The sequence below is a fragment of the Impatiens glandulifera genome, chromosome 1 (genome assembly GCF_907164915.1).
Source record: "Impatiens glandulifera chromosome 1, dImpGla2.1, whole genome shotgun sequence".
In the NCBI taxonomy this organism is placed as follows: domain Eukaryota; kingdom Viridiplantae; phylum Streptophyta; class Magnoliopsida; order Ericales; family Balsaminaceae; genus Impatiens; species Impatiens glandulifera.
Window position 1 is genome coordinate 87,281,854 of NC_061862.1, and position 143,095 is coordinate 87,424,948.

A 143,095-nucleotide genomic window follows, 5' to 3' on the forward strand; every position below is an offset into this window, starting at 1 on the left:
ATTAGTCGGAGCCCCATGCCTTATATATTCAATCGTGAACTCAACCTCGGGAGGGGACGCAACGACAAACTTTGATGGTAGGCTCGACCTCGAGTATTGCTTTAGGAAAAAGTTTTATGTGGATGATATATTAGAGAATCCTTTGTTTTAACTTACTCTTGAATCTCGTAAACAGTAGACAAGAATACTATCATTTCGAAAGTTGTCATGTCTTAATTGTGAGATTAGGAACTAAAGTATAGTTATTTAGCATAAGACTTTTTTATTGGCCCATACAAGTTTGAGATTAATACGTATTGGACATATTAATCTAATTGACTTCAAGAGTCGTCACCTATTTTTCTTCTTAAAGAAAATTAAGGAATATTAATTTAGAGATTCGTTTTAAGGGTACGATGCTTGGTTATGTGTGGGAAAGGGCCTCAACACTTTTCCCTAGTTTGAATAGATAGTCTCTACTCAAAAATAGTTGGTCGTTTGATGTTTATTGTTACACATGCGTTCTTAGTTCAAAACTCTTTTGCTCTTATAATTATCATAACATGTGTCTAAATAAGGGTCTATCTCTATTCCTTGCTTAGAGGTGATTTTTGGCGTCCATAAAGTTTTGACAAGGTCGAGATAGAAGAGCCATAAACGCTTCCCAAGCACGAAGAGAACATAAATGTGAAGTGAAAAAATCACATACTTCTTGATTAATGATTCGAATAATGGATCCTTATGGAAAAGGAGTCCGCGAGCAAGAGGAAATTTTCGTTTAAACTGTTGAGTATTGGAGATCTGTTTATAATACTACAAAAGTCAAATATTTTTCCAAAATATTTGAAAATTTCTGAAACTTTTGCAACTCAAGAATAATTTTTATGAGTACGTTGCAATCAAGTTTTTAATTTTCAGAGTTTAATACTGCACAAAAGAATTCAAATGTTAGTTACTCCCGACAATTTAAAAGTAAGTGAGTTATCGATTCAACATTTTCGTGACACATACGACAACATATTTGGGTTACTATCCCATTTATCTTTTGGTGGACTATCTAGTTAGAGAGAAATTGTCGAACTTTCAATTATCGAAGTCGCCCGATTTGTATAATACTATTATTATGACGCTTTTTGAAATTCATCTAGGAAAGTCAGTAGAGTCTATCGGAGAGTTAATTGTTTTTTCTTGAGGATTTAGGAGCTCGATAACTTATTGAGTACCATTTTTCTTATTTCTTATTTTTATTTTATATACTGATTTTTTTTTCATGTCATGCTTTGTCGTTGTGCTTAAGCGATTTTTTTCATTTTTAATATAAATGGACATTTTTCAAAAATAAAACTTCGGTTATGACTCTATGAAAAATAGCGTTTTTCCAAACATGTTACAAAATTTCAAAAAAAAAATTGTGTACAAATTTTTGTGTAGGTCAAATATTTTTATAAACTTGCTGAATTAATTTCATCATTTTGGAAATGTAGAACTCAAGATATGAGCTCTCAAAGTTTTCCAAATAGGCCTTAAAAATGATGGAATATTTTTATTATAGTGGAAAATAATATTTTTGACCAACCTATACTTTTTTGGATTTTTCTAAAATAATTTAAAGGCTCTATTGCATGAAAAGAGGTTCCTTGGTGCAAAACAAAACCAAATAGGACCTAAGGAATTTTTGAATTTTTGAAATTAGAACTTCAAGGCTAAAATTGGACTTAAATGAAGTTCAAGGGTCAATTTGGATGTGATCAAATATTCTAGGGACTGAAATATTTCGAAAATATTAAAATAATTCGAAATGCAAAGTTTGGGGTTGAAATTTGACATAGAAATAATCCAAGTCCTCTTCGGCATTTTCAGCGTGAAGCTTCGAGCATCGAGCTTTTCTCACTAAGTCAATAAGGCTATGTTCAAGGTGAACTTGTAAAATTGTCTCCATTACGATACGCTCTAACCGACGATGATTATACGTTAGGGAATTCGCCGTAGTGATATCTTCTTTTCTAAGGAAAATAAGAACGCCTATAATGGATCAAAGAAGTGGATTTCGTCTTAGCAGGACCTCAAGATGATCGACATTCGAAATTTTTCGTCCGTTATATCGGTAGATTAGATAAAAATCGAACGCATTCGTGTTTTCTCTAATAAATGTCGATCAAAATCGACGATGACTTAACCTAGATCTATTTCTTCATTAGGCTAATTAACACAAACATATAACCTAACTCTAGTAGATAAGGTTTTACCAAGCAATTCAAACAATTTAACACATATAAATAACCAAACATATTCAATAATATGAATTAGCCGATGAAGTTTTCGGTTGATATTCAATTTGATTAATGAATCAAAGAATTCAGACGATGATTAGAGTCTACAAATTACCGCCAATCTTACTTGAGGAAGAAGAGAACGGTAAGAAAACTACTAGATAAACTTCGACTAGTTGAAGATGTATTCATTGGAGAAGAAGACGTGTTCGTTGTCGGAGGTGATGCTCTTAGTTCTCTCTTGTAAGGTAGAAGCTCTTAAGTACGACTCTCTCTCTGGATTTCAATAAAATGATCAACCGTTCTCAAATAATGAGGAGTTTTTGTTAGGATTTGAATCTCCCAAATTCGACCTGCTTGAAACGATCTGTAAAAAATTTAAGAAAGAAGAACACATGAAGACACGGATTTATAGTGGTTCACTCAAATTGAGCTACGTTTACTTCAGCCGTCACCAGATTTCACTATGAAAAAGAAGAAGGAATACATAGTTTTTTTACCTCACACTTTATCTCTCTATAATTTTGTCTTAACCATGTAAACCCTTAATAATCACATATTTATAGGATAAACATTTAGGTAATAAACCTAAATAACTCTTGGTCGGGCTCAAGCCCAAAACCAAATACAAATACAAACCCAATAAACTCTAATTAACAATGTAGAGTTTATTATAAGTGTAGGCTCCATAACTCAACATTTTTTCCTTTAAATACCCAAGGCAAGGGTCATTTGGGGATTTCCCAGTTTTGACAAGTTACTGAATTAGTGAGTCAATTGGGCTACGTTAAGTGAGTGGACTAAGCCCTGGCCGAGTAGACCGATTATGTAACATCAAAAATTACATTCTCCAACTTGAATCAACCTGATTCACGCCTTGTAGCCATAGTTGTTAGTTTTTCAAACTTCGCCATCTTTTTAGTTTTGTCTTCAACCACTTTGGTCAGATAGAAACTTCATTGGGGTCTCTTGAACGACTTAGATCATGTCAAGGGATGGGTCTGGGTGCGTTGAAATTGTGTGTTCTTCGACGACAACTTTTGTGTGGTAAGTTTTAATCAATGCAAGCCACAAGTCCATGAATTTTCGATGGAACACCAATGACACCAAATTGTGCACATTGGCTTATGGGCGTCCTAGCGTTGGCTGTAAGTCAAACAACGAGCATTGCTTGGTGTCAATCGAAAGCGAACTCCAAGACCTTTCTAATGGTAGCCCATTGATCCCAAATAATTGAGTAGAACGTGAGCTATGGTTTTTTGAGGTGCAGCATGTTGCCATTTTTCTATAGGAGTTTGACTTGTGCACATGAGTCACCTTGTGTCCACTTAAAAAGTTCTATAAAGGTTGAATGACGATGTGAGATCGACAACATTCAAACAGGGCATGTCCTAGCTATCCGCACATGATCTAAAATTCTATTTTTAGGCATCACATCTCAAGTTATGAAATTTTAACAAAGGGTATGTCAAATTTGGTCCGATTTTGGGCACCATGCCTTGTTTCAAAAACTCATTGTGTTTGAAGGCTTCATTCTAAAATCGGGCTGAGAAGTTTTGTAGAGGAATCTCTCAGCTTTCCCACGATGAAGAACACGCATGGGTTCCTTCATGTATAAAGAATATTTGGGGAAGTTAATTATGTGTCATCACCTAGTTGATTAACTCTAGTGCAGTTGACCATGAGTTGACTTGTGTTGACCCGTCATTCACTCGTCCAAGTTGACTATGGTTGACTTTTTTTTGAAAAAATGATTTTCCTTCCTTTAGTTTTCGGAGCATTTTCCTGAAAAATTGTAAAAAATAATATTATACTCCGAATTCACGATTTTTTGAATCGATCAATTTGAAGGTATCAATTTCTCATATTCCAAGTATTTTTGCGAAGAAGTGTTTAAACAAAAAAAAACAATATATAGCCATTTTAAGAAAATTGCAAAAAACAATATTATACACAAAATTCACAATTTTCCGAGTCAATCAATCTGAATAGCAATTCATTTAAATTTTTAGTATTTTCAAAAAGTGGTATTTTGACAAAGTTAGAATAATTCAACTAGGGCCAGATTTGAGAAATGATTTTCATATTTTGGTATCCCGGTCTAGAAATCAAGTATGATCATAATACTAGACCGGATATATTTATTTTAATTTTTGGGTTGTATAAATATGGTGTCTACACTACTTGTTGTTTTTACAAGAGGACAATGTATCGATTATATGTGATATATTCGTGGTACTAAAAAATAAATAAGAACTCCTATGTTGGTTGAGGTATTGAATCAGCACTTATCATTTTTTCAAAAATGTAAGTGTACCGATTCTACGAGATATATCCCGATTGCCAAAACAAAAATGTTGACTCATAGTGATTTAGATATTGAAATTATCACTCATTGTTCATCTAAATATTGTCTAGATTGCAAAAGCAAGAACTTGAGTGTACCGACTTTATCAGATACACCTTGAGTCTAATAAAGCTCTTCTCAAAACCAAGATTTATAAAATTGTACGTCTTAAATATCGACCTCTCTTTCAAAAAAGTTTTATCTTTCAACTTAATAGAAAATTAGCTCCATGCCTTACATTCCTCTTGATTCCCCAAGTGAAAGAATTCGGGATTTTAATGATAAGCTGGGATCGAGTATTTTAAATGAATTTAGTTGATTGCTTCTAAGTCCCATGACTTACCTTCCTCTCGAATCTTGTAAAATGAGATGAGAAAGTAACTCACTCGGGAGATATCTCACCTTAAATAAGATAAGGAACCGAAATAGAACTTAGCAATGACACAGACATATATATATTGACACTATTTTAAGAGTCAACACTTAGTTTGCTTCTTAAGAAACTAAAAATAATTGTTTTAAGAAATTCTTTTGTGGTCGTTACTTGGTTACGTGTGAGAAAGGTCTTCGGTGTTATGACTCACATTCAAACAGATTATCTCTACTCCAAAATAAATTTATCCTTTTAAAGTTAAATATCATTTTACACCATTCATAAATTTAAATCTCAAACCTAATATCACACTTCTAAAAGATTTTACTTATGTCATAACCTAGGATCTAGGGGACTATGCTCATTTTTTCCTTTAACATACATCTAGGTCCTAACATTTAGTAGATGAGATTTCATGTAGGTTTAGTTAAAGTACCTATAGAGTAAGTAGCAAATAAAGACATAAAACTAATAAATTACTTAAACCTACAATATATCCAAAAATTATGGTTAATATACCGAAGTATTAGAAATAATTCAAGGACCGTCTAAGAATTTTTCTCATGATTTTTTGAGACCTACAGCACAAGTTATGGACACTACAAAATAGGAAAATAGTTATAAAATATTCAAAAATCCCTACAATCAAAAGTTTGAGTTTCATAAAATGTAGAAAATTGTTTTGAATCGTTTTCTATTTTTCATATTTTTTAAAAATAGTTAAGGATTCATTAGATAAAAAAAAAAATACCTTAAAATCACTATCTACCAAACAAATTAACGAGCCTTAATAATTAAACCGGACTGGCCGACTGGCAGGCTGACCGAATTCTAGGCCAGACCGGCCTGATCAACATTAGAAGTCATAAATGATACATTCATTGTAGGTGGAATCGGGATATGCACATCATATATATATATATATATATATATATATATATATATATATATATATATATATATATATATTTATCCGGTTCTCCATCTTTCACCATAGGCTGTCATATATCTTCAACAAAATATTTTTCTACTTTCATAAATGGTATGGTGGATCCTCCACAATTAGGACATAAACATGTCATTGAGAAATACCTCATTTTGTGCATTATATTCTGTTGAGTTCGATGAGTTCGACTTCTTGTGATACAAATGAGATCCTTACTCGAGACATCTTATACACTTCACCGTCAACCGTTATGGTTTTGTCTCTATACATGAATTTGAGTTTCTGATGAAGTGTTGAAGCTACGACTTTAACTAGCCATGGTCTCCCATGAATTAGATTGTAAGACGGTTGCATATCGATAACACATCGATAACACATAAATCAAGTTCAAAAGGCACGCCGACTATCTCGGTGGTTATCTTCAGAATCCCCATTATCTCTCGCTTAAAGTTATTAATGTCATCCCCTCTTCTAGCTTAGCGGCAACAAGAGGTGGATATCTCCAGGCCTCCATGAGGTCTTAGATTCGAGTCTGTCAAGCGGCAAGTTCTGCGCCTGGTTAAATGGATAAATATGTTTGCGGGCTATTTACTTATCTCGCGGATATTAGTCGCAGTGGAACTCAACGTTCTCAAAAAAAAGTTATTAATGTCTCTAACGCATAAATCAAACGAGAGAACTCTGCCGTTGGCGACGCCAACCTGTCGCCAACCTTATCAAGCGTTCTCCATGGAAGAATGTTTACTGGTGGGCATGTGTCTACTAAGGCCATAAGAACAATATTTTCTTCCATATGAATGAATATGTATAAAGTCTTAGTATTACTTGCCCACAATTGACTAGTCGGCGTCGTCAAAGATAATCATGTGGCAAGCCAAACTTGCAGATATCATATTCTCTAAATCCTCTTTGTTAGTGTTTTTTTTTTTAAAACATCTTTGTTATTGTTTATTTAAATGGTAAGAGGAAGTAGTCACGTAACTATAAATTATTTATTTTTGTTAATATCATCATAACTGTTTTAAAATTGATTAAAATATAAATAAAAAAGACTTACATTTTAACTTATCAAGATGACCCAATGATAAGAATTCTATCTAGAAACGCTTTGAATTAAAAGAGGCAGGGTTGTGGGGTATCATGTTAGTTTTTCTTATTTTAAAAAAAAAAAAATACATTTATATACAAATTAATTTTGTAGTTGATAAAATTTTAATAAATGATTACCTTTATATTTATTTTTGTCATTTTGAAAGAAAAAAAAATACCATATTAAATCGAAAACAAGTTTTTCTAAATTAATTCATGTCTATCTTATTATTTGGTTTCTTTCTTACTATCCACAAATGTCAAAAATTTTAATGTTAATATTACATTCAAAATTATTACAATTAAACGAAAGAGTTACCTACATATCATTAATTTTTAAATAATAAAAAAATAAAAATAAAATAAAATATTAAATGTATAAATTTTCAATCACTCAATTTTTCAGGATAATTTTAGAAGGAACTCATTTAAGTTTCATAACAATGAGTAATGAAGAAAAGCAAATCAACTCAAAATTACGAACGTAGGTGAAATTTGTTTTTATTTGAGAATTAGTAAGTAATGTAAAAAAAAAAATTGGTCATTGAATATATATATATATATATATATATATATATATATATATATATATATATATAATCATATCCGACAACAAAATTAGACTACCCATTAAACATTATAGTAATTTTCAGATTATAAAAATTAGAGATAATAAATTCGATCCAATTAAAATGACCAAAAATAAATTCATTACATTAATTTCTTACCCAATAACTAATTCACATCTAAGTCGCAAAGAGACAATTTATTATTTACATATTCATCTCCTTCATTCAACTATCTCCCCATCCAAGATAAAAAGACAACAACAAAAAAAAGAGACTTCAGTCCATTAGTTTTCATGTTTCAAGTTACCAAAGAAAGAGTCTCACATAAGGCAAAATATCAAAAGGGCCAACTTCTAATTCTCATTTTAACGAGAATAGCAATCGAATATGATCATTCTTAATTCTCCCCCCTCCATCTTGAAATGCTTCTCTAGCACCATCCTTCTTAACCTCTTGTAACTTCACCATCCTCTCTTCTATGGTATTTTTCGCAATCAGTCGAACAACCTTAACCTTCTCGGTCTGTCCAATCCTATGAACCCGATCCATGGCTTGCTCCTCCACTGCAGGGTTCCACCACGGTTCAAGAAAATACACACGAGAAGCAACCGTCAGATTTATTCCCACACCCGAAGCTTTCAAACTCGCAAGCAAAACCGTCGCCCCGCCCACCATCGAGAACTCTTTTATAATCTCGCCTCTCTTTTTCGCATTCATAGACCCATCCAAACGTAAGAACTTAAAACCGGCCTCTCTCAACGGTTCTTCAAGCATTATCAACATTTTCCTAAACTGGGAAAAGATAACCGATTTCCTTGAAGGGTTCTCGTTTCTAGATTCGATTAGAAGTTTTAGCAGTTGAGAAACCTTTGACGACAACTTGGAATTCGGAACCTTAATAGGCCCATTGTTGTCTGAGACATCTTGGGGAGCCGAAAAGAGATCTGATTCTGATAAAGGGTGACGGCACATTGGACAAGCGCGTCTAGTATCCTTTAGTGTTTTCAAGATGCAGGCTTTACAAAATAAGTGGGCACAACACGTGATGATCATGTTTGTTGTCGGACACATACATATGGGACAATCAAAATCCTCCCCTTCTTGTAAAAATGCAACCATCTTTTTTAGTAATTCTGGTTTGTTCTTCACATCTGCAACAACCCATAAAACGGAACCATTTCAGAATTTTTCAGGCTCAATTCGAGCACATTTTTAGATCATATGCTTGTACACAATACTACGTAAGGATTGAGGAAAATACCTTCTATTTCAGATGGGAGCAACAGTTTGAGATCTGCAGGGCACATTGCGACATCTATACAAATCTGGCGTAGGCGTAAGATTACACTGAGTACATTCATATAATTGTTTGTTACTCTACTTGGACTAATATAGCTTGAGACAACAACCCTTGCTTCAGCTTCCAACTGATCGTACAACGTTCTTTCTGCAGAAGAAAGTTCAACAAAGCAAGTCTCTATGGACTTCTCTGGCAGCAATCCATCTAAGCTTCCTTCTTTTGTTCTCCTCAAACTCAATGTTGCTACCAAAGTCTGTCATCACAACAACATAACATCAATTGATTCACATGAAAATCATTGCATTTGTAGTTTAGAACAATACATAATCAATTACCTGCAAACGAGTGAGTCCCAATTGAAATTCTTGAGCAAGTGGTCTGGAAATCAACCTCCTCCAATAGCATCTTATTGAAAATGGCTCGAATCTTAAAAAGGTCATGAAAGCAAACAAATCAAAAAACCCATTCTGTATTGGTGTTCCGGTGACAGCCCACCTCATCTTAGCATTCAGGTTAGCAACAACGCGACTCTGTTGAGTTTTGTAATTCCTAATTACATGTGCTTCGTCCAATACAAGCCGCCACCATTCAATCTTCTTTATGGGTGATTCTTCCCAAGTTTCTTCAGAAACTAGAGTTGCATATGTTGTTAAAACAATATCATATTTTTGAAGTTCTTTAGGATCATCAGTTCTTTCACCATAATACATATACATCTTCATGCTTCCTGGTTTGGTATGATCTCCTAATTGAGTTACCCATGTTGAAATTACAGATGGAGGACAAACAACCAGAGTTGTTTTCAAACTCTTCTTTTCTACCTTCTGTCTCTTTCTTGAATTTTTAGTTGGTTGTTTATCGAAAGCAATCAAAGAAAGTAAAGTTAGAGTTTTACCCAATCCCATATCATCTGCTAAGATTCCGCCTCGCAAAGGATGGGGACGCGTACTGGTCTGATAGTTTGTCAATACATTAACATAAAGCCCATCTTTCTCCTCCCAAAAAGGAGGCAATTCGTTTGAAGTTTCTTTGTAAACTAACCATCCCAAACCTTCTTTCTGATGAGGGAGGAGTTCCGATTTGATTATATCATGTGGCGGTTCCAATTTCTCTAGCGCTCTCTTCCTTATTTCCTCGTTCACCAGTTTGAATATCTCATCCACCTGTTGCAGTATCTTCCCTTTACTTCTCTCCATCACCACTACCGCCTCAGACAAGCCAAACCCAGCATCATTTTGAGATATTAACTGTAACCCACATCTCGAAAGTTCTGATCGAACCGTGTTGAACTCCTCACGTCGCGTGAAGATGTGCACTTGAACCGGGAGTTTAAATTTCGCAACTCCTCCCTTCGCAAAATTGGGAACGATGCCTTCGACTGTAATCAGATTCTGGTCGATTAGCGGTGCAAGAACAGACGCGATTATCTTCTCTATATAACCCACCTGAATAATCCGCGTATTGAGTACCTTAATCGCGTTGGGGTCGAAAGCATTCAGAGGCTCTCTTACCAAAGCCACCATCTCCCTGCCGCTGATTTTTCCATTGTAATGCTTAATACCTACGATTTGGCATAATACGAATCCAAGCAGGTACTTCTCATACCCTGATTGAGAATCAAGAGGGCTTTCAGTGTCTTCGTCGGAGTTGTTCAGTGTATTCGGATGACGGCCATTCTCTTCCATAATTTCTTGGACTGAGAAAAGGAAAGCGTAAAAGTTCCGGTGAAGATTTTGGAATTCGGAACGCCGTTTCTCTTCTTTGTAGAGTGAAAGAACCCGCCTTTGTTTCAAACGTATGCCAATTTTCTAAATTATTTATTATAAATAAATGATCATATTAAAAGTTTGGAAATAAGTGCACATTTTCTTCATAAAATTGTAAAAATGACTAGATTAATTTTCACTGTCATTTTAAGAATTTAAAGGATTTAATCTAGAAATGACATTCAAAACAATTTGGGGGTCATTTTAAATTTTTGTATGAATAATTTAAATTAGACTATAAATATATCTGTTGTAGAGAAATTTTTTTAAAAATTAATATAATAACATTTCACTTTTTTTTTAACTAATGAAATATATATATATATATATATATATATATATATATATATTATAGAAAAGAACTTGATAATATAAATAAGTTCATTGTAGGGTTTCGATTTTCAAATAGAAATTTTGACATTCTTTATTTTGTAATTTTCGGATCATCTTCTTATAGTTTGTCCTACCAACACAACTTTCTAATTTATTATACTTAAATAGTTAATTTAGAGTTTTAGTATATAAAATTCAAATTATTCATCAAACGTCTTATTTCTTTCTTATATAAATACACATCATTCTCACTGTAATTGTAATCTAACTTCTAAAATCAATTTCGTATATTCTCCATTTTGATCTTCAATGCTAATATGCTATATACTCTAACTCAGTGGCGGACCTACAAGGGGGCCTGGGCCTCCCCAACCATAAAAGTTTTAAGATATTATATATATATATATTTATCAAATAAGGTTTTGTTCTGCTGGTTTTGGAGTTGACCTCCGTTATGGAGGTCAGGTGATCAAACTCACATTTTCTTTATACAAACATTATTTTTTAATATTTATAATAAATTAACACTTTCTTTTATAAAAAAATTAATTTATAATTATAGTATTCTAATTTCAAATATAATTTTATTAAAGTAATTATTATTTTTATTTTATACCAACAATATTTTTTAAGATACAATATTTATAATAATAATACATAAATTTTAGTTAATATATAAATAAGATTTATTTATATAATTTAAAATATAAAGAATTATATATAAAATAATTAAAATCATATAAGATTATTATTTATTTTAAAATTACATTTATATTATAATTATATATATATATATATATATTTTATTAATTTCAATATAATTAATTAATAATATAAATTACTTATAAAATAAAAATTAAAATAATAATTTATATAAATATAAGGGTAAAATAATAATTTATATAAATATAAAGGTAAAATATTATTTTATATTTTTTAATTTTAAATTAGTTTTAAACTATTACAACAAATAAATGTATTTGTTATATTTTATTTAAGGGCCTAGGTTATGACATATATCTATTTTTAGTTATTTGTTTTATGTAGGATATAGAATAATGGAGATGTTCTATAAACAAATTTTTACTTTTACATCACATGTGAGCATTTTCAATCAATTATTGAGCCTTCTAATGAGTCTAATGTTACTGATCAAATATACATGGTTAGAACATAGCATATCAAAAGATACATCATTTTGTTTTTAGTGTTATCTTTTTAAGCCTTTAAATAGAGAAAACGTAGATGTTGCCTTTATAGGAGATGGGTACAAAAATTGGAAAAGGGCGTTAGAAAGATTCAATCGACATATGGGAACATTAAATAGTTGTCATAATGAAGCTATAAATCAATTTGAATCATTTCAAGATCAAAGACATAACATGAGAAACGTTTTACGTACACATGGTCGTGATATAGAAATAAATTATCGCACCCGTTTAACGACAATGTTTGATGTAACACGCTTTCTATTGAGGCAAGGATTACCTTTTCGAGGACATGATGAGTCAAGTAGTTCATCAAATAAAGGTAATTTTCTTGAATTGATTGATTGGTATAGTCAACGTAATGAAGATATTTTCTCTTCTTTTTGTACCGATTCATGGACAAGAATAATTTAGTAATTGTGCTTGTTAGTATTTTTATGTAATTACCGAGTAAAATTTTAATTAAAAAATGCATTTATTTGATCGCAAAAAAAATGCTACGTTACTATGTATTTGGCCCCCCGAGAAAATATATCTGGGTCCGCCACTACTCTAACTCTAATACATATGAGACACATAGTCACATGGTCATTCGTTTTTTCTCTTACCTCTTACTTATTTATCTATTTTAAACTGTATAGATAAATTCAATACCATATTAAACAACTTTAAAGAGGTTCGCCATCAAGTTCATTCTATGAAATATTTAACCATATACACTTATCTTTAAGGACTATCATTGAACGTGCATTTAGAGTATGCAACAAAAAAAAGACGAATTTTAGAGAATTGTGTTGAATTTTTTATAAAAACTCAAACACATATCTTTATTAGCAATCATGTGTTTACACAATTTTGTGAGACGTCATGTTGTTGACGAAGATGGAGATGACAATGATGAAGACAAAACTACAACTCTAGCAATGAGGATAACGATTATGATGATGACGACGATAACTATGATGTGCAAGAGAATATTCATGGTGATGAAGGAGAGGAAATTAGTGTATTTGGCATTCAAATTGTGGCGACGTAATGAACAAACACATTTGCAAATTATGTTTTTCAGTTTTTATTAATTAGTATTAAAAATCTCAAATATAATGAAAGATTATCTTAAACAATTAAATTATTTTTATTGTATAATTCATTTATAATTAAATTTTATCATTTCTATAATTATATAAATAAATAAAAATATTTTTAAACTATAAATAATAATATAAAATATAAAATTAATATACATTTACACCAAACATATAAATTATAAATTAAAAAATAATTTACAGCTACACTTGTTCATACCAAATGCAATCAGAATGCATCTAGAAATTATTTTTTGATTTCTCAGCCAAATTCAGACCAGCTCCATTTCCAAAATAAGCAAAATTGAGAGAAAAAATCCTTCAAAAAAAATATATTTTTTATTAAATATTATAAAATCCAATGTAAATACTTCCAACTATTCTATATAAATATCTCAACTATGTAAATAGGGCGACAAATGAGCCAAGTTGAGCACCAGCCAACTTAAGTTCGAGCTCAGCTCGATTCACTTTCTATAGGCTCGGCTCGCACTCAAGCTCGAATTAGTTTACAAATTTGAGCTCGAACTTGACTAAACAATTTATCCACGAGCTCGAGCTCAACTCAATCTAAAACTAACTTTTAAATTGAAAATATCAAACCAACATAGCTTTTAAAATTTCGAAACGAAATTATGAAATCGTAAATAAAACTTATTGATTGATTGACTAATAAAGGAGCTTTCTTCCTTATTCCCCGTCTCTATTTCTCTCGTTAAAATCTGTGATGAAACTCTTTTTCATGTTGATAGGAGGGAATGGAAGCGACTAGACACGACAATAGAGTAAGGTAAGTGAGATGGACCGATTAAGTATGATTTAAAAAAATTGTTATAAACAAAGATGGTTGCGAAGAGGATTAAAGTTTTCGAATTAATTTTGACGATGGAGCAGAAATGTATGATGATACCTCGAAAGTAAGTATGTGATTGATTTTTCTGGTGACATTACTATTATCTATATATATAATAATGCTTAATTTCAAAATGTCCGAATTGTCGGGTCGAGAGTTGTGATTATGTGAGAGTAAATGGATACTTGTTTCGGATTGTGGGTTGACCCGTCCATAAACATAAACGGTTAAAAATAAAATTAAAAAGGATATATGTATGTTTTGACTTTGTAATATAACAAAACAAGTACAACCCTTCAACAAACCCTTTAATTCATTTATATATATATATATATATATATATATATATATTTATTTATTTATTTTTTGAGAAAAACAATTTAACGTCATTTCATAAAAAATCCCAAAAATGAAAAAAAACAAATGAGTTTCTATATTTTCTTAAACAAGCCTAGGAAAATTAAGTTCGTTACGGTATTAAAAACAAGTGAATTACAAACAATCATTGGAATTACAAACAAATTTAAATTGCGTTTATCTCGCTAAAAAAAATAGCATTTTTGGTGACTTCTTGATATGATACCTTCTAGTTCCTGAAGAGGTTTCAATTATGTTCGTTTTTTGAGACTCTTTTCCACGTATGGATGTTCGCGCTACAATCAATTACAATATCATCCTAGGTCTACTCTAGACTTCTTCAATTCCTCGAAAATGCCCTCGTGTTTCTCTCCCGCCAAATGATATAAATTGTTGAACCGAGTTCGCATTTGAAAATATTTGACTTAAACTTTGTGTCATTTGCTTTCTTTATAGCCACTTCCTTTATTTCTTTTCAGTCTCCTAGGAATTGGGTCATCTCCATATTTTTTACAAATTCCCAAAATCTTTGAATAAATATAATATATATATAAATATAATATATATATATATATATAATCAACCTTAACAGTGAAAGAGAGAGTTAGGTTAATTTTTGAAAGAAATTGACATATTATTTATTTTAATAATAAATTTAAATAAATAAAATTAATATTTCAAAATTTATTAATTAATAAATTTTAATAATAATAATTTAATTTAAATATATTAAAATAATAAGTATTTATTAAATATTAAAAAATATAAATAATATATATAACTAATTTTTAATTTTAGTCATATAAATTATATATGCATACACAAAATTATAAATATATATCAACAATCTTAAGTGGTTAAAATGTTAATGCTATAGAATAGAGACCATGGTTCAAATCCTATTAGGCATAAATTTTAAATTATTAAAAAATATGTATGGTTAATATGTGAAATAAAAACGTCGGTTTATCAAAACGAGGAGATGGTTGAATACGAATGATATTTGGTTATGGTTGGGTAATGACATTTACGATATGGAATGAGATGGTTTGTTGTTTTGACTAAAGTGAAAATACAAATTCACAAGATAATAGGTCAATTGAGGTGGATAAAAATATGGAATGAGATGGTTATGCCACACGATAAGAAGTCGACTGAGTCAATTGAGGTGGATAAAAATATGGAATGAGATGATTGGTTAGTCGAAAAGTTAAGGTCATAAGATGAGAAGTCTAATTTAAATTGGTAGATAAATGTGAAATGAGTTAGTTCAAGTGCTTTAAGGTCACGAGAGAGAGTTTAATTGAGCATTGATGGACTAAAGTGGTGGTAAAAAAGAGATTGGTAATGCTTGAATAATGTCACGAGATGAGAGGTTCATTAAAAAAAAATATGTGAGAAAATTAGTTATTTGTGAGGTCGATTGGGGATTAGTAGGTCAAAGTGAGGGTAAAAGAGATTTGTAATGTACTAAAATGAAAGTTTAAGGTCACAGTATGAGATGTCCGATGGAAAAATATGCGAGAAAATTAGTTATTTGACTGAAGTGAAAGCTAAGGTCATGAGATGAGAAGTCCAATTTGAATTGGTAGATAAATGTGGAATGAGTCAGTCTGAGTACTTTAAGGTCACGAGATGAGAGTTTGATTGAGCATTGATGGGGTTAAAGTGATGGTAAAAAGAGATTGGTAATGCTTGAGTAAGGGCACGAGATAAGAGTTCATTGAGGAAAAAATATGTGAGAAGATTAGTTTTTTTAGAAATGGTTTACGCTATTAATTAAAAAGACCCGAAAATGGTAAAAGGAGTACAAGAGCTGAAATTGATCTTACAACAATTTGCTCAAAGTCAACACACGATGGCCATGAGGAATCCATAGTTGACCTAAGAAACACACACATATACATGAAACCAAAGTACAAAAGTGAATAAGTATGAAACTAGCAATCAATCAACTAAAACAAGACGATTGTGGTTGATTTCCTCGAACTCATCTCTCTTGTCTTTTCCCTTGTTCTTTCTTTCCTTTTTCTTATCACCCTTAGGTCTTTTTTGGATATATTTCCAGATAGAGTTCCGGCTTCTTCGTCTTCGCTAGCTTCTCTTGTCACTTTTTTCCTTTTGGGCTTGATTTTGGAGTTGAGCATATGAATTTTTTCCCTTAAGGTGATTTCTTTGACTACGTTGCGGCTTTCTTTGGTTTCAGAGATCATGATTTTCGAGATGCTTTGGCTTTCTCTATCATCCACGTCGACGTTAGGCTTTTCGAACCTAATTAGTGGGAAAAGGGCCTTAGTTTTAGGCTCCAATTAGGGTGAATAAATATGCGAGAAGATTAGTTATTTGAGAGGTTGACTGGGGATTGATGGACCAAAGTAAGGGTAAAAGAGATTGGTAATGTACTAAAGTGAAAGGTTAAGGTCACAGTAAGAGATGTTCGATTAGGAGGGATAAATATGCGAGAAGATTAGTTATTTGAGAGGTTGACTGGGGATTGGTAGGCCAAAGTGAGGGTAAAAGAGATTGGTAATGTACTAAAGTGAAAGTTTAATGTCACAGTAAGAGATGTTCGATTATGGTGGAAAATATGCGAGAAGATTAGTTGTTTGACCGGAGTGATAGTTAAGGTCATGAGATGAGAAGTCTGATTTGAATTTGTAGATAAATGTGAAATGAGTCCATCTGAGTGCTTTAATGTCACGAGATGAGAATTCGATTGAGCATTGATGGGCTAAAGTGATGATAAAAAATAGATTGGTAATGCTGGAGTAAAGTCACGAGATGAGAGGTTCATTAAGATAAAAAATATGTGAGAATATTAGTTGTTTGAGAGGTCGATTGAGGATTGGTGGGCCAAAGTGAGGGTAAAAGAGATTGATAATGTACTAAAGTGAAAGTTTAAGGTCACATTATAAAATATCCGATTAGGGTGGATAAATATGCGAGAAGATTAGTTGTTTAGCCAGAGTGAAAGTTAAGGTCATGAGATGAGAAGTTCGATTTGAATTGGTAGATAAATGTAGAATTAGTCAGTCTGAGTGTTTTAATCTGAGTGCTTTAAGGTCACGAGATGAGACTTCGATTAAGTATTAATGAGCTAAAGTGAATAAAATGTGGAATAAAAGTGTTTTATTTGTTATTTTAATATATTATTCGTGATTTATTAAGAATTTTAAACATTGAAATACATATTATTATAATTTTTTAATCATAATAGTTATTTTTAGTTAGAGTCGTTATGTTTAATGGAAAAATTGACAGGTTATTGGTGATACTTTCTAAAAATTTTAAGGGACAATTTGTTTTACAAAATACTTTGAAGCTTAAAAATAAGCGATTAGATTAGAGTAATTGAAAGACCACCTAATAAATTTGCCCTATATTACGTATTGTTGGATAGAAAAACATGGTAAGTTATTACAGTAGAGTTCGAGAATCAACTCTAAATAAAAGTCAAATTAGGTTTTTTTAGCACCAGAGATCCGAGATGACTAAATAGGGAAATTTGACTAAATGGCCTTAAAGATGACCTTATTTGAGTTTTTGACCCGCGCATAAAATTAAATGCTCTGATGACACATTTTTTTTGGACGAAAATGCCCCCGTTGCGAGACGCAACCGGATGCCGCGTGAAAATCTCACAATCGCGAGACGATTTTTTTTTTTGACTTGCGTCTCGCGAATAACGATTACGTCTCGCGATTTTGGACGTATCGCAAAAATGACAAAATCGTCTAAAATAAAGGTGTCACCAGCGCATTTAATTTTATGCGCCGGTAAAAAAACTCAAATAAAAGCATCTTTAAGGCTATTTTGTCAAATTTTCTAAATAAATGATCCTACTTATGAGAAGAGTTAGATATAATAATTTTATTATAAAAAAAAAATAGAATAAGAAGATGAAACCCCATTTCTTCTTCTTCCCTTATCCGAATTCCAGAGATACAACGAAGAGAGATAATGGCTCTCTGCTTCAACAGCTGCAGTCCCCGTTTCCTTCTTCTCCCGTCTCCTCCTTCTACTTCAACGTCTTCCATAGCCGCAATTCCGTGTATGAACAGCATCTTTTCACTCTTTTCTTTTAATATATTATTAATTCAGCACATGTATCTGAATGCGGCAGCAATTTCCCTTCCTTGTATCTGAATTGAATGAACACGCTTCTTAGTGATACAGATTTATGTTCGTTGTTTCTGTTCTTCTCGTATGCATTGTATGTATTTATGGTGTTCACATTCTTCATCTGTTCGGTTTGTTTACTCCTTAATTTTTGTAATCATTTTGTCAAACAGTTGGTCTGCGTGTTTCAATCTAAACCAAGATTTCAAATTCAGCTCTTTTTTGTTAAGTGATTAAAATTGTTTTTAAAGTAATTCACTTTCTCAATCAATTTTGTAAGACTGTGCTATTGTGATAAATAAATATTTTTCTTTCAGTTAACAGATCAACCAAGGACCTAAAACTCATCCTGGCAAGACCACCTATTCATGGACTTATGTTTCATAACTCATTTCTCATTCCAAAAGGAAAACGTGACCTGATTATTGTTAAGGCAACCGATGGTGTTGATGGAATAGAACAAACCGAGCCTGAACCTGCTGCAGTAAGTGAAGGTGGTGAAAATGTGCAAGTGCAGGATCTTCCATTGGAGTCCAAGCAGCAGATGCTGTTGGAGCAGAAGTTGAAAATGAAGTTGGCTAAGAAGATCAGGATGCGTAGAAAGAGGCTTGTTTCGAAGCGTAGGCTAAGGAAAAAGGGTAAATGGCCTCCTTCCAAGATCAACAGAAATGTCTAACCTTTTGCCCAATGCTCACTAGGCAGGTTCGGTGTTAAGTTTTCTCATTTCTAATCTGATATGGGTTTTGTAACAATATGAATGTATGTCTTCCAGTTGGATTACATTTGTGTACTTTCAAATTATCATAATACAATTTGTGATTTATGAGACAAGCCCAGTTTATATTCTTATTAATACTCATTCCCATTTGGTATTTTTCTTATCATCTAAACAACCAAGAAGTCAGGAAACTTGCATTTTAACACGAATTGCAGTGCTTAGAGAAGCTTTTGAGTATATTTGTGTTCCGGATGTCTTGCGACAAACAACCTCACAACAAGATTGGGAATAGTTTCATTACCCTAGAAAAGGTAACTTCCAAAGCCAAAATTTTGTTGAATGAAATCATGGTATTGTCTTGTTTACATCTTTGAAGTTGAAATGGATTATGATATTATGAGAGAGTGATTCTATGTTCTTTGAATATGGTATTCATAGATTCGATTGCACATGCTCTAGTTTGAAGGATGGTAGTGAGGCTAACCCATCACAATTAAAGAATAAGAAAAATAAAGCATGTATCTAATCATTTCAACAAGACCTTATAGTTGAGTATATTGCTTAGAACGCTCTGATTTTAAAGGGGTTCATGACTGTGAGGTGGTTATGCTAGCCATCCCAGAAATAAACTTGGATCACAAAAGAAAAGAAAAGAAAAATGTCACATTTGATAGATCCATTTTTCCAATTCTAACCATGTATTAGGCCCCAAGATCTCTAAATGAAACTTGAGAGCACTTAGAAATGAGTAAAATACATGTCCTTGGAGGAGGGTTTCCTAAAAGTCGATGGTGATTGTTAAATAGGGGCTTGTTTGATGTGTTTTATTTGGATTTAATTCAATTATATAATCATCTCATCGAGGCTTGATAGTTGAGCATATCACTTGTTTAAGGATGGTTATATACATTACTTGTATTATATGTCGCATTCTAACCACCAAGTAGCCCCGACAAGGTTCTTACTTCATAAACCAAAGTTTTTGGGTTTGATTCCCACTAGTCGCATCCCCGCTAATAAAAGACCTTTAGGGTTATTTTGATTTCAACAGGAAAACCCCCAAATTTTGTTTATAATTCGCAATAATAGGAACTATTTCAGTGTTTACAATTAGATTCTCTATTAATAAATGAACTAAATTTCATCCTAATTCTAATTTCAGTCTATCTTACATCCACTCCCCCATTACGAACTAAATGTAGTAAAAGTTTTGAGAACACTTGGTTTGGTACTATTATCCATTCTCTCCACTATGTAGCAATTGATGTCAAGACAATATTTTTTTAGTGATGTGAATTGTCACCTTGTTGTCTATGATATCCATTTTAATTCGCATAAGAGGCAAGAATTTGTATTATACTTTAACCGATATTACTTAAATTGTCGTATGTTGATAATCTAGTGTTAGAGAAATTTGTCCCGTCTACATTTGCTTGGTGGAGTAAATGTAATAAATCTTTTCATCTTACATTTGGAGGTAAAAGAATGAATTATTTATCATGTCAAATTCTTTCTTGACTGAATTTAAAGGGGCAAGTGAAGTCCATCCAACCGGTTATTTTAAAAGCGTTTGAAAAAATGGGTAATTCTTTTAATATCTAGAACTCTCTTAAAAAGTTTGAAAATATTAATAACAATATCATAAAATAAAATTTTGGTAAAAAATAAAAATGAATATCATGTCAAAGCGTTTTGTATTGTATGTAGTTTGTTATTATTATTATGAACTTTTTTTAATATATAATATATATTTATGTTTTAGTAATGATTTTTTTTTACGAACGAATTAATATTTTAAATCGACTAAACCAAAATTAAATTAAAATAAATAGATTGAGATTTTTTTCAAACCTATATCAAACTGTTTGATTGTCAAATTTTGGTATTTATAATCACAAATAGGAGATTAATCATTTATAATTGGTTTATTTATAATCACATAGGTTACATTGGCCATATTCAACAACTAAAGGTAAAAAAAGTACATTGGCCCTTGAACTATTCCAACATTACAATTAAACCCTTGTACTAATGAATGAACTAAATTTGATTTACTAATTCTAATATGGGTTCAATTTTACAAACTTCAGCACTTTCTCTTTAGTCAATACAAATGAGAGAGCTTACACAAGTATATTTTACAAAGTTGTCATGAACTATGGACTCTAATCCATAGGTATATTATTTACTTAATAATAATAATTATGTTATATATTTATTAAGAATAGTTGTACATTTATATTATATTATTATTAATTACTATTAAACACAAATTATATAGTTATGTTACACTAAAATAAAATCTAACCAAATTATTCATAAAATTTGTCACTATAAACTAAATGGAAATCAAATGATCGAGAACATCAGCCAGCCGACGACAACTTGACCCCACGTTGGCGCGGGAGGAAACTGAGAAGATTGGAAACATTGTATCGAGTCTCCTTCAAGGCATATTGTGGCCCGACTCGGGCCATATATGTCGCATGATTGATTGAAAGTTAACAAAATTATTATTAAATAAACTTTAAAGTTAACTTAAATATTGAGAGTTAAAAGTAAAAATAAATTTGATCCTTAAAAAATTGAAATGACAAAAAGGCTAAGGTGAGGGGAACAAAAAGTTGTTTATAATGAAAGTCCTACACCCCTATAGGGTCCACCCTCCATTCATTATAAATTGGGACAGCTATAAATAGGGACCCAATGCTACCCTATAGTCCAAATATACACATCAATGTGGGTTTCCATAAGTGGTGATTTCTCACCTTTATTTATTTTATTTATTTATTTTTTCAATATTATCTATATTGGAATGAAATGAGATCTTCACATTATGTATGTTGGATAATTCTCATATGTTCCATCCCTGTGCTCAGCCATTTCTAGCCTCTCATTTGATTTCTCTTGTTATTTTATTATTTTTTGTACTTTAATTATTTAAAACATATAGAATACTCTTAATTGCCCACCCATATGTACAATGCTACTTTTATACATACCATGGATAGTTATAAACAAACTTGAACAAAAAAAATGGTGGAATTAACCCAAAACTTGAATAATAACAAACAATGTTTACAATGTTTTAAATATAGACTATTATATATATAAAAATAATAATAAATGATTTTACCACAATAAGGTCAAACCATTTAAAATTAGGGTTTGGTTTCACTAATACTAATATTGTTGCTTGTTTTCTTCCATCATAGTTTTTCTTAGAGATGATATCACATCATTTCACTTCCATGAACCCCCTTCACTTAGAATCAATGTTTTATGGCTTCATTTTTTTAGAGTTATTAAACTAGGCCTACATAAGCAAGTTGTAGTTGTACTACATAAATAAGGCAGTAAAGAGAAAGGAGGCATAAAAGGGACAGCCACAATTGCCACCCTATTTCATTTCATGTTCCTCATATTCAATCATTCTCAAGTCTTCTTCATTCTTCTTCAAACATGGAAAGACCAAACTTTTCTACTACTTGTCAACAACCCATCATCACTCTCAAAGGAACTACTACTACAACTACAACAAACACTACTTCCTTGTTTCAAAAGTCACTTCCTCATCTCCCCAAAACCCTAAACCTTACTCCTCTTCCTACTCCTTTCTCCTCCTATCCGACTTTGGCACCAACGACATCTATCGAGGATGTCGTTGATGATTCCGATCAAATTAGCGTATTCGATGCCGAAAACTACTTCAAAGAAGGAAACGAGTCAAAGGAAAGCAAAAGGATATCGTCGGCTTCTTCGACGGTTCCTAGACTTTCTTCGGGATCATCGGTTAATGGGTATGGACGGAGTTATCAAACGCGTTCCTTTAATGCGACGCCTACTGCCTCATCGGAAGCAAGCTGGAATAGCCAAGTTGGTCTTTTGAAAAATAATCCCCATGATCAATCCATTGCCATCAATTTGAATGGAAACCTTCCTCCTAATAATTATCATGGTTTTCAAAATCAAAATGATGCAAAAAGAGGAGTGGATGTTGTGTCTTCAAAGAAATGGTCGTTTTGTTTGAAATGTCCATGTGCCGGTAAGAAGTCCATACAAGTCCAAGACAATAAACCAAACTCGTCTTCATTTCCACAATCCCCGAGCCCGAGCCCAAGAGCAAACAAGATCAAGATGGATTCGGTTTTAATGACGAACACGGCCAATCACAAAGGAATTCGCTCGGAAGAGTTTGCGTACATGTCAAGGGATCGAACCGGATTTCGAATGAACAATGTTGGCCACAAGAATCATCATGATCAAATGTTAGACGAGGTTGGATTCTCGTTCCCGGTTTTGAACGACCGTCATCATCATCATACGTCGACACAAGCCAAGATCGTGTTGATGAAGAACTCGATTCCTGATCCCAACATGGACGATTCACGTCGAGATTCATTGGAAGTTTTCCATCCATCTAATATCAATTTGTCTACAAGAAAACAACTTATAAGTAGCATCAATTTTCCACCCGGGCTCACGACACGTATTTCCACCTTAGACGAGGACATGGCAAGTGATGCCAGCTCTGATCTATTCGAGATCGAAAGCTTCTCAACTATTACAACATCTACTCATCCCCTCTACCGACGTCGCGACTCCCTAGAGGAAACACGGACATATCGAACTAGCCTAGATGAGCCAACGACACCTTCTATAGCACCGACTGAATGCTACGAGCCGAGTGAGGCTAGCATCGATTGGAGTGTGACGACAGCAGAAGGGTTCGATCGAGCAAGCGTGGCGAACTTCTCCGACATCGATATGGAGGTAAGGAAGATCCAAAGGCGCAACTCATCCATTGGTGGTATTCTAAACAAGGTGATGGCATAAAGACAAGTTTAAGATATAGTTAAAGAGTATTTCAAAGGTGAAAATGAATAATCTTGAGAAAATGCCAACTTGTCATTTGTAAAGAATAATTTGAAAAGGCCAACTTATGTCATTGTGTGTGTTTGTACCAACTTGTAACTTTATTGATATGATAATGTTTTGCATTTTAAGATATTTCTAAGGTCAATATATCATGGTTTTAAAGAGGAGTTAACATCAAAATGGTTTTAAAAAGAATTAACATTAAAATGATATTGGAATTAAGTGAAATAAAGATAATCTTCATTTGAGTATTGTATTTTTAAAATATAAATAAATTAAACTAATTAGTATAGTTTAAGTATTTTGAGTGACAATAATCGTGTATAAAAGAACAAATATAACGAGTTAGTCACGATCTCGTAGACACATTCTTAAACATTGATTACCTTAGTTCTATATATTGATGGACAAAATTTGACGAGTTAACCATTATCTCTTAGACACATTCTTAAACATTGATGGTTCTATATATATTGATGGACAAAATTTGACAAATATTTTTGTAAATATGTGGTTCAAAATTAAGTGAGAAAAAACAGAATATATATCAATCATTTAATATATATTAAATTATTTAAAACTGGTTGGTGTATGATAATTGCATATGCTTTTGTATGTGTAATATAAATTTGAGAAATAATACTTTTGATTTATAGATTAAATAGGACTATATTCTTAATAGTAATAACAATAAAAGAAAATATTGACAGCTATAACATGGGGACCCCATTGTATCATATAGTCCAAACATTACACTTCTCACCACAAGTTTCCATAAGTGAACTTCATTTCCCCCATTCAATATTATCTATTTATTTCAATCTTGACAATAGACATCTTTACTTGTATAGGTTTGGGGGTAATTCTCCATATTCCAAATTGATTAACTGAAAAAAAGGTACAAATTATTATAATATATTATCACAAAAAGTATAATGAGATGATTTAATTCTCATTAAAAACTTCTTAAATAAAGTTAAAATCATCACACGGTAATCATGCTAGTTTCTTAAACTCATCAAAAAAAAAACTTAGAACCTACATATTTGTGGTGTATGCATTGATACAAAGTGTTAGGATGTCCTATACAACTTTTATTTATTTTTAAAATCTTTTTTTACATTCTTTAAAATAAATGTTTTGAAATATGTATTACATTTTCACATTAAAATTTATAATATTTTATTATTATTTTTACCCGACTTATGATATTGTTAGAGAAAACGAATAAAAATACATGTTTAGCAATCCAATTAGACAAGCTATAACAAAGGCCTAAAATTTCTTTTTTTCCTTCTGGATAATCAAATGGGCAGCCAAATCAATTGAGCAAAATAGCTTTCAAACAATCAAATAATCAAATAAACAAGACACCGAGATTTTATGTGGAAAACCCAATTAAGGTAAAACCACGAGACCTATAGACCATTTAAACCACCCACTATATCAATGGGTATACAAATGTTGTCAAATACAAGCCTAGAGATAATTTAATAAAAAACATCAAATAACCTCATCAAAACTTATCATTACAACATATATCATCATTATCAACAAAGATGGCTAGCAAAAATAGAGGCAAAAGAAAACTGTGTCAGGCCTATAACCGCTGATCAGAGAAGAACAAAAGAAGGGATGATGTTCTCGCCTACATAAACTAACTTAGTCGACTAGTCGGAGGATGATCGGAATCCTTCTCTAGAGAGAAGAAAGTGCACAAGGAAGAGGGAGCAAATATCTAAGAGAAAGTTATTTCTCATCTTTTTTTTTGAGTTAATTAACAAAATTCTCTAATGAGCTTTATTTTTTGTTAAGCCCAAAACCATTTGAACTGACTCTAACCGATATAAAATAAGATAAAAATAAATTTCGTTATAATGGGATCTTACTATCAATCTACTTAAACTCGCAATTCTTGAAAATGTGACTATATATAGCTTCATTTAAAACACAAAATTAGTTAGATTTCTAGTATATATATTCATATGAGATCACGTTCAAAATCTAAACTTAATCAAATATAAATTTGTTGATGATTCAAATTCAGATAAAAAAACATAAAATGTATTCTAAAGAAACCTATTTATATCTTGTATGGTATCTTTGTGTAATTGTGTTGACTTTTGAGGAGAAACCCTTAAAATTGGAGTCAAGAATTTGAATCAACAAAATTATTAAATATGATAATATATATATATATATATATATATATATATATATTAAAATATATTTTAGAATATTATTTCATCTAAAAAAAATTTAAATTAATTGTTTTTCTTTTGCCCAAATCAAATCCAGTTCTCATTTCCTAATTTGGTCATAAACTTAATTAGGAGAGGGTATAAACTTATATACAAATAACCCTACATTTATAATTAATTTACCTCCTATTTTCTAATAGGAGACATCACTAGTAAAAAATAGTCTATACTGATTGGTAAACCGATCGGTAATACCTTGATACCAATCGGTATAGGGTAATACCGATTGAATGTAATAATATTATCACCGATCGTTATAACCTCTCTTGATAATACGAACTCAAGGAACACCAATTGGTGAATAACCAATCGGTATAGGCTATATGATAACACTAATTGGTTTTATAACCAATCAGTATAAGGCAAACTAAAAAGTACGGACTGGTTGTTAACTAATCGGTATAAAGCTATATGGTAACACTGATTGGTTTAATTACCGATCGGTAACATCAATGTAATTAAAATATATATTTTAATAATATTAGAAAACCTAAAATAGAACCAAAATTAAACTATATACCCCTAAATGAAATTGAACCAAAATTAAATCATAATAAATGTTCTTAAACAAACACAAAATAATAATCAATACTACCCAAAATTTGAATTCTAATTATACATAACAAATGTTCTTTATTTAATTTTCGTCTTCTTCCCCATAATCATCACCGTCTTGTTGTAGGGGATGTACGGGTGAAATTATCGTCGATGAACCATGACCCGATGATTGACCGACATTAGTAAATTGCGCAAACACAACAAGATTGATTGATGAACCACTGACACACATAAACTGTGATATAAGACGCATCATCTCGATCCTCTCCTCCCTCATCCTCTCTTCCATATCAGCCATCAACATATCTTCCATCTCGGCCCTCTCCTCCCTCACCTCCCTCAACATGTCTTCCAGCGTTTATTGTTCACTAATTTATCTTTCAAATTATCGAGTCTTCTTTGCATTGTCAAATTGTCCCGACGGAGTTTTTTTTTGGAATGTGCTAACCCTCGAACTTGAGAATCTAAAATTGATCTCATCCCAATATTTTTTCCTTATCTTGAGGAAAAAAACTCTTTCAACTAGACATTAGAAATGTCGAGACATTCAACTTGCACATGTCTTAGTTTATCCTATAACAAAATATGTTAATGTTAATAATATATAAAATGTAAATTAAACATATTTTATACTTACCACTATCTACCGTACGTGTGAATCAACATATTTATCATTTTTGGTCCTAGTCGCCAAAAGGAATTCTTCATAGCTTAAAGTTGATCCTTCTTGCACTTCCAAAGATTGAAAGTTCAATTTTAATTTATTTGAAAACAAAGTTAAAAAATAAGTCTTACAATTTCTCATTGTAGTTGTGTGAATGCTTTGCTACCAGACCGATGTGCATATTTTAACACATTCCCTTGTAATTAAGCATGTAAGAACATTTGTCATAATCATTTAACCAAAATTTCTTATTCAAATTTCATAAACACACGATTCGATCTCACCACCATGATTTAAATCACTCATCTTCATCATTTGAGCACATCTATGTCATCGATCTAGTCAAAGAAGCATTCAAAACATATTAATCACAATCTTGTCATTCTATCAAAAAAATAAAATCATATCATACAACCAAATTCATAATACTCAGATCATTCATTTCAATCATCAAACGACCAAGTTAGGTTTTTGATCAAATGCATTAAAAATCAACCCAATTCATCTCCTTTCAATTTCTATTCTAAATTCATCTTAAAACATTCGAATCTTAAATCCATCACTAATTTTCTAAACTCAAATTATAATCAATTTGAAACCAAACTAATAAAATAACAAATTTCAAGAGAACTAATACAATAACAAATTGAATCAATCCAACGACGCATATCATATTCTATTATCACACATATATATATATATATATATATATACTCAAAGAGGAATTAGAAAATCAAAACAAAACATATTCTATCATCATATATATACTCAAGATCGGAATTAGAAAACCAAAACAAAACAGACCTGCAACAATGAAAGAAGATTTGGAGTTTTGAGCTCGATCGTCAATGAAAGAAGATCTATAGAGGTCGAACAATGAAATAAAATCAAGAAAGAAGAGAGAAAGAAGATTTGGTTTGACAGCAACAACAGGGGAGGGTTTCAGATTGGAAAAGAAGAGAGAAAGAAGCTCTCGGAATTCTAATTAAATGGGAAGTGCAAATTGATATTATAACCAATCGGTAATATGGCTTGAGTAATGTCGATTGGTTCATACCAATTGGTACTATGACTAAATAAACGTGGCCAAATTGTCGCCCATTTTTTATGATTTTTTAGGACTATACCAATTGGTTTTAACACTAATCAATATTATATATAAGTTTTTACCGATTGGTTTTACAACCAATCAGTATTATTAAAACAATACCGATTGATTTTAAAATCAATCGGTATTGTTTTAATAATACTGATTGGTGTTACAACCAAACCAATCAGTGGAGTTGATCGCCAATATCTTTTTTTTTACTAGTGTTCATAATTTCATTTAAACGTTATTCATACTTATTAACTAAATCAAATTATTCCAACACGATGAAAGTATGAAACTAATATTAAATTTGAATTGATATTGGAATTTTGATACTTAAATTATTTAGCGTTTGGTACGTGGTATAAATTATATATGGTATAAGTTGTATAGAGGTATAAATTGTAACGAGGTAAAAATAATATATGGTAGTATAAGTTATATAGGTTATTGATGTTTGGTATGAATTATAAGAAATTGTATAAGTTGTATATGGTTTATAATTTTGTGTTTGGTATATAGTATAAGAATGTAGTATAAGTTGTATAAATATTAATTTAAAATTATTATTATTATTATTATTATTTTTATTTACTTATATTATAAATAATATTGTTTATTACTATAAACTATTGTACTATTATTATTTAATAATTAATATAATTTTAATTAAAATATAAAATTTTAAAATTTATTTAAAATTATGGCCTACTTATAAAATATATACTCAAAATGATTATATATATAGTAATAATATTAAAATGAATAAAATATATTTAATATATTATATAATAATAAGTTATATATATAGTATTAATAAATGGTATAATAAGAAATTAAAAATTAAATATTAAATGATATAAGAATAATGTAATACATCTTAATAGTTATTATTTTATATCAAATATGAAGTATAAATTATATAAAGGTATAAATTTATATCAATAATAAAAATATAAAAAAAAATATCATATTAAAATATTATTAGTATAGTTTATACTATACAGTATTAGTATACAATCAAACATTAAAATATATATTCATAATTTGAAGTAAATAAATAAATAATAAATTATAATTTGAAATAGATTTCGAACCAAAACGAGATGTTTAAAATATATCAGCCTAATTATTGTGGGGGTAAAGGACAGTGGATGTTTGTCAAATGAGTAGCCCACAACAACAATAATAATAATAATAATAATAATAATTCCAAGAAAGAATATACCCAATTTAGTGATTCGATCAGATGTATAAATTGAATATCAGATTAATTATTCGTTTAATTTTCAAGCTTAGTTCATCTATATTTCACTTTTGAACTTGATATATTTTACTTAATATTTCAAAAACGCTAATAACAGTAGATAATAGTTTCAAATTTTAGAAAAAAAAATACAGTCTAATAACAATAACATGATAATTTAAAGTAGCTAATATATTTAATATAATATTTGCTTAGAGTGATTTACTTGTAGAAACTAAGACTTATAAAATAAAATAAAATAAATATTAATTAATTTAATTTTGTATTTATATTTTAAAATTATTAATTATTTTTATAAATATATATATATATAAGCTATATTATAAAATATATATATATATATATATTCTAATATCAAATAACAAATAATTAATCAAACTATATTTTGACATATTTTAAGTAGTTAATAATTATTTATTATTTTCATTTATAATGTTTATGTAGTTATATATGTTTTTAATGCAAAATATTATGTTATTGTTATTAAATAAAAGTAATAATGAATTATATTATTTATAAAAAAATAATTATTTGTGACTCCAAAGCTCTCTCCGTAGCTTCGACACGTGATAATATAAGGGAAAAGGAATGTATCGCGGGGTGATTCTATGTTTGATAAGTTTCATTCTTGGTTTGTGTGTCATATTTGCTTTAAAAGAAAATATTCTTTTACAAATTTTTGAATAATTTTCGAAAGCTTTTAGATTAATTATGTAAAAATAATTAATTTTGTTCAAATTTTTAATAATATGGAGGGCCAAATATTGGTCAAAACCCGGTTTAAATTAATTAAACATAACTAATTTAAAAAATTATTTATTTGAAAATCAGAGTCACCAAATAATTTTGTGAAAATCAATAAAATAATATGTGTATAAACGTATTTATACCATAATTTGTGTAAGGGGTTCGGATTTTAGTTACGCTCGGAAAAAGACTTTCGCGCTATGTCCTCCGCGCCCGTCTAATGACGGTTTTATTTTCCAAAAGATTATGGCTATTTTAAAGATTTATTTATAAAATTTTCCATTTTAGTAGTCTATGGGTCTTAAACAATGGTAAATTTAGATTTGGTAAATAATTATACAAAATTATTAAAAAAGGGTATGTACCTGTTGCACTAGTATCAAGTTAACAAAACCTGAAAAATATCAGAATAAGGTATTATAATTTTAAAAAATCAAACATGGCCTTAGCTGAAGATATTTATTTTTGGGAGACATCCCAGAAATATTTTATTTTCTAACTTCGGGAAACTATTTAAAAAATAGAGCAGAGTTTCCAGATTTATAAATATAAATTTCGGATTTTGAAAAGTGGAATCAAATAGGCCTTAGGATCAGAATTCTGGCTTGGATTCGTTTAGATCGATCTGGGCATGGTCGGGCTCGGGAAGCTCGGTTCTGGACTCGGGCTACTTTGTTAGGGTCTTAGGTTAGGGTCCTAGGTTAGGGTCCTAGGTTTTGGGTCAAGAGAAGGTCCGGTCCTAGGTTTAGGGTTAGGGTTAAGTCTACCGGTCTTAGGTTAAGTTAGGGCTCGGTCCTAGGGTTAGAAATATCGTCCCTAGGCTAAGATAGGGCTCGATCTTAGGTCTAGGGTTAGGTTTATCGGTCATAGGTCAAGTTAGGACTCGGTCTTAGGGTGAGAAACATCGATCCTAGGCTAAGATAGGGCTCGGTCTTAAGTTGAAAAACTTGGTCGGGTTCCTCGATCCTAGGTTCGAAAAATCGGTCCTAGGATAAGGAGAGGACTCAGTCCTAAGTTAGAAAACTCGGTCCTAGGTCTCGGTCCTGGGCTAAGATCTCTTGGTCGGAATTTTCGGTCCCTACTCAAGAACACCAATCCTAGACTCAAGAACATCGATCCTTGGTCTCAGACCTATGCTCAATTTTCTCGATCGGGATCATCGGTCCCGAACTAAGACCCTCGGTCCCTGCTCTCGATCCTAGGCTAAGAACTTTGGTCATTTGCCTAGGATCAAGAAGACCGAGGTGTTCTTTTTTTAGTTAAAGTTGCAGGTGCTATAACTTTTGATCCAGATCATTTAATTAAGATTTGTAAGCTACAGATAGTTCATATGATCATGAAGAACAAAAGACCTAACATAAATCACGATTATTGGATCTTTACAAAGATCGGTTTCTAAAAATCATTTCTATGTCAAATTTTGGGATTTTTTAAATTAGGTCATTTGAAGATCTGATTTTTATTTAATTAGCTTTGAATGATGAATATAGTTGAACAGAACCAAAACAAGAACATCATTCAAACATTAAAATTGTTTTTGAATATTGAATCAAAATCCAAAACTTTCCAAAAATACAGTTTGATCAAACATGATCAAAACGATGTTACAGTCATTAGGAATTCATCCTAACATGTTTACAAACATGTGTAACAACTATTTGAATAAAAAAATCCATATTAAACTCAAGAAAACAAAATTTTACAAAATCCTGTTTTCAAGTTTAATTTTTCAAATTTTTTATTCAGGTTGATTTGATCTGATTTTTTTCAACAGAAAATTCATACATGATATAATGATTGATTATATACAAGGAAATCACATGAACAAGCACTATAACAAATCAAACTAGAAAAAATTGAAAAAAGTTCAAATTTTCAATTACAAATCGATATACATAGGCTATGGATTCATACCAACAGTTGGAGAACACTCTTTAGTTCTGTTGGAAGCTTTTCAGAAGTTTGGATCAAAGCCAGAATCACCGGAGAAAATTTTCAAAAAACAGTTCTTGAACGGATTTTGATTTCTTTGATTCGTGTTATAATATGTTGTAATTGTTTGATGATTTGGTATAGAAAGCATTAGGGAGTATTTATACTATCCTAAGGTCGGTCGGGGAGGAGAAATTTAAGTCGAAATTGAAGAACTCCATTCTTTTCCCTAATTATATCCTCAGTCGTGGCAACCTAGCTAGGGAATATGATCAGGCTTACCGTATTGATGGTATTGATGGCGGAGATAAGGCGAGCACGTGGACAAAATTTGAAGGAATAAGGATGGTTGTAAATGGAGTTGGAGCTTCTAGAAGAAACGTGGCGGCGATGATCACGAATCCGACGAGCATCTGATCTCAAAGAGAAAGACGACCGAAAAATGTTGTTTCGCTTAACGGGATGCGGGGGTTTGTCGTGTTCCGTTAGCGATCAGCGTCTTTGACTAACGGGATTAGTTCATCCCGTTAGTTGTTCCGGTGTGGGCGGGCGCGCGCGGTTTCATTGTAGCGGGCTGCATTGGAGCGTCTGGACTGTTGAATGATCACTAGGCGCTCATCTGATGGTCTACGTTCTTGCTGCACAAATTTAACAAAATTTCGGCCACATTGGATTGTCCGATTTAATTTTTATAAAAGGGTTATTTTAAATAGACTTTTAATCCCTTTTTCACGTTTTTCTTCAAAAAAAATATTTCACACAAAAATATTTCTATCAACATAATAAAAATTATGTTCATATTTTTATTTTTTTGGGAATTTTTGGGTATTTATTTAATTATTTTTAAGTCATATATTACACATAATTAATGATTAAATCATAATTAAATATTTTTAACCTATTCAGGCTTAATTTGGGTAAAATAAATACAATATTTTAACCTCAAATTATTTTTAAATTTTTTAAAATATTTTTCCTAATTAGAGTTTAAATATCACAATAGTTAACCTTTAATTAGGTTTTAATTCATCTTTTGAGTTATTTTGAATATAAAAATTTAAAATATTATTTTAATATTATTAAAAATAATAATTATTTGAAAATTACGCTAGGTCAAATTTTTATGTTTACATTCTTATTTATATAAAAAAAATTATTAAATAAAAAGGTTAAAATAAATAAATATATATAAAAGGTTCAATATTTTAAAAAATATATATATAAATTTAAAAATAAATAATATATTTATTTACACTGTGTTAGCTTTTAAAATTGTTGAAGAATGTATCTCATATATATGAAGCAAAATTAGACGATATATTTTTGGGGATCAATCTGAAAATCTTACAAATTAAAAAAAGAAAAATTACCCTTAATTTTTCTCATGCTCAAACTAACCACTTAGTTAAAATTCTGAGGAATGTATTTCATATACATAAAGTAAAATCAGACCATTTATTTGTTAGGAATCAATCTAAGAATTTCTAAAAGTTCAATTAAAAAAACAACAAATTTCTCTTAATTTTTCCTCAAATCACCCCATGCTCAATATAACCACACAATTATTTATTTTTATTATGTATTCATCCAATTATGCTTAACTGATAGACGGATCCATTAACTAGAGTTTGGAACGATTTGAAAGAATTTTTGGGTGAACTTAAAAAATAAAAAATAAAAATTATAGATAAAACGAGTAGATAGTATATATTTTTCCTTTCAAAACAAAATTATAGAAGTAAATATTGATCATGTGTTTTCTTTTTTTTTTTAGTAATTCATTCTATTGAAACATAAAAAGCTGGCATTCCTTGCCCAACAAACGAATTTGACACGCCTCTTTATTAGTAGTTGGTCGGTGGGGTGGAGTTTTCTACACTTGGCTTTGAAGTCGTAGTTTGCTGCTCGCTTCAATTTCTACTTCTGAAGGGACTCGATGAACCCTTCTTGCCTTCTAAAGACATAGTCGTTTACTAGTCCCTGACATTTCACATATTTTTTGGTGTGCGTTAATAGATCCAATCACCTCGCTTTGGTGCCATTATTTATTTTTTTCTCAATTTTTTAAAAATGGGTTACTTTATTTTCATTAATTCACACTTAAATATATATATATATATATTTATTTATTTATTTATTGATTCTACTAATTAATAAACTATAGAGTTATTGTTTCCATGAAACCTTCTAAATCTTAAGATGCAATAAAAAAGAATTGACACTTATATCAAACATAACTTAGTGACAACAATAGCGAGTGACCGTTGTCGTCGATCTAACTGGAGAGTCTTCGGTGTGACTCCAACAGAAGAGGTTCAATTATGTTGAATTTTGATTTCAATAGACTAATAATATATTGAAGGAGTGTAATCTTGTTTTAAGTTTTTTATTTTTAATGTTTGTTAGGATATTTTTTCTGTTATTAGCCATATATACTCATGATAATTCATATACTAACTCTGTATTAGTATTTTCAATAATTTGATTTTTTTCATATACATTATGCAACTTTTTATGATACATAAGAGTGAGAACAGCAATACTTATAAAAAAAAGCCAATTTCAAATAAGTTAAAAAGATAGTGGCTTATTGACCTACCATGACATATATATATATGAGAATTGATTATATAGAATTTGTATATTTTGATCACCTGTACCCATCAATATTCTTTTTTTTTCCTTGAGGTCCAATTAAAAAAGTTAAAAGCTGGAATAAAACTAAGCCATATATGAACAATGCCTTGTTTGATTCTCGACCGTCAATTATTATTAGTAACAAAAGGGTACTGCCTCAATTATTAAGATCAAACGACCCAAAGATACATATATAGTCAATATTTGGAATATTTAAAACTAAGCCATATATATAATCCATGCTTAGTTTTATTCAATTAAAAATAAGTGTAGGAGCTCATTTAAAGAGTGGTTCTTCTGGGTTTTATCAAATTTTCTCTTAAAAAACCTGTTTAATAAATTTTAAAAAAAAAAGACCAGCCAAAATTTTTTAATTTTGTCTTTTGGGAGTTAATAAAAAAAGAGTAATTTTGGTATTTTAATTAAAAAATAGTGATTAGATGGATGAAGTATTAGTTAAATGGAATTAAACGAAAATCAAGTTAATTAAACTAATATTAATATATAATTATTTATTAACGGAGAATAACTCAAACATTATATTATTATTTTCCTAAACTATTTTACAATTGATAACTCCACACTGAGAATAACATTAGATTTTTTTCCCAAAAAGGGAATTTGTGTCTAGAATTCAATTATTTTCTTTATTATTATCCTGAAATGTATTATTATTTTTGCATTATTCAAAAGAATGACTTTGTCATATATTTTTTTATTTTGCATAATCATTAATCAATAATAGTTCATGAAAAGCTTGGAGAATTATTATGGTTATGTTCATTTTGTTAAGTTAAACGTTTATTATTTCGAACTAGGAAGCTGACTAAAAGCATGCTTTTGACCCATCAAAATATGAATTCACATTACTCTTGACAAAAAAAAAAATCAACTAAGAACAAGCACCAATTTTGAAAAAAAGAGCATTGTTCATCTAATTTTGCTTAAGTTTAAGCATACTAGTTTGATGGAACATACATGATTTTTTTAATGAACAAATCACTGTAGAATCACCATCAAGGATAGGGAGGTGAGCCCAATTAAAAAATATATTCTTATGGCCCACAAAATTTAAAAAAAAAATTATGCTAATTATAAATTTTAGTGTAAATAATATATATATATATATATGAATAATGATATATACAGCACCCTTATACAGTACTTTCGCATAGCACCTACCTCATTTGGAAAGAAAGAGAAAATCAGCACTTTTATACAGTACATTCGCATAGCATCTACCTCGTTTGGAAAGAAAGATAAAATATTCTTCTCTCTTGTATTTTTTTTAAGATATATTTTCTCTTTCTTTCCAAATGAGGTAGGTGATATGCGAAGGTGCCGTATATATTATTTTTCTCTATATATATATATATATAATATAATTGCAAATGCACGGTTTACATGCTAGTTAAATTAAGGGCTGAAATAACAAATTGAGGCTCCTTATTTAGATTAATTGCAATTTGAGACATTTTTTTTGAATCTCACAATTTGGGGCTCCTTATCAGGAACCAATTGCAATTTGAAATATCTTCTTTTGAACCTCGCAATTTGGGATTCCTTATTGGGGAGTCAATTACAATTTGGAACATCTTCTTTTGAATCTTACAATTTTGGACTTCTTATTGGCAAACAATTACAATTTGAGATATTTTCTTTAAAACCTTATAATTTGGGGCTCCACATTGTCAAGTTTGTACAAAATGAGGTTTAGTCGTAAAAAAAACATATTGTATGACATTTATAATAAAAAAAATTAATGGTGACACGTAATTTTTAATTCCTTAAGTCTGACTCAACTTAATTTAATCGCGAAGTGAATAAGAGGGGGAGTCAGGCTAGGGCGAGGGTAGTCGAACGTCGCGAGGTGAAGGGTAGGGAAGTCAAACTAAGTTGAAAGAGACGGAATCGGGATGAAGTTTAATTTGGGTTGAGATAGATATATGATTTTCTTATTATTTTTGTTTTAAACTAATTGACATTTATTATAAAAGGTAGCATTTAAAAAAAACGTGTTACTATTAATTTTTTAATTATAAAGGGCACGTAATATAATTTTTTTTACATATAAGGGCAAAATCTAATTTTGTACAAATTTTACAAAATCTAATTTAGGTTGAAGAGATCCTAAATTACCATTGACCCCCAAATATTTCGAAACGTTAAAAAAGTGGTCTCAATTTATAGTTTGTCAATAGTCCTAAATGGTTAATATATATCTATTAATCATTCATAATATATATTTATTAATTAAGTAAATAACTAATAATGAAACTTTGGACCACAAAATTTTCCTTAGTTGTGATGATCTGTAATCTTAAATTCTTAATCTTTAAATGTAAACAAAAATTTTAATCATTAAATTGATATAGATTAACTTAGGAAGAATGGTACATTAATTTAATTTTTCTATGCTAAAATATTCTTCTTATTTCTCTCTATCCATGCTCAAACTAACCACACCGTTATGATGACATTATTTTATTTATTTCTCTCCATACATTAATAAACATATTTCTCTTTATTAATTACTCATGATAATATCATAATTTTTATTCTACTTTATTTTCACCATACTTTAAGGTACATAGAGTGAAAACAACACTATACTACTACTAGAAAAAGAAAGCTAATTTTTCAAATAAGGTAAAAAAGACAGTGGTTTATTGACCGACCAAATATGGTTATTATATACTTTTTTTGTTATTTTGATCATCTGTCCCCATCAATACTCTTCTTTTCTTTTTACTTGATGTCTAATTAAAAATAAAGTTACAAGATGGAATCAAATTAAGCATATATAAGTCTTGTTTGATTGTAAAAAACAACTATTCAACCGTCAAATTATTAGTAACAAAAGCATACCTCAATTTTCAAGAGTGGAGCCATTTAAATTCTAGCCATTCAAACGTCAACCAAACATATATAGTTAATATTTGGAAACTAAGTCATACTACATAATTTCATTCACTCATTTTATAAAACAATTAATTTAACTTTTTACTACATAATTTTTAATTTTTAAATCTAATTGAGTACTTACTCTAAAATGAAGTAAGACATATATTCATTCATTCATTTTATCTATAATCTTTCTTTAATTTTCTTAATTTTTTCAAGTCCACCGCCGTAACTTTAATTTCTAAATACATTTCTAACTGAGTTCGGTTTAACAGTTTCATAAACCGATTAGGTCAAATTTACTTATACCCTAAAATAAACATAATAGCGTTTTTTTCGTATAATGTTAAGAGTTAAACGGGAAATTTTAAGCTGCAACCAAACTAAGCCTAATGATAGAATAAAATTAGTATATGGTGAAGACCAATTCATCCCCCATGAAAAAAATAAAAATAAAAAGAGATCATCAAAATTGACTATTCCTCCACCGAATGACTAACAAAATTGATGCATAAATCATCATAAATCATCATAATCATCATCATCCTCATCTTAATTTCTCTCTCAAGAAGGAATTGCTGCCATGGCTGCTCCAATGTTCTTAACAAAACCAACATCATCGTTGACTCTAATTCCTTCCAATCGATCATTCTTCCTTTTATTACCTTCAATCTTAGCTTTCATGGGTACAATCTTCATCTTCTACTACACATATTCAACAACTTATCTAATCACAGATCAAGAACAATACGCTCACTTTCATTCTCAATTCACCAAACTTCCACCACCTAATTCTTCATCATCATCATCATCATCATCATCATCATCGCCGCCGACGACCATCCTCAAAGCTCTTACATTTCCGACCAAGAAGAGTTCTGTTCTCCAAATCCTTGATGACTCGCCGCCGATGAACATCATCATCACTACTACCAAGCTTGATCAACAATCATTCTCTACACCTCCGGTACCGGATATTCATGGAGCCGCCACCGGCGGTGGTGATCATGTACCTGAAGAACCCATTAACGACCGGCGAACCGGTCAGAATGATTCTCTCTCTCTCTCTCTGTGTTTCTTGATTTTCAATTTACCCTTCAATAGTCATGATCTATTGCATGCATATTTCCCTTAAATTCAAACAAAATTATACATCTGAAATTTATTCATTTTAATCATATATAATTTAATAATAAAACCCAAACTTATTCTTTCTCTTCTCTTCTATTTAATTTTATTTATATATGTATATTCTACATCCAAATAACCTAATTAAATTAACCCACATCAAACAAGGCCTTAATTTGGTAAATTAAAATTGATTAATTTGAGTAGAAATGGATTAATTATTTGATAGTAAAGTAAACCCTTATATATTATATTTATATTGGAATTAATAATTAAAAGTAGTATTTAATTTGTTATATATTTTAAAATGTTGATTTTTAACTTAATCTACACGTACATCACAAAACCTATAAATTTAATCTTAAACCCAAATTGTTTCTTATGTTGACTGCTTGTTGTGATTAAATTAATGATGTAAAGCAATAATTGATGCAATTAATATTGTTATATATATTCTTCATACTTTATTTAATTTAATTTTAAATTGATTGACAATTCTTACATTAATTAATTTTTCTTTATAAAAAAAACAATATTAAAAATATCTAACATATGTCACAATAAAATTATCATACTTCCAAATAGACTAATTAATTAATATGTTTTTGAAGTTAAAATAGTTTAAATAAAATGAATTATGTCTATTATATTATCTTAGATTTTTATTTAAAACATTTTAAGTTAAAATATATATTGAATTTTGTACGTACATGTTGGTCTGTCTGTTTGAATTTTGTGTCAATATTTAATTTATTTGTTGATTGAAAAGTAAGTAATTAATTGAAAAATGAATAGTTGTTTTTAGAAAGACTATAAAAGTTGAATTTTGCATGTACATATATATGTTTAAAGGTCTTAATTAATATTTAAAACGTGTCTGTCAAGCAAGCGAATAATTATAGAATAATTATAAGATATGGTAATTAATAAATGGTCCAATTTGCTTCCTTCCTTCCTTCTTGAGAAATGATTGATCGATGAATGGTCCTTAAAGGTGGCATGCATTAACAAGTTGACTATATCTATTATTTGAAAATACTTTTTATAGCATGAATGTGATATATATATATAAAAAAAAAATATTAATAAATTTATCATATAAAAAATTGGGTAATATTTAATTGGGACAAGCTAGCCGCCGAGACAAAAGGGTTTTGGGTGTGGGGAGAAATAACTTTTGTACCATGGCAATCTACCTATTAATTGTCACATTAAATTAGCAATTAATTAAGGTATGACATTTTTGTTTATTTTAATGCATTACATTAGTCATGATTCATGAATTAAGTTAAATTCTTTTTATTTATTTGAAGAGATATTTTATTTTTTTTTTATTATTTTGTATGACCAAACAATTTGTCGTCCATTGCATGTGCAAAGTTCCTTCTGTCATGGTCATTGGTAAAAGGGCACATTATGAATGCGCCACTATGAATTAAAGGGTCTATTTTGTTTATTTTATTTTGAGTTATCTTGGGATGAGTTTCCATCAAAAGAAAGACTTTTGAAAGCTTCATTAATCCTAAGAAACATAATAAGTACTAAAGAGATTTGTGTTGCCTGATTAATCAGTTTTTTAATGAAGTTCGATTTTCACTTAAAACGTCTTAATTTAAATAGTAGATTATAGGATTTAGCTTCTTATATTTTAATAAAAACTATATACAACTAAAAGAAACCATTTTGGAGATTCCCTTTTTTTTTTTTTTTTTTTTGCATGACCATTAGTGTTCTTTTATTATGATGTTTTTTCATTTATCTGTTTTATTGTATTATTTGATCGTTTTTATACTAACTTCTTTTGACAGGTTACATCTCAAAAAGGAATGATCGTGATAATAGTAACAGTAATGTGACCGATATATATCATGATAGAGATATTTTCATGGAGAATTACAACGAAATGAACAAAAGTATGAAGATATACATATACCCACATAAGCGAAACGACCCTTTTGCTAATGTGTTACTTCCGGAAGCTTCCGAACCTGGAGGTAACTATGCAAGTGAAGCTTACTTCAAGAAGGCACTCACAAAGAGCCATTTTGTAACTCGAGATCCTTCAAAGGCAGATCTCTTTTTCCTCCCTTTCTCGATAACGAACATGCGAAATGACAAAAGAATCGGGGTTGGAGGCATACCGAATTTTGTGAGAGACTATATTTATAACGTGAGTCACAAGTATCCTTATTGGAATCGATCGGGAGGCGCAGATCATTTCTATGTGGCTTGTCACTCTATAGGGAAGATAGCCATGGATAAAGCCAATGAAGTGAAGATAAATGCTATACAAATTGTTTGTAGCTCAAATTATTTTGTCAATGGATATGTTGCTCATAAGGATGTTCCACTGCCACAAATTTGGCCAAGACAAGTGGACCCTCCAAATATTGAACTATCAAAAAGGTAATTACATAAATTCACTGGCTCAAATATTGAGATAAATATGTTTACAAGAAATGATCATATTAGTACTCAAAATAAAACGACATAGCGAGAAGCTAATTACTAAGGAACTAGGGTTCATCTTAATAAAATTTATGCTGTGAAACTTTTTACAGGAAAAGACTGGCCTTTTTCGCGGGTGCAGCTAATTCTCCCGTTCGAAAACAACTTGTGTCTGCATGGAAAGATGATTGGGAAATCTTCGCCCATGCAGGAAGACTAAAAACCCCTTATGCCACGGAATTTCTAAAGAGTAAGTATTGCTTTCACGTGAAAGGGTTTGAGGTGAACACGGCTAGGATAGGGGACGCACTTTACTATGGGTGTGTCCCGGTAATCCTGGCCGACTATTATGACCTCCCCTTTAACGACGTTCTGAATTGGCGTGGATTCTCGGTTGTGGTGGCAACAACCGATATCCCTTTATTGAAGAAGATTTTGAAGGGAATAAGGCTCGAGGAGTACGAGGTTTTGCAAAGGAATGTAATGGAAGTGAGGAAGCATTTTCAATGGCATTCTATGCCGGTTGAGTTTGATGCATTTTACATCACTATGTATGAGCTTTGGCTTAGGAGAGGTTCTATTAGGGTTTCAACACTCTAAATAGAATATTGACAAAACATTTAGTGTATAGTGTTGATAAAACAATATTAGAAAATTTAATATATTCTTTATTAGTTTTTTCTACAATAGCAAATAAATAAAATGTAATACTATTGTTTTTTCTTGTTTTATACCTTTATAATTTATGTTCTTATTTAAACCAATATCATGAAATAAAATTTACTTAACGCAACTAAAACTTATATAATTCTTATAATCTGACTTTAAAATAGTATACGAATTAAATTTAAATGTATGATCTTAATATTTTTCAAAATTTTAAATTATTTCAAATTTATATGAAAATAATAATGATATAACACAAAATTTCTTTTTCTTTTAAATAAACTAAGTAAAATCTTTATTACTTTACGATTTGATGTACTCTTTGACTGCTTTAAATAGCTAACACTAAATCAAAATCAATATAAGTAAATTATACTTAAAAAAATCACCATTTTATATCAAGTAAAAAATATTCACTATTATCCGAATCAAGGTTGAATGAAGATCAACAATTCATTTCCATAATAAAATTTCAAACTCAAACAAATTAAATCAAATATCATTTAGAGGAGAGTTAAAAATAAAAGTAGCAAAGTCATTTTTATTTTACACAACCAGCACACAAATTAAACCAAATCAAAGTGAAAACACGAAATAGTAAAAAAAAAATAATCCTCATTGTATATTTCTTTTTACCAGGATCAATGAACTAAGCTCCTTTCTTTTGCCATGGCTTCAACACTCCGACAACAACAACAGCAATAATGACTAGAAGTAAGATAATGGCATAGCACATACATTTACGAGAGGACTTTTGCAACTTCTTCGCCTTTTGGAGCATCGTGTTTCCCGATTGGACATGATCAACCGCATTCGACACCTAAAATAACAGAGAAAAATATCAAATCAATGTCGTGTTTTACTCTCAACTTGATTATTCTTCATTATTTTCATTTTCAACAGTTATACCTGTGTTTCTATGTTGTCGAGCAAGTCTCCTTGTGCATCCACCAAGACCACCATATCTAAAAAAATCTGCATAAAAACATTGAGCAAAGTTAAGATACTAAGGCCTCATTTGGTTTCTAAAAACATCATGTTTCATGACGTTTCAAAATATGATCTCCATCAGGATGGAAAATCTGACAGAAATGGTGTTTCAAATGAACCCCCAATATATATGACACGATTACAATGAAATTAGTAAGTATAACAAGGCTTCTAAGTTCTAACTAATTCGATTCAAGAAATTGTTGCAATATGCTTTTTAACGGGTAAACATTATCGAAATATGTAGTACAAATTAAAAAAAAAAAACATGCCAACCCATGTCAAATGCTAGTGTTTAAGCTAGACAGAACAAGCAATAAGTTGACTGAAAAGCTAGAATCAAACTATCCCTTGATTAATGCCCAATCTTCAGGCAACAACAGCCATTTAAATATTGAACTTAAACAGCAATCAGAAACATTAGTCTGAGCTTGTTTGATCTTCGGTTTATTTGGGTTATTACAAAAACAAAACATTTTTATCACATCACCTGTCATTTCAACCATAAAACACTTAATTCTAAGAATATAGTCATTTAACCAGAATAATCCCAAAAAATCAACTTTTTCATCAAACAGGATTTTGATTTCATAACCTAGATTTTTTTTCAAAATAACCCACATCAAATAAGTTCCGTGATGACTAAGGAATTTAAACTGTTGCATTTTCTTGTTTTGTAACTTTTATCTATTTCTCATATGATTTTCATTTGTTGCAAACAAACAAATATTGTTAAATGTGTAAGCTGATCCATTATTGTGGTCTGAATCCAATTATCTCATGGTATAAGTATGTAAAAATAAGATTTATTTAGTTAATATTGGTAACAAATTCAACCAATTCAACTGACCAATTTTGGGAGATTTGTACTGATTAGGGTAGGGAGATTCGTATTGATATCATTCACAGATCTTATAGAATGAAAGGGACATGATATTTTTCGATGAAAAACAGACTATTATCATATAAAAATAAGTGGCTTAATGGAAGTTGTTCAATTAACACGTGTTCAAGACTTAAAGCTTGTTTGATATTGGATAATTAAATAATCATGGATTATTTGAAAAAATAAAATCTTGTTTGATGTAAAAGTGAATTATTTGAATAAAATGACTAAAATATTCTTAGTATTAATATTTTAAAATGTTATAAAAATAAAATCACAAAGTTAGAATTCTAGCTTGAAAGGTGGATCATTTGAAAATAATTCCAAATTTCAAACAAGCTCTTAGTATGCCACAGTTTCTACTATTAGAAGTAGAATTCACAACAATTCTATTAATAAAAACTGTAACATTTTAAAAATAATGTTAGTAAAAAAATCCTTACTTTCTATACAAGTTAAATTTGAGTAATAATTGTATGCGAGAAAACAATAAACTCTTAGTAACTTTTGCTAATGCTCATCCATTATTTACAATTTCATACCTATGTTACTAAAGGAAGGGATTTCATCTTTTATAATTTTTAATTTCCAGTTAAGTTAACCAAATCCAACACGAGGGAAAGCAATCAATTAGTCTGTATTACCTGTTGAAGCTCAAGCAGTTTCCTCTCAACTTCTCTAACTGCATCATGGCGTTCTTGCATTTCTGCCAGGGTATCCATTATCTACGAATGCATGTAAAACAAGAGATCAGATGGAGACCTTTTACTTCAAGTATGAAAAAATAAGGAGTCTACAAGAAAAAGATAACGGAACATGAAGTGTTATAGTTTTTAGGTATATCATTTTTCTTAAGATGCCCTAAATATCCAACAAAAAATAATGTCTCGAACAAACATTATTCTTTTCAAACTCAAGAGAAAGATTCCGAATAAAACATGTACATCCAAAATTCAAGAAAAAAATGTGAGGGTAGTTTGGGTAGGACACAAACAAGAAAAACTGTGTATTTGAGGAACATGATTTTGAAACATAATAACATGGCAACTATCAGGAGAGTCCAAAGTTCACACTTTGCAACACCATTTTGTGGCGAAATTTGTATACAAGAGGTATAAAGAACAATGCCCTAGAAACACATAAATCATTAATCTTGGACTTTCAATATCTAAGATCATTATTTGTATGCGTCTGTATGCAAGTATTTAATGGTACTAAACAAAATATATATTTCATATGAGAATTATCATTAGCAAGATAATAAAATATGAATAACCAAGAACAGAAGTAGTTTGACAAGGAACTGAATGAACATCTAAAGTGAACTAAGAAAAATGGAACATCACTTCTTTTATTCACCTAGGATATGATAAATGATGATATTTATCTAGTTGACACGACTCACATTAAAGATGTAAAAAAAGACTGAAAATGGAATCGTCTAATTGAGTTAAGAAAACGATGACCTTAAATAACGAATACAAATTGAAGGTGACTCAATTTGCAAAGTGGCCAATACAAATTGAGTTGAAAAGAAAACTGAAGTACTATGCAGTAATACATGATTATGCAGAAAGATGGCAAATGAGATGGTGAAGCTTCATACTTATAATTTGTCACTTTGCATCATTATTATGACATTCCCCATTCTCCTCTTTATTTTGTTACTTTATCTTGTATATTTGAATTCGCATTAACATTTCAAAAATAAAATTCACTGAAGATCATGCACAACACAATATGAAAGGAAAAATGACAATAATCATTACCACTGTGTTGCCTCACTAATGGACAACAAATTTATCGGGAAGAATGGAAGATAAAGGACATCGGAAAGGGTAAAGGATGAATATCAATCAGTCATTTATGTACTATATTTTCTCCCATTCAAGAAACTCAATAGAATTCGGCATGTCATTAGTTTTTTCATGTACATAAATTAAGGGCATGTTTGTCATTCACATAGTAGGCCAGATTTCACCAGAAAAAAAGTACATAAACTGTGAGTAACCATTAAACTGGATGGAGGAGATATTTTGGTAGCAACAAAAGGAAAATGTGAAAGAAAATTGTCATAAAAGGAAGGGTATGTAGTGAACCTGGCCTCTCCCTTGTTCCTGAATTGCTTTCTGGAAAATCTGCTCACTGTCCCCTGTCTCAATCAATCTGTCAACTGTCTGCACGAAATTAATGAATTGTAGATAAACAAGTATTCTTCCTGAAATACGATGACAGTATAATGCAAACAGAATAAATAAGATTACCTCTTCATCAGCTCTAGTGCCAGTAACTGATTCAAATTGAACAACAAAAACTCCATTAGCAGGATATCATATAGTCAAGCATGATGCGTATAAATCAGGAAAATTTTCAAATAGCCCGTTGAACTTACAAAAAAGCACAAATCACCCACTTTTCATTAAATTGCTTAATTCTCACCCATTTAACTTGTTCTCAAATAGATCAATATGTTTAAATTAAACTAACACTGTTAAAAATTAAGCTATTCCAAAATCCTCCTCATGAGCACATCTCGTCATATTGTAATTTCCTTTTTATTTTCTCTCTTTTCAACACACCTTGTTGTATATTCTTCTTCTTGCCTTTCATTAGCCAAACAATAGCAAAAGGGAGAAGGAATTCTAGATGGAACGTTTAAAAGAATTGGCTCAATTTTGAGAGTCACATATTGAACCATTTAACAAGTTCTATAGACTAGTTGAAACAATTTAAAGTTCAACTAACGATTTGAGACTTTCTTGCAAGTTCAAGGTGAGATTTGACCTTTATCCCTTTAAAGGTATGTAATTTCTTATACCTGTATATACGCGTCTCTCGACAACCTCCCGATATTCTTGATGGATGTTTTCTCTCAGTGTCTGCAAGCATTTTCAAGAGTTCAGATAAACAGAAATGGCGAGCAGATTAGAATAACCCTAGTAAATAATATTTCAAATGTACCTGAAATTCAGCCATTTTGTCCTTGAACTTCCTTTTCAGTGAACTGCGGTCAAGAAAAAACATCAGGCTGTTTAGTTATCTACTTTTTTCATGTTGATTATGATCTGAAAAAACTACATTTGTTATGAAAAATCCCAATGATCCAAAAAATAATCTCTGATCATGAGCAACAAAAATTCTCTATACCAAATGAAACAAAAAAATTACACTATAATTTGTCTCGTGATAAAAAAAATTAATTTGTATACCAACAAAACTTACTTTATAATCTGGATCATGATCAAAAAAATATCTTATACCAAACTAAAATAAAAAATCACTTCCAATTTTAACTTTGGCAATTTACTAACGAGATCAGATCGTAACAAAGATTGTGACAAAATACTAGTTTTCAAAAAATAGATAAGTTCTTTAATTAGAAAGATCTTTAGAGATAGAGCCATGTGGAAGAGTTTAGAGGTGATAAACATGCTCATACAATAGGTTCTTGTTATATTACCTCATACTATTTAGTAATCATGTATGTACATAGATACATCAAATTAAGATCACATAAGATGAGATGCAAAAGAAAATGTGTTCTAAACTTACACTGTAGTTGCTGTCCTTGATCTGTCTACACCCGTTCCTTTTCCACATCCAGGTTTCTGTCTATTGGCAAAATTCTGGAATACATTAAAGAAGAAGGTTAGCCACCACATATGCACAAAAAAAGGAACCAAGAAAAGAGACTAGCAGAACAAGCTCTTACATCTTTGTCCAAGTCCTCAATCTTTGACTTAATAAAGCGGGCAATCTTTCCCACCTCATCAATATCTTTTTGCATTTTCTGCTTAATTGCTGCGGAACATTGATATGCAAAATAAGCTTCATTGTATTTTATTTCCTGATTCTCAAGAAATACAGAATAGACACCAAAAAGAAAAGCCTTCTACGATCTGTGTTCCTATTATCAGGATGGATTAAGAAAGAAAGTATACCAACTAAAGACCAAATAAGCTCCACAGAGCATAATCAAATATTAGCAACAGGTGTATAATTGGGGCGCTTAGATGGTACTGATTGTAGGATGGGAAGATGTAAAAATGTGATATCTTGACTTCATTTTAGAACAAACTAAATTACCTTTCATTGAAGCAGCTTTTGTCACAGCTTTTGACTCCTCATGGGCACTCTGAAATAGTGTATGGAAACAAAAATCAAAGGGAAAATAATAATAGGATCATTTTCTAAAAAATAAATTAAAACCCTCACATGTGCCAACATCATCAAATACTAACAGTTTCCAAAATTCAAATTAAAGCACTCTCATACAAGTTTGTTCAAATGCACCACACCATATTATCAATCAACAATTTTCACAAATGGGAGGTGAAACAATGGCACTATACTAAAATAATAATAAAGAAGCCACCTTTTGACCAGATTTATAACTTAATGAACCCTACAAATCATACCTTCTTAGAACTACCACAATGTATTTAATACATTTCATGTCACAAATCAATGCAACCAATAGGCTATCCATTAAAAATGAATAGAGCAACCTCAATAATCATTGATATAGTATTCCACTATAGAATTCAAACATAAAGCACTACTAACAAGAAATGTTACAATATCAGAATGAACTTCACGCAAGGAAATACTTGAGTTCCTGTAAGGTAATCACTAGTTATGCCAACCAACTGGCAAATGATAACTAATACAAGCAGTTTTCTTTCAGTCAGAATAGTCAAATTTCAATCTTTTACAAGAATGTTGAAAGAATTGTAGTGAACAAATTTCTTAGATTTGATTTAATATGCTTAGTATTGTTGTTTTGTTTTGAGTTGCATTGTTTAGACTGTTTTTACGTGTCTTGGTCATTTGTTGGTTGGGTTGTTTTTGTTTTGAGACAGTTGTTGTTCAGGTTGTGTTGTGTTGTTGTTCAGATTGTGTTGTATTGTTGTTTTTATGGACTTCTACTGTTTTTGATGATTTTGTGCTTATTTTTTCCAAAACGACGTTTTTCAACAAGTAAGCAAACGGATAATTCTACTTCATTCAAAAAGTCAAATTACAGCCCTGTACAAGAATGTTGAATGAATTATAGTGAGAAAATTTCAATTTTGTGTTCATGTCCTAAACAAAGCCAAGCACAATAAAAAAACAAGAGAAGTTTAACACTTTAGTCTCCGCTCCTTCACAAACACATCAAAGTAGCAAAAAAATATTGAACTTACTAGTTCCCACCAAATTACATTGAAAATACAAATTCAAACAAACTGTTATTTTCTCTGTACAATAAAACTGTTGGTCTAACACAATAACTTTCTTATTAAGTCAGTAATCCAATAGAGAGGCTCCAAATGGACTAACATTGAGTTGTTATTGTTATTTGTACAAGCAGTCCATGTTACTGCAGCAGTGAAAATTAAATGTGATTGTTACCATTTTCTAAGTTTCATATACTTGTGGAATACTATCAATATCAAGTACACATAAGAGTTAAATAAGCAAGGTATACAAAAGAGAAAATACTTGAGCAACTTAGAGGAGCATAGAGATTCATCATTGATTTGTATTAGGAGAGGCATTTTAGTCGAAAATGGAAAAACAAAATCCAGAAGTCAAACAATACAACTAGAGAAAACATATCTGAAAGTAAAATGCACATAAAACAGCGACATTTAACTGACTTCAGCATAAGTTTAAAGTTGCATTATGAAGAGTAGCATGAAACAAGACACCCTTACCTGGAGTTTTTGGAGAAGCTTATTGAGCTTTTCATATTGCTTCTCAACCTCTTGCACCTAGCAACAAGAAAATAATGTTAGCACATCCCACCCATTATAAACTAACATAATGTAATAAGTGAAATCTTAATTCAAAGGGTGATTTGATACAAAACCTGCTTGAAGAAATTCTCCAAGCCTATATCTCCAGAGTGGGAAGTGCGGTCCATCGCCATTTCAATATCACCCCCTCTAGCCTCATGGCGAGGGACCTCATATGAGTCCTACACAAGCATCAAAATATACATTAATTTTGAAATTTTTAAGTATTATCAATATTTCTTTTTCAGTTTGATGGACTTGAATCAGGGAAGTATGAGTAGATTTTAGATTTAAGTGTTATGTATCAGCAATTCATAGACTAGAATCCTGCATATATGCACAATCAAAGTATCAATCTAATCAAAACCCTATATAAATCTTGGATTTCTATACATGGGTTTTGATTATCAAAAGTAAAATTGATAGATAGATATTTCAAGTTGTGGTTGATTTAAATCTTTCTCTGACTCTCCCCATCCACATTCTACTCGGATTTAATTCCTCCTTAAGAACTCTTAAATCCGATCAGCATTTCCCATACAGTTGTAGAATTAACACACGAAACATTCAGAAAGTGAAAGACTTACCCCTAGAAGATCGTTCATATCGACAGTAGATTCTGGTGAGCTGGATTCTCAAAACAATTCAGGAGCTTTCAGCCGTTCGAATCAATAAGATCTTCGAGCGTATGTAGAAGAGAGAGAGAGAGAGAGTTTCAAATAAAACCCACTAACTTTAAACAGAAACCTAAGAACAAAATATTTGTCAGGTTTGAAGAATAAGAAGGAATCAAACAAACATGCCCTAAGACCTGATGAACAGACCAGCGACAGACTGGAAACGCTAAAAGAATATCGATGATAATAGGAGAGAGAGAGAGAGACACTTTTTTTTATATTATTACACAACTAAATAATATATAAGGGGAGAGACAAAGAATGTAAACAAGGGTAAGTTTGATTTTTAACTTATTAATTAAGTAATCCCTAACGTTAATATAAATAGAATAGAGAAAAAGACTTTAACCTAACTTAACATAGAACTAAATTCTCCCCAAATCTAGAGATCTTTGTATTGGATTTTTTTTTTTTAAATTGAATTTAAAATTTTAAGTAAAAATAAAAATAACAAACTGCACGACCCTAAGTTAGAAGAATTAGACAAACGCAACAACTAAAATTAAGGATATCAATTATAAATTTCTAATTCGAGTTGATTTGTGAAGGAGATTTTTCCAGATTTTACATTTTGTTGACCGAAGCCGAAATGATATTGGTGTCTCTCGTCTTAATTAGCCTCAAACACTAATAAACAAAAATTAAATATAATTTATAAAATTATTTATATATTTTTTTAGTATGTAATCTTAATTTTAGGAAATAAGATTAACACAAAAGAAAATGTGATATTTTGTAATGGTAATATAACTAGTAAAATATTGTGATAATATTTTGGAGATTATTTATCAAAATATTAGTGTTGACCTAGTTGAAACTTATTTAAAATGTGCAATCGGTCATTTTAGAAAGCTAAAGTTTTTGCCTTAAGAGCATCGTTTCCAGTCTCAATTCTATATCTATTAGAGTTTCGAGGAACCGAGTATTATATAAACTCGTGTCATAACTCTAGTCTGTCTTGATGTAATTTATGTATTGATTTTCTCAATAATATTCTATCTTTCCGGTGAACATAACCAAGTTTTATCTTAATGAATCACATTAAATTTGTGTTTTTCTTTAGAGTTTACGTCATCTCACGTATTTCGTTACAATAGAAACAAAGATGGTAACGTATTTCGTTACAACAATAGAAACAAAGATGATAAGTAAATTCTCCGTCCCAATTTAATCAATTATCATCCATAACTATGACCACCCCACCCATGTATAGACACCTAAACCCTTAGAGAAATACTTACCGTTGTTTGAACTTATGGTCTATAAACTGATTTACCAACTAAGTGATATTATTTTTTTTTTATAATTTTGAATGTTATATATGTTAACTGCTTCATAAAAAACACAATTATATTAAAAATAAATTATAGTTTAAAATAACTTTAGTTGAAAATTTAGGTATTTTTAAGCAAAATTTTAAATCATTATCTAGACACCTAGTTTTAGAATCTTTATGTTAAATTGATAAGATCGTTAATAATTCATAAATAAATACATGTTGATGACTGGTTAATCTAGTTGGTACCAAAAGAGATAAGAGCTAGCCTCACATGGTGTTTCTCTAATTAGACCAAACAAGCTCGGTTAGACCTTCTTGCCTTCGACTCCTGTGACAATGAACAATGACAATTATCACTATTGCTTGGTTTGAAATATGATAATCTCAAGTGACTTATAATACTTTTAAAAAAAGATAACACAAATACTTCAATTAGGTAATTGTGTTGGGTTTCACTTTGTCTATTATGTCTCTTAAATATTGACCTCATTATAATATAAATAAAGTGTAAAATATTTAAGGCGAGAAGATATTTTTCTTTAGTTAACTTTTAATTATATATATATATATATATATATATATTATTATATTATAAATAATATATTTTTAAGATTTTAACACATAATTAAACTATTTCATTAGAGAGTAAGGATAAAAAATGTGAATTTAATGTCATGAATAGTGTCGAGATCGTTTGAGTGAACCTGTGAACTTAAAAAATAAAATTTATAAGTTCACTCAAATTCTGACTGACACGTTATTCTTGACCGTATTCATGACACTCAAACTCTACCAAACTTTTGTTCTCTTTTGTTATTTTTAATTATATATTATTTATTTCATAAATAAATATTTTTTTAAAATTTTAATTATATAATTAAACCTTTAATTATTTTTTTTAAAGGTGAATTTTTATTAAAAAGAGCGCAACATTCGTTCTTTACAAAAGGGAAGGAAAAAAAATAAAACAATAAATAAGAAAACAACGTAAGAATTTTAAATGTCAATAAGATAAAAAACAAAAATTTCAGTCGTCCGTGATTTTGTTTCTAGAGCTCACTTCAATCCATTTAACCTAGAAGTTAGCAATTTTTTATAGTGTATTACATTGAAATTGAAGGAGGGTCTGCATAATGGCTCACATGCTCTTGGCAATGTCACAATAAAGAAGAATGTGTAATTCAATGGTCATTGCACGTTAAATTAAATAACACAATTAATTCCTTCCCCTTTCGATATAGATAATAAATCAAATTATTCAAAATAAGCTAGTTAGATTAAGTCACTTTCTATTCAATTGCTATTAATAAAAGTGTGATTGAATAATAGACTAACCTAGCTCAAATAATCAGAGTAATTCTTAAAAGATTAAATATTATGAGTTTAATTCATATTTATAATACCTTTTAAGTTGAAATGAATGTAATAAGGTCTTGAAAGTGAAATTATAAATGAAATGGATGAATCAAATCTATTTTATTTTTATTTTAGAATTAGAAAAATAAATTTGAATTAAATTAAAAGAAAATTAATGAATTAAAGATCAAATAAATGTTCTACCTAACCAAATGTGGACTTAAGCCAACATCAGCCGTAAATAAGGCCCAACTGTGCTAGCTTACCAACAAAATTTAAATAAAATAAATAAATAAATAAATAAATAAATACAATCTCTTTCCTTAAGATCTAGTTCTATTTGGACATCCAAATATTAGTCTTGTTCATCTAGTCATATATATATAATAGGGTTATAAGTCAACAAAAACTACTATTTGTGTGTGCATATGTAACGTTTTATAGATATAATTGTCTTCGTAGGAAATATCCAACAAAAAACAAACCTACTTTTAATTATTTTATGTGATATTTATATTTTAAAGTTAATTTATATCCATTTAAAAAAAGATACATGTCTGATTATGTAAAATGTTACTAACTCTTTATTTCTCTATAATAATCTAAACTCAATTCATATTTACAATTCATTTGTTTTGTTTTTTTCTTTTTCCAGCATCTTTTAGCAAAATATCAAATGGGAGGAGGGGAAGTATTCCAGACCAAGGCCAAAAACCGGCTGAAATGAAAGAAGGGTTTGCCCGAAAAGTTACAAAGAAATCGAAGAAAAAGAACGAGGAAGAAGAGGTGGAAACAGAGAAGAATATAAGGGTTGGTGAGAGTAAGGTGAAAAGAAGGTCAAAATTGGGAAAACTAAAACACAAATTAGATAAGGTAAACATCAAAATTGAACTACTTTTGGTGAAGAGAAACAAACTTATGGTGATGATCATGAAAAACAAAGAAAGTATAATCTAAATTCTAGACTAGACATTAGAGATGCATTATTATATAAGATCTTTATATATGGATAACAATATTATATGCAATGTAAATTATATATTGTGCTTTATTTATTTTGTATCTTTTAAATATAAATATTTATGGATATTCTGCCTATTCATTCACAAATCAAGAATGAATAAAAAAAGTTGTGGAGAAATATCCTTTTTACGATAAGTCAATTAATTTTCTAAGGTAACAAGTTAGCAAAACTGTCATCTTGACTTGGATTAATGTTTTTAAGATAATAGTTGTCACTCTTATTAGTTAACTAATATCTATCAGGTATTATTTTTTTTTTAATATTAAAATTCGTGCGTGGCATAACAGGGGAATTTGTGAAAAATAGACAAATTAGAGTTTAAGTTATTGTTGGTTAATTAGATGTTCCCATCAGAATAATTTATAGATCTAATCTAAACATCTAATCATATGATCATGCATAATGGATAGAATCATGATATATAGTTTATAGAAATATACTTTTGATGCGTGAATCGGATCAGATCTGGTATTAATGAATAATCGAGAGCCCCACGTGTTGCTCCTCTACTTGGTCCACACGAGCCCGACTAGATCTATTTACTTTCGACTGCTAGGACGAAAAAGACAAAGGGGGAGCAATCCAATTGCTAGATTAAAAGATGATTTCTTCCTTTTAGAGTTCTCACCGTAATATAACAAAAGCCGTTTTAAAAGAGGAACAATTCTCTCTCTATTCACTTATGTTTTCTTGCAAATAAGTGAATCCTTTTGTATTAAATAAAATTCCATAATTAACCATTAATTATATATTATTTTATTTCACAAATAAATAATATTTCTTATTATTAATAATATCTAATATGGATTAATTATATATTATTTTATTTCACAATCTTAACTCCATAATTAACCATTAATTATATATTATTTTATTTTATGAATAAATAATATTTCTTATTATTAATAATATCTAATATGTATTAATTATATATTATTTTATTTCACAAATAAATAATATTTCTTATTATTAATAATATCTAATATGTATTAATAATTAACCATCTTTCTCGTTTATCTAGTCGGTCAACTCTAAGTGTGTGACCTCATAGGACCCAATTATAATAGTTATAGGTTTAACCCCATTAATCGTAGTTGGCTTCTAGCAAAACACTACGACTCCTAAAATAATCGGATTAAATTATATCTGTTAATTTATCTTATCTAAGTTTAGTTATTGCACATTAAATTTAAAGACACAATTCCTTCTGTTATGACATTTTTTTCTCATTGATTAGTCAACTACTAAAACAATATACAAATTCACAATTGCAAATTCTCATTTTGATATATGATAAGTTTTTCTTTGGAATTTGAAGGGAATTATTGGTGACAATCAAGAATCAAGTATGATATATATTTTATTTCCATCGGCCAAACAAAAGAATTGAGATTCAAATTATTTAAAAGAACATACAAGCTCTTAAAACAAAATTTAAGCAAACTCTTATTTAGTAGTATTTGTGGTGAGCCCAAATCCAAAAGGAAACAAGGGATCATAATGTGCATCCCCAACATTCATAGGCAACTGATCAACCGTCTTAAACCAAGTTCTCGAAAGCTTTCCGGTGAATCCATAGTCTCCGAATAACATGTCGGCAACACCCTGCCCTTCACTTCCGGGCAGCCAAGCCGCAACAATAGCATCCATTTGTGGTACTAACTGCATGATTGTCACTGGTCGACCTGTGACAAGAACGACAACACAATTGACGGCTTCACACACATTTTGGATCGTGTTTGGCCCCGGTTCAGCGATTGTCAAGTTCAAGCTATCGCCTTTGGTCTCGGCATAGGGTAGCTCCCCAACCACAACGATAGCATAAGAGAAGTTTCCTTCCTTAACAGCTTTTGTGTTGTTAACATTCTCTAAATAAACAACTTCGGTCTCTTTCTCGACTGTGTTTTGTATGGCGGAAAGGATTGTCGTGCCTAAAATGATCACAAAAAAGTTATATATCTTCTTTCAACTAAAATGACATGAGTCCAATTGGGTGATATTCTGATGAGAAATAGTCAACAAATTTATTTGAAAACACTTTCTTTCGTCTAATATGTAATCTGAATGTGGATAATAAATAGAATTTAGTTAATCAAATATTCAAAAAGTTATTGATATTGATCCTAAACTAGAAAGTGTTTTTGCATATTAACAAAATAAAATATCTGTATTCAATCAAAATGACATTGGTCCATTTGGAAATATTTGTTTGATGTGGGTATGAATTTAGATGATATTAAGATGTGAAATTTGTCAATAGAAACATTTTTTTTCCGTAAAATATGTAATATAAATATGGATTGAGATGAAATAATATTTTGAAATATAATTTAGTTAAATACATATTAACGATTTCTTATCTTGATCCGATAACTTAAAGTGTTGTTAGATAGTCACATTTCGTATAAAAAAATGAACAAAATCAATACCTTCGGTGTTGTTGTTACCGCCAATTCCTTGCCACTCGATTGTCCAACCACCGCATTGATATCCAAGATTATGGGCATGTGAGCCGGCGACAAGTATCTTTGGTGCCTTCTTGGAAAGTGGCAAGATCGGTTTATCTACGGATTCACCATTCTTCAACAAAACAAGGCTTTTTCTAACCGCCTCCCTAGCCAATTCTCTATGCTTCTTACTACCTAAATCTTTTACAAAGCTTTCGTCGGCAAACGGATTTTCAAACAGGCCCATGGTGAATTTTACGCGCAAAATCCTCCTAACTGCATCGTCAATTCGCCTCATGGGTATAAAGTTGTTTTTCACCAAGGTGGTCAGTCCATCGATGAATTCGGTATAGTTGTAAGGAATCATGACCTGAAATACACTTGGTAGTTGGTATGGTTAACAAATATACAAAAAGTTTGATATCTACCAAAAATAAAAATAAAAAAGTAGCCACAAATTGTAAAGAAATAAAAAAAAACTAACCATGTCAATACCAGCTTGAACTCCAGCCAAGATGGAATATGTATAGTTAGCATGGTCTGGTGTGGTGATCCTATCAATTCCTTGCCAATCTGAAATAACAAAACCCTACAACAACAAATAAACAATAAATCAATTAGTCATAAGTTCAAAATATCAATCATGCTATTTTAAGTTTTCTATTCTATATTATTTGGTTCAAAATATCAAATTTTGACAATTTTATCGAAATAAATTGCTTGGAAAAATCACATACTCTAAAGCGCATCTTTTTCTTGAGACGATTAGTGATGAGATCGCGATTTGCATGCATTTTTATCCCATTCCAACTAGAGTAAGAGACCATAACTGTGGATACACCATCACGTATAGCATTGTAATAGGCCGGCATATGAATGCCTAATAACCCATGCAAATCTATCACCGTATTGTTCTCATTTATGCCTTTCGTCGTTCCTCCATCACCCACATAATGCTTAGCACAAGCCGCGACTTTGTCTCTAAAATGATCGAACACAATTGAAACAAAAAAAATTGGTTTAGACAATGATTCATAAATTATTTATTGGTCGTCTCTTAAACTTAAGAATTAAACTTACTTGCCACCAACGTAAGGGGCGCCCTTCCTACCATTGATAGGGATATCTCCTTGTAATCCAGAAACCAAAGATGTCATCGATTGAACAATTTTGTGATCTTCACTATAACTCTCGTAACATCGTCCCCATCTCGGGTCTCGACATACCTATGAAAATTTTGAGCTTCTATATATAATCCAAATATCATATATATATATATATACCATTTTAAATTCATAGAATTCTTACAAACTCACCGCAATACATGGCGCGAAAGCATAGCTGATGCCGGTTGCCCTAACTTCAAGGGCGGTCGCAACTCCAATTCTCTTAACTAAATCAGGGTCCCTATTTAAAACTCGAATAAGTACCCATTGATTGAGTGATGGAAATAATCATTTGATTGAATTTACTTATACCTTGTTGCTCCAAGGCCTACATTGTGTGGGAAAATGGTAGCCTTGTAGGCATTATTATTGCCATGAACAGCATCTATACCATAAATCATTGGGATACCAAGAGGAGTAGACATTGAACCATTTTGGAAATCATTAACCATTTTGATCCATGCCTGAGGACTTGCTTGCTTGGCTGGAGGACTTCCTCCACCACTCAACACACTTCCTATATTTTACAACAAAAATACATTATTAATGATTATAATTCAATCTGTCTTCCTCCAAATATTTCAAAAACATTGTCAACTTTTTATTCGATATAAAGTATTTTGATTAGAGAATGCGTTGAAATTGGAATCATATATACGCGGATCTAATTTGATTTTTCTTTTATCAAAATTGTACGTGTTATATATACACATTTTTTACTTAAAAATTATATATGTTATTGTAATTTCCAATATGTGAGAACAAAATTAAATGGTTAGAAGCAAATAACACAATACTTTTAACATTTTAGATATTTGCACTTGAGATATTTTAACTTAAAAAAATAAAATTTGATTGTGATTTCCAATTTGAGAACAACATAAAATGGTTATAGAGGCAAAAATATCAATAATGAAGTGCGGTTACAAAGTTATATTATTTTATTTGGTATTAAATAAATGTTATATACTATCTTTAATTTACCAATGAGCAAATAAACCATAAATAATAATGTGCACAAACAAAAATGATTCCTAATCTTTAATTAAAGTTCCAAACAACTCTCAAATTTTGAAATTTTATAAAATAGGTACAAATTTTCTACTAATCTTTTAAAAATAATCGCATCAACAATATACAAGTAATGATAGTAAAAACAAAGTCACAATTATCGATACTTCGTATATAAGTTAGTTTCTCAAATAAACGAACATCATTATTGGATTATTTACCTATGAAGTACTTAGTCATGACGTTTTTAGAAGCAACCGATCGTTCAATCTGAACCATTTGACCGATCTTCTCCTCTAGAGACATTCTCCCCATCAAATCCTTAATCCTTACATTTAGTAGCTGTTTAGGATCCTTATACTTAATTATCTTCTCTGCTGCCATGGTTGACCCATTCATCATCAACAACCCACACAGGATAAGTATTAAAATTTCCATTTTCTCCTGAATTCCAAAAAAAAAATGCAAATAACTTAATAATTTGAGGGTAGAATGGAGGGGTATATAAATAGTAGAAGAAAATCTGGATATTAATATTATTATCATATACTTTAATTAATTAAATGAAGAAAATATTCATCAGATTTTGGGATAAGGATAAGATTGGATTAAGAGCATTCATATATATATATATATATATATATATATATATATATATTTGAATAATTAACAAATTACTTTTTTCTATATTAACTGGTCATTTTATTATAAAATAAAAGTTCTAAAAAAGGCCCAATATTTAGAATCTTAATCTTAATTTACAGATTTATTTTATCTATGTTTAGATTTGATTTTGTAAATGTTATTTTTTTTATTTGTATATTAATATTTTATACGTAACTCTTTATTTGATCTAATAAAAATTATATTTCTTATAAAAAAAATAATTTGTATTGTCTCTCTTACAAATCAAATTGCCTTAACGAAGAGAACAATATAACAATAAAAGTCACAATTTTTATAATAAAATTTTATTGGTTCCAAACTATAATTACTACAACATAAACCATTTTTCAGAAAATAAAATTGAATAAAAATATTTTGACAATGTATTGATCAAAATGTATATTATTTCTAAATACTTGAAAATGATAAAAGTGTTATTAAATAAAAATTGACATAATATTGAATAGCATCATTTTAAGGATTCAATCAATTTAAATATAATCTCAAAAATTTCGATTTAAATATAACTAACTAGAAATATATAAGTTATATGAACGTAGATAAAAAAAAAAAAAAAGTTAATTATAAACTATGTATAAATCTTTAAAAAAAAAAAATCTTCTAAGATTATATAAATATAAAAATATAACTTATCTATATATAACTAATGACGCTTAATTAAAAATGTTGAAGGTGTAAAACACGCTCTCTCTGCATAATCATCCACAAATCAAGTCATTTCTCTTTCCTAATTTAATTATTTTCTCTCTCTTAATAAATATATATACATTTATTTCATAATATATATATATATATTTCTCTTTTTTAATATAATTATTAGTTTTCTTATTTTATAAGAGTTTCTCTTTCCTATCATAATTATATTTCCATAATTACTAATTTATCTATAATATATTTCCTAATTAATTTCAATTTTTATTTTCTCTCATTATATATATATAATTAATTAATTTTGTATAACTAATAATTAATTTATTTTTTATTTTATCACTTTTTCATTTATATATTGAGTTTCCTTCCTAACTAATAAAAATTATTTTTTAAAATTATTAGTCTCCATATTTATTAAATTAATTTTTAAAAAAAATAGTTAAAATATATATATTTATTTTCTCCTCATATTTATTATGTATATATAATTTATCTCTCATAATTAATTTGTGTATTTTATCTCATTTTTTGTATATATAATATATTATGACGAAAATAAATGTAGGGTGACATTCACGCTCCCACTACAGCTCACATAGGCTTATTATATTTTTTTAACATTTTATAATTGTTTCTCTCCTATTATAATTACCATAATTATTAATTTATTTTTACTAATTCATTTTTATTTTATTTTACTAATTTCTCTTTTCTAATTATTATTTTTATTATTTTATCTTAATATAAAAAACATTCAATTTAATAAATTAAATATTAAAAATAAATAAGAGAAAAACGTTAAATTTAATAAATGATAAATTAATGAGAATTAAACATAAATAAAAGAAAAACAATATAAATATTTGTGAATTTTTCTTTCTCTCACATGTTCTTTTTTTACTTTTTTCGTTTCTCATTTATTCATTTTTTTACTTAGGATTTTGGATGTGCGAGACACTATCATGCACTAGATGAGCAATCTTCCATCCGTAAACGTTGAATGACAGCATCAACGTTGAAGATTTCGAACTGGAACGGATGAATTTTAAAGACAATTTCACTCTCTCCTCAACCTGTGGTAAGCTTTCTTCAAATAAATAAACTGCATATATCTTATGAACCCTAAACTATTTATCTTTTACGTTTACAGAGATGCAATGCTAACTGGATGATTGTCTCATTGGCCTTTTGTGTATATATATATATATTATATATATTTCTCTTCCTTAATATAATTATTAGTTTCCTTATTTTATAAAAGTTTCTCTTTCCTATCATAATTATATTTCCATAATTACTAATTTATCTATAATATATTTCCTAATTAATTTCAGTTTTTATTTTCTCTCTCGTTATATATAAATAATTAATTAATTTTGTATAGCTAATAATTAATTTATTTTTTATTTTATCACTTTTTCATTTATATATTAAGTTTACTTTCTAACTAATGAAAAGTCTTTTTTTTAAATTATTAGTCTCCATATTTATTAAGTTAATTTTTAAAAAAATAGTTAAAATATATATATTTATTTTCTCCTCATATTTATTATATATAAATATATATATATATATATATATATAATTTATCTCTCATAATTAATTTGTGTATTTTATCTCATTTTTTGTATATATAATATATTATGACGAAAATAAATGTAGGGTGACATTCACGCTCCCACCACAGCTCACATAGGCTTATTATATTTTTTTAACATTTTATAATTGTTTCTCTCATATCATAATTACCATAATTATTAATTTTTACTAATTCATTTTTATTTTATTTTACTAATTTCTTTTTTCTAATTATTATTTTTATTATTTTATCTTAATATAAAAAACATTCAATTTAATAAATTAAATATTAGAAATAAATAAGAGAAAAACGTTAAATTTAATAAATGATAAATTAATGAGAATTAAACATAAATAAGAGAAAAACAATATAAATATTTGTGAATTTTTCTTTCTCTCACATGTTCCTTTTTTTACTTTTTAGTTTCTCACTTATTCATTTTTTTACTTAGGATTTTGGATGTGCAAGACACACTATCATGCACTAGATGAGCAATTTTCGATCCGTAAACGCTGAATGACAGCATCAACGTTGATGATTTCGAACTGGAGCGGATGAATTTTAAAGACAATTTCACTCTCTCCTCAACCCGTGGTAAGCTTTCTATTTATTTATTGTTTTCAAAAAAACAAGCTGCATATATCTTACGAACCCTAAACTATTTATCTTTTACGTTGAGATGCAATGCTAACTGGATGATGGTCTCATTGGCCTTTTGTGTTAAATCTAACCTATAACAGTTGCCAATTTCAAACGGAGCTGATGAATTTCTAAGGCGATTTCACTCTCTCTTTAGACTACTTTATATATAGATTTTAAGAGAAAATTTTAAGAGAGAAAACAGTTTAATATTAATTTTTAAATAAATTAAAATATTTATAATTTTTTATTTTATTAAAAAATATAAAATTATAAATAATTTTTTATTTTATTAAAAAATATAAAAATAATGTGTAAGAATATATGAAATATATATAGACAATGAGAAGATAATAAATAAATATATATATATATATATATATATATAATAAATAAATGAGGAAAAAGAAAATAAAATTTTAATTAATTATTAGAGTTATAAAATATATATATATAGGATGAGAAAGAAAATAAAAAAGAAAATTAATTAGGAAAGATATATTATTAATATGAAAGAGGAATGAATTTTTAATATTTAAGATGGATAAATTTATAATTTTAGTGTAAGTTTAATCAATCATATTAAACGTCATTATATATATTATTATTATTATATATATTATTATTATATCATAAATATTTATATAAAAAAAATAAATAAATATTTAATATTAAATATAAGTTTATATAAAATTAATGAATAAAAATAATATATATGTGAGATATAATAACAAAAATTATAATTAAGAAAGAAAAATTAATAAAATAAAATAAAATTTAATTAGGAAAGTTAAATTAATAATTATAGTAAGAGGAATAAATTGGTAATTATGTATAGGTAATTATGATAGAAGAGATAAATTTTATAAACTGGTGTAATGTTAATATTGGTTTTTAAAATTTTATTTTTTAAATAAAATTTTATTTTATTTTTTAAATAAATATAAAATTTATTTGTAAGACAATATAATTTTTTTTATATAAATATTATATTTTATCATTCATTTTATAATAATACAAAAAAATTATATTATCTTACAAATATAATTTATTATACTAATTTATTTCTCTTATCATAATTATTAATTTCTCTTTCTTATTTTTTTATTTTTTTTTTTCTCATGTAAATATATTATTTTTCACACAAATTACATAAAATATATATTATCTTGTTAATAATTTTATATTTAATATTAAATATCTATTTATTTTTATTTTGTATATCTAATAATTAATTTATTTTTTATTTTATCATTTTTTTATTTATATATTAAGTTTCCTTCCTAAGTAATGAAAAGTCTTTTTTTTAAATTATTAGTCTCCATATTTATTAAATTAATTTTAAAAAAATAGTTAAAATATATATTTATATTTATTTTATCCTCATATTTATTATATATATATATATATATATAATTTATCTTTCATAATTAATTTGTATATTTTATATCTTTTTTGGTATATATATATTTATTATTTTTTCTCTCATCATATATATATATATATACTAATTTATTTCTATTACCATAATTATTAATTTATCTTTCTTTTTTTATTTTTATTTTATTTTTTCTCTTATATAAATATATTATTTTTCACACAAATTACATAAAATATATATTACCTTATTAATAATTTTATATTTAATATTAAATATCCATTTATTTGTATGTAAAAATATTTATAATATACATAATAATAATAATAATAATAATAATAATAATAATAATTCTCATTTATCAATAATTTTTATATAAATATTTTTTTTTATATTTTCACACAAATAAATTTTATATTTTTTTTAATAAAAGAAAAAATTATATATATATTAATTTATTTAAAAATTAAATATTTTAAAAACAAATAACATTTCTCTCACCTAAAATTTATATATATTAAGTTTTTTTCCTAATTTTTTTCTCTCTCTTATCTTTTATATATATATACCTAATAATAATAATAATACTTAAATTTTCTCTTATAATAATTACTAATTTAACTCTTATTTCATAATTACTAATTTTTCTTTATTTCAGTTTTTATATATATTAATTATTTCTTCCTAATTAATATTTTTTATTTTCTTTTATAACTTTAATAATTAATTTATATTTTATTTTCTTTTTATATTATTTGATAGATTTCGTGGGGCTCCAATTATTTTTAATGTTTAATTCAATCCAAAATTTTTTAGATAAAGAAGTAATGCAGAAGTCAGTTGTGGGAGAAGATGAGATTGATGCACAGAAGGATGTGGCGTTCATTGCGTCGTCTTCTACTAACATTCCACGTTGTAACTACAAGTATCCTTAAGGTACACATTAATTTTTCTGAGTTTCGATTGATCTTGTATTCTGTTACACTTTTTGATAGACGACCTACTAGAAAATTGTTCTGTTGCAGGACATCGTAGATGGTGAGTGCATCGTCTTCTTCCCCCGATGAGACGACGGTGGTGATGAAGACAACGAGGAAGAGGAGAGATGAGAAGAATCGGAGGAGTGATGTGATAGTTGTAGGATACCAAGTGTTCGACGAAATGACAAAGAGAGATTCTTAATTTCTCATCTCCTTTAATAAATAAAACTTTTATATAATTTTCAGAGGAGAGTGCACCTTCCACCATTTTTTCAACTTTTGATTTCTAAAAGCTATTTAAATAAATTTTATTCTTCCTAATTGCTTAAAGTTTGAGCCAATTTTAAATTTTTTTTTATAATTGAATCTAGTGTTAATTATGAGATTATATAAAAATTCACCACTTTACTTCAACTATAGGCATTGTTTAATTCGATTATGACATAACAATGGTTGTCATAGAATTGCCTGGTTCATATAATTCATCTTATTATCATTATTTTAAAAATATATTATTAATTTAAAAGAAAGTTAGGTCAAATGAATTTTGCAATATACAGTGTAATATATTAAACAGACATTTCATAATTATAAGATAAATAGAAAGAAAAAAATTCTTATCAATTTTAAATATAATCATAAATCAAAGTAAAATCTAATATAACAGTCAACTTATTAGAGATATATATCATAACAAAATAAATGCGGTAACTTAAAATATTAAATATTAAATGGTAGATACAAACTATTATAACAAAAAATAATAAATTGATTTGAAATGCATATTAATTATAATAAAATAAATGTGTTGTCTTGAAATACTAATAAATGAGTGAAAATAGAAATATTATAATAAATAAATAAATAATTGTTATATAATGTGTAATAATAATTTAAAATTATTAAATATATATTAATATTTTGTATATATAAAGATATATCTTTTATATATAAAAATAAAGAGTTCTACGACTTTATTTTAAAAATACTTTTATTTAGAGTATTTTACAATTAATTATTTTATTATTAATAATTTTTATCCTCATTTTTAATATAATTCTTATAATTTCACATGTTTATTCATTATTATTCATTTTTTTTAATTAACTTTTCATTGCTAATTTGGTAAACTTGCTCTAAATATTTTATACTAAATCATCTCATCATACGACTTTTTATCTTTACTCTTCAATATTTTGTACTTGCATTCATATATTTAACAACCATTATTCATTCATGTTCTTAAAAGATTCAAATTTGCACCTAAATCAAAATTCAAACATTGGTTTTATTGGTGTATTTTAATAATTATTATTTTATATCTATAATTTTGTGTATTAATATATAATTTATATAATTATCAATTTAAAAGAAACTACCTAATTCACCTAACAAATCTCGTTCTTTGACACTATAAAAAACAAAACAAAACAAAACTTAAACAAACAAATAAAAATGTCGCATATGTATATTTATAAAAAATACTAGATTCTCGCAAAAATACAACTTAAACAAATTTATTAAAATATTGTAGGATTATGTTTATAAAAATATTTGATTCTCATATAATTTTGGCCTATATTTATATAAATATTTAATTTAATTTAATTTAAATAAAAATGTTAAATAATTTAATTTAAATAAAATTATTAAATAATTTAATTTAGTTAGTATATTGTATAAGTTATAAGTTTAAGTCTTATATATATATATATTTTTTTTAATTTATTTTTTTAATTAACTGTTCCAAATTTCGAGAAATGTCAAAATGGTAGTCCACAATTAAACATTATAATACGTAGATTCTATAAATTTAATGTAGGAAATTTGTTTATTTTGCAAATCTTAGAAAAATATTGACAACTCCAAGTCACTTTGAAAACGTTGTGCAAAATTCATGGCCTAAATTGATTTTAGGCCTTGTATTTTTAACATAACTATCAACATACTTAGTAATAACAATCTCCAACCATAGTTCTATTAGAATCTCTTTATAGGTTTGTTACATTACAATTCTTATGCACTCTCTCGCTTATTTCACATGTTATGTGACATAACAATTTCAAAGTTACAATATTTGCCTATTCGGTATGAAAAATAAATTAAAATGACAAAATAATGTTATAAAAAAAATTACAACATTTTAATCACCCTAAGATATATATAGCTTAAGTGACATGAGTGGTTCTTAAGAGATCAAAAGTCATATGTTCAATTTTTATTTAGAACGTTTTAGTGAAAATCATGATCGTGGAGTGTTATTATAGTTTCCTACATTAATACAAATTACAACTTTTTTATACACAATTTTTGTGCAAAATAATGTTAAATATCACTCTCAATTTTATTTTTTTTAATAATTTTTTTAAGTTATTGTGTCTACACGTAATAATAATATAACAAAATATATTTTAGAGTGATAGGGAAAGGGAATAACGTAACATCACGTTATTGATTGAAAAAAAATAAAAAGAAAAAGGAAAGAGAGTAGAAAAAAAAATTTTATTATTTTTTTAATCAATTAAATTGAAAAAACATCATTATTTTCTCAATCATTCTCTCTTCCAAATCTCATCCCAATTATTTTTGTTTTAAGGTTCACTATAATTATAATTGTAGTTTCACTAAGATTATAACCAAATAACATTATAACAAAGGCTCTTATTTATAAGATAATAAGAAGGCATCATGGTAGCCTAAGAGCAAGTAAAATATAGCATAAGACAAAAATAATATAACACTAATATGTTTAATAAACTCCTTTTCTTTTGCAACAAAAAGAAAAACAAGAAGAAAATGGAATCATACCAAAATTTCATAAATGGAATATAGATCAACTAGCCTATTCAACTTGTATGAGAAGTTCAAAAACTACACTTTCTTTTGGAGCCATTAAAAATGGCAATTAGTTTTTATTTCAATAGAATAATTATAATTTTGTTTTAAAAACAAATTCATTAGAGTATGTTTGGATAAGTAGAATTGAATTTGACATTGAAGTTTTAATTTAATGAGAATTGATTTTAAATTATAATTCAATCACAATTGGTATGTTTGAAAAAAAATATATAATAAAAATAATTTTAATGTATATTATCTATTTTATTAAAATATTGGTTTGACACAACCAATTAAGATAGCTCAAGTATCAATAAAAAAATTTAATTTCAATTTTCATTAAAAAAAAATATTTGTTCAACATGTTAACTTCATAGATTCAAAAAAATATTATCGGTTCAATATTTTAACTTTCTAAATTGAAGAACAAAATATCGGTTTAACATGTTAATTTTTTAAATTAAAAGAATATATATATCAGTTCAAAATGTTAACTTAGTAAACTAAAAAGGAAAAAAAAATATCGGAATTTTATCATCTTAAATTCAAAAAATAATTTATCGATTAAAACTTTAATCGTATTTTAAAGTTATTTTATTAAAAAAAAAATATAAAAAAACAAAAATTTAGAATCACAATTCCAAACTAAAATTTGAAATTAAAAATGATGAAATTACACCAAATTAAATTATAATTAATATTAAAGAGTTTATCAAACTTAAAAATAACTTCAATTTAATTTTAATTATTTTTTATTTAGAACTTTATAATTTATATCCATGACATTATATCTGAATGGAGTATAAAAATATATTTTATTCTTAAAATAGTAATGTCGTTTTTAGAACACAATATTGTAGGTCTTTAATATTGCTAGTTTTTTAAGATAGACTTGAGACAAAAATATATAATGTTTTTATTTCTTGTTGGAAATTAATATAATGTAACATAGAATTTATTATTATTATTAAAAAAAATTTTTATCATTTTCTCAATGACTGTATAAGTTCATTTTTGATATAAAAGGTATCTAGTCTTATTCAACAGTAGGATTTTTTTTTTTTTACTTTAATCTGAAATATGGTAAGGGTGATTAACATCAAATTACTTTAAAAGTAACAAAATTCCTATCTTAAAACATAAAATTAAAAAAAAAATGGACATTAAATTCCTTTTAGAAAATTTAGCAAACAATAAAATTCTATAAATTACATCTAAATTATAATTTTAAAACTTTAATATATATATATATATATATATATATATATATATATATATATATATATAAATAAAAGAGAAAAATAGAAAAACAAAAAGAAAGTTATTTTATTTTCCAAGATTCTGTTTGAATTTGGATTATTTAAATAATTCATTTTATATTATTTAAATAATTTTGTTTAGTTTCCATTTATGAAAAGTTAAAATATTGGTTAAAAAATTAAAAAATATATTAATATTTAATGAAAAAAATATTTATTTTAAAAAATAAAAAAATAAAAATTTTAATATACTAATTAATAAAATAATAAAATAAATTAATGAAATACTATTGAACTATTCAAATAAGTAAATGAGTTATTCAAATAACTAAATGGATTATTCAAATAATCACACTACGAGCTCGTTAGACAAATGAAAGACATAGAGACTATTCGGAAATTAAATTATGGTAAGTTTGAAAAAAAAATTATGGATAAAACAGATAAATTAATATGAGCATTGTTTCTTTTTTAAAATTAGAAATTTAAAAAAGGGAATTAAATTTAAGAAATTAAAAATTAAGAGTTAATGTCACACTATCTATAATAATAATAATAATAATAATAATAATAATAATAATAATAATAATAATAAATTACTTAAAAGACCATTTCATACTAATGTGAATCAGACTTTACCATCTTTACCAAAAAGCTAAAATATGAAAAGGCAAATGTAAAACTCATAAATAAGTTTAAAACTTAATTTATCAAATTTTGATAAATTTTAAAATATGAAAAAAAAAACTCAAGGCTCTTGTAAAGTATTTTTGAACCAAATTAATGAAATATTACTTCAAACATAATAAATAATAATAATAATAATAATAATAATTTAAGTAATTAAGTGTCAACATTTGTTTGATTAGAGATCAATATTTTAGATTTCATTTATTAATATTTTATGTTAAAATATTGTGTAAGAGATTAAAAATTTAATCTTAATTCTCTTTTTAAAATGTCTTAAATTAAAACAAATAGATAGATAATATAAGAATTGAGAATTGAGAATTGAGAATTGAGGATGTGTTTACTATCCCAGTTTTATTTGATTTGGAATAAAATTTTAATAAAATTATAAAAATAGATTTGTTAACCTTATATTAAATATTTATATTGTTATAAAAAAATATAGAAGTGATAGGGGAATTTGGTATGGAATGAGAGAATGACGTGACATCACCTCATTGGTTGAAAATAGAATAGTGTGAAAAAAAAAAGACATAATTATTTTATTTTTTAAGTCAATTAGATTACTTCATGTCATTCTCTCCACAATAATTTCTTTAAAAAATAAACTTAATTTGTGTTTATAGTATTTATGAAATAACAAATATCATTATCGTCTCATCTTTGTCAACTAGCGGTGAAAACAAAAAAAACACCTCTCACAATATATATATTTATTGAGGAGAGATAATGGAGAAAATTAGAGAATGAATGATGTATATCATATCATAGCGTGTCAATAAAGCTTGAGGAAAGAAAAGAGAACTTTTTATTTATTCAACCGATCTACTACATTATTCTATTTCTCATTCCCTCCATAAATTATCTCTATATTATTTTCGTATTTAAAACTAATTAATTATATATATATATATATATATATATTAATTAAATTATTAAAACTAGTTTAGTTTGGATGACTTAAATTATATATATATATATATATATATATATATATATATATATATATATATATATATATATATAATTTAAGTCATCCAAACTAAACTAGTTTTAATAATTTAATTACTAATATTTTTTCATTTTAAATTTCAGCTTTCAACTGATTTGGTAACTGATTTTTATTCTTATTTATTTTTTCAAAATTCAAAACTACATATTTCCTAAAAAAAAATTATTGTATTTTACAATATGAGTATTTCAAGATGTTATAATCGTTTAATACATGTATCTAAAATTTATTAAAAAAACTATTTTTTTGGTTCACTTCATCTTAAGAGAATTGTTCAACTTAAATATTAAATACAAACAAAATTATTTATATCTTTTACTTTGTTAATTTAAAATTTAATGTATTTATAACAAAACAGTGATAACCAATATTATCAGTATGAATTTAAAATTAATATACAAAATTTGAACAAAATATATACAATTTATCTTAATTATAACCGATGAACTAATTTGGACATTATTGTTTTTAAAATATTGACATAATAATTTTTTTTTAACTAAGCTTAAATTTAGTCAATCCTTACCTAGATCAATCCTTCAATGACACCACATAAAAAAAAAAATTATCATAATAAAGATCTATCAATAATGTGTTGAACGAAATTTGTGTATCTTTGAAATTAATGTGTTTACAATATTATTTTATTATGTTGGTTTAAGTGATAATACTTATGTTTAAGATACGAAAATTATGGATTTGATTTTTACTATAAAAAAAACCTTTTAAGTTAAATTGAAAGATTACAACTATAAAAGTTTTAGTTATTCTCTAAATTCACACAAATATATTAGACATATTTTTCACTAAGATGGTTTAAATATGGGATGAATATTAAAATAAGTTACCAATAATTTAAGTTATAGGTGATAGGATCTTATTCACACTCAAAGAACACAAATAAAATTTATAAGGGAAAAATCATAATTAAATAATATAGTTTGGACTGGTCAACATGGATTTGTTGATTTTAGTAGAACTTGATTTTTGGAGGTTTGTTATTAAAAAGAAAGAAATAAACATTGTATGGTAAAAAAGAATTAAATTAGTTGAGTTTGTAATAGGTTTAATTAGTGTAATGTTTTTTTTTTAAAAATTTATAAAAATAAAATAAAATATTTTAATTAAAAATTTTAATAAATAAAAATAAAGATGATGAAAATATAAGGCTCCTTCTCTTTGGAATTTTAAAAAAATCCAATGAAAATCAATTTTCTAATCCATCACTTCTCAACAATCACATCACTCATTTTATTAACCAAAACACTAAAATATCAATTATTTTAAATTACTATTTTTTTTATTTTATTTATATATATTAATACCCTTTAAATTATTTTACCAAAAATAATTATCATCTCCTTAAAATTATCACCGATCATTATTTTTTTCTCCCTCTATATTTAAAAAAAAAAAATTAACCATCAAAATTCCCAAACCATAATACTCATTAGAGACTTTTCCTAAGGTTTCTCTCCTTTGTCATCTTCCACTATTTTTCAGTTTTATTATTTTTATAAGTTACCTAGTAAGTACATCCTTAAGTGTTTTTAACTCCGAAATTGTCAAGCCATCATCCAATTCCACCAACCTAATTAAATTCAAATGATTATAAATCAAAATCAAAGATATGTTTCTTAGTTATGAGTTGAATTTTGATTCCTAGACACTGAAATCTCATTAATTGTTGCTAACAAGTCAACTTTATATATTTTAGAATGAGTTTGTTAAGATGGAATTAGTAAATTATAGGACTTCTTGATTAGCACAATCTTTTCTTTCATTTTCTCATAATTTAAGACTGAAAATCTATTTTTAATGAATTATTAAATTGGGCTTCTTGTTGGAGAAATTATGATTTCAAATTTTTTGTTTCAAATCTTATCATTTCATACTCTTTATTGTTAAAGTTATAAAAAAATTATTATTTTTTAGTTAAAACATCTGAAATTAATAATTAGAAGGTTTTCCTTAACCTCTTAGTGGGCATTTGTCTAGGGTTAAAACCCTCATAGTGTGGGCCAATTTTCTTTTTGTATCTAATCAAAATACTATCATTGTCTTTGAAAAAAATAAAACTAATCAAATGGAGTTTATCAACCATTTATGGTCCATGTACAAGTTTAAAAAACCAACAATTTTGGACTCAATTTGAATTAAAAATTATTTTATGTGAATATAGAGTTTTAATATAATTAAAATTCTATCTATGTCGATTATATTAATAGTGTGATTAACTGATATTTTTGTCACATTCAAACCAATTTGATATATTAGTTTATAAGTTTGTTTTTTAGTTCACATTTATAATATTTAATTAGTTGAATATTAATTTCTATATTATTATATTTCTTTTAAATATGAGAAGAAAATTATATATAAATAAAAAAAATACTTCTTATTGTTGTTAAGTAAAGATAAATTTGTTATATTTGTTAAGCAATTACAAAAAGAATTCAATTAAAAAAAATAGTTATTGTTTATCTTTTAACACATTTATCTAGTTAGAATTATTTTTTTCTAATAATTATTATTATTTCTTACTTGATTTGTATGTTTTATTTGTTTGAAATTATTAATTGTTATAATGTTAGTTTACAAACATGTTATTATTTGATGTATAGAGTTGTTATCAAATTTAGTTACTATTTTGTACACCCAATTTGGATACTAAGTTGTTTGACCAAATTTATATTTTTACAATCATACCAAACTCAGTCAATCACCAAATTACTAAGATAACAAATAAAATGATAAAAAAAACTTGTCAAAGACACTCTGCAGAGTCGTGTGTTGTTTTGTTTACGTTGAGAAAAACAAAATTTTGTCTCAACAAATTCGAAATAAAATTAACAAAGTTAAATAAACAAATTTAATATAATATTTCTAACTTGAAGAGCTCACAACAAAAGAACAAGTTATCCCACATCAAAGTAAATAAAGAAAATGAGTATCTAATATAAGTTGACGAAACAAAACATAGAACATGTTTCTTTCCCATACAAGAAAAGAAAATAACATTTCATGAAAGGTTCAAGAATCATCATAAGGTTTGTTATTCCAAATCTCTCTAGCTTCAAGCACATCCAATTTATATCGTTGCAATAGAATTTCAACTTGTTCATGAAATGACTTAGTATTATAATTACCAATATGACGAACCATTTGGCTCCATCGCCTCCTACACACATCGCCCGTCCTCCCTTCGATAAGATTATCCCAATCCACTTCTTCTACACTGCAAGGATCCAAGTTATAAAGCATACCCAACAATCGATAGTCATCTGTATCAGCCCAAACCCCTTCTCTCACCATAGCAGACGACAGCTGCCTGTACCATTTAATGCAGCAGTTTGCATTCGTTCTAGTAGTTAACGTGTCGCTTATCGCAGTCCAACTGATGTTGTCCCTTAGCATTCCGTGTTTCGATTGCTTGTCTGCAAATATTCTTAGCTTCAGATCCGAGTTTACTAAGTCGAATAAATGTTGGTATTCATCTTGAGACCAGCGTCCTGATTTCTTGTTTTCAAATTTTATTCTACGCCAAGTGTCCTTAATGTGAACACTATAACGACCTGTTATTTCCGCTAGTTGCGTCCATTTTGGACCATGTTCTGCGTGGAACTTTCTTACCAGGTCGTAATCTTCTTCATTCCATTTATTACTCTCGTGTCGTCGAAATAGAGTGTGGGCTCGGTAATAAACAGCAGTTAATGGCCTGTGGGGCACAGCTAGTCCGATTTCCTTCCAGCAATTTCTTGTTTCCGGATATTTTCTACAGTGCAAAATCATGTCCAGACCTTTTTCACCCAAGTTGTGATCAATTATGTAGTTATTAACAGCTTCCTTAATCTTCTCATTTTCCTCTTCTCATTTTCCTCTGGAGTAAACCGCTTACCTTGAATTAGCTTTTTTTCATGCTTCTTTTTTGGAAGATCCTCGTTGTCTAATGGAAAAACCTTTACTTCAGAAGAGAATGTAACTTTCTTAGATCTCTTTTTCTTCTTTTTGACTTCCTCAACTTCTTTCTTTTTCCTAGACTGTTTTTCAACTTGCTCAGTAACATCAGTATTGACATTTTCAGTTGCTGACAAATCCTTCTTCATCACTTTCTTTTCTCTCTTTCTCTTTTTTTTCTCAGATTCCTTACTCGAATCACCATCTTGATCATTGGCTTCTTTCTCTCCTTTGTGACCCCCATCATCCTTCCCCATTATCGACTGTTTTTCAACTAGCTCAGTTACATGGTCATTTTCGGTTGCTGATAAATCCTTCTTCATCATTTTCTTTTCTCTCTTTCTCTTCTTTTTCTCAGATTCCTTACTCGAATCACCATCTTGATCATTGGTTTCCTTCTCTCCTTTGTGACCCCCATTATCCTTCTCCTTGCTTTGTTTCTTCTTCTTCTTCTTCTTCTTCTTCTTCTTCTTCTTCTTCTTGTCCTTCTTCATCTTTCCAGTCTTGTTTTTCCCATCCTCAATTTCAATCTTGCATTCAACCTTCTTCTTTTCCTTTCTAGGTTTATGAATCTTCGAATCCCTAATGTCACTGCCTTCCAAGGTCATGTCAACATGATTTAGCTTTTTGTTCTTCTTCTTCTTCTCTTCTCTGTGATCCGGGTTCAGTGTTGTGTCTAAAGCTTCTTCACAAACACCACCATCTCCAACATCTTGATGAATTTCAGACTTCTTTTGTTTCTTCTTTATTTTCTCACCATCCTTGCTCATCATGTTAACTGCATCACTGAAATATGCATTGTCTTGCTGCTTATCATGTTTTCTCTTTTTAGACTTCTTCTTCTTCTCAGTCTCAACTAATGAAGAATCGTTTTCCAAGGTGGTCATGATCTTGAATATAAACTTCCAACACAATTGACCTAGCAGAGAACACATAAGCAAGTAAAACTTGATTATGCCCACCCCCCTTAATCTCTTCCTAAAACCCCAAAAAACCACCACCTTTATTTGCTTTTGGAATCTTAATTCTTGACACAATGCACAGCTTAAGAAATAGTCCTAAATCAAATTTAGTTTTAATGAAATCAATTTGCTAAAGTAGTGTTCAAAACCAGGACATTTTAGAAATTTCAGAAAGTTATATAAGATCAGTTTTCAAACGTCAACTTCCGAATGATTGATTTCATAATCAGTTGTGTGTTTAAATCAACATCTAGGTCATAGAATAAACAAGGTGCCGCAAAATAACGAACCTGTTCGGAGGAGAAATGGACGGACTGATCTCTCTTCCTTATCCAAAAATGCGAATTCTCAGAGAAAGTGTAAATCTGCGAAAACTAACTTGGCCGAAGAATCAAACCATAAGAGAGAAGCTAGGGTTGTATAGGATCTCAGTTAGATGTTTTTTAAAATTATTACATATATCATATATTCTGTAATTTTGAAATTATAATATACAAATTAAAAATTATTTTTAATATATATATCATCATTATAAATAGGAAAAAAGCTCACTTAGACGTATGTACTTGTACAACTAGCTCACTTAGACGTATGTACTAATAAAAGATCATTTAAACATATGTACTATCAAAAATTGGCTCATTTAGCCTCTTTTAATAACCATAGTTAACTTTTATTTTTAAATTTATATATTTATTAATTAAATATTAAATATATTTTCTCTCTCATTCCTTTTCATTTATTACTAATAAATAAACCTTCTATTACTTTTTATCTTTTTTATTATTTTTATATGAGCATTTATTATTGATTAATTTTATTTTATTTTATATATATATATGAGCATTTATTATTAATTATTTTAACTTTATATTTTTTTTCTCTTATATTCACATAGATTATTAATTATTTTAAAATTGTTTGGTTCCAAAATATAACAATGAAAATCCTTTCAACAATAAATATCCTTTCAACAATAAAAAAAAATTTCAATATAAAAATAAATTAATTAAAAATTAAAAATTTAATAATAATAATAATAACTCATTCATCAAACCCAAATAACATATTAAAACATGAGAGAAATTAAATAAGAAAAAATCATTTAAAAAATTAAATTATTACAGTAAAACATAAAATTTATAAATAAGTTGTTAATTTTTTTCAAAAATGAGAATTTAAGCAATATAAGAAATAAAAACTAATAAAAAAAAGAAAGATAAAAAGAAATTAATATTAAAATAATAATAAAAAATTAAGAATAAAATAAATTATCTGGTTTAATTAATAAAATAGAAGGAGAGAGAAAATATATTAATATTTAATTAATAAATATATAAATTTAAAAATAAAAGTTAACCATGGTTATTAAAAGAGGCTAAATGAGCTAATTTTTGATAGTACATATGTTTAAATGATCTCTTATTAGTACATACGTCTAAATGAGCTAGTTGTACAAGTACATACGTCTAAGTGAGCTTTTTTCCTTATAAATATGTATATATACTTTGTTTAATTTTAAATAGTTTATAAAATATAATATACCTTCTTTAATTAAAAAAAAAATTGAATTTTATAAATTGTATAAATATTTTTGTTAGAAATATTAATTATATTATAAAAATATATAACTGTATAAATTAAATAAATAAAATCAAAAACAAATAAATTTTCAAAATAATATATATATATATAATAACATAGTTTTTTTAAAATTATTCACATATTTCCATATGTAACCGCATCTAGATAAAATAAATTATTTTAATCAATTTGAGAGAGATGATAATTCAAGCCGATAATTTTGAACACGATATAAAAACATGATCTGAAACGAAACGAAAAAATGAGGTTAGGGTCATGTATGTTTTTTTCGGGTCAAAATTATGTCGACTTGTTTAACTTGATTAACAAACATGACAAAATCGAGTTGATCTCACATAACTCAAAATAAACTCGATAACTTGATTACAAGTTTTTTTTTTTTGTTAAGTTTTGTGTTATTCTTTCTTATTCACTTACTCATTTTCTTTTCTTTTGTAAAAATTTTTATAAGCGGATTTGTGATTTAAATTTATTTGTGATTTTATATTGATATCATTTTAATTTGAAATAGAGAGATGTGAATTAATTACATCAGATTTGGTTCGAGTTGAGTTAAGTAATCGGGTCAAACGGATTAAACGGGTCAGGTTCAGGTCAATCACAAATAAATAAGTCAGGTTCAGGTTATAGATTTTGATCCGAATTACTAAATAGATAAGATTTATGTTAGAATCGTTCAAAAACTGTCAATTCGAACCCGATAACCTGAAACTTATCTAAATTGTCACCCCTAAACAAAACTAATACGAGGTTTGCCGCATGTGTAGGAAAGAGAAAAAAAAACTCTAAATTCATTTTTTGCACGTCATTTCATCTCTCAACTCTCTATGGTGAAAATTAGGTCGGTAAGCAGTTCAATCGGTTTATAGATCAAAATGCACAACCAAACTATTGGGATCGGTTCGCCTAAATCTCAAACCGTCGGGTTCGATTTGATCGGTTTGATAATCGATTCAGTCGACTTATTCGGTTTGAAGGGTTTAAAAAATTTAATTTAAAAAAACAACTAAAATATGTTTTAATGACAGGCTTGATTTAGATTTGTTATTAAAGTATAACTAACTATCAAACTACTAAATCTATATATTATCAAATTTCATATCACTATAAATCAATATACTATATTTAAAATCACTAAATCAAATTAATCAATATACTTTTGGTTATAAAAGTCAATAATGTAGAAAATGTACGATTATTATTAAAATATTAACTAATAAACTCAAAATCACTAATTCAAGTACATCAAACTGTTTTAAACGATAAACAAGACCAACTTATGAAAACATATCAATCTTCCAAATCGAGTTTATGTTGCGCCTATGTTTTAAACAATAAACAAGATCAACTTATGAAAACATATCAGTCTTCCAAATCGAGTTTATGTTGTACCTATGTTTGCCGAATCGCAATTGAAAAATATTAAGTTGAACACTTAATGTCTTTGTCAATATCAATCGGTTGAAAGTCACCATTTAGACATTAACTTTTGTCAAATGTAATGTCATTCTTAATCCTGAATAGGGTTTGTATAAAGTATATATATACATGAACATTTTATAACCTAATGGGCTGTATCTCCGACCCATTTAATCATATATAATAATAGAATATCAACTAATATAACATAGTCTAACACCCCTCCTCAAGTTGGAGTATGCAAATCACAGATGCCCAACTTGGATCTAAAAAGGTCGAATAATTGTTTCCCAAGAGGCTTAGTGAGAATATTTGCCAATTGAGAAGTCGCGGGAACATGGGAAGCAACAATAGTCCCATCCTTGATATGATCCCGTAAGAAATGTAAATCCACTTCAATGTGCTTGCTACGCTCATGAAACACTAGATTCTGAGCCATATGAAGAGCTGATTGGCTATTTGAGTACACATGCATACCCGATGGAGGTACTCCAAGGAACACCAAGATCCCTTGTAGCCACTTCAACTCACAAATCAAAGCTGCTAAAGATCGATACTCAGCCACAACGGAAGATAATGCCACAGTTGGCTGTTTCTTGGACTTCCAGGATACGAGAGAAGATCCAAAAAACACCAACCACCTAGTAACCGATCTGCGAGACTTGGGACATGATGCTCAGTTCGAATCGCATCATCCAGATAACCGAAGATCACAATCACTCCTCAAGAGTATACTCTATCCTAGGGCATTCTTCAGATATCTCACAACCCGTAATGTTGCCTGATAGTGATCCTGTAATGAGTCATGCATAAACTGAGATAATATATGTACACAGTAAGTTATATCAGGTCTTGTGAAAGACAAATATATCAATCTCCCCACCAACCGTCGATAGCTCTTAGGATCCTCCATCTGAGCACTCACTAACTCCCCAACTTATGATTCTGCTTAGTAGGAAAACCAGCAGGCTTAGCACCCAGAAAACCACACTCGGAAATAATAACTAGAACGTATTTCCGTTGACACAATGAAATACCCTCAACACTCTTGGCAACCTCAACCCCCAGAAAGTACTTCAGATCCCCCAAGTCCTTCATATGAAAACATGATGATAAATATTGCTTGAAGGTCTCTAGTGTCCCCAAATCACTCCCTGATACTATCATGTCATCCACATATATCAAGACATGTAAGACAACATCACTGCTCACAAAGGAAAACAAAGAATGATTCGAATGAGACCGAATAAAAGCATAAGAAAACAAGACAGTTGTCAGTTTGGCAAACCAACAACGAGGTGCCTGTTTCAGTCCATAGAGAGACTTACGCATGCGACACACTTTGTATCTCATTCTGCATGGTTGCGCGCCATCCAGGATCATGAGAGGCCTGTCAATAAGATTTAGGCTCAACGCCTATAGAAATGACAGTCAATAAATTACAATGTCTCATAGAGAATAAATCATAACTCAAATGATGTGCAAGAGGATACCGAGTACTTGAGGAAGGGTCGGAGTCAGATGAATGATGTCGAAGGGGGGGTAATATAATCAGTCAACCAAGAAGAAGGAGTCCGAGTCCTCATACCTCTGCCCAACTATGGCTGATTGACGCTCGACTGCGGTTGTTCAACGCTAGACTTGCTCGCCTGCTGCACAACCGACGAACCAGGCTCCTCAGTAGAGCCCTGTGCATTAGTCTCCTTCATCGAATCATACGCACCAACCTCTTCGCCCAAAGCCCTCTCTGGATCATTAGACACCATGAAATTTCCTACCGAAACCTGGTCTGGTGCCTCCTCCCCAACACTAATGGAAGAAACAGAGACAGGACATTCCACATGGGCAAAAGAAACTCATTTTCATAGAAAGCAACATCACGAGACACAAAACCTCCTTAGTTTCCCAATCCAATAACCTCCACCCCTACTTATCAAGGGGATAACCCAAAAACACACACTTACGACTAGAAAACTTGTCACGACGAGAGTGTAAATCAAAGGCATAACAGAGGCAATCAAAAACACGCACGTTAGATAGAGTGAGAGCAGTACCATATAACACCTTATAAGGAGTACGAACGCCCAAAACACGAGAAAGAGTCCTCTTGATCAAGTAACATGCAGTAAGAACACATTCCCCCAATACTCAATAGGAATAGAACTCTAGAACATGACATCCCGTGCAACATTCAAGATATGTCGATGTTTCCTCTCTACTCTACCATTTTGTTGATGAGTATGCACACAAGAAGTTTGAAATAATACACCAACCTCAGAAAAATAAGATTTCAAACAATTAAATTATGTTACATTGTCAGTTCTTACATGTCTAATATCAACTCCAAATTGTCTTTTGACCATAGAAATAAATTTTATAAAGATAGTGAAAACTTCAGTTTTAGCAGATAAAAGAACTACCCACACAGCTCGACTAAAATCATCAACCAAAGTAAGAAAATAACGTGCTATATTAGAGGAGGGAACAAAATAAGGACCCCAAAGGTCACATCGTACTAAGTCAAAAATAATTCTAGCATATGAATCACTGTCATAAAAAACACTCATAGAATGTTTGGCCTGATGACATATATCACAAGAGCTACTACTAGGAGAACGATGAGTAACACTAACACCAAGTAAATGTTGCAGCACATTGTCTGAAGGATGCCCCATCCTACTGTGCCAAATCCCCAAACTTTCAGTTGAGCAGACAAAAAGTGACGCCGAAACACTGCACCAGTAGTAGAGACCCCCCCTTCATTCGCCTGCTCCAATCACCTTCCTGGTTCTGCAGTCCTGAAAAGTACATAAATCAGATGAGAATGAAATATCACCATGATAATCATCAACCAATTGAGTAACATAAATCAAGTTACAGGTCAAAGATGAGTAATCTCAAGAGATAAGTACACAGAACCCCGTATATGAGCAATAACAATACTACCATCGGGTAGAGAAATGGGACACTCCGTCCCCACAAAGAAATCAACTAAACAGTCTTGGACCCTAGTGGCATGTAAGGTAGCCCTAAATCAATAATCCAAGATAAATGATATTTATCACTCAAACGATCAGTGCAAGAACCATCGTTACCAGTTAGGCGAAGGAGATTCTGCTACTAAGTGGGAGTCAAAACTAGGAATAGGGAATGAACCATGTTGGGGTGAAGGGGGCTGCGCCACCAAACCCTGCGCACCAGGTGAACCCGCGCCAAAGCCTCCAACGAAACTCGGAACCGCGGCAGCAGCTTGCGCACCTCCAGCCGAGGCACCTCCAACCGTCGCGCCTCTACGCCTGTGATCACCACCTCGCCCTTTACGCTGTTGCTCAAGAAACCACTCCGGAAACCCATGCTTATCAAAACAGTCAGCAACATCATGTCCCAGTTTCTTTGATTTATCAACCACATTAGAAGGGCGAGAAGATAAAGCAAAGAGTTCATGCGAGACAACCTTCTGATCAACATTACGGGCATCCTCAGCTTCACGAAGTGTCTGATAAACACTATTCAATGTGAATGGGGGTTTCTGCGCCAATAAAGAAGAACGAGTAGAAGAATACTCAAAGCTTAAGCCCCAAAACTAATGATAATGCTCTATATCACGTAAACTCTGAAACTGTGTCGGGGTCTGCCACACTCACATATCGGAAGAGAAAATAAGACAATTTGCTCCTTCCATAGGCATTGTAATTCCCCAAAGTAAGAAGAGATGGACATAGTCACAGACTAGTTACAAGAAGACAATTCACGAAGAAAAGAGTTCTGACGGGTTCCATTCGAAACAACATAACGCTCCTCAAGTAGACTCCATAAAGGGCCCACCTCATCACAGTAAGGAATCTCACCACGCAACTTAGGATCAATGGTGTTTAATACCTATTGAACTAATATTGCCTGAACAACATGTCAATCCTCCAATCGTGCCAAATCACCCTCTGGTTTAACCACAGTACCATTTAAAAAACTCAATTTACGACGAGCCACCAAAGATAAACAAAACGATTTTGACCACTTAGCATAATTATTATCCTTCAAAACAACAGGAGTAATAACGAGACCGGGCAAATCGGTACTGCTAAAAAAAATGGGTCCTTCGGAGGCTGGCTTTCACCAGTCGCGCCTATACGAACCAAACCAGCAGCTCCACCGAACGTCGCTTGCTGCAGCAACGTCGCAAGCTGCTAAGCGAAACTCGTCTCCGCGCCTGAGCCGCTAGAAGACTGCAACTCCGCGTCGAAGACGCTAGAAATATCATCACCGTTTGACATATCTGCAGTGATTGGACAAAATATTGGGTAGGGTTTAATATTTAGATAGATTCTGATACCATGTCAAATATAATTTCATTCTTAACCCTGAATAGGGTTTGTGTAGAGTAAATATATACATGAACATTCTATAATCTAATGGGCCGTATCTCCGGCCTATTTAATCATATATATAATAATAGAATATCAACTAATATAACTTAGTTTAATAACTTTGCCTCCTTAACAAGGCGTTCCACGACCAAAGGAACCGAAGATGAAGAGACTTACCGTCGATTGTCCAAATGAAGACGAGGAGACTCTCTAACATGTTAGTCTGCTCTCTATATCTCTGCCATTGAGATGCACATACATAAAATTAATCCTCAATCCAAAAGTATAACTGTCTGGTTCGGTAGGTGGTTTGGTTTAATAACTTATGAACCGACGCACCAAACCAGAAGACTTCGGTTCAAACTATTTCGGACCGTCAGATTCTTGGTTGATCGGTTCGACTCGTTCGCGGTTCAGTTTCGAACGATTCGGTCCGGTTTCAGGCGGTTTGGCTGGATGACTTACCGATCTAGTGAAAATTGTCTCTAAACCCAAACTTTTTATTTATTGCCTAAACTCAAACCTAAATTGTTAAAAAAAACTAAGATATTGAAAAGAAATTAAGATTTTTATTGGGATAATTGAGAAATGAAGTGTTGCTTTTAGTTTGTATATAAGGATTAATATTGAAAAATGAGATGTAATGACTCATAATTAAGAGGTTAGTAAAAGAACTAATATTTTCAACATGGATTCAAATTTTCAAATTCAAACCATTTATAAAAAAAATTCAAACCATTTATAGAAAAAAAATGTATATTAAGAAGAAAGCTTATAAAAAAAGTACACTAATAAGATTTGAAACATGAAAGCTTATATATTTCATTTTCTTAATGTCATCAATTCGAGTTTTTATACTCTGGACTATTTTTAAATACTTACACTAATAAAACTCGTGTTTAATATATATTAACATAACATTTAACTAAGTAAATTAAATTATTTTTATTAATTATAATACAAAATTATTATATATAATCATTTTTGTTTAGTAGAGAATGCTAGCATGATGGACCGTTATTACATCAAATTCAACTTAACATAAAATATATATAATAAAATAAAAAATAATAACAATTTTTTTTCACTTAATGGGCAACACTCTAATACTTGTAATAAAAATATATTTCAAATTTATTTAGAAATATCATTTAACATACACTTTTTTTTATTAGTCCATTTTGATATAGAAGGTATGAAGTCCCATTTAACAAGATAGATATTTTTTACTTTAATCTGAAATATGATATATTCACATCCAACTTGCTTTAAAACTCCAACAAAATTCCAATCTTAAAACTTAAAATAAAATATCAAAATAAATGAACTTCAAATTCCTATTAGAAAATTTAGCAAAAAAATAATAAATAATCTTATTAGAAATTCATCTAAATTATAATTTTAATACTTAAAAAAAAATATATGAGAAAAATAGAAAAAGAAAACAGTTATTTTTCTTGTCCATCTGTCCAATCCATTGTGTAACGAGTGTTGCTCTATGAAACACGTGGCGAGTTACCCAAAGCTTAAAAAATAAACGCTAAATATGAAATATAACTTATAAATAAGCTCCTAAACTTTATCTAAATTCTTAATAAGTCCAAAACTTAATTGATCGAATTTGATAAATTTTAAAATATTAAAATAAGTTAGGATCTTGCTTTTTCAGTAACTCTTTTATTAATATAAAGTAGTGAATTATGACTGCAATAAAATCAATGAGCAAAATAAATAAAATGGAGAATTTTTAAAAATATATTATTTTTTATGTAAATAAATTAAATAAGACATAATAATCAATTTAAATATACATTAGTTTTATTTTGTTAAACGTAATCTTTATAAACAATTAGCATGTAACCCGTGTAATTGCACGAGTAATAATATAAAATACCATGAAAAAACAATTACGATAAAAATGTGATATCATTTTTTATTTTATTTTTAACTATTTTAAGTTTATGGACGGCTAAACTCACTATCCGATCCAAATATCTATTTACTTTCACATATATCTAAATTAATCACAACTCTCAACCCGACAATCCGAACACTTTTAAAATTAAACATATAGATTTGTTTTTTTACATGAAACTATTAATAAATTGACTCACTAAGATTTTATATCATTTAAGTCATCTAAATCAGGGACGAATCTAATATGTAGAGACTCGGGTAAATTTTTTTTTTTACGGTAGAAATATGACATTACCTTTAATTTCTTAAAAAAAAATTAATATAATTCATTGTTTTTTTATCTAATTATTAAAAAATGGTAAAATTTTACTTTTATATATACTTGTTTTTTTCAAAAATTTTTCGTTATTATTTTAAGCCTATCCTAAATTTTTTTCAAGACCACCCCAATTCGAAATCCTAGGTCCGTACATGATCTAAACTAAATTCTATAATTTAAGTTTTAATCATTTTTCAAACAATGCCTATTTTAAATTTAATCCTCAAATTAAAATCAAAACAAAACATAATTTTTTAACAGTCTAAAAAATTATTATTTTTTATCCATTTTAAAAAAAAAGTTTAATTATAAATTATTTTTATATAAAATCCAAATAAAATTATTTTCACTTATTATTTTATCAAATTTATAATCATTATAAATATATAAAAAAACTCTTACATTTTATTTTATTCCAACATTGAATTTCATATTAGTAATTTCTCATTTTATTTTTCATTTAGCAAAATACTTAATTTTAAAGTTTGAGGGCTCATACTAAAATATTAAAATAATTGAAGGCTAACTGATATTATTTTCTCACATAGAAACGTGAAATGACTAAAAACCTAGGTGGCACCACCGTAGACACTTTGAGTCGAGATGGACCTCACAAGTCACAAACACCAAATCTTCAGGGGTAATTTAGTCTTTTCGCTAATACCGAACCAGAGGAAAGAGTTTTAAGCATAAAAAATTCGCATCTTCTTTGCCCGACTTTCTCTCTCTAATTCTCAGATGGAAGGCGGTATATTCCTCGCCTTGATTCTCTCTCCAAAACAGTGATAACCACCATCATCACGTAGAAAAGAATACAAGAAGACAGATTATCATAATACAGATCTATCAGAGATTACGCACGCAGGCGAAGAAACCGCTGAGTTGAACTGTTCGGAATTTCTCATTTTCGTTCTTCTTCACGTCGATCCGTTTCTCATGCGCCGATTCTAGGTAAAATCGTAGAGATTCCTTTTGTTTTCCGTAATCCTTTTTCATACTCCACAATTGAGCTGTGTATATATATATATATATATATCTCCTTAGATTGAAGAATGAATCGGTTGTTTCCTTTTGATTTGGCTAGGTCGTCTGCTATGTCATTTCATTTGATATTCTTGTTGGAGTTCGTATGATTCGGTGAATGTATGTATATTCATTACGTTACTATTATAAATTGTTTTCAGATTGGATGATTGAGATTGGCTGAATTTAGAGTTAGTCGATCTGTTATCAATCAAATTGATATTTGAGTGGTTTTGCAATTTCAGTGCCTTGGAAATGTCAGTGGTTGAGTTGTTTTTCAACATATCTGTTTGAACTTTTAAATGTCGTTTTTTTTTTCTTCTCAACTGCTGGTACAATTAAGATATGTAATTCGGTTTAGACTACTTTTATGTGGATAATCTGTGTTTTCTATGCAATAGATATATATAAGGTCATGGTTTATTATTTTGGTTGGTTAGAGTTTTCTGGTGTTTGGTTAAAAAAAAACCGTATATAGTGTTGAACACTAATGCATTTACGTTTCTTCGGTTTAATTTAGTATCTTTCTTTAATTGTCCTGTATTAATTTTGAAGTGTGAGTCATTCCTTTCAAAGAAGTGGCATTTTCCGGCATGTTCTTGATTCTATGTCCATGCATAGGATGATACTGTTTAATGTTTGACTTTTCCCTCAATAGTTATATCTTACATTGCTAACAATTGAAGGCAGTTATTTGTTTTATTATTAGGTGACCTATGTGAGCAGGGTGCTCCTCCCAATGGCAGCCTCAGTTAGTCATTGCTCATGTTGGTAGTGATGAATCTGACAAGGCGATAGCTTGCGTAGGTATTATGTATACCTTATTTTTTGAAATTGGATGATTTCAAGGTTCACATTATGTGGAATAATCAGTTCCTATTAAATCTGACTCTGGTATTGGGAGAATTTCAGGAAACCTTGCTGAACATTACTCAGTTCCAGTTATTTAAGATAACGTATTGGCTTATACAAAATTAGATGGAGGAAACTATCTCACCCCAAGGTCACAACTTTAAGCAACATTTTCAAACAGCTGGAAGAAAGGCTTTCCAAAGTGGGCCAAAGACAGATATCTGGCTTGTAGTGCGTGAAGGCTCAGTGGCTGATGTTGATTCAGCACTCACATTGTTGAAGAAGAATGGTGGCAATATTAACTCAAGGAATACTTTTGGTCTCACTCCTCTTCATATTGCAACATGGAGGAATCATTTACCCATTGTGAAGAGGCTACTTGCAGCTGGTGCAGACCCTAACGCTAGGGTGTGTATTTCTTAGCCATTAGATCCTCTGCCCAACAAAACTCCTGTTATGAAATATATGATTTTATTAATTGCAGGTTTACTTAAGGGTTTTAACTATAGCTAAAACTATTAGTAGATGGCAAACAGTTGATTATTAAATAGGTCAAATCTGTCTCACTAATCGTGTTACCAAGTTTCACTCTCTCAATTGTGTATTTCAGAAAGATGTTTTCACGCTCACTAGTTACCATTCTGGTTATGTTATCTGGATTACGGATTCCTTTTTGTGCTGTAGCTATTCCCACTTTATTGTGTAATATGTTCTAATTTAATTTGGATGTTTATCAGCCTGGTTGCAATGCTATTGTTTTATTTGGAGTATGTTAATCTCTATGAGGCTCATCAGCGTTTCAATTTCTTCTTTCATTGGATCAATGCCACAAATTTTTGTATTTTGTACATTTTTTCCAAATATTTGTGATGATTTTTTATGTGCTCAAAAAATTAAGGCGACTCATTTTTGCTCGAAAAACAAGGAAACGTTATTTCATCATCTACCTACCAAGATATAGGATTCACCACTGCTTTTCTAGTGGATTTTGTGGTGCAAACTTGTCTATAGCTCTATCAGTCCTAAACTCAAGTTACCTTGACTTCTGATTATCCTTTTTTCTTTTCCAGGATGGAGAATCTGGATGGAGTAGCCTTCACAGAGCTCTGCATTTTGGCCATCTAACCGTAGCAAGTATCCTTCTTCAGTCTGGTGCCTCTCCCATACTAGAGGACTCTAAATCCCGAACACCTGTTGATCTGCTTTCTGGGCCTGTCTTGCAAGTTCTAGAAAATAAGGATAATTTAGGTATACTTTATGTTTCTCTTTAACATTCAAGTAATGGTCTATATAGATGCTATATCATGGTTTCTTCATGTTGTTTTAGCAGCTACTGAGGTGTTCAGTTGGGGAAGTGGTGTGAACTATCAACTTGGCACTGGAAATGCACACATCCAGAAATTGCCTTGCAAAGTTGATTCACTTCATGGCTTGTCTATGAAGTTGATTTCTGCTGCTAAATTCCATAGTGTAGCTGTGAGTGCTTGTGGAGAAGTCTACACATGGGGATTTGGAAGGGGTGGTCGACTCGGACACCCAGACTTCGACATTCACAGGTAAAGGATTGTGTAACGTATTTTTTGCCTCCATGTATAACCATGATACTAGAGTTTTCTTTGGTAACTTGATTGCTTTAACTCTTATTGACATGGAGATTTTCTATATTAAATTTCCTTTTCGTGGATTTTGTTCTCTGAACCTGTGAATTGTAAGTCCTGCACTCTTCTTATCATTTTCCTTGCAGCGGCCAAGCTGCAGTTATCACTCCTCGAAGAGTGACTTTAGGCTTAGGTGCTCGCCGCATCAAGGCAGTTGCAGCTGCAAAGCATCATACAATTGTTGCCACAGAAGGCGGGGAAGTTTTCACTTGGGGTTCCAACAGAGGTGAATTTATTTTAGAATTAGGCTTGATTTTGCATTACTGATTGTCTAATGGGTTATAACCACTATTAGACATGTTTAACTAGAAAAGAAAAAAAAAACATTGTACTCTACCTTCAGTTTCTTGCTCTCTGATTCAATATAATAAATAAAGAGATTCTTCCTAATTTTATGCACAACTTTTTTCCGTTGATGTCGTGCAGAGGGTCAGCTTGGGTACACATCTGTTGACACTCAACCAACACCTCGTAGAGTAAGTTCCTTGAAGTCAAAGATAATTACTGTTGCCGCAGCAAACAAGCATACAGCTGTTGTGTCGGAATGTGGTGAGGTTTTCACATGGGGATGCAATAAGGAGGGTCAGCTTGGATATGGAACCTCTAATTCTGCTTCAAACTACATGCCTAGGGCTGTTGAATCCTTGAAAGGAAAGGTGTTTTCAAAAGTTGCTACAGCAAAGTATCACACCATTGTTCTAGGAGCTGATGGTGAGGTTAGTGCTGGAACATCTACTTATCTTATCTGCAAAACTTATGGTGCTATAGTTCTGCCCTTAGAGTTTTCATTGTTCAATTAGTTTTTTTTTTCTAGAAAGGCATATGTAGAAGAATGAGTTGTTGATGTGATAATGTCCTCCTTTTTAGTGTGGTAAATATAAAAAGGATTATAAATGTTTCAATGATCATACACTAAAGTAACTTCTGAATATAGATGATAGCAACTTAGCAAGACAAAAATTGTTCTATTGGGAAAAGTGACAATATATGGAGAATATCTAATATGTGATTTACAGGCTAAACTTGGGTTCCCATATTACAAAAATTGTGTTGTAAAGCGCGATTTAAACGTAGGTCAGTATATGTCGACATGCTGTTCTCTTTGTCGTATGCATTCAGTGTGTGGGCATATGATTGGGTTGATCTGCGAACCTTCTATAGTTGTACTTAAGGTCGTGGGCTTTCTTATAGTTAAATTTAGCTACATTTATGTCCATATCTGAAGCTCTTGTGCAAGCATGAGATGCCTGATATTCACTCCTGTTTTAAAATAAACGTTAGATCTATAATGTTCTCATATTCAACTTACTGAGAGTTCAATCAGTTAAGGTGACTGAATACTGCTTGCTTATGAAATGTGTTAAAGAGAGAATATTCTCATATTGGCTTAACCTGCATCCATCATTCTACTGAATATTGAACAGTGATGTTATGCATTTTTTTTACTTGATACTTTTCATCATCTCTAGCAGGTATACACCTGGGGTCATCGACTGGTTACACCCAGACGTGTAATAGTTACTCAGAATATTAAAAAGGTTGGGAACACTCCCATGAAATTTCACCGAAGGGAAAAGCTTCACGTGTCTTCTATAGCAGCAGGAATGATGCATAGCATGGCCCTTACTGATGATGGTGCATTGTTTTATTGGGTTTCATCAGACCCTGACCTTCGATGTCAGCAGGTTTGTTTGAGTGATTCCTTCTTCTGTTTTATGTTTACATATCCTGGGAAAATACTAATAAATCCTGATTTTTATTTTGCTCGTTAGTTATATTCCATATGTGGAAGAGAACTAGTCAGTGTTTCTGCTGGGAAGTACTGGACGGCTGCAGCCACAGTCAGAGGCGATATTTATATGTGGGATGGGAAGAAAGGAAAGGATGAACCTCCAAATTTGACAAGGTTGCATGGTGTGAAAAGGGCTACAACTGTATCAGTTGGAGAGACACATTTATTAGTTATTGGTTCTCTCTATCATCCTTCCTATCCACATTGCAATTCCCCGAAATTGAAGATAAATGATAAGGTTGACTTAGAAGATTTAGAAGAAGTATTGTTCAATGACATTGGGTCCAATATGAACTTGCTAGCGCAAAAGGAAGATGTAGGGGAAAGACCCACACCAACCTTAAAAAGCCTTTGTGAGAAGTCAGCTGCCATGTTTCTGGTGGAACCTCGAAATGCAATTCAGCTTCTTGAAATTGCAGACTCATTGGGTGCTGATGATTTGAAGAAGCTCTGCGAGGTACTCTTCCTTTTTTCCTTATATAATATATTATATGTAATTTCAGTAAGCCTAATAATTTTATTTTCTCAGACAATATATGTGGTATGCATAATGCTTTGTTAGTCTCTATATGATTCATCTTGACGTATGTTTTCCAAAAGCAAATTCACTTAAGCTGTTTATCTTTTCTTCTTTTTCATATTTTCTTCATTTTTACAAGTTTAGGTTTAAAAAAGGGAACAAGCAAGAAAACACAATATTCTTTAAATGTACAAGGAAGAGTACTGGCTGGGTTGCTTTTTCATTCACTGGTAATCTATATGTACCGGTACAACCTATAGGTTTTAACCAGGAAATAATCAAGCAAGCAAACGAAGGTTTACTATTTTCTTTAACAGTTGAAAGTGAAAATGTGTACTTGGAAGAATACTGGATGGGTTGGTAATCTATACAGTAATTCAATAAACAAGATTTTTGTGCCCACTGAAGATAAACAAGTATTAAATTCTTCTTATTTTTTTAAATTTTATGATAAGTACTGATATTCATGATATTTTTGTCAACTTTTTCACATGTAGTGAAGTCCATGGTGTCATCTCTTTCCTTAGTTTAGCATTTTATCAACTTATGAAGATTTTTTTTTGAGAATCAACTTATGAAGATTTTGATAATTGGCGTTGACACTTATTTTCTACTTTGCAGGATATGGTTATTCGCAACCTTGATTTCATATTTACTGTATCAACTAATGCTATTTCAAGTGCATCACTTGATATTTTAGCTGCACTTGAGAGACTGCTAGATTCGAGATCATCTGAACCCTGGAGTTACCGTCGCCTCCCAACACCGACAGCTATTTTTCCTGTCGTTATTAATAGTGAAGAAGACGATAGTGAAAATGAGTTTCTTAAGCCTCGGGACAAGCATACATCAAAGATGACTTCAAAGGATGAGAAAGAGCAAAGTTTAGACAGTTTCCTACATCCAAGCAGTGATGCAAACGAAGCCATTTGCAGACTGATCCGTTCTTTACGGAAAAAACTGCAGCAAATTGAGATGCTAGAAGTGAAGCAATCTAAAGGGAATCTACTAGATGACCAGCAGATTGCAAAGCTTCAGACAAGAATAGCTCTGGAATACTCACTGGCTGAACTTGGGGTTCCTGTTGAAAATACAAAAGCTTCTTCCTCGGTTTCTTCTGAAGGAAAAGGAAATAAAAAGAAAGATCTGAGAAAGCAGAGGAGAAAGAGCAAGCAAAAAACATCACAGGTTGCTGGGGAAGCAATGATTTCTGAGATTGTTTCAGAGGCAAATGAAGTGAACACTGTGAAGGGTTTCTTGGAGGTTGGGATATCTCAAGTGGCAAAAAAGGTTTGATTCTATATTCTATATTTCTATAAGTTTCTGCACTCGGTAAATAATTTATTGCTCATTTAGTTTGTAATAAATGGGCCTCTTACAGGAGGAGGGTAAGCTGGATGAAGTGTTCTCCAGTGCACTCGAGTTTTGTGTCTCAAAAGATGCTAACATAGGTCTTAGTAAAACAAGTTCATTAACTGCTGGTTCTAAGAAGAAGAACAAGAAAGGTGGTCTATCAATGTTTCTTAGTGGTGCTCTTGATGACATCCCCAAAAAAGAGATCTTACCTCTTCCTCCACCAATGCCGAAAATTGAGGGCCCTGTTTGGGGCGGGGCTAAATTGTCAAAGGCATCCTCTATTCGCGAAATCCTAGACGAACAGAGCAAATGCAATGGAAATCAGCCAGCCAGTACAAAAGAGCAGTCAACTGATGATGGTAGAAGTGGTGGAAAAGTTCCACTTAGTTCATTTATGCCTTCTAATCCAATATCAGTGGTGTCTCCTAAGACACTGCTGACTTCTGATGGAGAGAAGAACACTCCTCCTTGGGGGGCCACCTCAGGAACTCCACCCTCTCTTTCTCGTCCTTCGTTGAAGAATATCCAGATGGAACAGGTATTGTTTTTTATGATTATAGATTATTCTTCCTTATTCTCAATTTCCTTGAACTTTATTTTTGTGACATGCATCATCATGATGTGTCTTTGGGATCTTTATATAGCCTTTAATAAGTTATATATCAGTTGCACCCTGTATGTATAATGGTTATTTTCAAAGATTAAATCCTTGCATCTGAACTTAGGGGGGCCTTGTTTAATCTTGGATTTTGATGTTTTTTTTAAAAAAAAAATTGAACAGGGAAAACATCTTAATCATAATCAGTGTGTTTCCCATAGCCCAAAGACTCGAACAACTGGGTTCGCTGTGACGAGTCAAGGGTCGCCATCAGATTCTTCTTGTGCTGGAATCAATAGATGGTTCAAACCGGAGATGGATGCAGCATCACCAATCAGGTCGATTCAGATTGAGGAAAAGGCCATCAAAGACTTCAAACGCTTTTATACAAGTGTGAAGATTGTGAAACGGCAGGCTTGATTCATTTAAACTCAAAACCACCCAGCAGCAGCAGCAGTGAAATATAGGTACTACTTTATTAGCTAGGGTTTATATACAAATAATAATATAAAAATATGACAAAGTAGGAGGCAATTTATGGTGTTGCCCTTGTTGTACCTGAGGAGACGGTTAGTTTTTTAGCTTTACTTGGGTGGTTGTTGTTGTTGATATCTTCTTCATACACACCCATCTAAGATTATTTTATTTTTATTTTTTTTTCTTTGTTCTTGCATTTATTTTCCCTTTTTAAGAGAAGACTTGATTGTTTTTCCTTTTAAAATAAATGATGTACATTTATGTATAGACTCACCCACCATCATTATCATTATCTTGATGTACATTGGATTCCTTTTGTTTATGCAGTTTCTAACCCTTTTATCACATTTAGTTGTATAATAATTTCAAGCATTTTCATTGAATTATTATACAACTCTTATGAATGCATTTGCATTTTTGTTATGTCTTTAATATACTCTAATTCTTACACATCAAACTTACATGTTATGGTCTTTTTTTCTAATTAGAGGTATGTTGATTTGATCAAACAATGCCAAAGTGAGTTATTTTGTTTATGCTAAACAAATTGTGGGAGCTTTCTTATATTTGAATTTGTATATTTTACTATCATCCCTACAATCATGTCTGTAAGTAATCTTACATCAGTCTTACTTCTGAGAGATTTTTTGATAAAATTTTGATATTAGTGGTGGTTTATGTGGATCAAATTAAAGAAAAACACATCAAACAAGGCCTTAGTGTGGTGGGCATTACTTGGAATGACAATGGAAAATGAGATAGCCATAGGTATTTCCAGGTCATGAAATCTCTATCTTGAAATTCCCATCTGGGTATTGCAGCAGACATTCTTCTAGTATAAGTCTAAAACTAATGTTCTTGAAATCGAGTTTTGGGTTTTGGGTCGTTATGTATCATTTGGGAATGAAATGAGCTAACTAACATATGCCCATTGAATTTGGGGATGAGATGAGATGAGAATGGGTCTTCTCTGTTCATTACACAATACATATGCATGTTGCATAAAATAATGAGTACTATTATTAGGAGATTGCAGTCAAACGTGGCCTCAAATAAAGAGTAATGGTGGGAGAGGATGGAGATTTGGTATTTGGTGCCGACCAAGAACAGAAGATGATATCGCTTTCTTTCAATTAATGAAATGTGGCACTTTTCCTAGCTAGTTAGCTGTTTTTTAGGATTTTCTATTTGTTTTCTTGTCATATGCCTTATAATGCCTTGTTTGGGATTATTTTTATTTTTATTTATCTCTCAAATTTAATTGGCCCTCCATATAATATCAAACAAGAAGTTTATTTGAAATTTTAACTCATTTGGCTGTAAAGTTTTGGTTAAAGAAGAAAATAACAAGAGCTTCCCTCCAATGACTCGATTAGACCCACCAGCATTTATGTCTTCATGACCTGTCACTTTCCATCATCTTTCATGTGTCCTCTTTCACGTTAAGACTCGTTTGGTTGATTGTATTACCAATATATTACTCATGAAAAACCTTCGTCTGCAAGTTTTTCATGTGATTTTGATTTTGAACTCATTTCTCCATCTTTGTATGAATTATTTATAATCAGATCATTGAGAGGATCTTTTAGATACATTTTAATTACACTCAATGAAAGACATTAATAGATATCATTGCTCATTATATTTTATATTGACATTTTCATTATTTCATTATTTTGTTTTTGTTTTTTTGTGTATGTTTGTTTGTTGTTCTTTATCTAACTTTTTAATTCAATGAATTTAAAATAAATAAAAAGATTCTGTCCAACAAAAAAAAATGTTAAAGAGCTGTACATGATTGAGCATTCATATGGTTTTAAATAGATATAATCAACTGCTCCATTATTTGTTTCCTCGCTCAATTGTACTAAGTCTCGTTTGTTTTCGATTATATTAATATGATATATTCACTTAAATTCGGTAATTAAAGTAATGACATGAATATTTTATTTATTTATTTATAAATATCACGTAAATAATAATTTAACGACATTTTAATTCGTTAACGCAAAACCCCATTTTATATAATAAGGAAGCCCAATTTAACATTTTTAAAATAGCCCTATTAATATACAATATGAAACAAACACCCCTTAAAATTTCTGTCTCCATTATTATTGTGAAATGGAGTGGGTATTATTTATAATATTAATTGATTGTTGAATATTGAGGATTGAGGCATATATATAAAGAGAGGGTTGGGGATTGAGTGATGAGAAATAATTAATGATCCATTTAAATGAGAAGTTGAAGAAGAAGAAGGAAAAGTGGGTGTTTGGAATGAAGTCTGATCCAAGATCTGATTTGATCATCATCATCATGCATGTGCAGCTAGCTAGCTGAATATATAATCATGGTCTCGGACTAGGCTTCATTCCTCACACCAAGTTTTTTCAGGCCATGAAATTAATTAGACACATTTTATATATAAATTAATTGACCCCTTCTCCAACTCCAATTCCAACCATATATATGTCCAACCATATATATGCATGCAATCATATATATATATATATATATAGGTGAGAATATTTTTCAATAGTTTCATACATATAGATTGATTGATTCAAATCTAATAATATATAGATGAATTTTGACAATAATGACTTCATCTAGATTTACTTTGCAACCCCCCTTTGTAAACATTCTTTAAATTTTGCGATTTCTTACCTGCCATATATTCATATATAAATTAAACATGCAGTTGCAAAGGCTTCAACTCTAGACGGATGAAAATCAAGATTTTTTTTTTTTTTAATTCTTAAATAAGATTAATAATTTTAATTTGTATGTAGTAAAATTAATGATAATTTTAAATCAAATATTTTAAACATATTGATAAAAAAGTATTATATAATTTATTATAAATATATAAATTTATTAAAATATTTCAAAAATAAAATAGTTGTGTCAAAATATTTTATTCTAAATTATTATTATTATATATTTAATTGGGTATTTATTTAATAAATATTTTAGTTATTTAAAATAAGATGTTTATAAACAGAATTTTATAGAAATTAATTTTTTTAATTTAAAATAAATAAATAAAATTATTGTTTAAAATATTTAATTTGAAATTAATCATTAATTTTACTATATATAAATAAAGTTATTAATCATATTTTTTTTTTTGTTTGTAAAAAACAAATCTTAATTTCAAAATATTTTATTCCTTTTATTTTATAAGTGAACATTTATGTAAATATATATTTAAATCAAGATTTTATATTACACAGGAGTTGTTGCGCATTGTCTTGAAAGCCAAACTTGCCTCTCCGCCCTAGGTTCAAGCCATTGGAACTTGTATAAACGCATCTGATTGTCACTTTAGACTTTGAAGTAATTAAATTGCGTAGACTCGTGTTTATGTCGTATCAAGTCCACTATTCGAAGAGTGAGATAGTACTTGTGTTGAGTGGTGTTAGATGATTACAATATAGTAAGGAGTTTTTATTATTATTATTAAATAAACAACAACGCAAAAACAAAGTCGTTGACAATACATAAACGCAAGGTAAATTTAACACTGTTAATTTTATTCGCTAACTTAGTAAATTTGACACATTTTATCAAATTTATATAAATTAAATTATTTTCGGTACAGAAGTAATTTGACATCTTTAACAAAGTGAGTAGGTAATATAATATTCTTTCCTAAAATTAATATAAGAAGGATGTTTTTGGGTATAATATATGTTTAAATTTTATTGACAATGAAATAAAAATTTCACAATTGAGGACACAAAGCAACGGGTCCTTATTCGGGATATCACCTTATCTTTTACAATCTAGAACAATTTTAATTAGTGATGGAGTCAATCAAAGAACATGGCAACTTCTCAATTTTATTTAGCAAGTTTGAAAATTAGGAAATTGAGTATTTTTTTGAGATCTCTAAGAGAGTACAACATTAGTTTTTCACTAACTAAATCATGTCAAACCCACTATCCGAATGAAATATTGATGTATCGTTTCATAACTAACCGGGTGAGATAGTTCAATATCGTGTTTTCTAACTCATTCCTGTTGCCTACACACATAATTAAAATATTGGAAGGGTTTTTATATAATTAAAAAAACAAAAAATAGAGTAGTTGACATAATATAAAAGCTTGTCAAAATTTAACACGTAAATTTGGTATTCTTTGTAAATTAATATAAAGAAATCTTAGGATTTTCTTTTTCTATAACATAATTAAATTTAGTTGACAATATAATTAGAAATTTCACAATTGAGGACAAAAAAAACAACAATTCCTCGTTCGAGATATCACCTTATCTTTTCAAATTTAGAACTACCTTTACTAGTGGTAGGGAGTCACAGAAGAACATGGCAAGTCACAGTGCTCTATTTAGCTAGTTTGAAAATAAAATCATGTACTTCTTCGGGATAAAAGAGAACAATGTCGTTATCTCCCTTGTCTCTTTAGCTTTTGAACTAACTAAATCGTATCGACTCATGTTTATATCATGTCAATCCACTATTCGGATGAAATAGTATTATATTATTAGTATCCAAATGAGATAGTATTGTGTCATATCGTAATATGTTAATAACGTGTTGTGTCGTATCGGATGATGCTAACCGATTCTCGTTGCCCAACTCTACACACAAAATTAAAATAAAGTAAGGAGTTTTTTATTATTGAAAAAACAAATAACACAAAAATAAAGGTGTTAAAATGGCATAAACGCGTGACAAAATTTAACATTTTAAATTATTTTTTTCCACTATAAAAATGGTTCATTAGTAACTTATTTTTGCAACTGAAATATAAGTTTTAATTTTTTTTAGAACATTTAACTTAAATTATAACATAAATCCTAAATAGTAGAAATATTGTAACATTTTTTACCCTAATTGATTGTTAATAAAAAAAAAATTAAACGCTTAAAATAGATTGTTGTTAAACAAGTCAATAAAAAGGAATAATGTTTTATTAATTAAAATAGTATAACTTTTTATAAGAAAGTAATCATTACAACTTTTAAAGCAACATTAATATAGAGAAATAATACAAATAATGTATTAGGGTCTAAAATCAAGGGCTCGATCCTAGAATAAATTCCAGCAACCTTTCTCGGCACCCGGTCTCGGTCCTAGGGTGCACATGGGCCAAATTTCTGTTTTGTTGTTTTATTATTTTGTTTTACTTTCCTTTTTCTATTTTACAAACCGAATTCTGTTATTTTCTAGTATTTGTTGTAACCGAATATTATGGGGCAAGACATCACCTATATAAGGATGATCTTTCTTCCCCAAGGACCCATGAATAGAATGATGAAGATGTGACTTCGCCCCTATTCATCTATGATTATTATTATGGACTGTTTGGTATAGACCAACAATATTTCTCTTCGCACCCTTGGTTCTTCTATCCCCTCACCCCCAAATTCTCTATTGAAAACCTTCCGCTGCCCTTTGATTGTAGAATTTCCACCGGTCTTAGAGATCAAGAACTTGATTCTTGAACCCAAAACACACCTTACGAAACAAGTCATAACATTCTTGGTATTAGAGCAAGACAATCCTCAAATGAAAGAAACCCGATAGCAATAAAGATGGATGATCTTAAGACCCTACTCAAAGGGCTGGCCCAACAATGGGCCTCCATGAATACTGCCCTGCAGCAACACATGACCGAACAGGCTGCCTTGCACAATGCCTTTCAGCAAAATATGGACAGAAGGTATGCTGCTGGAAAAAGCTCGACAACCATTGAAAGAAGTGCGTTTAATAATGGCCAAAATACCAGCATCCGACCCCATAATATTGCTTTTTGCTACTTTCCTCCAACCCGGCTCACAAATGTTAATATTCCTGAATTTGATGGGACTGCTTTGGAAGGCTGGCTCTTATTTGTAGAGCAAGTGTTTAGGGAGAGCAAGACAAATGATGCCACAAAGCTAGACATTATCCGCACTCACGTCTCAAAAGAGGCAAGAACATGGCATGAATCATATTTGCAGAATCGCAACCAAAAGGTAGTCTTGACATGGGATGCATTCAAGAGCGATCTCTTGTTGCGATTCGGTCGTAGGCCCTTGTACAGCGCCAAGCCGCCGCTGCTGCCCATGCCTTGCATTGTTAACACGGTCTGGCCGAGCACAAACCGGACAACCGATCCCAAGGAAGACCGGTGCTATACTTGCAATAATAATTGAGAGCCCAATCATAGGTGCAAATCCAGATTGTTCATGGCCCCGCCTAATCATCAAGAAGTCCAAGAACACGTTCAAGAACCTGTCCAAGAATCAGATTTTTATGACCCACCTTTGGTGCTTGAGACAAGGGACGAACGTGTCATTATCTTGCACACTTTCTCGGTCCAGCAAGGCGCCCCTCGGTCGCGGGTCAACATAATACAAGGCAGCCAGCTAGAAAAGGCCTTTGAAAATCATAATGTTGCTGCCACGGTACAAATAATCAGCAAGAACAAATGCCAAACTGTTTCACTTGTTTTGGAAGACGCTCCTGAAAATTTCCAAAAAATAATCAAAGGGCTCACCAGCCAGGAAGGTAGTCGGAAGACATGGCTATGTTGTTGCGCATGTGTTGCTGGTCTGGATAAAGGACTGAGCTTGATTGTTTGAAGATTCTAGAGTATGCCCGGAAGAAGAATGACCCTTTTGCTGCACCGGACGTGTTGGGCCGAAGGAAGGACCGATGAGGAGTGGGAAGAACGAAGGCTTCTAAGAAATGCGGTCCTAAGACTCCGACACTTGCTTGACTTGTTGAAGTCCGACCGAATTCTTTGAAATATTGAGCATGCGCATTAGAGGCTTGGAAGACCACGGTCTTTTTTGTCGAGGGCGACGAATTTCGAAGGGGGAGATATTGTTAGGGTCTAAAATCAAGGCCTCGGTCCTAGAATAAATTTCAGCAACCTTTCTCGGCACCCGGTCTCGGTCCTAGGGTGCACATGGGCCAAATTTCTGTTTTGTTGTTTTATTATTTTGTTTTACTTTCCTTTTCTATTTTACAAACCGAATTCTGTTATTTTCTTGTATTTGTTGTAACCGAATATTATGGGGCAAGACATCACCTATATAAGAATGATCTTTCTTCCCCAAGGACCCATGAATAGAATGATGAAGATGTGACTTTGCCCATATTCGTCTATTATTATTATTATGGACTATTTGGTATAGACCAACAGTATTTCTCTTCGCACCCTTGGTTCTTCTATCCCCTCACCCCCAAATTCTCTATTGAAAACCTTTCGCTGCCCTTTGATTGTAGAATTTCCACCGGTCTTAGAGATCAAGAACTTGATTCTTGAATCCAAAACACACCTTACGAAACAAGTCGTAACATAATGTTATTAATATTTTAAATACCATATATAAATATATATATATATATATATATATATAAATATATATATATATATATATATATATATATATATTTATAAATATTTATAAATATTCCAACGTTTTCATCAACTTTTATAATTGTAATATTCATCCAATAAAAAAATAAAATAATAAGTGACCATAAAAACTGGAAAACTCTAATCTTATCTTATTGTATAACAAAGTTTGTAGTAAATATTATTAACACTAATATGTAACTTGTTTCGCAACAAAACTATAATTATAGGTGGCCAAATAAAGTTCCAAATATAAGACAATATAATTTGATTTATTATTTATTTTATTAAGATGCTTTCATTCTTAATTAATTTTAATTAATTTTAAAGTTTATTAATTATATGTTAAATAAAAATTCAATATGTTTTTCATTAATAAAAAAATTGTGTTTACTTTACAATTGTTTTTGCAATTTACAATACAAGTAAAAAATAAATTAAACTACTTTTAAATATATTTTGAATTATCTCTAAAATTATTTTGTAATTCATCTTACATTACAAATAATTGAATACAATTTTCTAACTTATTTTGTAATCTTAATTTTAACTAGATAATAGAGCAACTTATTAAATTTGAAAAGTATTGTATTTTTTAAGTTTTTTTACGATTATAAATTAAAATAAAATTTATCATCAAATTACATTAATTCTTAATTAATTTTGGAACTATTTTTAAATAAGTTTTGCATTTGTGAATAATTAGTGGTACTTTACAACCGTTCCACAATTTTAAAATACATTTAAAATAAAAATTAAGTTGGACTATTTTTAAATTTACTTTGAATAAACTCTAAATAATAATTAATTGAACGGATTTTTTTTTAACTTATTACGCAATCTACCTTAAAAAATTGTGATAACAACAAAATTTTGATTTTTTTTATAAATTAAGTTACAAAGTTAGACACCAATATGTAAATAAATAATTATCACTCAACTTTACTCAACTTTAAAGAACTTATTTTGTATTAATAACATTCATGTTAATTTTATAATTTTGTTCGCAACTTTCATTTAAAGTAAAATTGCAAAATAAATTGTATTTATAACTTTGGAAATTAAAAGAAAAAGAAAAAACTTATCAATTAATTAGTTAAAAAAATTGCATAACATTACATATTGAGTAACTATAAATATGTGAAACTTTGAAAGGTTTACAAATAAACAAACATGTCTACACATGTTCATATCTAATAAATTTGAAATAAAGCAAAATATTTTTTCTTTTTTTCTGGATAGGGCAATATTCGAAATAGATAACAAATGTAGATAAGCTTCACTTCTAAGAGACATGATATTAAGTAGCTTAGACGTGTTTTTATTCAATTAGAATGTGTACGCAATTTATAGTGTTTCAATGCAACTTATAGTTTTAATGCTATTTATAGTTTCAATGCTATTTACTTATTGTTATAAAACTAATATTGCAATTTAAGTTGAAAATAGTCATTGACATGGACCACATGGAATAATTTATATTTGTTTGTTTTAGTTAGAAATAAGTAATTTTTTTTTTGTATTAAACCTATTATTAGTTATTTTGTAACTTGTTTTGCAATGTTAATACAAATTCAAATCATAATTTTAGTTGTATCAATAAAGATATATATATATATATATATATATAATATTCTTTAATCTTTTTATAATTTCATATATATATATATATATATATATATATATATATATATATATATATATATATATATATATATATATATATATATATATATATATATATATATATATATATATATATATATATATATATATATATATATATATATATATATATATAATTGTATATTACATTTATTTTTTTAATAAGAATCAATTAAATTTAAATCTATCTATAAACTTATTATTTATAAATTTGCTAACTTAATTCTTAATTATTTATACCTATTGTATGTAGTATCCATTTATTTTTGTATATAATTATTTATTATAAATTATACTAATTTTGCAAAAAAAAAAAATAATAAAAAAAATAGTTATAAAATAAGAAAAATTAACAATATTAAAATTAGATATGAACAACTTATGTAGAGCTAACCCATTGGGTTTTTACTGACATTTTTGATAAACAATGTATTAAGTAGTTTGGAAAATTTCTTTATTCAAGCGATGTGGGATTCTTGTCGTGTTGTGGTAATTTAAGTGCTATTTATCAACTAGTCTTGTAATTTTTATAAAATTAATATTGCAATATAAGTTGAATAGCAATTGACATGGTATAATATATTATTACTTTCATTTATAAATAATTGAGTAGTGTATTTGCATTATGTATATTAGAGTTATTTGTAATTCGTTTTGTAATAAACGTATTAAATCGATCGAAACTGACCTTGCGACTTTCATATAAAATAAAATTACAATTTGAATTGCACATCCCATGGCATTAATTATACCATAACAAAGTTTGAACTCTTTGCTAATTTGAGCTAAAAATGAAGAGTAAATGTGATGTTTGCCAAAAAAAAAAAAATGGACAACTCGTGTAATACTACATATATTATAGTTTTAATTCGTACTTTTATTTCATTTCAATGATGATTTATGACTATTATGTTTAACTATGGAAGGATGAAACAATAATGGTACAAAGGAAGAAAACAAGAAAGACTAAAAAAAGGCATCGGATAACACACAAACAAGCATCACAATGGAATGGTAGATCTGTTTCTAGTACCATAAATCCTTCTTCATCAGTTCCTCAATCCAACAATACTTCTACCAAAATTTAACCAAACTCTCAATTAATAACATTAGGGAGTCCTCATACGCAAATCAACAACCAAACCACGAGCACATCAACTATTACCCATCTTCAATCATTCTTAACAACCACCATCTAACCCAACCACCATCCCAATCTCTAACTGAAGAAGATTTAGCAATGGATGGTGGTGAAATTGAACCACAAAGCACAAGCTCAAAAATATTTATTGGGATCGAAGGGGACAAGTAAGTATCTTCTATTTAAATAATGTACCTATATGATTAATACAAATACTTTTACTTTCAATTCAATAAATATTATATTGTATATATGTAGTTTCAAACGAGACATTACTAAAGAAGTCAATGGTATTAACACTGGATTATGGAGAAGATCTTTCTTAAATTGGAATGAAGTTTTTCAACACATAGAAGACTTGTGGTGAACTCACTTCACGTATGTTAAAAATGATTATGAATTTATAATATTTTAAAAATTATATGTTATTCTTATAGTTAATTTAAATGATTGATTGCAAGAAAAATTTCGGTGGATCCATAATGGAGGGTGGTGTGAATAAAATGTTCTAAAAAAAGCTAGTGCAAAGATACGAAACTTTGTGACCCGTGCTAAAAAGTATTTGAAGAAGCCTCATATATAACCACAGAAGACTGGGTGGTAATGAAGACAAAATTTGATGATCCTAAGCGCATGACCACATAAACAAGTACACTGTTGATGGTGGGGTTTATATTGTGGAGGGTCAATAAGCGCAAACGAACATTGACGAAGAATGGTTAGTAACATACAAAATATAATTTTTGATATTTCATTTATTAATATCTCAAATATTAATCTTTAGACAATTTAAATCTTAACCATTTATTGTTAATCGTTTTAGACAATAGAGCTTGGAAGACCACCAAATGTGTTGGAAACATTTACAAGAACTCATAAAAAAAGATGGAACTTGGAGTGGGGATAGAGCAACAAAAGTAGTGGTATGTTTACAAATTAATCAATTTATTTTGATATGTCTATAAAAAGCATACAAATGTATCATTGTTTTGGTGAATAACTTAAGTTCGTTATTAAAAAAATATTTTTATTGTTTCTCTCTTAATTAAAATGTGACTTGTGAATTGAATGTGTACTTAACTTGTTTACATTATTTAAAAAAAAAAGAGTTTATAGATAATAATATTAAAATTTTATAATGTTCTACTTTTTACTTGGCAAATTAAAATTATTGAATTGGTTGAATATTATTATTTTATTTATTTTATATAATAGAAAACACTTTTTTTCTTCCGAAAACATGTAAAGAGCTTCTTATATCATAGGAAACCATAGAGGATGTAGATGAAAAAAATGTCAACTTACTTTGGCATAAAAAATTCAATGCTATTTATCAACTATTATATCAATTTATTATAACTTATATATATTAACAATAAAATATTTTAAACATTATCAATATATAAAACATATAAATATTTGAACATAAGATTAAATAATAATAACTAATTGGAATAAAAGATGGATCTTTAAACATAAACAAAGAGTTGAATATTTAAACAAATAAACTAATTAAACATAAAAAATATCCAATGATTCACATCCTTCACTAATTTCCTCCGACTCACTCCCTTCAGATTCATTTCCACTTGACTCACTTCCTTTCCATTCAACTTCTTCAAATTTATTTTCTTCACTTACGTTTGTATCATCGAGCTTGTCAACCATACCATTAGGATCACTTAAATTGTTGACATCATATAGTGGTATATTTAAGGGATATTTAGTTGTATGGTTGGCTCTTCTTGTTTATACACCAAATCATCACTCCATTATTTATCTATTTTCCCCTTGCATTTGTTTTACAAACAACCCACCAATCACCTATCTGATTTGTTTTGTTCGGATAAGTAGCAAAGTAGACTTGTATGCCTTGTTGAGCTAGAATGAAAGGGTCATACTTTGCGTACTTCTGTTTCATGTTTATGTCAACCAACCTATATGTTTCATCAACTCTTGAACCACGGGTTGGGTCAAACCATAAACATTTAAATAGAACAATACATAAACTTGGACCCGGATATTCAATTTCTATTATATCATTTAAAAGTCCATAATAGTCTGTGTCATCAGCATGCACACAAACACCACTATTCATGGTTGCTTTGTTAGATCCAAAATCTCTTGACCGCCACACAAACTCATTAACGAAGTACATTGAATGTCTTGCTGCGGGTGTTTTGGGTCTAAAAGACAAATAATACAACAATCTTTTTGAAACTAAAGGACCATGTTTCTCGACAATCTATAATATACACGTTTACAATAAATCATTAATGTAAAATTAAATATAATACTCAAACACACAACATATAAATTAAACTTATTTCCTCACCTTACATCGGAACTATGATGCGAATTGGCGGTCTATTCCATCTTTCGGTAAACTGGCGTTTAAATCACAAAAAATCTTACACGCATGTATCAATATCAAAATTAATTAAAATAAATTGATTAATATACGTTATAAATTTTTATTACATGTAGTAAGGATCTACCTCTAGACAATTTAAGAGCACATAAGTGTCAGAAACTAACGTTTCTTGGCTATTCAAAATTAATTTAGTTAAACGCCACTAGATCGTCCAAGATAATTGAAAATAAAAATTGAAGCATCATTATTGTTGACAGACCCTTGTGTATTTCTTTGTGTGTATCTGTTTGTATTGTTTGTATTGTATGTTAGATTCAATATAATACAAGGCAAACGTAGATATCTCTTCCAGAATATATGCATTACAAATTGATGCTTCAATCCTGACTTTGTTCTTTACTTTCTACTTCACATTCTTAAGAAACATATAAAAAATACAATACACACGATAAAATTAAACAAATATTGAACACAAATTAATAGTTTTTACATATAAACAATATGTACCTCTCAAATGGATACATCCATCTATACTGAACCGACCCTCCAATTTTTGCTTCGTAGGATAGAGATGCACCAACAAGTGCTCCATTGAATAAAAAAATGATGGTGGAAATATTTTTCTAAGTTGCACAAAATTATGAAAATCTCTAATTCCAAAGTCTGCATCTTAGAAATATTCAATGTTGTAGAACTTAGATCTTGCATGAAATTACTAACATTAGTCAATATTCCCCACATAAATTTCGGGAGTAATTTCTTAAAGGCAATTGGCACCAACCTTTCTAAAAAAACATGACAATCATGACTTTTAAATCTAATTAACTCTGTTTCGTCTCTATCAATTCATCTACTTAAATTGGATACATAACCATCCGATAATTTCAAATATTTAAGCCATTGATAAATAATACGATTTTCATCTCCCGTCAAAGTGTAAGCCGCCTTCTTTGTCCTCATACACAAACTTTGAGGGTCGAATGTAACTCAGGGCGATTGCAAATATTAAACATATCCTTTTGAGAGTTTATGTTGTCTTTTGTCTTACCTTTAACGTTCATAATCGTATGGATGATATTCTCAAATACATTCTTCTCAATGTTCATAAAATCAAGATTATGACGAATAATAAGTTTCCCCCAATATGGTAGCTCCCAAAAAATGTTCTTCTTTGTCCATTTATGATATTTACCAAAACCCGGTGGACTTACGTGAGGATTTTCACTAACAAACATGTATTGTGCAATTTCAGACCATATTTCTTCGCCACTTGGCCTAGGTGGTCGAAGTGTCATTTCCACTTTATTTTTTGGTAAAATGCTCTATATCAAATCTGTATGGATGATTTTGTGACAAAAATTGTCTATGCGAATCAAAATAGCAAGCATTTTTACCATATTTCAAGTGAAGTGATTTCAAATTTTTCATACAAATTGGACACCCATCTTTTACATGAGTATTCCATCCAAACAACATACCATAAGCCAGAAAATCACTAACAGTCCACAACACCATTGCCCTCAAATTGAATGTTTCACCTCGAGATACATCATAAGTAAGAACACCTTCATTGCATAATATTTTTAATTCAACAATTAACGGTTGAAGGTAGACATTAATATTTTTCTGAGGACTCTTTGGACTAGGAATAATTAATGAAATGAACATGTAAGGTGTCTTTATGCACATTATAGGTGGGAGATTATAAAGTTTTATAATGATGGGTACGGGCCAACACGAATATGACTTTCCAAATTGTTCAAATGGGGCAAATCCATCAGAACAAAGACCCAAGAAGATATTGCGATCCTCATTAGAAAACTCTGGGTAATAGTTGTCAAATGTCTTCCATGCCTCTCCATCGGAAGGATGACACATCATCCCATCTTGGGTAACATGACGAGAATGCCATGTCATGTTAGCAACTGTCACGTTCGATGCATAAGGTCTTTGCAATCTTGGAGCCAATGGTAAATAAAAAAGTTGTTTGTGTGGTGTTTCTTGATTAGAGTTTTCTTTATATCATGGAAAGTTGTAAAATTTGTAAGATTCTAATTCACTATTAGCCCTCCAAAACAACAACATGCAACCGTCTATACAAATATCGTTCCTAGTAACAGGCAATCCAAAATCTTCCACCAACTTCTTCATGGTATAAAAATTATTAGTTAAAACATTATCTTCCAGTAACAAAGATTTAATGTAGTCAAGATTTTGATTGACATCTCTCTGACCAATTGTTCTCGGATTTTATATTAAGAAGTTTAATTGTTCCTGATAATTTAGTCTCAGTAGAATTACGTGGCTAAATCGGTTGATGTGCCGCGTTTAATGCTTTCCGATTTTTTTTGGATAAAATATGTATGTCACTTTGACTAGAAGTAGAACCTTCATGATGTGGCACATTAGGATAAAAACTAGATGCAATATCAAATACCATTGACTCGTATACATTTGAACTTTTAGTTTGTTGTCTCCATTCATATTAATCCCTCGACTTGACATTTTACTTGGATATTGAAAGACATTTGAAGTTTGCATTGGTTCTCCATTGACAGTCCACGTATAATAGTTATTCATAAATACAAACTTGATTAAGGGAGTTTGACACAAATTACTAGAAATAAAATTTTGAACACAACACTAAATGCAAGGACACCGAATCTTACCATCATCCATGTAAGAAGATTTGCTAGTAGCAAATGACAAAAACTCTTGTAGACCATTCAAAAATTCATCTATGCATCCAAGATGATTATTTGAGTGTTTATTATACATTCAAAGACGATCCGTCCTCATTACAATTGTTTTTGTTGCAAACATTAATATTTAGAATGTTATATTCAAATGATATACGAATATGCACACACACTTCAATGGATCAGAAGTGAAAACATTATTTTATAAAAGTCATCATTATCTCATGATCTCATCAATTAAAAACACGAATCAAACTCTTGGCATTCAAGCATGTTTATCACAATCTCATCATTCTTAACTCAAGCTCATGGCTTTCTAACTAGGAATTGTATCAACCTTAAATTTCTCAACAATTTGGCATCAAATTCATTAATCATCAATCAAAATATTTTCAAATTAATTAAATTAAAAACACTTTCTATTAACTTCAGCAGTATCATTCACACGCATTGCTATAGTTCAAATTTGTAAAATTCCATTAATAAAGTCAAATAATATTTCAAAATTTCAATATTTCAGCAATCATAATTTAACTAATGTCACACTTAAACACATCCAGAACTCTCAAACGAAAGATCAGAATCAATGAAACGTTGTTCATTCATTTCAGTAATATAGTAGTAAGATATAGTGCACCTGGTGCCGAAACTTATAGTAGAGTTAGCACGTCTGTCTTAGAGGTAAATAAACATTTGGTGCTTGAACTGTCTCGAGCCTCTAATGTACTCCAAGATTCACTACTACAAACAAGAAATCGAACTAGAAGTCGGAATCTATAGAAGGAAAATAATGTAAGAATAGATCCAAAAAGGATGCCTAATGTCTTGATTATACTTGAGAAATTTATCCAAAATGGATTAGGTTTAGCTATCTAGAGAAGAGAGAATCAAATAAACTCGTTTTCAAATAAAATCATAGTTAAATCCAATTTAACTTGTTGGAAACGATAAATGTCATACGCTAATTGAGGGTTTAATATATACAATGAACATGCAACTTTTATATATATTAGTACATTATTTATTGAAATCGAACTTAAATTTTGATGCAGATCAACAGAGTCTACACCAAATCAAATCAAATACAACAGATCATGATTTAATAACAATATTATACAAAGAATGGAATAATGAATTTGGGCCATACAACAATCATGGTTTATAATATAAATTGCATATATGTTTTGCTACATAATAATCTTCAAACAATAAGAAGGCTGTATATTAATGCATAATTAGATAAAAGAAAATAAAACTTCTAATCATATACAATCAAGTAGTAGTTTTTCGTTGCGATTGAATCCGTAACTCCACAAGCCAAAATTAACTCAATATATAAGTCCAAGACTGTAAAGGAAATCAAAAAGCTGTTCTAGCTTGATCCTCTGGATTTAAAATATGCAGTGGAGAATTTATGTGGTAATTCACGCACAAAGTACTTGACTTTCTCGAGACTATCCGAAGAAGTTGTAGAATTTGGAGTGCATTGAATGAAAAAGGGGAAGTTGCTGCTGAAAATATTGGATCTACTTCAAACACTACGGAACTTAATGAATGGAGGTGCCATCTTCTACATTCATTAGACAAACTCCGCATATCACTTTTGTAGACAATACGTTTTGAATTTCATATACTCCAGGGATGGAAGAACACGGCTAGATGCACAAATTTATCTAATTGAGAAAAAGGGAGTTAAAAAAATCTATTTTGGAATTCAGACCCTCTACGTCCAGTCATTGTTTGGGAAACTGCAATAATTGGAAACAGTAGCTGGAGACGTTTTGATTAACTAATAGAATACAATTTTTTATCTTAATATTTTAGAAAATTTTGCAGGAACATGAGTAAATTTGTTAGAAAAAGGTCTCAAGTTACTATAGAGGAGAAAACTGAAAATGTATGATTATTGGGGGCATATATTATAATTTCAATTCGAATATTTTTTTATTTCAATGATAATTTATGACTATTATGTTTTACTATGGTAGGATTAAACAATAATGAAACAAGTACAAAGGAAGAAAACAAGAAAGACTAAAAAAAGGGCATCGAATAACACACAAACAAGCATCAAAATCGAATCGTAGGTCTGTTTCTAGTACTATAATTTTTTCTTCATCAGTTCCTCAATCCAACAATACTTCCACCAACATTCAACCAAACTCTCAATTAATAACATTAGGGGGTCCTCATATGCAAATCAATAACCAAACCACGAGCGCATCAACTATTACCCATCTTCAATCATTCTTGACAACCACCATCTCACCCAACCACCATCCCAACCTTTAACCGAAGAAGATTTAGAAATGGATGGTGGTGAAATTGAACCACAAAGAACAAGCTCAAAAATATTTATTGGGATCGAAGGGGACAAGTAAGTATCTTCTATTTGAATAATGTACCTATATGATTAATACAAATACTTTTACTTTCAATTCAACATATACTATATTGTATATATGTAGTTTCGAACGAGACATTACCAAAGAAGTCAATGGTATTAACACTGGATTATGGAGAGGATCTTTCTTAAATTGGAATGAAGTTTCTCAACACATAAAAGACTTGTGGTGGGCTCACTTCACGTATGTTAAAAATGATTATGAATTTATAATATTTTAAAAATTATATGTTATTCTTATAGTTAATTTAAATGATTGATTGTAGGAAAAATTTCGGTGGGATCCCATAATGAAAGGTGGTGTGAATAAAATGTTCAAAAAAAAAAGCTAGAGCAAAGATACGAAACTTTGTGACCCGTGCTAAAAAGTATTTGAAGAAGCCTTATATATAACCACAGAAGACTGGGTTGTAATGAAGACAAAATTTGATGATCCTAAATACATGCTAAAATGCGAAAAAAGTGCAGGACCACAGAAACAAGTACACTATTAATGGTGGGGCTTTATATTGTGGAGGGTTAATAAGCGCAAACGAACTTCGACGAAGAATGGTTAGTAACATGCAAAATATAATTTTTGATATTTCATTTATTAATATCTCAAATATTAATCTTTAGACAATTTAAATCTTAACCATTTATTGTTAATCGTTTTAGACAATAGAGCTTGGAAGACCACCAGATGTGTTGGAAACATTTACAAGAACTCATAAAAAAAGATGGAACTTGGAGTGGGGATAGAGCAACAAAAGTAGTGGTATGTTTACAAATTAATCAATTTATTTTGCTATGTCTATAAAAAGCATACAAATGTATCATTGTTGTGGTGGATAACGTAAGTTCGATATTAAAAAAATATTTTTATTGTTTCTCTCTTAATTAAAATGTAACTTGTGAAATGTGTACTTAACTTGTTTACATTATTTAAAAAAAAAAGAGTCTGTAGATAATAGTATTAAAATTTTATAATGTTCTACTTTTTACTTAGCAAATTAATATTATTGAATTGGTTGAATATTATTATTTTATTTATTTAATATAATGGGAAACATTTTTTTTAGACAGAAAACATGTAAATAGATTCATATATCACAAGAAACCATAGAGGATGTAAATGAAAAAAATGTCAAATGAAGAATTGTGGGTTTAAGTAGCTGACGGACTCATAAATGGTAGCGTTTTTGGTTTGGGCTACGTGGGAAAAAACCAAATGTTAGACCAAGCCTTCGTTCACCAACAAACTGTGTGCTTAGAAATTGTAACAATGAAGGATACAATGACAACTTTGCAAGTGAAGAATAATACAAAGATGAAGAAATTAAAATTTTGAAATTAAATCAAGAAAATTCATCTAAACAATTTGTAATATTTCAAGAGAATGAAAGTGAAGAATGACTTGCCGCTACAGATTGATACCCTTATCATGCATTTCCGAAACATACTTGAGAGAGAAAATTCTATGGTTAAGAACATGATATAAGGTAAGTAGTAGTTTTGATCTTGTTAATATAAGATTAATCAACTATATATTATTCTATTTTGTATTGCATTGATTACTATATATGAATTCTAATGTATTTATGATTTTGTTTACAGGTGGTGAATATTTGAAGATTGTTAAAATTTATTTTATTATCTATTATGTATAATTTGAATGAGGAATTATTGTTGGTTTATTTTGAACTTAATTATCTATGATTTTGTTGTTGTTTGTTTTTGTTGTAATTGGGCAATTATGTGGCAATAATGGTGTGATTGTGATATTTTGAAGTGTGAAGTTAACTATTTATTATTTATTTTTGTAATTTGTCAATTATGTAGAAATGATGGTGTGAATGCTATTTTAAAGTGTGAAGTATTCAAAAATATATAAATGTAACATTTGTTGGTTGTTTTATTATTTGGATATATATTATATATATGAATATTATTGGATTATTTCTTTTATATTGATTTAGTAATGGTAATTAGAGGCAGATAGTTATATACAAATAAATTGAAATTAAAAATTATAATTAATTTTATTATTTTGATTAATATTGCAAATATTATTGTTCAATATACTATTGCAAAACTAATAACAAACTTAATAAATATATTATTTCATAAAACACTGAAAATGAAATTGTTAAATGTATTGATAATATATATATATATATATATATATATATATATATTTGTATAAATTACAAATTATATTGAACTGATATTACAGGTAAAAAATATATATTAATTGCAAAACATTTTACAGAACCTATTGGTAAATATTTTGCAAAAATTAAAAATATTATAAATTATGTTGTAGAACGTATTGATAAATTTTATAAATAAATTTATATATATCGCAAAAATATGTTGTAAAACAAATTGGTAAACTTATTGTAAATATTTTTAAATCTGTAATTTAAATATTGTCAATTATGTTATTGAACAAATAGTTAAAGTAATTGATAAAATTTTATGAATCCATTTATATGAATTGGCCTAGATATTGTAGTACTTATTAATAAACTAATTGTAAACAAAAACTTAAATATATAATGTAAAGTTATTGTAAATAATATTATAAATTAAATGGCTAAAGATAGTATTAAAATTAAAAAAATAAATTATATATATATTACAAAATATATAGCTGTATATGAAATTAATAAAATATTAAAAAATAGATATTAATTACAAATGATATTACCATATAAGTTTGAAAATTAATTGCTATATTTAAAATATATAATTGCTTGTAAAATATGTTACATTTAAATTTGCGAAATTTATTATTAAAATATATGAAATGATGGTAAACATAGTTGCAGAACATTTGACTTAGTAAAATATAAAAAAAAAATTAATTTATAAATTAATGTAAATCATGTTGCAATAATAATTTTAAATATTTTTACAAAATTTTCGTACCATATACACGGATAAAAATAAAAACAAAATAAATTTAATATAAAAACACTATAATAATAATATGTATTTAATATTTAAATTTTTTAATAAATCACAAATAATATTTAAAATAAAAATAAAATGCTCTCCTTCCACATTTTATTCACTTCGGTAAAACAACTTATCTTCTCACATTTTTCATCACATATTTTTTCTAAATGAACCTCTCATCTCGTGACCTTACACTCTCATTTTGGTCAATCAAATATTTGATTCATATTTATTTAACCACTTTCAATTGATACCGACCTATTATCCCTCGGTAAACCACATCTCAATCACACTTGGTTAAAGGCTGTACTTGTTTTGTTAGGTTGCAAGTTCGAAACATACATATAATATTTTTAATTTTATTTTTAACCGTTTTAAATTTATGGATGGGTCAACCCACAATCAGACCCAAGTATCCATTTACTCTCACATATATATCCAAATTAACCACAACTCTCAACCTGACAATCCAAACATTTTAAAAATTAAGCATCATTATATATATGTATATATATTTATTTATTTATTAGTTAGTTAAAAATGTTAACTTATATTGTTAAAATGTCCCGCGTTCATCAAATTTGCTGTTTAATTTAAAATATAAAGTGTTGTTAGCTTAGTTGGTTAAAGGGTTATATTTATTTTGTTAGGTTGCAAGTTCGAAACATACATATAACATTTTTAATTTTAATTTTAACCGTTTTAAATTTATGGTCGGGTCAACCCACAATCCGACCCAAGTATCCATTTACTCTCACATATATATCCAAATTAACCACAGCTCTCGACCCGGCAATCCGGATACTATAAAAATTAAGAATCATTATATATATATATATATAGATTAGTTAGTTAAAAAGTTGAATTTTTATTATTAAAATGTCCCACGTTCATCAAATTTGGTGTTGAAGGTAAAATATAAAGTATATATTGATTAAAGGGTTGTACTTATTTTTTTAGGTTGCAAGTTCGAAACATATATATATTATTTTTTATTTTATTTTTAACCGTTTTAAATTTATGGGCGAATTAACCCACAATCCGACTCAAGTATTCATTACTCTCACATATATATCTAAATTAACCATAGGTCTTGACCTAGAAATCCGTACACTTTAAAAATTAAGCATAACTATATATATATATATTATTATAAAATAAATTATAAAATATAAAATATCATAAATAAAATCTACCATGTAAATAATGTTTTGAATACTAGTTTGAATAATATATGTTGAAATAAAAATGGTTAAATTCTACTTACTAATATAATTGTAATTGTAAAAAGAGTGACAACATAAGTTACAAAATCTACAACTTCATAATAGTATTTTATTTATGTAACATTGCATATTATATTACAATTATTCTCAATGTTACTAAATTAGTTGATAAATACTTATTTTAATATTATTTTAGTTGAAAAGAGCACTATTGCAAAACATCATTTTTTTAGTTCATTATCTTGTAAATTAAACACATTTTTATCAAATTTATATATATAAATAAAACATTTATAGTATATAAATAAATTTGACACATTCAACCAAGTTAATAAGTAAATATGATATTATTTCCTAAAATTAATATAATGAAATCTTAGGATTTTTTTTCCAAATAATATTAAAATTTAATTGATAATATAATTAGAAACTTTATAATTAGGAGCACGAAGCAACAAATCCTCGTTCGGAGTATCACTATATATCTTAAAATCTAGAACTACCTTAACTAGTTGTGGAGTCGACCAAAGAACGTAATTCCGTTTAGTTAATTTGGAAAGGAAATGAAATATTTTTTTGGAATCTCTAATAGAGAACAACACCACCGTAGTTTCTTTAGCCTTTGAAAAACTAAATCTTGTCAAATCGTGTTTATATAATGTCAAGCCATTATCTGGATGAGATATAATTGTATTTTAACTATTTTAGTGAGATGATATTGTGTCGTGTGGTAACGTAACGTGTTAATATCATGTTGGGCTGTATTAGATGATGCTAACCTATTCCCGTTTCTAGACTCTACACACATACAAAAAATTAAAATACAATAAGGAGTTTTTTATTATTTAAAAAATAAAAAACGCAAAAATAGAGTAGTTGACATGACATAAACGCGTGGCAACGTTTTTAATATGATTAATTTTTCCATTAATTTAGTAAATTTGACACATTTTATCAAGTTTACAGGCATAAACAAAATATTTTTGGTAAATAAATAATTTGAAACCTTCAACCAAATTAGTAGGCAAAAATTGTAATATTTCTTGACAATAATATAAGGAAATCTTAAGATTTTTTTGTCCAAACATATTTTAATTTCATTGACAATGAATTACACTGGCGGATCCAAAGGGTGCACCCCTTACTTTTTTTTTAAAGTTTGGGTATAATTTATACAAATTTATTATGAATTATATATATTTCTCTATATATGTAATTAGAAATGATAAGTGGTACAAAGGGGTGGTGGCGCAGTTGGCTAACGCGTAGGTCTCATAGCTTCTACGAGTAATCCTGAGGTTGAGAGGTTGAGCCTCTCTCACCCCATTTTTTTGAATAATGTGTTTTGTCTGGTTTAATTTGATAGTGGGAGAACACTTCTCTATGTATGACATGTATGTTTTTTTTTGAGCTAGTTCCCTAAAAGTATAGATTGATTTTGAAATATACTCTTAAAAATATGTTTTTATAATAAATACCATTAATATGCTACATTTTGATGTTCAGCTTTACCATTAAAATTGTTGTACTCATTTATAATTGTATGTTGCTGCAAGAAAACTTTTAATATACTGGATAGTGTATAGGTAAAAACATCTTTTATTATTTTTTAATAGCATTTTTTATTCGTTTTTTTTTTATAATAATAGGTTTTTGATACGATGATTCAAGAAATGAATAATCGTTTTTCGGAATCAACTACGGAGGTACTTACTTGCATTGCTTGTTTAGATCCAAATGACTCATTTTCTCAATTTGATATTTGTAAGATACTCCATCTTGCTGAACTTTATCCGGAGATTTTTTCGTTAATTGACCGTATAGTACTTGAGAACCAGCTTCAGGCTTACATTCAAAATGTATGAAATGAATTTTCTATGATTCAAGATTTGGGAAGTCTTGATAAGAAGATGGTTGAAACTGAGAATCATAGAATTTTTACATTGGTATATCGGTTGATTGAGTTTTACCTGTTACGACTACTTCTGTTAAAAGGTCTTTTATACGCTGAAAATTATCAAGACTGATTTACGTAATAGAATGAGTAATGAGTGAATGAACGACAGTTTGGTAACATACATCAAGAAGAATTTTTTGCCACAATTGAAAATGAACAAATTTTACAACATTTTCAACAAATGAACACCCAAAGAACTCAATTGTCTCCATTTATTTGTACGTCTAGTAGTAGTTGAATTGTAAAAGGATAAATATTTTATTAGTATCAGATTGATTTTGTATCTTTATTATTATCATTATTAATTATACTTTTATTTTTGATATAAGTGTTGTATAATAAAAAAAATTATACTTGATATATTTTGGAGCATAATTCGCCACTGAATTATAAACTTCATAGTTTAGGACACAATGCAACAAGTACTCTTTCTAGATTTCACTATATATTTTAAAATCTATAACTAACTTAATTAGTGGTGGTGGAGTCATCAGGACTCTCGGAAAGTCCCCATTCCATTTAGCTGGTTTGGAAAGAAATGAAGTACTTCAGAATCTCTAAGAGAGTACATCGGCGTTGTCTTTATAGCCTTTGAATTAACTAAATCGTGTTAACTCGTGTTTATGTCATGTCAAGCCTACTACCTGAATGAAATAATATTGTATCATATAAGTACTATTCGAGTGAGATAGTACTGTGTCATATTGTAACTTGTTAATACCATGTTTTGTAACATGGGATAATTCTAACCTATTCTCGATGGACAACTCTACAAACAAAACTAGAATACAAGGAGTTTTTATTATTATTAAAGAAACAAAGAACGTCAAAAGAGATTTGTTGACTTGGCATAAATGCGTGGCAAATTTAACACTATTAATTATTTTTTTTTTTTTTTTTTTTTTGTTAATTAGTAAATTTGATACATTGATATGTTTGTATGTATTAACAAAATATTTATTGTAAATAACTAATTTTGACACCTTCAACCGTTATTAAGTAAACTAGGAAAATTCTAATGTGCATCACATAGATAAAAATATAAACAATATAAATTTTAAAAAAAATTATAATAATATGTATTCGATGTTTAAAATTCTTAATAAATCATGAATAATATATACAAATAAAAAATAGAACACTCTCATTTTACATTTTATTCATTTCGGTAAAATAACTCATCTTTTCACATATCTCATCACATATATTTTTTCAATGAACCTCTCATCTTGTGACCTTACACTTTCACTTTCGTCTATCAAATATCTGATTCATATGTTTTAATATTTAGCATCATTACCTCACACTTTGGTCAATCAAATATTTGATATATTTTTTTTAACCACTTTCAATTGTTACCGGCATATTATCCTTCGACAAAGCATATTCCAATCACACTTGGTTAAATGTTGTACTTGTTTTGTTAGGTTGCAAGTTCAAAATATACATAACCGTTTTAAGTTTATAGACGGGTCAACCCACAATCCGACTCTTCAATTGTTACCGGCTTATTATTCCTCGAAAAAGCACATTCTAATCACACTTGGTTAAATGTTGTACTTGTTTTATTAGGTTGCAAGTTCGAAACATACATAACCGTTTTAAGTTTATGGACGGGTCAACCCACAATCCGACTCTTCAATTGTTACCGGTCTATTATCCCTCAACAAAGCACATCCCAATCACACTTGGTTAAAGGGTTGTACTTGTTTTGTTATGTTGCAAATTTGAAACATACATAACCGTTTTAAGTTTATGGACAGGTCAACCCACAATTCGACATAAGTATCCATTTACTTTCACATATAAATCCAAATTAATCACAACTCTCGAACCGACAATCTGAACACTTTAAAAATTAAGCATCATTATATATATATATATATATATATATTATTTAGTTAAAAATTGAACTTATATTGTTAAGAATGTCCCGCGTTCATCAAATTTTGTGTTTAATTTAAAATATAAAGTCTTATTAGCCTAATTGGTTAAAAATTTTACTTGTTTTGTTAAGTTTCAAGTTCGAAACATACATATAGCATTTTTAATTTTATTTTTAACTATTTTAAGTTAATGGGTGGGTCAACCCACAATCCAACCAATGTATCAATTTACTCTCACATATATATCCAAATTAATTATAACTCTCGACCCGGCAATCCAAAATTTTTAAAAATTATGCATCATTATATATATATATATAGATTAGTTAGTTAAAAAGTTGAACTTATATTGTTAAGAATGTCCCGCGTTCATCAAACTTGGTGTTGAATTTAAAATATAAAGTCTTATTAGCTTAGTTGGTTAAAGAGTTGTACATGTTTTTGTTAGGTTGCAAGTTCAAAACATACATATAGCATTTTTAATTGTTTTACGTTTATGGGCGGATCAACTCACAATCCGATCCAAATATCCATTTAATCTCACATATATATCCAAATTAATCACAGCTCTTAACTCGGCAATTCAGACACTTTGAAAATTAAGTATCATTATATATATGGTATTCTTTTATAAAATTAATATAAGGAAAATTTAGATTTTTTTTCTAAAACATATTTAAATTTAATTGACAATTAAATTAGAAACTTTATAATTGAGGACACAAAACAATAAATCCTCGTTCTTGTTCGAAATATCACAATATCTTTTAAAATATAGAACTACCTTAACTAGCTGTGGAGGTCGATTGAAAAACATGACTAGTCCCAATTCCATTTAGCTAGTTTGAAAAAGAAATAAAGTACTTCATCGAGATCTCTAATAGAATACAATGTCGTTGTCTCTTTAGTCTTTGAAATAACTAAATCGTGTCAACTCGTATTTATGTCATGTCAAACTCACTACCTAAATAAAATAATATTGTATTGTTTCGCTACTATTAGAGTGAGATGGTACCATGTAGTGTTTTAACGTTTTAATATTGTATTGTATTGGATGGTGCTAACCTATTTTGATGCCCACCTCTACACACAAAACTAAAAACAACAAGGGATTTTTTTATTTAAAAAAAACAAAGAACCCCAAACCAGAGACGCTTACATTGCATAAACGCGTGGTAAAATTTAACATTGTTAATTTTTTTTTCCGTAAATATTTCATATACGTAAGTAAATTTAACAGTTTTAACTAAGTTAGTAACTAATATGGTATTTTCCCTAAACTTAATTAAATAAAATCTTAGAAATTTTTTCCCAAAACATATTTAAATTTCATTGACAATGTAATTGGAAACTTCATAATGGAGTTACCAAATAAACAAGTTCTCGTTAATCTAGAACTGCCTTAACTAGTGGTGGAGTCGACCGAAGAACATGGCAAGCTAGCATTCCATAACTAGTTTGGAAAGGAAATTATAATTTTTCGGGATCTCTAAGACAGTAGAACGTCATTATTTTTTAGCCTTTGAAGTAATTAGATCGAGTCAATTCAAGTAGATCGAGTCAATTCATGTTTATGTATTGACAAGTCAATTACCTAAACGAGATAATATTGTATTATATCTTTATTACCCATGTGATATAGTATTGAGTAGTGTCATAACGTGTTAATATCGTGTTGTATCGTATCAGATGATGCTAACATATTCTCGTTGCTAGACTCTATATGCATACATACAAATTAAAATACACTAAAGAGAAAATTTATTATTGAAAATATAATTAACACAAAAATAGAGTCATTGATATGGCATAAACGCTTTGCAAAATTTAACACTCATTTTTTTCGTTAAATTAATAAATTTGACACATTTTGACATGTTTATATGAATAAACAAATATTTTTGGTACATAAATAATTTGACACCTTCAATCAAATTAGTAAAAAAATGATATTCTTTCTTTCTTGACATTAATAAAATAAAATTTTTAAATTTTTTTTTAAAACATATTACAATTTCATTGACAGTGGAATCGTAAACTTCATTATAGAGGACACAAAGTAATTAGTGGTGGAGTCGACCAAAGAAGTTGGCAAATCCCCATTACATTTAACTAGTTTGGTATTTCTTCTAGATCTCTAAGAGAGTACACCATTGTTGTCTTTTAAGCCTTTGAACTAATTAAATCATGTCAAATCATGTTTATGTTATGTGAAACTTACTAACCGAATGAAATAGTATTGTATTGTATCAGTATTATCTAATTGAGATAGTATCGTGCTCTAACATGATAATATCGTGTTGTATCGTTGTTAATTCCTGTTGCCCATTCTACCCACAACAAGGAGTTTCTTTATTATTAAAAAAAATGAAGAATGCAAAAACAGAGATGTTGACATTGCATAAACACGAGGCAAAATTTAACATTGTTAATTTTTTCTGTTAACTTGATAAATGTTGTCAAGTTTATATGCATAAAAAAAGATTTATAGTAGTACTGAAGACACTCATTCTCACTTTTCAATTATATAGTTTATATATTTTAATAAATTTCGATTCTATTATTACATATAATATAATATATATATATATATTGACTTCGAATAAATAATAAGATATATAATGAGTTAGATTTGAATAATATAACTCATTATTGATATATTGTATTTTTATTAAATAAATAATAATAAGTGATAGGTTAATATATATATGAATTTTAATGAATTTATTTGTTATTAATATATATTATTTGTTTTGGGGAAGAGAATGAAAAAAAAATCGATTGAATGTTCGACCGATAGAGACAGAAGGCCCGTCCGCAAGAACCAGTCGGACAATATTTTTCAGAATTCTAGAAGACCAAGTCAAAGCCGAATAAAAACTCTAATGATGTTGTAAAACACATTTTGCTAAGGAAGGAACTCCCGAAATCAAATTTACAAGTTAGAACGTTGAATTGGTATTTTTGGTACCCTAAAATAAGTTTATGAATTATTTCTCTTCAATTCAAAGTTTTCATTTTCAATTTACAATGAATCTATATTTTTTTCATTTTTGAATTATTTGTTTGTATGATGATTGAATTATAAAAACAAATTACATATTAGTCAAATTAAAGTGTTTATAAATTTATTTTTATTTTTTTACCAAAAAAAAAATTAAGCTAAAATAAATACTCCCAAATTGATTAAAAGGTTTTAATTTGTTAAAATCATATTCCTGAGTCATTATTGGAGGATAAAGGATCAGAACATATGTAATGTTATATATTAAATGATTTAAGAGTTTATGATGCAGCGTGCGTGGCTAGGATGAACCTTTATCAAGATTCGTTGATTCTTACGAATACCGAAGGTTGATAGATATTGAGGAAACCTCGTTTTCTGATTAATAATCTTCTTCTCCCTTACAATGGAATACCTTCAGGGTATTTATAGGACTTACACGTATTAAATTAGGAATTACGTCTAATTACAATTTAATTACACTAATTTAGGATATTCCTTCCATAACAAGAATATCCCTACCTAATTTAGAATATCCCTTGTAATCTCTTCCTTAATTAGAATATATATTATAATCCTTTCCTTGATTAGAATATATCTTCCAATCCCTTCCTTAATTAGATTATCTTCCAATCTCTTCGACTCGCACCGCATCATTCCCCCCAGGGTAGAAAAGATTCGTCCTCGAATCTGGAACCGCATCATCCTCATCAGAAGAAGACTCCCCACAAAAGGAACAAGATGCTTCACATTGAACACATCAGAGGTACGCACATGGCTGGGAAGGCGTAAACGATAAGCATTGGGGTTGATCTTCTCCACAATCTCAACAGGACCAATCTTCTTAGCAGCAAGCTTGCTATATTCATGAGCTGGAAAACGATCCTTAGTCAGAATAGCCCACACAAAGTCACCAACTTCAAAATCAACAGCACGCCTTCTCGAATCAGCCTTCTCCTTGTACTTGGCAGTAGCAGCAACCAAGCGGTCATGAGTGGTCTGATGAACCTGAGCCAACTGACCAACAAAATCCGCAGCAGTGGAATGAGGACGCACCTTGCTGGGCAGCGCTAACAAATCAAGAGGAGCACGCGGAGACAGCCCGTAAATCACATGGAAAGGACTGAAACCAGTGGAGCGATTAACAGCATGATTGTGAGCAAACTCGGCCTGAGGCAGCTTCAGATCCCAAGCCTTAGGATGATCCCCAATTAAACTGCGCAGAAGGTTCCCCAAAGACCTATTAACAACTTCAGTTTGGCCATCAGTTTGCGGGTGATAGGCACTGCTAAAATTCAGCTGAGTATTAACCAAACGCCAAAGACTCCTCCAAAAGTGACTCACAAAGCGAGTGTCCCGATCAGAAACTATGGAGGCAGGAAGTCCATGAAGGCGATACACATCCCTGAAATAAAGTTGTGCAACAGCCACAGCATCAGAGGTTTTCTTGCAGGGAATGAAATGAACCATCTTCGAGAATCGGTCAACCACCACAAAAATCGAATCAGAACCACGCTGGGTACGTGGCAGCCCAAGGACAAAATCCATACTGACATCAGACCATGGTTGAGTGGGAATAGGCAGAGGCAAGTATAACCCGGCATTAGTCGAAGCGCCCTTAGCCAACTGACAAACACGACAACGAGCAACAAAACGCCCCACCTCTTTGCGCATCGAAGGCCAGAAATAAGAAGCTGCAAGAAGCTGGAAGGTACGATCACGCTCAACATGGCCTTCTTTGTGGAGTTCCTGAATCATCCTCAAACGCAGGCTGCAATCTGGAATGCACAGCTGCACACCACGGAAAAGGAACCCATCCTTTTTTGGGGTAAGAAGGGCCGGGACAGCACAAGGACTAAGGCTTTCTCGAATGTGTCCCGTAGCCAGCAAGTCCTCCACCTGCCTACGCAACTCTTCATGTTCTTTGGGACTCATGCGGTAATGAGGACGGTTGGGTAGGGCAGCACCTGGAACCAAGTCAATGTGATGCTGGGTATCACGCAAAGGAGGCAAGGCACAAGGCAGATTCTCAGGAAAGACATCTGCAAACTCCTGTAACAGCGGCTGCACTGGAATAGGCACCTCAGAACTAGCACCACAGGTAATCAGCGAACAAAATGGAGCAAACACCATGCCCGATTCGACCATGGCGGTCTGAAAAGGACCCCGAGACAACAAGGTGGTAGGGGGGGCACATGATGAGTGGGGGCAGCACCCTTCTTGGGCTGATTTGGCATCACCACAATCTTGACTCAGCCAGGACAGACGATAAGGCTTGGGGTGAGGTTCAGTGGACAGACCTAGCTTCGAAACTGCAACCTCAGAAATCACATTCTCACAACTCCCAGCATCAATGATGAAGGTGCAAACTTTGCCACCGATGGTACAAGTGGAATGGAACAGATTATTACGTAACCACTCGTTGTCAGGAGCACGAGGGGTTAAACATGATCGACGAATCACCAAAAGGGGGCCAACATCACCAGAAACATACTCCTCCGCTGCCTCATCATCATAAACATCATACACTGGGGCTGAATCTGAAGGAAGAGCAGAGTCAGGATCATCCACCTCAGTAAAAAGACCACGATTGGTGGACTTTGGGTTGCGACACTCTGCTTGGCGATGGCCAACTTCACCACAATCGAAACAACGCAAGCCACCGGGACGTCCCTGTGGGGGGGCTGTAGTGCCGCGAGGGGGGGCTGGGGTGGGATGGGCCGACTGGGAAGAAGAACCAATGCCACTAGTGGGGACAACCTGTTTTCCAAAGCTACCCGAACCGCGCCTAGCTAGCTGTTTCTCAGCCTGTGAAGCACGCTGATGTGCCTCAGAAACAGTCAAGGGATCAAACATATTCAAAATATCCTGCAACTGGAGGCGAAGGCCACCAATATAGCGAGAAACCAACTGGAGAGGGGACTCAGACAGGTCAACACGAGCCACAAAGGTGTAAAACTCAGTGGAATAGTCATCCACGGAACGAGAACCCTGACGAAGATTCTGGAATCGCTGGTACAGGTTACGTTCGTAATTATATGGTAGAAACGCAGCCCTAATATGCTTCCTGAATTTGTCCCAATTCGTGAGCTTTGCCTTACCATGACGAACACGTGTCTGTTTCAACTGCTGCCACCATGCTTGTGCACGACCATGTAAGCGGATCGTAACAAGGGGTACACGACGATCTGCAGGAACTTCCTTGAAATCCAGAATCTCTTCAACCTGAGAAAGCCAATCAATAAACTCTTCCGGTGATAGACTACCATCGAACTTAGGGATGTCCACCCTGAAAGCCTGCTCCCAGCGATGATTGGGGCGTTCAGGGGATCGATTCCGAAGACCACCGAGAGGGTTTTCATCTGTCATCGTAACATCATCTTCAGGGTGGTGCATGTGCATAGATGCATCCATCCGTTGCGTCAACCATTCAACCTGCCGCCTCAAATCGTCGTTATCACGGCGAAACTCAGCGTTTTCACGTCGCAACTCAGCAAGGTCACCATCATCAGCACCAGGGGTAGGGTTGCGCGGCTGTCTTCGGGGCGGCATACCTCAGGGTCGACTGGGCTCTGATACCAACTGATGCAGCGTGCGTGGCTAGGATGAACCTTTATCAAGATTCGTTGATTCTTACGAATACCGAAGGTTGATAGATATTGAGGAAACCTCGTTTTCTGATTAATAATCTTCTTCTCCCTTACAATGGAATACCTTCAGGGTATTTATAGGACTTACACGTATTAAATTAGGAATTACGTCTAATTACAATTTAATTACACTAATTTAGGATATTCCTTCCATAACAAGAATATCCCTACCTAATTTAGAATATCCCTTGTAATCTCTTCCTTAATTAGAATATATATTATAATCCTTTCCTTGATTAGAATATATCTTCCAATCCCTTCCTTAATTAGATTATCTTCCAATCTCTTCGACTCGCACCGCATCAGTTTATAACTCCTAAATATATTGTTTAGATCAGAATAAAATTTTAAAAAATATATATATTCTAATGATTTTTTATATTTTAATTAATGATTAAGGTTATGAATGTGATTTTGATTATAATTGTTGTTATTATACTGTTAACTAACATTTTAGTCCAAAATAATTCGATTTTGAATTGTTTTTGAGCCTCGAATTATTTTGAGCATGGTGTGTTTTAGATTTAGGTCACCTGACCGGTTGTGGCATGGTTTTTAACTGAAAGTTTGAATCTCTAGCGTGATTTTTGACCAAAGAAATGACCGAAGATCACCCAAGGCTAGAAAAATCAAGCACCGACTGAGAATTTGAATCTCTAGCGTGATTTTTGACCAAAGAAATGACCGAGGATCACCCAAGGCTAGAAAAATCAAGCACCGACTGAGAATTTTGGTTGTGGCCTGCTTTTCGACAAAAAAAAAACAGCCACACCCTGGTTTTCGATCAAGTTCTGCATCCAAGCAGCCATTCGACCGAGAAAACTCGGTCGCAATCTAGCTAGTAACCGATAAATTGAGCCAGCCAACCGTGTTTTCATGCCATGGCCTAGTTTTCGATTAAAAAAACTAGTCATGACCTGATTTTCGACCGATAACTTTATACAAACGATCAAAAACCAAGCTAGTGACCGAGAATTGCTATGCCGATTTTACAGCTTGACTGAACCCGATCCAGACCCTTATGCCCTTTTTGTTTGTATTCTTTGTTTAATTTTTTTTGTGTGTTTTTCTTTGTATTAATTATTTTTTAAAAATACAAAATAAATATAATACAGTTAAAAAAATATTTTCAGCAAAAAAAAAAAAATCTGATAAGGGTCCATTTGGCCGAAAACTTAACTTTTCCTCAACTTCTAAACTCTTTGTTCAAAAATTTTGAAATCCATATATTTACGATCACTTTGATTTTTTCGACTTTTTATAAAATAACTCTATAAACATTATAGAGAATTATAGATATTTTATACTGCATGTTTATATATATTATGTTTATCTTTTTGCAAGATTTTATATATTTGTATATGTATATTTATTCTTGTATTATTTTTTTTATGTTTGTCATATTTATTTATATATATTGTTTGTCACAATCATCGTAAGGACCCCATTAAAAATAATATTTTATAAAAGACCAAAAATATAGTAGTAGATGTGGGGTATAACGTCGATGTCATTTTTCACACGAAACCAACCAATCACAGCTCACAAAACAGAATCTCTAAATTTTGGTGTTATTACACCAAAAATTATATTTTTTTTAATTTTGTAAGAAAAAATAGGTGACGACTTTTTGTCGTGAGATTTATTTTTTAAATTAAAAAAAGAGAGCTAAAAAAGAACTATGTCAACCTACAATTTTATTCCCAATCTCGACTGGAATTCAACGTGAATGTATGTTATGGGATTGACTATAAGTTTATTTTTGTATAAGACTTATTGATTTATTTCAAAAGAATAAAAAAAATTAAACAATAAATAAAAAGATCTCAAAAAGAAAAAAAATAGAGCGGTTTTTATCGCGTTATAAGTAAGTAATTAAAATTTGACATATTTAATTATGTTAGTAAGTAAATATGATTCTTTCCTAAAATTATGAAAGAAATCTTAAGATTTTTTTCCAAAACATATTTAAATTTCATTGACAATGGAATTATAAACTTTATAATTGAGGATAAAAACAACGCGTCCTCAATTGGGATATCACTGTATCTTTGAAAATCAAACAATACGTCCTCAATTGGGATATCACTGTATCTTTGAAAATCTAGAACTACCTTAACTAGTGGTGGAGTCGACCGAAGAACAGACAAGTCCCCGTCCCATTTAGTTACTTTGGAAAGGAATGAGGTACTTCTTTGGATCTCTAAAGACCACAACGCCGTTGTCTCCTTAACCTTTGAAGTAGTTAAATCTTGTCATTTCGTGTTTTTGTCATGTAAAACTCATTACCTAAATTAGATAGTATTGTATTGTAACTACCCGAGTGAGAAAGTATTGTGTTGTGGTGTAACGTGTTAATATCGTGTTGTGCCGTATCAGATGTTGCTAACCTATTATTGTTGTTAGACTCTACACACATACACACAAAATTAAAATATAGTATGAGTTTTTTTTTATTGTTGAAAAGAAGAATAACACAAAAATATAGTCTTTGACATATATAAACGTGTGGCAAAATTAATACTGTTAATTTTCTTTAATGTTAACTTAGTAAATTTAACTCATTTTGTCAAGTTATATGAATGAACAAAATATTTTCGTTACATAAATAATTTACTTCTTCAATCAAGTTAGTAGGCAAAATGATATTCTTTCTTAACAATAATAATATGAAATCTTAAGATTTTTTTTTTTTTGTCCAAACATATTTCAATTTCATTGACAATGGAATCATAAATTTCATAATATTGAGGACACAAAACAATAAGCCCTCGTCGGTAGTGGTAGAGTCGACCAAAGAACTTGGCACTTCCTCATTCCATTTTTTTACTAGTTTGGAAAGAACTGAGGTACTTTTCAGAATCTCTAAGAGAGTATAACGTTGTCGTCTCTTTAACTTTTGAAGTAGCTAAATCATGTTAACTCGTGTTTATATTATGTCAAGCACACTACTCGAATGTGATATGTGAGATAGTATTGTGTCATATCAAACGTGTTAATACCTTGTCGTGTTACACGGTGAACATATGTCTACACTTTCTAATTGATATATTATGATATCATGACAATTTTTTTATAAAATATTATGGAAGAAAAATGCTTAATTTTTTTTTTATCTTTTTGTCATCTTAACACTTTATTAACATTTAAATCTTATTACAATGTTAAAAGTAATATTTTTTTTAGATCCATCTTTAAATTGTAATTGAGCTAATTTTTCATTTTCTTTATTTGTAGAGGTGAAAATTGATGGATTAGTCAAGGTAGTATCATTTATATTTTAAATGAGAAAATATCATTATACCATCTTAATTCAAAGCGTTTTCTGATAAAATCGAAAACGCAAAAGAATGTGATTAGTAAAACATAAAATTATCGATTTCATTTTTTATTTCTAGGATCCAGGGTTTCTTCTGCTGGGTATTTAAATAACTCACTAATTTCACAAATTCATTCATAAATTAAATTTATTTATTTATTAACTAACAAAAATATCATAATATCATCTATTTTAAAATTATCTTTGATTAAATATTAATATATTTTAAGTTTTTTCACAACTTTTTTTTTTATATATGTACTAACTATGTTTTGCAAATTATAAGCAAAAAGATTATGTATAAGTTATATTTATAAAATAAAACTCAATCTCATGTTGGGAATTTTTTTTTTTTGCCAAATTTAAACGTTTTGTTCATGACCATTTTATTATAATAATAATATCTGGGCATTAATTCACAAAATCAAATTACCTTTTTGTACAAGGATAATTATCAGAAAAAAAATATTATAATCTATAAAATAATGTTTCAAAAAACTCTCTATATGAAATGAAACAAAAAAGCTGGTATACTAGGATCATAATCTGAAAAATAAACTTACACTATAATTTGAAAATCAATAAAATAATCTAAATCATGGTCCAAAATTGTAAAATGATAATGTAATTGTGACCAACAACATACACAAATATGCTCAAAATTTAACCTTTAAATAGTTTAATATAACAGAAGGCCTTGAAACACAACAAAGATGAACAGGCCATGATCCCATAAAACAATGTACTATCAGATCTCGAAGTAATCAGAAGACTTACATGAGCACTCCCTCGGCGTTATTCAGAGCTTTTTTAGCGATCTTGAATTTCGCGGCAAGTGAGTTGTTCTTGTCGTGTCCTAAAACATAAGTTTTGACAAAATACTCAATTCCTTGCCTAAGAATTTCACAATCGGGGCTTCCAGCTAAACGGGTGAATATGTTCCAAACAACGCTATCAGGATAATCGAAGATTGTTTCGAAAAGCATGCGGAAATGAATTATTCTTCTTGGAGTGAGTGAAATGGGATCTGTGAAGTCAACTCTTTTAAGGATTGCTAGGGATAGAATGAATGAGGCAACCACTTCTGCTAATAACTTTGAAAGGTTCTTTGATCTTATCAATTGCATTGAATCCAGCTGTTTGAAATGGTCCAATATACAATTCTGCAAAAATAATAAAATATGTTTTTTTAAGCTATATACATATACATTAGAAAAATAGTGCTTATGATATGGTGTAGCTAATATCCATCCTAACATCTTATAATAGTTTTATCTGGAAATAAAATAAAAAACAGAATTATTTTTCTGAAATAATCTGTTTTCTAGAAACACTTTTATTTCTAAATTTGAAACTGGCTAGCAAATCAACAACAAATTTTTGTATACAAATCCAGATATATTTAGTATGAATGGTGTAGCTAGATGCAGTTTTTTTTCCTTATTCCGCCCTTTCCGACCTAACATCTTAACTAATTGGTTTTATTTGGAAATATATATCAAACGTGATTTCATCATGATCCACACTGAAATCGACGCCTTTCTTAGGCGTATCTGGATTTGGATCATCTAGGAAATACTAAGTTCGTATAAAATTTATTTTCAAACTTGATCTCATCTGGAACCACAATGGAATTTGGCCAATGTAGAAGAAATATAGATCAGATGAAAAATGGCCCAAGCCTTTAGTGGGAGATAATCCAGATTCAACACTATTTCATTCATTACTCTCAATAAGAGATGTTATAATACATTTATAAGTAACTATACTAATTACCATATTACCCTCTATTATTACTAATTACCATACTATCCTTATACTACTCCTGCAGTTACAAAATGTGTTTCCAAATGAAGCCGAACAAAGCTAAAGGATAATTGAGTAATTGAATAAAAGCTTTTTTTTTAATTTCATGCAATTAAAGCTCCAACCTTATAAATATTCTAGAGTTATTCATCATACCCAAATTTCCCCTCCAAATAAATGATCGCTCCTATATTACTGGACAAATTCTTTACTTACATTTTCTTATATGAAACTAATTGAGACCTTGTTTGATGATGCGTTATTTGGATTTAATCCAAATAGCCCCTTGTCCGCTTAGCTTTCAATTCGCTTATGAACATCAAATGGAATGTGAATAACCCATCCTTCTCTCTTTGAAACAAGGGGTATTTATGGTTCTATCCATGTTTAAAACAATTTTGTCTTCTCCATATTACTATATCTCTAGTCAATGATTTTTATATGAGAAATTCTCATCACCAATCACTTTATCATTCAAATTCCACCTTTTATAACACTTTCAAATATTAAAAACAAGGATATATTTTAATCATTTACCCAAATAATCAACTTTTTCCCTTTTTCTTTCCTCAAAAAATTGGATTACAAAAAAGAAGCCCTAAGTTAAAAAAGAAATGGAACAAAGAATTAATAGAAAAGTCTTGGAAAACGAACCTGTAATGTGACCTTTTGCCCTCTATCATGGCTACAGAGCTTGGAGGCCAGAATAGTGTAATATTTGTTAAATACTTTTTCCTGTAAGCAGCATTCAACCAGCACTCTCATGATCTCTCTATCCTGTCGATTCAAACGACACCAAAGTAAAAAATATAAATTACTGATAGAACAACAAACCAGAAAGAGGGAGATCTTCTAGAAGACATCAACATTGAGAAAAGAGGATAAACCTGTTTTCCGGGCAAATCCAACCTCAAAAGCTTCTCGAAGGTATCAATATAATCCTCACCGCTCATTATTATACAGAAGATTGCTCTTCTAATATCTGTATTCATCCGTTGATCAGAAGCAAGCTGTAGCATTTTCTGTGCTTCAAGGGTCTCCTTGTCAATTTTATGGGCAACTTCATCAATATGGTCAGATATTGAAGCGGAATCACCAGATAACCACCACTGGCCTTTCTTGTTAGGATCAATAAGCTTGCTCCATTTAAGTCCTCTTAATAAGATATCTTCCACATTTAACTAAATTATACAACCAACAGTGAAAATATAAGAGTGGACACTATTGATAACTGGACAATTTTTCTTGTTTTTACACAGCTTGTTTAGATGTTATCCAGAGAGAGCATTTTATTACAAAGTAACTAGAAAAACTAGGGTTGAGAATCATAATTACAGTGAACATATTCAATACAGAGGTTTAGGGATGGCAATGGGGAGGATTTTCGTTTTACTTCAGTGATTTTCGTTTTACTCCCGAAACTATTGTCTAGTTGTTACAAATAATATTTTTATTTATTCTTAAACGATTTTAACTAAAATAATTTATAATATAAATAGTCTGATACATTAAACATTTGCTGTAATTCCTAATATTGTTAGTCAAATATATAAAATAATAAAAGAAAAAATGAAATGTAAATACACATATTGGTGGCATTATAAATATGAGTTAAAATGTTTTTTTTCTGTATTGTTTAGTGTTAGGGACAAATGCGGGTCGGGCAGGTAAATATCATTCTGTCCCATCTCCGGTCAACTACCGGTCAAACCCGCACCGTTTGGTTTGATTTGGCTTTCTCATCTGGGTGGATTAAAATTTTCATCCCTACAAGGTTTTTCTCCCCTATTTATATCTATTAACTATATAACTAATTACAATCATGCCACTTATTTATTTTCACAATTATATTCTAACCCTATCCTAATATTTACAACTATAACACATTATGCATCTGTCTTTTGGTGATCACCAAATAAATGTTTCTTTAGTTTCGATTTTTCTCTAGAGCATTTAAATTAGTTTAACCAAATAATTTAATGATTCTGTTCAGGGTTCATATCTTTCTTCTATAAGATAACTAACGAAATGGTGTACAGATAATACAATATACAAAGATGAGTCCTACAGAAATGGTGATATAAAATATATAATATCAAGAGAAAAGTTAGTCCATGATGAATAGGCATGCTTCCAACATCTCCCTAGTCCCTATATAGAAAAGAAGTTGAAACCAAAAACCATGGAATTGCCAAATAAGTTTTACTGACGACCCCTTATGGTCTACGCTGTTTGAAGATATAGCAGAAAGGGTGACAGTTGGTCAATGTAGGTTAACATTAGAGCCATAGCTCAGTCCATTGACCATGAAAAAAAAGTTGTTCTACAGCTTACTGATGAGAACAAAGCAAACAATAACAGAAGTATGAAGAGGTAAGTGTCAACTGGCAATACCTTTTGTAGCCACTTCTTTATCCTTGTATGCTGGGGAGCATCCACTTTTGGTCTCTTCTTGTTATTCTTGATATCATATATGGTTTCCAGCATGAACTCCATCTACAAGATAAAAGAATCAAGATGTAACACTAGAATAATAATCTTGAGAAGGGGAGAGCCAGAGAGGAAAACAAAACTGCAAAATTCAAGATAGACATACCCTTTTGCCACTCATTTTTACAAGATCACTTTGGGAAGAGGCCTTCAGATCATTAGCTGTTTTCTGGACATTCAGCACAAAATTTTTCATTTCAACAGGATCATCACCTCTCAGATTCATTCCACAACCTGCTCACATGAAGCAACTAAGAATTTATAGGAGAATGTACAATGGATTTACATTGAGCAACATTCTCATACACAAAGAAGACATGGATAATTTTACGTCTCAAGTAAAAAACATAAAAGTCGGAAATTTATAAAGAGCAAATTGAACGATGCAAGTAAATACTTACATTCTAGAATTGTCAAGATTGTAGAAACATCTATCTCTGTGAGCCGTTTACTCAACATAATGATGAAGTCATATACTAAGTCGCTGAAAATTGACGAAGGCATATATGCTCTTAGAATGTTTCTAGATACACATGACAATGTAAGAGAAATAAAAAGTAACTAACCTTGAGCAAACTCCAAAAATGTACAAATAACAAAGTAGAAGAGCCAAATTCCGCAAAGAAAGATTGTCTTCTTCTAGGTACTCAACCTGGATAAAGGGAGTGTGTCACACAGTGTAGTGAATCTCAAGATTAACGGGTATATTTTTAAAACCAGTTTGAAAATTGAAAACTGTGGTCAACTTAGGCATTAAACTCAAATGTAAATCTAAGCTTAGGACAAAAGAAAGCTCAAACTTCAACAGACCACCCATTATATACAATTGTTGCAGCTAGCTAAATAGATAAATCAAGTCACACCACCTCAAAATGTTTAGCAAGAGAAGCCAGAACATTTGCGCCAAAATCGATCCCAACGGAACAAGCCATGCCTGCAATAAAAGCCGCGAAAACAGCAGCGTATCTTCACATTCATACAAGAAGAAGAAGAAAAAAGTCAGATAATTGGTTGAATGACACGCAAAGATACCTTAGGAGATTAGCTGATTAAATAAACAGAAATCCCCCATGCACACGCGAAAAAAAAAGCCAAATGCACAAAGGAACAATATTGGTACAATTAGGTACTTTTAAAAAGTTGATGTATCAACACAGAATTTTGATGCTTTAATGTGAATGGAATTTATGTCCATTACCCAAGAGCTTATAGGTAACAAGTAAAAGTACTTGTAGAATGTCATAAACATCTACAAGTATAGCAGATGGAAACAGTTCCACTAAGAAAAATGGTGTAGGTTTTCATATTCCATATGGTAATGTGGCAAAGAGTCCCTTTCTCACTCATGACAGATTATATTGCAAAACACACTTCAAAGTTCGAAAGAGGGTAATAATATCATTTTGTATTCATGCTATACCTTACCAACTATTCTTTTCAAATGGGTTCCTAAATGTCAAGAGAGGCATGGAGTTACAAGAATTTGTTATCAGATAATCCAAAGTTCTGCCTAATTTATTATTTTATTTAGGTCATCCTTATTTTTTATTATTGGGTTTCAAGGCCATCCAAAAATAGATTACAATAACCCTGCTAGTCACATACTAATTTTTCATGATTTTTTAAACCATACAGATGACCTTAGTTAATTTTCAAAAAATTAGCCCCATGCCAGTAAGAAAGAAAAGACAAAACTTAACTGTTCATTGCCACGAGGACCTCCTGAGCATGAAGAGATAACCTCATCAACAATTATCTGTGAGGCAATAGCACGAGGAACGGACTGCAAAAAGGGAAAAATCACACAAATGATTGTTCCAGACTGGTAAAATGGCGCATAATGGCATTCAAGAGAAAAAAATGAGTTGACGGTAGTTTACATGGAAGAGACTAGATATTTCAGACGTTATTGATTCCACGTTTGATTCAGAAAGCCTATTTAGAAGCCCTGCAATGTGTAATCATGGTAATATACATACTAACATATAAAGGAATCATGCTCAACCAAAAACAATTGTGAATGCAAAATCAAGGTCAAGTCTCCATACCTCGTATTCTTCTACGTAGCTGGGCTTGCTCTTCTGATTCAGTGGTTGAACATGATCTTAGGTGTGGAGCTACATATTTTTTAACTCCATTTGACCCTCTTGCCTCACTGAAAACTTTTATCGGTGTATCCTCCTCATCATAAGTTTCCGTTGTCTCAGAAACCACTACATCTGTGTCACCTGCAATTTCAATTTCTTGGTCTTCATTTAAAGAACTCATTCTCTCGCTTTTCTTTTTTGAAGACCGCTTCACTTGACCTACATGTGAAGATTCATCACCATTGACATCCTTTGCCACCAAAAATTCAAGAACATGCGGAGTCTCTTCTATTAATGAATTACTGCCATCATCGCCATTCTCCATTTCTATTTCCTGGTAACTGCCCAATTTTGACTTCTTAGTTTTCACTTTCTTTGATGCAGTAGGACTATCGTTGTCATAGTAATCAAGTTCACTTTTAGATCTCTTGGGCCTTTTATGCAGTTCATTGATCTTAACAGTCTCACAACTGGTAGGTTCAAGTAAATCACTGACCATATCTGTTGATGCATCACAATCATTCTTGGTCTTCTTCTCTAGTAATGCATTTTTCTTTCTTTTTTTACGTAGAGATTTATCTTCATCATATGCTTTTCCATTCTCAAATGCATCAAAAGATGAAGGCATTCCCTCAAACAACATGTTGAGCCCATCATCATCCCCATGTAGCCTCCCACCCTTAATCTTTAACCTTTTTGCGAGCTTCTTTTCCCATTTCAGATCCTCCTCAGATGTGATTATACCACCTCCATGAATTTCCATAGAGAGAGGTTCCCCGAATAAATTTTTTGACTTCTTCTTTGGAGCCCCAATTCTTTTCAAACGCGTGGATTTGCTAGGTTTAGGAACCTCATATTTGCTCACCACAGTGTCTATCTCAATGGGGCTATTTGGTTCATTAGTAAGCTCCATATGTGACCCTTCTTCGTCTTTTGCATCTGCATTTTTATTCTTTGAATGCGATGAAATTGTTTTGGATTCCTGGGGTCTCTACAACACATTGCAAAACGCATCTCAAGAAGTGCAAGACTATACATTGTTAACAACTTGAAAAGTTATTTGCTCAATAAAGATGCATAAACTAGATCAAAGGTAACTTCGAAATACCTGATGTTCAAGCCATGATTCATGTTTCTTCTGGTTCTTCGCTAACCGAGCTTCCTTTCTCAGTTCCCGACGCGACTTCTCAACCTGTTTCATTTCTGTAGAAAAAACGAATAAACATATATAAACAGTCGTCTGCCTCACTGAGGACTAAAGGAGCAAAAAGTGTCAAGAGAATTCATACCCATAATAAGAGCTAAAGATCGTCCAAAGGTAACAGAGAACTGTGAAACACAATCCATTATATTATAAATTAGTAAAAGGGAAAATATGTCTTATCTCATATTTATAGATATAAACCTCTTCATTCAGTCTTTAGCATTAGAGGGGTTTGAGACTTCTCAAGCACAATTATGATACACAGTATGCAGAACTTATAGAATATATTGCGTACCAAAATATCTAAATTCTAAATAACTTTTGAAAACGACATCTAATTTAAGCAATTGATTAGAGGAGAATGGTTTGAAAGATTTCAGCACTTGAACCTTAAAAATATTAAAAAATCACATCATAACGTAACATGTGGAATGCCTGAATTTCATCATTACATTATCATCAAGTTTAAAGTAGTAATATCTCAGTACTGTGCAAATTCAACAAGCATTGGCTTATTAATTAAGTTGAAAATAATTACCTGTAGTATTCGGCCGTGCAGTTACTGTTGTTCCCTGAGCTGAGTTAGAGAAAAAGAAAACAGAGGAGTTGATTCTGATTGGCGGTAATCTGAGGAATGTCGTTGCAGTTGTTGGAAACCTTAGTAATCTGAAGTGGTTTCTGATAGCTTGAGAATATGGAAACCACCGCCGTCGCCGTCTCCGTCGACTAAGGACTGAAGCTGCCGGAGTAGAATTTCTCTCTTCTAACCGCCGTCTCCTTTCTTTCTCTCTCTACCTTCGCTGCTCAACCAAAGCCGCCTCCTCATAAACTCAATCAATTCTAATTATAATATATATATATATATATATATATTATTTTAAATATATATAATATTTTGCTATTTATTTATTTTAATAACTAAAAATACTTTAAGTATTTTTTTATTTGAAAAAAAAAAATAAAGAACTCTTTTTGTAAATAGTAAAAATAAAGTTAAAAAACTAACATTAACTTCAACTATAAATTTAGAATTTAAGAATGTTAACGGGAAATTTGAGGAAATGACCCTAAAGAGGGGCCTAATTATGGATGGTGCAGGGATAATTTTAATAGCGCTGGTGACCCCCCAAACTTTTTTCTGACGAAAATGTCGCTATTGCGTCACGTACCCTCCAGTTGCGTGACACACCCGAGGGTATTGTGAAAAGTCCACAATGCCCTTACTATATAATTAAAAAAATTTCAGTTTTCCCATTTCTTTTCATTTCTTTCTTCTTCACTTCCCTTTCTCCCTTTCTCCTTCTTCTCTCTAAAAAGGACAACCACCGACGATCCCGACGAAGACGGCGGAATCCCAACGAAGAAGATGTCTCTTTCTGCTACTGGTATTCTTCCTCCTTCCTTCATTTCTCTCTTTCCACGCTTTGTTTGTTAGGGTTTAGTGATTAGGGAATGAGTAGGTGAATGTCACCGTTGCGGTGGAATCCGGGTGCGTCATCCAGTTGCGTTACGTAGTTGCGTCACGTAGTTGCGTTACGCATCTGCGTAACACACCCCAGACCATTTATAGCTATTACTTGCATTTCATTGTTACGGTGTCTCTCAATTGATACTATCATTTTTTTCAATTGCAGCTGAAGTATTTGTTGATGTATTTGTTGTGTACAATGGAGAGTGACAAATTGCAGCCAATGGTACCAGGTCTTTCTCTGCACAATCATGCAAAACTATGGATATACCCCAATGTACTACATTTGCTGAATTAGTTGATATAATCTATGAGACGATTAACGTGCAAAAGTCTGCATATGATTTAGTGATTAAAGTCATGTATGATCCTTCTGCAAAACTTCCCCCTGTTGTTATTGAGGGAGATAAAGATGTGGGCATGTATTTATCACGGTTGATATCGGGTCGAAGTTCGTCATCTTCGTCACCACTTTGTATCTCATTAGTAGAGAAGTACCCAAGTCAAGATAGTACACTACCAATCATTACTCAAAGAACTATATCTGGCGTTGTTTCTCGAGTTGTTTCTCAACAGATTTTATTTGAAAGTGAAAATGAAGGAGGAGGAGAAGAAGATGAACGGGCTCATCATGAATTGATTAATCATGAACGGGTTATTGACTTTAATTATGAACGGGTTATTGACTTTAATTATGAACGGGTTAGTGACTTCCAAGCTACTACTAGTCTTGCATCAGCAATTGCACGCACGCCGCACCGGTCAATACCTACACCAATGGGTACACCATCTAGTGCAAGAGGGTCAATGGGTACACCATCTAGTGCAAGACCATCAATGGGTACACCATCGACATACCCGAAAGACGTATCACCGACAGACGTATCACCGACAGACGTATCACTGACAGACCCTTCATTTGCATTGGCATTAACTAGTGAAACCGTATTGGAAGTCGGTACGTTATTTGATACTAAAAAAGAACTTCAACTGACGCTATATAAATATGCGATGACTTATCATTTTGAATTTAAAGTGAAAAAGTCTCGAAAACATCTTTGGTATGTGAAATGTATGGATGAGACATGCAAGTGGAGCTTACGTGTTGTGAAAGGTAAGTTTTCCAAGATGTTTGAGATTCGGAAATTCAATTGACAACACTCATGCTCAATTTTGTCGAGGCCGGAGAAAAAAATGCAAACACCGGCATGGGTTATTGGGCAGTGCATGAAGGGTAAGTACATGGACCATCACCATAACCACTTGCCTAAGAAAATAATTGAAGACATGCAGTCAGCTTATGGAATGTTTTTGACTTATAATAAGGCTTAGAGGGCAAGGGAAATGGCTTTAACGGCGGTGCGAGGAACGGTAGAGGATTCTTATGGAAAATTGCCTTCATACCTATACATGTTGGAGAAGAATAATCCGGGTACCATAATAGATATTCAGACAGACGAGCACGGCCACTTCAAGTATATGTTCATGTCTCTAGGCTTCTCAATTAGGGGTTTCAAAGCCTTTTGTCGTCCCGTATTGTGTGTTGATGCAAGTTTTCTCAAGCACAAGGTGGGAGGTCAACTATTGGTGGTTGTTGCATTGGATGCCAATGAGCAACTGTATCCTGTTGCATTCGGCGTTGTTGATTCAGAGAATAATAACTCGTGGACTTATTTTATGCAAAAACTTAGAGAAGCAATTGGATTAGTTGATGATCTCGTCTTCGTATCCGATAGGCACCCAAGCATCGCCAATGCCTTGTGTGTTGTTTTTCCAGAAGCAGACCACGGTGCGTGCACATATCACATAAAGATGAATATTAATGCCAAATTCAAAACTGATAATTGTCATGTCGAGTTTGATTTGGCTTCTCGTGCGTACACTATCCTCCAATTTAATCGGTTTTTTGACAAGATCAGTGTTAAAGATCATAAGATTGCTGCCTATTTGGAAGAAATTGGGTTTCAAAGATGGAGTAAAGCATATTTCCCCGGTAAGCGATACAATCAACTCACAAGCAATTATGCAGAGAGTTTGAATAGTCAATGTAGGGAAGCCAAAAAGTATCCAATTTCAGTAATGCTTGAGTTTTTAAGAACAACATTACAAGGGTGGTTTAATGATAGAAGAGAAAAAACGTCCAACCATCAAGAATTTTTATTTCCAACGTATGAAAAGTTATTATGTGATGGTTTTGAGAAAGCCAGATTCTATACCGTATCATCCCTTAACCGATTTGAGTTATATGTGCATGATAATGAGGCACATTTTAAAGTCAATTTGAAGGACAAGGACTGCACTTGTAGGGTATTTGAAGTCTCTAGTCTTCCTTATATACATGCACTGGCTGCTGCCCGTCACAGGATTGTGGTTCCTTACGACTTATGCTCAAGGTATTTAATCGTTTTGAATCTATTTATTTAACCTATTTTTAATCGTTTTATTTTCCTTCTCATAGGTATTATACAACTATATCTTGGTTGAATGCATATGCGGAGACATGTTATCCGGTTGGTGATGAAGAGAATTGGGATCTTCTCGATATTATCAAACAACGCGTGTGTCTAAAACCACCTGTGAAGGTTAAGAAAGGTCGGCCACAAACTAAACGTAGGACATCCCAAGGTGAGGTCTGTAAGGTCCCGAGACGATGCAGTTCATGTGCAGGTCTAGGACACAATAGAGCAACATGCAAAGCAGTGATGCCTGCACCGTCTACTACAAGAGCAAGAGTATCATCTCAGCAGCATGAGCCCTCATCATCTCAGCAGAATGAGTCATCATCATCTCAAGTGTACGAGTCATCATCATCTCAACTCTACGAGCCATCATCTCAATCTTACGAACTATTAGCTTAGAATGAACTTGTTAGTGTTATGTTGTGGTGTTAATGTTGTTTTTGTAGACTTATTACCAAGTCAAGTCTTGTGTTGAGGTGTTAATGTTGTTTTTTGTAGACTTATTACCAAGTCAAGTGTATTGTATCAAGGATTCAGTCAATGTTGTTTTCTGGTGTTATTGTAGACTTATTAATGTTGTCTTTGCATTTAGTGAATGTTTTTGTACGTAGACTCATTTTCTAGTGTTCCTGCTACAAAATTGAAAAGAATTTATATTCAGGATGCGTCAAGCAGCTGCGTCATGCAACTGCGTCACGCAACTGCGTCACGCAAGATGCGTCACGCAAGATGCGTCAAGCAGCTGCGTCACGCAGCAACCAAACAGAACCAAACAATAATCAAGATGCGTCAGACATAAAGTAGTAAAAAACAGAAAGCTCAAACAGAATTACCTGGTTGGTGACATGGTTGGCGAACTGGTTGCTTAGACTGAGAATTATCTTTTCAAACCGAATAAAGTAGTTTTGTTGGTTCAATTTGATGTCTCTTATGTCTCTCTTCATCTCTTCGACATCTTTCTTTATCTCTTTGACATCCTTCTTTATCACTTCGGCATCCTTTATCTGAACAGGAGATGCCGGTGCTGGTTCACGTGCAGGTGTCGGTGATGATGGAGGTGTTGAAGTTGCGGATGGGGGACTCATGTGACGCAGGCTACGACGCTTGGTGGCTGCTTTGTTGGGGGGATATATCATCATATTCAACCTTCCTCTTCCTCTTGGAAGGTTGGACAGTAGTAGGTTCTTCATCAATATCTTGATCTTCATCTTCATCAGCCTTTCTCTTTTTTCCCCCATCAGTAACTCCCTCAAACAAATCATCGAATGAATTGTCAATTTGTTCAAAATCTTCCCCACTGTACAAACTCGTCTCCGTGGAGGACTCTTCCATCTTAGAAAACACAGAGTTATTAAAGGCAGATTGTACCTCCTGAAATGTGTTCTTCCTTTTTGATTGATACAACAGTATCCTTGGGCGAAAAGGGCCATCAACATTCTTCTTTGTGGCGAATTTAGGGACAAAGTTTTGAATAATCTCATAGCTCCACACCTGTAGTGCTAGTACAAACTCATAAACGTTATAAGCAAAAGAATTAGTAACTTCACTCCCTTTCCTGGACATATATACGCACCTATGGTGTTTCATGTCCTGGTCAAGACCCCTCATGGTGAATCTAAAGGGCAACTTTCCCCATGGAAATCGGAGGAAATCTTCAACATCTTCAACCATATGGATGATTTTGAGATTTAAAATCCGTTTTGGGTCATATGAGAAGAGGTACTGGTTAATCAAGCAGATCAGCCCGATCTTCCATGCGTCTTCCTTATCGGTGCATTTCATAAAAATAGATTCCAACTCCAGCATTCGAATTGTCGTATTTCTTTTGAAATATTTTATCAGCAAGGGTAGACAACCTCGGCATTCATCTTTGTATATAGGCAAGCTGTCGAAGTTGAAGCCTGTAATCAATGCGTACTCTTTCATACCAAAAGTATATTCCTCCCCATTCAAGTTGAAAATCATCCTATTCAAATTGGCCTTAACCTTCCGAAGCAGCAACTGATGTAAAATTGTCCCTGAGAACAACAAGTCTGGGACTCCTTTCAATAAATACTGAAATTGGGAATTTAAAGCCCTCTCCATAAGACCCAGCGCTTCAAACCTATCAGATACTTATTTCAAGGCTATGACAGATTTCAATGAAATCCTACCAGGAAAATCATAAACCGTGAAGTCTATCATCTACAAAAGGGAAAACAAAAACAACAATGTTTGTGAAAACCTTTCACAACAAATATAAACAAACGAGAAGAAAAAAGCAACCGTCAAAATAGCTAGAAACAACTGTCAAC

General features: G+C 30.2%; 8 protein-coding genes and 1 pseudogene across 14 annotated transcripts; 4 read left to right on the forward strand and 5 right to left on the reverse strand.

Moving 5' to 3' along the window:
• Positions 1-7,794: 7,794 nt before the first annotated feature.
• LOC124922052 (putative SWI/SNF-related matrix-associated actin-dependent regulator of chromatin subfamily A member 3-like 1) lies at positions 7,795-10,606 on the reverse strand. Its single transcript, XM_047462778.1, has 3 exons — positions 9,209-10,606; positions 8,835-9,126; positions 7,795-8,724 (listed from the first exon to the last, which is right to left on the reverse strand). Exons 1-3 carry the CDS (start codon positions 10,556-10,558, stop codon positions 7,934-7,936), a joined length of 2,433 nt encoding a protein of 810 aa, XP_047318734.1. The 5' UTR covers positions 10,559-10,606; the 3' UTR covers positions 7,795-7,933.
• Positions 10,607-18,381: 7,775 nt separating this feature from the next.
• LOC124922054 (50S ribosomal protein 5, chloroplastic) lies at positions 18,382-19,466 on the forward strand. Its single transcript, XM_047462781.1, has 2 exons — positions 18,382-18,526; positions 18,912-19,466. Exons 1-2 carry the CDS (start codon positions 18,436-18,438, stop codon positions 19,268-19,270), a joined length of 450 nt encoding a protein of 149 aa, XP_047318737.1. The 5' UTR covers positions 18,382-18,435; the 3' UTR covers positions 19,271-19,466.
• Positions 19,467-22,616: 3,150 nt separating this feature from the next.
• On the forward strand, positions 22,617-24,320 carry LOC124922055 (protein PHYTOCHROME KINASE SUBSTRATE 4-like). Its single transcript, XM_047462782.1, has one exon. It carries the CDS (start codon positions 22,775-22,777, stop codon positions 24,146-24,148), a length of 1,374 nt encoding a protein of 457 aa, XP_047318738.1. The 5' UTR covers positions 22,617-22,774; the 3' UTR covers positions 24,149-24,320.
• A 14,467-nt stretch (positions 24,321-38,787) lies between these two features.
• LOC124922057 (probable glycosyltransferase At5g11130) lies at positions 38,788-42,434 on the forward strand. The gene is made up of 3 exons (XM_047462784.1): positions 38,788-39,293; positions 41,187-41,784; positions 41,940-42,434. The coding sequence occupies exons 1-3, from the start codon at positions 38,834-38,836 to the stop codon at positions 42,424-42,426; spliced, it is 1,545 nt and encodes a 514-aa protein (XP_047318740.1). The 5' UTR covers positions 38,788-38,833; the 3' UTR covers positions 42,427-42,434.
• Positions 42,435-42,929: 495 nt separating this feature from the next.
• LOC124919201 (syntaxin-132-like) lies at positions 42,930-51,008 on the reverse strand. Its single transcript, XM_047459383.1, has 13 exons — positions 50,736-51,008; positions 50,223-50,330; positions 50,068-50,124; positions 48,455-48,503; positions 48,081-48,169; positions 47,921-47,994; positions 47,330-47,372; positions 47,187-47,247; positions 46,633-46,658; positions 46,468-46,545; positions 45,013-45,093; positions 43,402-43,467; positions 42,930-43,312 (listed from the first exon to the last, which is right to left on the reverse strand). The coding sequence occupies exons 1-13, from the start codon at positions 50,751-50,753 to the stop codon at positions 43,142-43,144; spliced, it is 921 nt and encodes a 306-aa protein (XP_047315339.1). The 5' UTR covers positions 50,754-51,008; the 3' UTR covers positions 42,930-43,141.
• Positions 51,009-55,930: 4,922 nt separating this feature from the next.
• Positions 55,931-59,546, reverse strand: LOC124922059 (beta-glucosidase BoGH3B-like). Its single transcript, XM_047462785.1, has 8 exons — positions 59,330-59,546; positions 58,410-58,614; positions 58,248-58,338; positions 58,012-58,157; positions 57,669-57,912; positions 57,416-57,520; positions 56,914-57,301; positions 55,931-56,415 (listed from the first exon to the last, which is right to left on the reverse strand). The coding sequence occupies exons 1-8, from the start codon at positions 59,544-59,546 to the stop codon at positions 55,931-55,933; spliced, it is 1,881 nt and encodes a 626-aa protein (XP_047318741.1).
• Positions 59,547-73,776: 14,230 nt separating this feature from the next.
• On the reverse strand, positions 73,777-76,165 carry LOC124919202 (annotated as a pseudogene).
• A 9,916-nt stretch (positions 76,166-86,081) lies between these two features.
• LOC124919203 lies at positions 86,082-93,964 on the forward strand. 7 transcript variants are annotated; one of them, XM_047459385.1, is made up of 12 exons: positions 86,082-86,315; positions 87,078-87,194; positions 87,300-87,647; positions 88,310-88,487; positions 88,567-88,795; positions 88,984-89,123; positions 89,324-89,613; positions 90,367-90,582; positions 90,670-91,146; positions 91,831-92,499; positions 92,591-93,103; positions 93,347-93,964. In XM_047459385.1, exons 3-12 carry the CDS (start codon positions 87,366-87,368, stop codon positions 93,581-93,583), a joined length of 3,231 nt encoding a protein of 1,076 aa, XP_047315341.1. In that variant the 5' UTR covers positions 86,082-86,315; positions 87,078-87,194; positions 87,300-87,365; the 3' UTR covers positions 93,584-93,964. The 7 variants fall into 7 exon arrangements, with proteins under 7 accessions (XP_047315341.1, XP_047315343.1, XP_047315340.1 ...); XM_047459387.1 differs by having other exon boundaries at positions 87,078-87,190; XM_047459384.1 differs by having other exon boundaries at positions 87,097-87,194.
• A 35,860-nt stretch (positions 93,965-129,824) lies between these two features.
• LOC124919205 (nucleolar MIF4G domain-containing protein 1-like) lies at positions 129,825-137,701 on the reverse strand. The gene is made up of 14 exons (XM_047459391.1): positions 137,413-137,701; positions 136,960-136,999; positions 136,779-136,873; positions 135,632-136,661; positions 135,464-135,531; positions 135,284-135,366; positions 134,450-134,549; positions 134,150-134,235; positions 133,985-134,067; positions 133,690-133,817; positions 133,488-133,589; positions 131,981-132,274; positions 131,748-131,870; positions 129,825-130,450 (listed from the first exon to the last, which is right to left on the reverse strand). The coding sequence occupies exons 2-14, from the start codon at positions 136,961-136,963 to the stop codon at positions 130,061-130,063; spliced, it is 2,586 nt and encodes an 861-aa protein (XP_047315347.1). The 5' UTR covers positions 136,964-136,999; positions 137,413-137,701; the 3' UTR covers positions 129,825-130,060.
• Between the last annotated feature and the right edge of the window lie 5,394 nt (positions 137,702-143,095).

Bases quoted from the DNA above. Each gene is read 5' to 3' on its own strand.
- LOC124922057 (XM_047462784.1), top strand. From the start codon at position 38,834: ATGGCTGCTCCAATGTTCTTAACAAAACCAACATCATCGTTGACTCTA. The intron at 39,294-41,186 runs GTCAGAATGATT...TTCTTTTGACAG, and splicing joins CATTAACGACCGGCGAACCG to GTTACATCTCAAAAAGGAAT. The intron at 41,785-41,939 runs GTAATTACATAA...AACTTTTTACAG, and splicing joins AATATTGAACTATCAAAAAG to GAAAAGACTGGCCTTTTTCG.
- LOC124922054 (XM_047462781.1), top strand. From the start codon at position 18,436: ATGGCTCTCTGCTTCAACAGCTGCAGTCCCCGTTTCCTTCTTCTCCCG. The intron at 18,527-18,911 runs GTATGAACAGCA...TTTTTCTTTCAG, and splicing joins TTCCATAGCCGCAATTCCGT to TTAACAGATCAACCAAGGAC.
- LOC124922052 (XM_047462778.1), bottom strand. From the start codon at position 10,558: ATGGAAGAGAATGGCCGTCATCCGAATACACTGAACAACTCCGACGAA. The intron at 9,127-9,208 runs GTAATTGATTAT...TTGTGATGACAG, and splicing joins TGGGACTCACTCGTTTGCAG to ACTTTGGTAGCAACATTGAG. The intron at 8,725-8,834 runs GTATTTTCCTCA...GGGTTGTTGCAG, and splicing joins GCTCCCATCTGAAATAGAAG to ATGTGAAGAACAAACCAGAA.
- LOC124922059 (XM_047462785.1), bottom strand. From the start codon at position 59,546: ATGGAAATTTTAATACTTATCCTGTGTGGGTTGTTGATGATGAATGGG. The intron at 57,913-58,011 runs GTAAGTTTAATT...CGATCATTTTAG, and splicing joins GCCCCTTACGTTGGTGGCAA to AGACAAAGTCGCGGCTTGTG. The intron at 57,302-57,415 runs GTTAGTTTTTTT...AGTGTATTTCAG, and splicing joins TTCAAGCTGGTATTGACATG to GTCATGATTCCTTACAACTA.
- LOC124922055 (XM_047462782.1), top strand. From the start codon at position 22,775: ATGGAAAGACCAAACTTTTCTACTACTTGTCAACAACCCATCATCACT.
- LOC124919203 (XM_047459385.1), top strand. From the start codon at position 87,366: ATGGAGGAAACTATCTCACCCCAAGGTCACAACTTTAAGCAACATTTT. The intron at 88,488-88,566 runs GTATACTTTATG...ATGTTGTTTTAG, and splicing joins AGAAAATAAGGATAATTTAG to CAGCTACTGAGGTGTTCAGT. The intron at 91,147-91,830 runs GTACTCTTCCTT...TCTACTTTGCAG, and splicing joins ATTTGAAGAAGCTCTGCGAG to GATATGGTTATTCGCAACCT.
- LOC124919205 (XM_047459391.1), bottom strand. The intron at 133,818-133,984 runs GTAAGTATTTAC...TCATGTGAGCAG, and splicing joins AATCTTGACAATTCTAGAAT to GTTGTGGAATGAATCTGAGA. The intron at 133,590-133,689 runs GTATGTCTATCT...TTTATCTTGTAG, and splicing joins TAAAAATGAGTGGCAAAAGG to ATGGAGTTCATGCTGGAAAC.
- LOC124919201 (XM_047459383.1), bottom strand. The intron at 50,125-50,222 runs GTTTTGTATCAA...TCTTGTTGCTAG, and splicing joins TGGAGAATTTCTTCAAGCAG to GTGCAAGAGGTTGAGAAGCA. The intron at 43,468-45,012 runs GTAATACAGACT...GTTTTTATGCAG, and splicing joins AACTGCTTGAGCTTCAACAG to ATTTTTTTAGATATGGTGGT.